This window comes from Fistularia commersonii, chromosome 3 (assembly GCF_037954325.1).
Source record: "Fistularia commersonii isolate RoL2024-O1a breed Wild chromosome 3, RoL_Fcom_v1.0, whole genome shotgun sequence".
NCBI classification, from domain to species: domain Eukaryota; kingdom Metazoa; phylum Chordata; class Actinopteri; order Syngnathiformes; family Fistulariidae; genus Fistularia; species Fistularia commersonii.
The window spans coordinates 21773079-21876135 of NC_141286.1; the positions used below are offsets into that span (position 1 = coordinate 21773079).

The following is a 103057-nucleotide window of genomic DNA, read 5'->3' on the forward strand; positions in this document are numbered from 1 at the left end:
TGCAGTACGGCGGAATGATGGAACAAGACTTTCTTAATAAATCTTTGGGAGATGGCGATGAAATACCGTTGGTCGAGGGTGTCATAAACCAAAGACTGTTTTGAAGGATAAGCGACCATTCAGCCTCTCATTCACATGTCATACAGAGACATACAACCATTCACCCTCTCATTCATGTATCGGGGCAATTTCGGCTCTCCGGTGAACCACCTACATGTTTTTGGGATGTGGGAGGAAACCGGAGAACCCGGAGGAACCCTGCACTTTTCACTTTTTCTCATATGAAGATTTGGAGTAAGCCTAGATGACTTTGGCTAGAATTTATTTATCATGCGCTCTCATCTGTTTTCAAAGTAAAAGTCCAGGAATCCCTCATGAATAATCCCACATCCCCGAACTCACTCTCATCATTTTAATGAAACCAAGACAGCGAAAATAAAAAGTTGGTTTTCACAAGCTTTATTCTCGCAGTACAAAGCACGTTATACAAATATTAATACAGAAAGTAATAAAACATTGATTAATACATGGTTAAACTTTTTCGTTTCTTTTCTCCCCATCATAGCAGGAACTGTGAAATGCAGTTTACATGAGAGTCCAAACAAGTGCTTTGAGTGCTCGTGGCGTAGACGGACGCACACGAGCTTGAGCTTCGACTTTGTGCTTGGAAACCAATGCAACGTAAACGTGCATGAAAAAAAAAAAAAAAAATACAAGAAGAAAGTGTGGGAATAAAATGAGTCAGACTCGGCAAACCAAGGAAAAGCAAAGTTGTGTTTCAGCTGCATTTTCCTGGTCCGAAAAACCAAACACCTTAGGGTTTGGTTACGCATCCCTTATTATGAAATACACGTAATTGCAAATACCCTCCGCTGAGCCCCCTGCCGACTGCAGGTCGAAGCTTCATCCTTGGTTTTTCTCTTGCAAACATCAAAAATACCAGAGTTATTATCATTACCGTTGTTGATTTACCTGCAGTGCTAGCAAGAAAAGCACATATTAAAAAAAAAAAAACAGGTTTCGTTGTATCGGCTGAAGCGTATCCGGCAACAACGGAGGCCTACGGGTAGAGCTACCTGATGCGCTTCACAATGATTTACTTCATGTTTTTTTCCGTATATTTTTTTTTTCTCAATATTCAGCCTCAGGATGCTAGTTTGGCGTCACATGAATCCAAACTACATCAGCTGAAAGCGATCTATCGGTTTCCAGGTATTGGGACCTCGTACCAAATACAAAATCGAGCGCGCGAGATTTCACATCTCGTTAGCGATGGCGGTAAATCAGGACCGGTTTTACAAGATAACACGATAATCCCGAATTACTTTTGAGATGTCATACGAGATAAAACCATGCATGAGAGTTACCTGAAGGTGTTGTTCCCAGTGGATGTTCAGAAAACATTAAATAACAAAACTCAAACTACTTTGCACACTCTGAGGCTACTGTCGGGTTGCGTTCAGGGACGCTAAGTATCAATGCATTGACAAATAACACAGCGTTGCCAAATAATCTTAGGCTGATGATGGAATGCTGACAATTTAAAATGTGACCTCCCTGTTGTTTCCTTGATTATTATAGTCAACAAAGATTTTGCCACATTAAAACAGCGGCTCCAGAGAAATGCAAACTTTCTTATTTTCCAGTATGTAACTACATGTACCTTATGTATTATGTGCCTTATAGGCCCTTCACCAGCTGGAATAGATAAATATATATATTTATGTAAATTGTTCAATTGAGGACAAAAGATGTTCCTGAGAAACAATATTGATTTTTTTTTTTATCAAAAATTAGTTTATCTTGCTTTTTTTTTTTTTCAAACCACAGCATATAGAAATACGGCAGGGGTCGGAGGCTCTGGTAGCTGCCAGGGTTGAACTGTATTGATTGGGTCTGAGCTGCGGCTGGAAAAATAAAATATAAATAAAAAAAATAAAAAAAAAAATAGGGAAAAACAAAAAAAAAACAAAAAACGGTTGATTCGGACTGTCTTTATCAGCGTAAGAGCGCTTCTGAATGCAGGAAGGCAAATGACAAATGAGGCGACGGCGAGGGTTTCGATTTGCTGAATTTGCGAAAAGTCGAGGAATTAGCAAAAGAGCGAGTGAAAACCTCAGTTAGAAAAAGTATAAAATAAAGTAAAAAAAAAAAAAACTCATAATAAAAGCAACTAAATCTACCGTGATATGACTTGTTGTGACACCCACGCTCCTAATAGCCTGATCCATAATCAAATGGAGTTATCGTTAAAAAATAATTACACATAATTAGCTAAATATTCAAGTACTTGAGGCACTGGGCCTGCCAATACCTGACCTGAAACTTAAAGGAGCCTGCGCAGCTCCTAGCACCAAGTGGTTCCTTGCAGCTCCGCTCTTCACATTTACTTTTAACTTCGGGCTTCCGTTCAAGCGGCGACGTCCCGTTTCGTTTTGCGATTGCCGTCGTCAAACGGTTTCCCTGTGCAGAACGCTTTGTAAACGACCTCCGCGAGCAGGAGATTGTAGGAAACGGCGGAAAGTGATGAACTAAAATACACACATGCGTAGAGACACTTCCTGTCTTGGCGCGGTCATAAAATACGGGTCCGACAGCGAGTGTAAACATCAACAATGGTTAGCGATTGCTGGATAATACACAGGAAATACTCTGGAGTCCGCCGTTGTTATCACGGTCAACCCGACTGCGCATGCAACCTTAGTGGACGTGGTGTTGCTTTTTGTCCGTCTCCATGGTGACAAAGACGGTTTGACACTGACCCGATTAGACGTTTCACAAAACGTCTCCGCCGACCGTCATCGAGACTTCGGGAGGCCTCGGAGTGTCCGCGGGATTAACACTTTTTCCGAATGTCCGCCGAACCCCAACACCGAACGCCGATTGTCCGCCCACTCTCGATTCCCGTCACCTCCTTCATCGCTCCGGCGCGAGATGCGAGCGGAGGAGGCGAGGTGAAGCAAGACGAGGCGAGGCGAAGGCTGTCATTCCGGACGGATTTCGCTTCACGTGTGACGCAGTCGCATCATCCGCCCCATTGCATCCGAGCATCTGTTGTGTTTATGATCTCCAGTCAATTACAAGTCCATTAACCTCGAGTTGAATCATGTGACCAGAAGGGATGGGGAAAGTGTATGAATTATTCCTCGGTCGCGTTTTGCGAGGAAAAGTGTTTGATGGCGGGGAGGAACTCGGTCGGTCACAGCCGGGGGACGGAGAAAATGGAAGAGCCTGTCGGAAAACGTAAGACGGAGTCGTGTTGAGATGATTGAATTTAGATAATTAAAGCTTCGGGGAATCTCCGGGAATTGGCTCGGGAACTTTGAGGTTGTTTGCAACCCAAGAAAAGATAACACTGTTGTTCTGTTGCATCTTTCTACATCATCCGCTGGTTAGGAACCGAAGGGAACCTCGAGGACGAGGTGGTTTCGACAAGACGGACGTCCTTGAAAGTCGATATTTACATCTTGGTTTATCTCATTGGCCTCCGACAGGCCCTCCCCTTCACGGTTGATGATTTTATCTCTCCTTCCGCAAGTCACTTTGACTCGTTTGAAGCGGCGGCTCTTTTGAGATGCCGATCTGTCGTTCGGCGTAAAACTTTCTTTCGCGCTTGTGACGGGACTCGAGGAGTCCGCCGGACCTCCTCCGTGAGAGCGACCGGTCGCGAGAGGAAACGGACTCCGCTGAAAGCTCTCTTTGTATGTCCTCCAAAGGGAAGACATGCTTTGAAGGCTTGTCGGTTGTTATCCCAGACACGATGATGCAACGCAGCCGTGGAAGATTGTCTAAATAATTCTTCACAGGCTGGAGCCGCAGCCTCGATTAACGCCTCCACTGCGCAGACGGCGAGTTTTTAAATCACCGGCTCAGTTCGGGACAAGTTGTCGAAACTTAATGCGGCGCTCTCGGAGTATTCGTTTACTTCCGAAGTAGAAAAAGTACCTCTCTTTGTCAAAAGAAGCAATTTGGCCTCTCTGTTATTAGCAAAATCCTTTAATTAAATTCTAATCATAAGTTAGTTATTACTCGCCTTTTGCACCACTCAGACGGAGATGAAAAATTTCAATGCTCTCACAAATGGAGGTTTTTTCGATTTTTACGTTTACGCGTGCGCGCTTTTTTACGCTTTAAAAAGGAGATGCCCGAGGAAGGGTCGGGCGTTTCGAGGTTCGATCGAAGCGTGTGTTGGGGACTTAGCAATCACTCGGCTGTCAACAGATCCCGCCTGAAAAACAATTTACGCACCATTTACTGCATTTTCGATTTGGAATTATCACCCCCGTCGGTAATCTTCGTGCTGCCTTCGGACTAAACGAAAGCGTTGTACCAACCGTGAATGTTTGGCGGGCTTTGTTCGTGAGCTTGGCTACATTGATGACTCTCGGTCTATCTATAATATACAAACTGCAAAGAAATATTTACATTCCCGGCTTTTTGCGCAAATACAGGAGCAGGGCGGGGTCTCGGAGGCGGACTGAGAAGGGCTCAGATTGGTCTCGGTTCCATTTTCATCAGCAGTGCAATCATCGGGCCTGTCGACGATTCGCGAGAGGCGGAACGGTTCACCTCAGATTTCCAGAGATGCCGTGGTGTTGGCGTGACGCCCCCGGCTGCACGTCTTGCAGCACTGGGCTCTCACGTTGGGCAGGTGGCAGCGGCTCATCCAGCGAAGAGTCTGGCAGAGGCGAGCGGTGATGCGGTCGCGGAGACACGGCGCTTCTGCGTGGGAGGCAGACAGAGAACGACACGGACAGGAAGATCGATCACCTTGAACGCCTTGTTGGGCCGCATTTTGTAATAACGGTGCATTTTGTAATAAACGTCCAAAATGTAATAACTTTTTCATTTCATTTTGTAATAAAGACGCATTTTGTAATCAATTTTGCAGCATTATGTAATAAGTCATTACATATTGAGAAGATTATTACAAAATGCACTTGCAACTTTTTTATTCTCTAGGAAATGTAATAACATGGTGCATTATGTAATAACAATTCTAAAGCATAGTTTATTTGTTTAATTGTATTTTATTTTACTTTAAAGTATTTCTAAAAGCTAGGCCCAATATTAGTATCACTGTATTAGCCTAGTAGCAGTACTTAGCAATTATTATCAGTACACTATTCAAAGGTTGCATTAACAGAGAATATTCTATAAATTCCATGTTATTACATTTCCTAGAGAATAAAAAAGTTGCAAGTGCATTTTGTAATAATCCTCTCAAAATGTAATAACTTATCACATAATGCGGCAACATTTATTACAAAATGCATTTGGGCAGTTTAATTATTACAAAATGAAATGAAAAAGTTATTACATTTTGGATGTTTATTACAAAATGCACTGTTATTACAAAATGCAGCTTAACACGCCTCCAAAAAGACTGCCCTGTTGAGCTGCATTTTGTAATAACAGTGCATTTTGTAATAAATGTCCAAAATGTAATAACATTTTCACTTCATTTTGTAATAAATCCGGATTTTGTAATAAACTGCCCCAACGCATTTTGTTATAAATTTTGCCGCATTATGTAATAAGTTATTACATTTTGAGAAGATAATTACAAAATGCACTTGGAACTTTTTTATTCTCTAGGAAATGTAATAACATGGAATTTATAGAATATTCTCTGTTAATGCAACATTTGAATAGTGTTCTGATAGTAATTGCTAAGTACTGCTACTAGGCTAATTACAGTGATACTAATAATAGGCCTAGCTTTTACAAATACTTTAAAGTAAAATAAAATACGATTAACAAACAAATAAACTATGCTTCAGAATTGTTATTACATAAAACACCATGTTTTTACATTTTCTAGAGAATAAAAAAGTTGCAAGTGCATTTTGTAATCATCTGCTCAATATGTCATAATTTATTACATAATGCGGCAAAATTTATTACAAAATGCGTTGGGGCAGTTTATTACAAAATGCGGCAGTTTATTACAAAATGCATCTCTATTACAAAATGAAATGAAAAAGTTATTACATTTTGAATGTTTATTACAAAATGCACCGTTGCGGCTCAACATGCCCTCAAGTAAATGTTCTCCAAAGCATCATGAAACAAAAACATCTCAGGCTATTTCATTCAGAAATGTTTGACTGCATAATTAAGATTATTGTTTTGACACACATTTCATCTCTAAGGTTACATTTTCCACGATATCGAAACCCTGTTGATTTTCAAACACTGTGATAAAGTGAAGTGATGTGCGAGTTGTGAACGAATCGTTGAAAACGAACGACTCATGAGTCGTGATTCCTCGTCTCTATTTAACTAGCTAACTGCAAAAAGACCGTTGCACAATGTCTATTCTATCTAAATTAAGAAACATATCAAGTTAAAGACCGTTTCCGTCCTGTGGGAAGAGAAAAGAAAAGATTTCTTGTTTCAACTCTTGTCCCCCATTTCCTTCCCTGCTATGAGCTGTGAACAAAGAATCACAAAGTGCTCACAGCAGCCGTCACAAAACAAACGGCTCATTCAATAACACAATGAACGAACCACTCATTAGCTCACAGTAGCTGCGCTTCGCTCACTTAACCATTGACTCGCTGAGTAGCTCAATATGTGAATCACTCAATGGCTTCCAGTCGCTCTCCCCACTCAAAATGAACTAATCGCTCAGTAGCTGAGAGTAGCCCTCCTGACTCACAGATAAACGACTCACTCAGTAGCTCGGAGTAGCTGCCCTACTCAGAAAACAGGTGACTCAAATGACTTAAAAATACATTTATTTTTTTTTTCTTGGCGAGAGACTCCTATTAACTCGATTCGGTTAAAAACGAGTTTCCCATTGTCGATGAAAACGTGCCATTGTGTGGGGGGGAGGCGCCTCAACAAACGTTTACTTTATATGACGTGTATTTTTCATCCATTTCATCAGGGAGGCGTGATGGGGTTGTCATCTTTTTAATGACGCAATCAACCAACCCATTTCGGTTGAAGAAGTTGGTCAGGCGTAGCCTTTCTAATCGCCCTCACCCATCATATGTAAATTGCCTTGATTGGTTGCTCCGATTGCCTTCTGCCACCCTGTAGTGGCAATTTCTTACTGCTTATACCACGTTTATGTCTTCAGATACGACACACTCACCATTCATTAGGTGCTTATGTTGTCATTTAAGAACGTGACGCAAACCGAGCGTATTTGAGCTTACTCAAGATGTGCCTTAACAGCAGCATTATAAGCTACTTAAAGAGAGGGGTGTTTCTTTGTTTGGTGCTATAAATTACATTTGACCCGTGCGAAATGACAGGATCATCTGCAAACACCAATCGGATGTTTCTACTCCAAACAATGAGAAGCCAACAGGCATGTTTCATGCATTCATCTTGAAACAGAAGAGAGATAGGGCACAGGAGGGGGGTCCAACATCATCACCTCTCTCCGTCTAAAACCCCAAATTTGGATAATCAGCCTTTTTTTGCCATTTTTTTCTGAAAATTGCTCCTGCTTCAAGTCTCGCAAGGTAATGCTTTTATCTGAAATTGCTCCATAATAAAATTAAGCTAAGATATTACTACTTTATTGATCCCCATTGGGGAAATTCTTTTGTCACAGTGCAAGAATATAAATATAAATATAGATATAAATATAAATATGAGACGATTATAAGGACAAGGACAACAACAAGGATAAAAATGGGTAGCAGAGTGAGGATGTGAAGTAGTGGTAGCACCAGTGTCATGCTGTCAGGGGAGGCAGAAGAGGCGGTGCCTCACTTGCCAATCTTGAAAGGAAAAAAATGTAAAATGAAAAAAATAAATGTTTCTATTTATCAGCGATTTGCACTATAAAGGTATTTTTCATTTAACCTCACAAGGTTTAGTCTGTTTTTTATTCAAAATTGCTGGATTTTCACAGTTCCTGTTCAAATATTGAGAAGAGACGTGTGGTGAGGCAGCGACTGTTGAGCCTCAACGTAGACAGCGCAATGACGACCGACTGCTGGCATGCTCTGCAATAAGACTATATTGCTGTTAAAATGTTTAAAAACTTTTGCTATATGAACTACATTTCCAATGTACCGTGTTTTTTGTCAGCCACTAAATCTGTGTTACTAGTTTGTTATGCTGAGTGATCATAAAACAGGTGCAAAGAGCTGCAAAGTGAGGCACGCCGTTCTCCTGCCTCATGGTAGGCACGCCTCACGCTACAGACACCAAATGACCTCAGTCTCCTCAGGAAGAACATCCTGCTCTGACTTTTGCGCGCCGCTGTTAGAGGCGGGCGGGTTCAAATAATAAAAAATTTTGTCCGTTTACAGTATTTAATCTGAATACAACGGTTACACTTTATATTAGGCAATTACAATATTAAGTGTGTCAGTAAGGAGCGAGTGGAAACAGTTTTTCAAAATAAGATCCGGAAGGTCTAATGAAAAAACTATAGTTTGGACCGAGAAAGATTTTCTTCGTGGACCGGTACCAAAATGGTCCCCGGGCCGGTACCAGGGTTCTTCTGGGGCCATTGCTGTACGTTACTTTTCCTGTAGAATTCATGTCAAGTACTGAGAGTACCACCCAAGGGGCAACAGGAGTAGCATGTTGGAGAGCCCATTATTTCTATGACACCTCCAACGGGAACACTTTTCCAATAGTCATGCCTGGTCTCGATACATCAGTACAGAAACATTTAGACTACTTTAAAAATAACGGCAAGGTCCAAAAATGAACGGCTGCGAGCTCAAGTGCTACAATGCAAGGGCATCTTTTGAGTTTCCAGGATGTCTGCGCTCCATGACCGTGACCTAATACCCTTTGGAAATTCAAGCGAAGGCTCTTTGTGAAGCGAACTCCATTAAGGGGCACGTTGTCCAGTCAAGAAGGACTCCATGACATCAGCGATGTACAAAGGCCACAGCTGCAGCCCCATACACGACATTTTCAATGTGCTACTTCTCACTTATTCTTTTTTTTTTTTTTTGCTCTTTTGAACCCTACCAGACACCCTCCACCACAACCTCACACTCCGCAAGGCTGAATATAGAACATTAAAATGACAAAGGGAGCAGGGTGAGATGGGGCTCCTCTCTCATTGTGTAGCTACAATACAGTGGCCACATAAGATAAAAATCACTTGATATACTAATTTTTTAACTTGAAGTGCAATTCGAGCAGATTTTATCCTTGAAATATGGAGAGAAAAAAAAACACGATACGGATACGAGAGCGACAGATTTTGAAATTTGCGTGGTACGTGCCCGTAAGACACCTTAATTGTCACATACAGTTATACAAAGAGCACAACATCCGTAAAATTTGACAACTTATGACCCATCATGGATGCACCATAAGCAGACAGAAGCTAAGGAACAGCACCTGGGGAGCATTTTGGGGTTCAGTGACCTGCTCAACAACACTTCGACAGGCCGGGAGGAACCGGGAATGTTCAGTTCCGGAGTAGTTCGTACAGGACATATCTGGTATCGTGGTCGTCTTGTGTGGTATAATTTTATATCTTTGTGCTTATTTTTTTTAATAATCATCATGGGCCCTCAGAAAGCAAGTGGTGACCCCAGAAAGAAGATGCTGTCTATGGAAATTACGCATGAACTTATAGGGAAGCACGAATATTGGTGTACGTGTGACCAATACCGTGCGTGAATACAATTGCGTTTTGGGGGCGGGGTTGGAATTAATGAATTGCTTTTGGGGAAAAAAATCAACATACAAACCCACTCTTGGATGGAATTAAATTTGTGTCTTAAGGGACCACTGTACTTGGGGGAGGGTTAAAGGGATTATTAAAAATAGTTGATAAAAAATGCGTCTGTTCACACATCTGACCTGTCTAACTCTCAAAAGATTATGGTTTCAAAGTCAATGGCACTCAAGGGAAAGTCAGCCCATTTGGAAAGCTGAGAGTCTGCTGCCGTTACACCGTTGTGCGCTAATCTGTGACTCAATTATTGTCGCGCAGGATCTGAAAAATTGGTCAATCAATAATGGCAAACTGCTTCAAACCCTTAATCGTCAAGAGCTTAGCTTAAAGGCTGCCTCACAGGATGAGGTCGAAAACCTGTCGCAAACTACCGGTATGTGTGCGTAGACGTTCCTGGCATGATTATAAATGCGTAGTCCAAGTTCCCTGTGTGATTAATGGCTGCCGGTCTTCCTGATTGCGATCCTTGAACACTGCGTTTGTCATTTCTAAAGAAGCGCTGGGATTCTTTTTCAATCAGGAGTTGAGAAAGAGGCAGATGCGCAGCGTTCCTGGGGGTATGTGAACAAGGCCGTTGGAAGGAAACCCTTTTCTCCCATCACCCTTGCAGCATTCAAGTCTAACGGAGTTTGATCGTTTAACGTAAAGCGTCAAGTAGATCTCCAAATCCAGGAAGGCTTGTTTGCTGCCTTGATTCGCACATGGCGGAACTCGATTGCCATCCGTTCAAATCCATTTTCCAGTTGATGTCCAACGCCTGTTCTTACTCCATCGACCCAATCCATTGCTGGGGACTGTCGGGGTTTCGGTTACAATTGAGTCTCGCTTCGAATGCTTTGGAGCAAGACTGGGGTCGAGATGAGCATAAAGATGGTATAAAGAGGAGTTTCATATTGTCAGTATTGCTTTCTTAGTCCACTCGGAAGCCTGCAAAGTAAGGTTTAGGTATACGAGTCTGGATCTTGTCAGAGTTGGCAAAAAGGGCTTAGAAATCCCCCTAGGCCACCAGTCGGCACATCCGAATGCAATATTTATTTACCCCGTGAATCCAGAAGGCTCCAGAATTCTTTACTTGCAAAGGCTAGGGATTAATTATGAGGCGCCTGCATTCATTTTGATGCTAACGTGTTTACGCAAGCGATACAAAATTTTGTATTTCTCTTGAAATCATTATTCAGAGGTGCATTTTAAACCGTTTTTTTGCACTTTCTTACAGTTGAGGACCTTCGACTTTCTGTATTGATTTCAAGAAAAATAATATCCCGTGTCCTCTCTTTGAATATTACCCTGACACTGACTTTTTGTAAGTGCTATAGTGGGTTTCAATGGCCAGAACAAATAGATTCACGGCTAAAATAAGTAGTTGCTTTACGAACTCCATCCAAAAACTTCTATCTCGTGGAGTCACAGGGATATGTAGATATTATTAACAATACTAATAATACATACGTAATTATTATTATTATTATTATCATATTATCATTATTAATAATAACAAAAATTTACTGTATTAATGGCGCTTTACTCAATAGTCAAGGATACCACACAGACATTTACAAAAGATATAGATTTACAAGAAACAATGAAAATAAAAACAATAAAAATGAGAACGTGGTTAAAAAAAACAAAAAAAAAAACGCTTTGAGAACTGCGGCTTTTACAATGATGCGTCTAATTTATGTGTTTTTACAGGGTAATTACGGTAGCTTCCTCCCAACAGGACCGTCACAGTGGACAAATGAAACTGTCTCTGCAAACCCACTCATAGTTATGATAATTCTTATCTATCAGCCATTTCGCGTTTTTCGTACACACCCCCATCATGAAAAAGACGAGCAAAAATACATTTGATTCAGCTATCAAGTCGAAAGCGATCAGTCTGGCTGTCGAAGAAGGAAAAAGATCTGCTGCGAATATGTTCAGCATCAGTTCTTTAAAAAACATTTGCGTCATGTATTAAGAGTTTTCAAAAAAATTCTTTCCTATTACATCCTTCTGTGTTAATATCTCATGTTTCAAAAGGGATACCTGCGGCTTATAGACAAATGTGCATTATTTATGTACAATTACTCTTTTCTTTTAAAAGTTCGTAGGTGCGCCCTATATATAGGTGCGCCCTATAGTCCAGAATTTATTGTATGTATACACTTACATACATGTATGTATATATACTGCTGAAAAAAATAAAGGAAACACTTAAAGAACACAATTTAACTCCAAGTCAATCACACTTTTGTGAAATCGAACTGTCCATTTAGGAGGCAACAGTTTGACTTGTTTTAAAAACATTGGATCAGCCTGTAGTGTGTTTTTACATTTTAATTTAGAGTGTGACTCCAAATCCAGACCTCCATGGGTTCATACATGTGATTTCCATTGATAATATTTGTGTGATTCTCTTGTCAGCACATTCAACTATATCAAGTATTTAATGTGTTATTTTAGTGTTCCCTTTATCTTTTTGAGCAGTGTATAATACATGTTTAGAAAATATGAAAAATAAAGTGAGTTGGTGCAGTTGGTGTTGGTTAAGTTGTGATTAGAAGTGAGGGAGTATGTGTCTGAGTTGGAGCGGCAACAAATAGATAATAGGTAAACACGTGAGGACTCATAAGAAAGTCATCTGCACCATACCATTGTCCGTTGGGCGGGTCGAACAAAGGCGAGGCAAAGCCAGAACCCCACACTCACACACACACACACACACACACACACACACACACACACTATGCTGATTAAACTGTGGTCGGCCGGGGAGTGGTAAACAACTTACGATGCCTCCTGGTTTCCACGGATGCAACTCTGAGAGATTGGCTTTTCATCTAAAGCTGCGGTGGAACCAAAGAAACAGAACAAGACAGTGGGAAGGAAAAGTGAGCCTCCGGGCTGCATCTCTTATTGCCTTCTAGCAGGCTCGGAGCTCGGTCTTCAGCGGCGCGGCGTCGCATCAATCACCCGGATGTGTCTGGTATCCCGTATTATCACGCAAACTAATCAATGCTACAATTAATTTCGCATTATCAGACTGGATTTTTTTTTTTTTTGTGTCCCCTGTGTCCCCCAAATAAGGATATCAATGCAGCGTCACTGTTAGAATTAATGCATTAGCGTTCACATGTTAGCGTTTATATTTAATAGATATAAATTATCTCCTTGAGAATTGTAGCGTTAATCTAAAAGCACATGCTTGGTCCATGTGAAGCTTAATCTTTGTGAGCTGACAGTCTCATCATCCTCCTTCTGAGAAAACCAACTTGGCCATCCAGGGGAGATATTAAAGACCAGCTGTCCTGGTATATCATCGGGCTCATAACAATGGGAATCTACTTGGGGTTCACACAGCCGCGCACGTGATCCTACATGTCTCGTGTCACAGCAGTTGTTTCCACATGAGTAAAAGCCTTTTTTTTTTTTTTTTTTTTATATTACCTGCAGCTTATGAATTTCACGGGAGAGGATGCTCTGCCATTTCCGTGACAATAATTGCATAAAACGCATGTTGAAAACTGGTTGTCAACAAAATGAAAAACATTAAACAAAAACAGGAAGTCCTTGACCTACATGGTTTTGTTGCCGTCTCTCATAAATATATGAAGAAAGGAAGTAGTTGGCGAGCGCGGCGCACAAATGTCGTCATGGAGGAAGATGGCTTTGTTTACGTTTGCCGGTTGTTCATTTTGTATTTTTTGGAAACTTTTTGCCTTTCATTCGGGGTCCCAAGTGCACCTCCACCGAAGGGAAATTGCAAATAATAAAATCCTGGTAAAAGGGCTAAACACCGACAAACATCAACCGGTTGCGTCGCATTTCAAGAATTATGGGCGATAAAAAGCTTATATTATGCATGGTTACAACGAGGAAGGTTGCCTGGAAGGTTTTTTTCAAGATGGTAGAGATAAATCCCAGATACTCAACCTCGTACGGCTCACCTGACTCAGGTGAGTGCTTGCGAGTTCCGACTGACGTCACAGAATGGAATCCGACGCGAATCGATGACCTCCCGTTCTTTCATTTTGGGTGTTTGTTTTTTACAACTTTAAAAATATACCGTAATTTCCAGACTATTGAGCACACTTCAATATAAGCCGCACCGGCTAACCGATCGCTAGCTTGGGCTTCCTCCTGCGCACTAAGACCGTCAAAGTCGTCTTCTTCGGTGTCGGAGTTGAACGGACTCAGAATTTCCCGGTCATTTCATCGATCCGATGTGACGAGGAGAAATGTTTTAGCGGCGTGAAGCTTGTTGGCCCTCCCCCCAAATGTCCATATATTAGCCGCAGCATTGTTTACGTGAAAAAAGTCGCGGCTTATCGTCCGGAAATTACAGCACAACCAGTCAGTCCCATCAGATTTCACAGTTACGCTTCAGAGTGCAACATTGCATATCTAATGCTAATACATCTCGATTTTCGCAATCGCAGACTAAAAATTGACAGTTGGAAGGAAATCCTAAGAGTCTTACCGGAGTCCCAGCGCACTCCCGTAATCTCGGTCGTAATGGTGATCTTACAGCCTCAAAGCAGTTGTAGCGAAGTCTCTTCCTCGTCTCAGGGCTTACGACAATAGCAAACGTGTTTAATATTATCGCAGGTCTTTCAGTCCGTATGGTGACGTAACACAATCAACATGCTGGTAGACGAACAATCGCAAATTGGCGGAAGAGTTGGTATTTCTCAATCAATATGGAGCGGCCAGAAAGAGGAGCAGATGGTGGAGCTGTGGGCAGAACAGCCCGACTTACACGATGTCAGCTCTCCAACATTTCACGACTGAGCGTAGACGGGAAAAGCCAAGGACTGAAATAGCAGAGACTCCGCAAATACCCGCTGAAAACATTGCATGGTGGAAAAACTGCTGAAAGAACCTTGTTGTAGTTTTCCTAGTCTACTGCTAGACCTTGTTTTCAGCCTAGTCTGATAATCGTCTGAGACTTAAAACTCTAAAAACTAGTCTTTAAACATGAGTCTTTTCCAAATCTTTTCAAAGTCTTTAGATGTATTGGTTGCATGAGTAAGCATATCCACGCAGTTGCAGTAATCCTGAAATTCAACCACCAAACAGGCCCTCCAACGTTTGTCCCAAACCTTAATTGGTTGGTTAGCTCCGGGGTGGCAATGTCACTCCAGAGGTACTGGCTTAAAGGACACGGGAAATCGGCTCCTTTAAGAAGCTGGGTCTTAAGTGCAGCAAAACATCCAAAACCAACATCCTTCCCTTTTTTGTCTTCCTTTTCCTCGACTTGTACCCCTAAAAGAATTTAGCGGTTTTAATTGTCCGTAAAGAGGGAGTACAAAGGAACATGTTGGCCTGCATCGCTGCTTCCTCTCTGCACTTAAGGCAAATAAGGTCACCTCAGTGCCTGGCATGCTTTTAGGCATACATGTCTGAACCCTGGGCCATTTACTTGCCAACGAACCATGGCCTTTCATCAACACTGCGTGCTGTAACCCTAAATTGATGCCTACAAGTACAAAAAAACCCTTCTCAAACAATCTCTCAAGTTCTGTATCTTCACCAGCGTTGATCTAAAAGTGGCCTTCTGGAAAGCGGTCAAGGCTGAAAATAGCAGGGAAAATCCTCTAGTTTTCTATTTGTTTTGTTTTGTTTTCTTTCTTCCCAGTCTCGAGCAATGTCCTTTGGGCTTAAAATGACCCTGCAACATTCCAAAGGCTCACGATTGCACAATCTCAATGCAAGGCCGCCTTGGTCCATACCATTGTGTGCGCATCTTCAATGGGGCCGGCGTTGCTACGGTAGGTTTTGCTATCTCTGTAGGCAGGGGTCAACGCTTCAATGAGACTTTCAGCAGCTGAAATTAAAGTAAGAGAGGCTTGGGGCTGTCTGAGCTTTCCCCGTGACATGAGACAGCGACAAACTCCCAGGACTGAAGGGGTCCTGAGAACGTCCTGGGAGTTTCACCGCTTTGCAGCCACATTCTCACAGATTGGACGGTTGCTACTTAAAAAAAAAAAAAAAAAAAAAGTAAAAATAAAAGTTTTCCAAACCAGCCTGACATGCCTTTAAAAGACCACCTCACTTCATACTGTTATTCACTGTGATCGCCTGCGCAAGTGGAGGAATTGGTGGTGATTCAAAACGGAAAAACAAATTTGTAAAGCTAGATTTTACAGTTAAGCAGAAAGGGCTTATTAAATCCCAGTGCTGGAATCCCGGGCTCTGCACACAGCGCTTCCTTTTTTCCGTTTTGATATTCGGCGAGTAAGTGAATAATCATGAAAAAAAAAAGTGTTTTCTATGGCTGTGTGTAGATAGCGTATCAACAAAAGCTGGACGATAAAAGCACAGGCGGCGACGCGCAAACCGAAGACGCATCTTGTTCTATGTCGTGACGAAAAAACTGTCTCGGCTGGAAATCTCTTCGTTTTCGACTCTGGCGAACAAAGAGGCCATTTTAGTCTCCCCGAAGTTGTCCTTTCCCGCCGCAATTACCGGAGGAGAGGCTCAAAAATGGCCATCGACTGCAGAGCAATCTCAAAAAACGGGACCGCAGAAAGACCCCTGGTTCTACTGGATACATTTTATTGAATTAACTCAAACAGTGTATACAAGCATAAAAATTATGAATGTTTGACGAACCCGCCCAAAAGTTGAGGCTTAGTCTGGACAGTGAGGCTGCAGGCATCAACTTATCTTAAAGTATGATGTTCAATGCATTAGTATGTGTGTATTATTCCGCTGATGAATCAGAAAATTAATGCTTTGTCCCAAAAGTTTCCTTGCTAGTCTTAAAAACTTGAAAAAAATGGAGCTGATATTTAGAGAGGATCTGAACGGAATAGGAAATCAAATGAATAAGTAAAGAATTTGCTTTGAAAACTATTCCAGGGCTTTGACCATAAAAGGTACTGATAAATATAATAACCAAGTCCGATTTTCGACATTGTGATGGACTAAGAATTATTACGGGTCTCCCGGCGAGAAGGTTCCTAGTTGTATTCCTACCAGGAGGCCTTTCTGTGCAGAGTCTACTTGTTCTCCTTCTTATTAAAAGTATCAAATTACGATTTCCACTGGATTGCTTTTAGTCCACTGATTTAGTCCGCTTACGATGAAAACGACAAAAATGATATTCATGGAGTGTGTAGTATGTGAACACCATTGGAGGTGTAAATATGAATTTTAATTATCAATAATCATGAAATGCAAACCAAAGCAAGCAAACTATAAACTCAAATTTTGAAAACACGCCTGGCGCTCGCTCCCATCTTGCATCTTTGTATAATTCCAACAGCATTTAAATGACTTTTGTGCTGAATGTGACGCTCAGGGTGGTCCGGCATAAATTCTGTCCACACTTTTCTGTCTAGCTACTTTATCTTTGCAACATGTATTATAGAGCAGAACTTTATCACTCGAAAAAACAAAAATTTCAACCAGTTACACAGTTTTTTTTCCACTCCAACAGCCATTTCATTTGAAAAGAAACGCATTTCTTTTTTTCCATTGGCTCGGTGAGTAGTTTTTTTCTATTATTGTAAGGGTTTAACACCGGCTAACGAACTCTGCAAAAACACCGGGGGTTTCAGTTGATGTCGGATTTGATATTTTGTGCACAACACAGATTTTCTGTGTGTTTTGAGCACGTGCACAACTTACATTTGGCCCGCGGGCCAAATGAGGTCCATGTTAAAATTTACACCGGCCCGCGGCCTCTGTAATAAAATCAATAATAAAATTCAATCCGGCAGCCCGTTTTTCTATTTCTTATTTTTGAGTCTGAAATTGAAATAATAAAAAACACTGCATTTCTCCTTTTTGAAAACAAGGATTCACATGGCCCTCAATGTTTTGTACTTCAGAATAATATCATTTATTCAGGGTCATTTTCCTGTTGATATGTTTTGAATTTAGAAGTTCATATCTTTCTGAAAGTTTTTTTTTGTTTTTCCAGACTTTTTTCTCATTTTATGCGGTATTCAAATCTGAAAGACAGTGCGTTCGGTAAAAAACTTGTCTTCTGTGTTAAGACATGAAAAGTGTAAGTTTGTAATAAGAAAATGGCATGAAATTGTTAATTTCCATTTAATGTTAATGGTCTGAATTGCCGGCCAGGATAGGCAAAATAGATATAACAATTAAAAAATAAAAATCCACCAAAGTTGCCTTTCTCCCAGTTAACTTTCTCTCTCTCCTTCCTTTCTTTTTCCGTCGCTGCTTCTAGATCAGGACTTTTGCTCATCCCAAACAGCTTGTCCCCTTCTCCCTCCAGACCCAAAACGATTACTTTCCGTTAAATCGGTGTGCTTTGTGTCTCTGAATACAGTGTCCATGGTGACGGGGATGTAATGGGTTTGATGAGTATTTCAAATGATAGTGGATAATATGAAAAGAAAAATAGAAAAAAAAAAAAAAAAGCTGCTTAGTACTGCCCGTTCCTTGTCCTATTACCATACAACTTTCCGGATAAAACGTACTGTGAAACTCTTGCCAGCCGTTTTTCCTCTCCCGGGCCGGTGTCATTGGCAGGACAGCCGCGGCGCATTTCGATCTCACCGTTCCCCGCGGACAAATAGATCCAACGTCAACAATTCCATATTGGATTTTGCCGGACCGGACAGAGAGGCGGCTTTGCAGAGATCCGACAACGTTTGGGTCTGATAATCGGTCACGTATCCCTGACATCCCAGATCTATCCGGGTTTTGATCTCTAATGGATTTTGCGCGCCGACCCGCAAAGCGGTCAAAACTTTACTTTTAAATAATTCGGTGTCCGGATCGAGATTTCGGATTGACCGAACTGTATGTCAGTCAAGGGCGTCGATCCTGCAGTGGACCTGGATGATAGGCGAACAGATATTTTTAATGATGTGATCTACCTGCACTATCTGTACTGCAGTGTCTTCTGTGACTCCTTGTTTTGTCATTTTGTGCAGTAGAGTTTATTTTGGGGCCCCACGATCGACTCACGTTGCCTTTGCGATCGACCCGGATATTGAGATGGATGTGTCGGGTGCCCCCGTTGTACGATATAAACAACGTTGGGCGTTGCTGTCTTTCTTTTGTTGCTATCCTGTGGAGGTTTGAAGGCGAGACTGCATCGAGCCCCGGGCGGTGTTCAGGTGGTTCAGTAATAAGAAATCAAAAATCACGCTTCCTCCTGTGTTTGACCGAGGCGAGCCTGGTGAGAAGAGTTGCAAGGACTCAAACCCTCCCTCTCTGCAGGGCGTTGCCTTGCCGCAGATTCAATCCACAAGGTCCACCTCCCGTCCCCGGCTGGGGACGCAGTAGTATGAGATGCAGGAGTCTTCCAGTCCCATTGCGTTCGGACTCTTAAACACCCAACATGTGTTTACGACCTTGGACGACCTCTAACCAATCAGCTCCCTGCTGACAAACAGCTGCGGAATACCTTAGATTATTCAAGGACCACCTGCGCTTCACTGTCTACTAGCACTTCTTGTATCTGTGCTACCATCGAGTAGCCTGGCACAAGAATCGACAAACTGGTAAATAGTCCAATTTGCATTGTTTACATCGTTACTGTATCTTTCAAACTTTTCCTCTTGGCCGATTCCTTCAGGGATCCCCGCAGACAATCATTTGTCTAGCTGACCCTCTCCTCTGAGACCTCTTCTCTACGTAGGCTACCTTGTTGTCCCCTACCTTCATGTCCTCTCCTCCATCCATGGCTCTCTTCTTCTGTCTTCCTCTAGGCCTGGTGTCTGACAGATCCAACCTCAGCATCCTTCTACCAAGATCTTCTACCCTAACCGGTTGAGACGGAAGGCATTTCAGCTAAAGTCTTCGTTCGATAAAGGGCAGTGTTTCCTTGCCACTGTTGCCAAGCGCTTGCTTTTCGGGGAATGTTGGGTTTCTGCAAATTGTTTAAAGAGTGTGGTCCAGACCTGTTCTTTGTGGAAAATGACACAACTCTTTTGGCATTTGGCACCAAGTAAATAAAATCTGAATCAGGATTTGAATCTTCACCATTCCCTCATCTGTACATGTCTGAACCATCCTGACCTGACATTTTTTCCAAAGCATCTACCTTGTGCCTTCCCTCCTATCCATTCTCCTCACTCCCTAAAAGAGGCGTGTCCAACGTCCGGCCCGCGGGCCTAATGCGGCCCGTGTTCAAATTTACCCCGGCCCACAGCCTCTGTCATAAAATCAATAATATGACCATATGTAACATGTAAAACCTTGACATGTTTAATCTTTCCGATTTTTTTCCCCAAACAGGCTTTTTCCTTATTTTAAGTGGTATTCAAATATGAAAGACAGAGCGTTTTTGGTAAAAAAAAAAAAAACATTAGATTTGTGTTCTTACGCCATTTGCAATAAAAAAAATGTCACAAAATAGTTCATTTGCATTTGATGTTAATGGCTCAAAGACTGCTAGGCTAATTCAGGGTGAATTCATTTTCACCTCACCAAATGTGGCCCTCTGCAAAAAGTTTGGTTAGCCGTTTCCTAAGAGAACCTCAACATCTTCATCACGCGGTGCCCTTTCATCGCGTACTATTCCACAGTTATTTTAGACACATCTTACCATGCATTTGACTATAAACACTTTCTGTCCTCTGAATACGAAACCGCGGCCAGTCCCAGAACAAATACTGGGATGATGGACTCAAAAAAACTTTTTCGATACCCATTATCTTTATGTAAAGTACCCATTCTCTGTATGCAAATCTCCTCCCTGCCCTTGACTGAGCTCTGAAAAGTCCTAGAATAGAAAGGCAGAAACACAGAAAGAGGGAGCAACAGTGGCGCACTTGACTGCCGTAAAGGCTCGGTACTCACCGGGCGCCGCGCCCTCACACTCGTCCGTTTCGCACCGTCGCGTGTTCTCCGGCTGGGGCTGGTGGTGGCACTCGGCGGGATCCACCACCTCTTCCGTCTCGGCCTTCGTGTTCACGCACTTGATGAGCCGGCTCTGCGCTCCACCGCCGCAAGAAACCGAACACTGCACGGGGAAAGAGTTTGGTTTTTGGTTAGCGACGTTTTACGGCTCAACAGATTCATTCATTCATCGTCTAGGTCGCTTATCCTGCAGTAAGGGTCGTGGAGGGGTTTCCTGGAGTCATTGGGCGAGGGGCTGGGTTTAACCAGCATACCGCAGAACCTCTGCCGACCAATTGAATTCGTTCCTTGACTCGTAAACGAAACGTTCACGTACCGGATCAATTTTTTTTCACTGAAATTTAATTAAGAAGAGGAGGCGTGGCACAGTGCAGGGTGTTGAGCGACCGTCCTTGGAACCAAACATTTCTGGTTCGGCTCCTCCGAGTGTGTCGAAGTGTTGTTGAGCGAGAAGCTGAACCCCTATCTCAGGGGTGGGCAAACTTTTTGACTCGCGGGTCGACTCGCGGCGCATCAAAGTTTTTTTGTGGCTGCTCTCAGGATGGATCCGAGGTGCTGCTCGGTTAAATTGGATCTGTGAAGGGTTTTGTTGGTGTTTGTAGGTTGAACCAAACACCGTTAGCATCTTATGTGCTGTCCTCCGGAGGCTTACAAACATGGCTAATCGCTAATTTGAAGGCCAGCATAAAACTTGCTTCGGTATTCGACTCAGTCTGGCTTCTCTGACCTTCTCTCCAAAACATCTAACATGTGCTGTCCCTCTGATAGACTCATTCCTGATCCTATCCATCCTGGTCACTCCCAAAGAGAACCTCAACATCTTCATCTCTGCAACCTCTAGTTCTGCCTGCTGTCTTTTGGTCATTGTAACTGTTTCTAGTCTCTACAGCATCGCTGGTCTCACCACTGTCTTGTTCACCTTTCTCATCATACTGGCTGATAGTCTTCTATCCCATAGTACCCCTGACACTTTTCTCCACCCATTCCAACCTGCTTGAACCCGTCTCTTCACCTCTTTTCCACACTCTCCGTTGCTCTGGACTGTTGACCCTAAGTACCTGAAATCCTCCAGCTTCTTGATCTCCACTCCCTGTAGCCTCACCGTTCCACCTGAGTTCTTCTCATTCACACACATATATTCCGTCTTGCTGCGACTAACTTTCATTCCTCTCCTTTCCAGAGCATACCTCCACCTCTCTAGATTTTCCTCAACCCGTTTTCTGCTCTCACTACAGATCCCAATGCCATCTGCAAACATCATGGTCCATGGGGATTCCTGTCTAACCTCATCTGTCAGCCTGTCCATCCCCATTGCGAACAAGAAGGGGCTCAGAGCTGATCCCTGATGGAGTCCCACCTCCACCTTGAGCTTCTCTGTTACCCCTACAGCACACCGTACCTCTGTCTTACAGCTAGCATACATGTCCTGCACCAGTTCAACATACTTCTCTGCCACTCCAGACTTCCTCATACAATAATTTACTGAAAAAAAAAGAAAAAAAAACAACATGGAGTACCTCCCACGACTGCCGCAACACTACAACATGGAACGCCCGTGAGTTTGTTTTTGCGTTCATGCACCGAGGGCACCCTATTCGTAAGTTGCTCATAATTCGGGGCATTCTTAAGGTTCTTCTGCACAACCATTCAGTCTCTCATTCATACATCTGTGGAAAGAAACGCTAAAAACATGTGAAGAACACGCAAATTCCACAAAGAAACTCCTGTTGAAAATTGAACAGAGGAACTTCTCGTCGCCATCGCGGCACCCAAAACAGGTTCCGAATGCAAATCTACTGGGTAGCTTCGAGCGACCGGATAAACGAAGCGCTAAAGCTGCGAGCTTGCATGTAGCGAAGTCTACTTTTGGCTCGGCGGTCCGTCCTAACTTCTGCACGCCGGCTTTGCACGTGCGCCGACGCCTGATTGTGACGTTTTTTTTCCGACGGCCTTAAAATCTCCGTCCGCGGGAAGAGGGCGAGGGACGTCAGAGGTGATTTATCACAGCTTCCTTGTTTTTTTCGGATGAAAAGGGATATTCTGAAAAGGCTATTCTGCAAGTAAACAGGAGTCATGCCGGGAGATCACACAGGGATGTGAGATTAGGGAGGCAGTCATAATGGCCGGAGGCAGCAAGGTTACTATTCAGGATCGTCTGGGCGAGAACCGACTCTGCCGCCGCCGCCATGTCGACGGGCGTTAAGCACGCCGATTATACCCGATAACGCCAGGTTCCGGGGGGACGGAAGGATGTCTGAAACAGTCAGGATCCGTGCATTCGTGAGACGCCGCCTCCGTTCAGCAGATGTGACATCACGAGGAGGAGCGGGAAGTTATGTCAATACTCATCTTTTCGAACCGTCGCTTTATCTGCACCCTTGAGATTCACGTGTCCCTTGAGTATCTTCGTCCGTTCTCATCTTGTTCTTTCTACTCGTCTTTTTTTTTTTTTTTTTTTTTACGTCGTCTCGTAATGTTACCTGTCCCCAGGATCCGGTGAGCCACTGGGCGCAAGGCTGGCTGTTACACGGCCTGATGTTGCCGGGCTGAAGATCCCTGTCGCATTGGTCCTCCTCTGGACAAGTGACAATACGCTGCTGTTCGCCACCTCCGCAAACCTCGGAACACTAGACAACACACACACACCGACGTATTTACCGCTAGCTCAATGTGTACAAGACTATAGCTGGTCTTGGATATGTTTTTTGACGGGTTCTAGTCCTTTTCCAAGCAACGGTCTTACCGATCAATAGTGGATAGTTACTGTTCCATTTTGTTCTTATCCCTGATGTTGTTGTTGCTCTCTCCGCGGTCTATTCATTCCTGGATTATTCTTCTAACTGTCTCTCTATTTTTTTTTTTTTCATATTTATTTTTGACATTATAACTGTTACGCTGCCGTGACAAGACAATTTCCCCCAATGGGGATCAATCAAGGTTATCTCATCTTATCTTAAGGCGAAGACGGAAACTGTCGTTTTTCAAAATTAGATCCGGATGGTCACGTGAAAAAAACACTATAATATGCACTGAGAAGGATTTTCTTAGCGGACCAAAATAATCCGAGGAGCGGTACCGACCTGGACACCTCTACTCTAATGCATTACTTCTCAAATATTCCCACGGGTGACCCCGGGGCCGGGAACATGCTTATTTTTGCTGCACGAGCATAAAGTGTAATTGCACATCCACAGTAGGTGGCAGTGGTGTGTGTGCAGAGTATTAGCTCTGCGGTGTAGGTTTGTTTTTGCACCGAGCGTGAGGTGGAGCAGGAGATATGAAGTGCAGTGAATAAACCCTCAAGAGACACCATGGAAAAATATTTAACAGGGATGATAAGAAAAGCGGTGAGGGACGGAGATAATGAGACAAACGAAAGTCACCCGAAAGCTAAGAAGAGGAAATATGACGAAGCTTATGTATTCACTGTGACTACCGTGGGAGACGAGGAAATATTTACCATGTCTAAAAAACAAAGTGTCATGAGTTAATGTTACTGCTCATTTTGAATGTATTATTTTATTTTATTTTATTTTATTTTATTTTATTTTATTTTATTTTATTTCATTTTATTTTTCAAGATCAAATGGTTCAGTCAGTCCAATAATGTTTATAATTATGTATTAATAACAAAGTGCTGTTTTATTTTATTTTATTTTACAAGATCAAATGGTTCAGTCAGTCAAAAAATGTTTATAATTATTTATTGAGAACAAAGTGCTGTTTTATTTTATTTTATTTTACAAGATCAAATGGTTCAGTCAGTCAAAAAATGTTTCTAATTATTTATTGAGAACAAAGTGCTGTTTTATTTTATTTTATTTTAAAAGATCAAATGGTTCAGTCAGTCAAAAAATGTTTATGATTATTTATTAATAACAAAGCGCTGTTTTATTGTATTTTATTTCATTTCATTTTATTGTCTTTCATTTTATTTTTCAAGATCAAATGGTTCAGTCAGTCAAAAAAGTTTATATTTATTTATTAATAACAAAGTGCTGTTTTATTTTATTTTATTTTTAAGCTCAAATGGTTCAGTCAGTCAAACAATGTTCATAATTATTTATTAATAACAAAGTGCTGTTTTATTTTGTTTTGTTTTATTTTTCAAGATCGAATGGTTCAGTCAGTCGAAAAATGTTTATGATTATTCATTAATAACGGTGCCATAAATAATAATTTTACAAGAAGTAAACTGAAACACTTTAGTTTTAAGTAATAGAATATTGTAAAAATAATCTAGTAATTAAAATTAATTAAAAATCAAAATTATATAAGATTTTTTTTTTTTTTTTTTTTAATTTTCAGGAAAATGTATGCTTTTTAAATCTTTTCTCATTTACAGTGTAAAAGCATGTTAATAAAGTGATTTGTTTTGTTGCGAGTCGATCTATATTTCTTTCCCTTTTCTTTCTTTAATGTTAATAAGGGTACAACATATATAACAATTTTATGGACAAGTTGGGGGGGTTCGCAAAATGTTTTCTTCTTCCTAGTGGGGGGGGGGCTAACAGAAAATAATCGAAAAGCACTGCTGTAATGCAACGTTTCCGCAGAATTCACTTAAATAAATTACACGGGTTTTTGAGACGCAGAGATTGACCGACGTCCGACGGAATTTCGTTTCATTTTTCCGGAATGAATGGAAAGCTAACAAGGAGAGGTTGTTCCTCACCTCCCCCCAGGAGGAGCTGTACCAGTCCAGGCACGGCTGGCCGTTGCAAGGTATCTGAGTCTGGGGTCTGGAAGACATGGCACGGCAGTGGAAAGGTCGCAGGGGTCTTTCGTCCCGCATGTCAAAACACTGGACGTCCCGCGATTTAACGCCGCCGTCGCCGCAGTTCCGGGAACACTGAGAAACAGATTAAATTGCCGACTTTAACGCCGGAACAAATCCATCGCTAATCCCCATGTCGTGATATAACCGAACCGGACGTCTCACTTTACTCCACTCCCCGACTTTCCACATGGAGCAGGGGCGAAGGTAGCACCGCTGGGCAGGCGTCGGCATCTTCGCCGGGTCGCAGTCGGACTCCGCGCCGGTGCTGCACGCCAAAGTCCTCCAGATGGCACCCAGACCGCAGGTTGTGGAGCACTGACCCCACAAAAAAATGGAGGAAAAAAAAAAAAGCACAATAGCGCTGCTGTCAAACAGCCCATACTTCTGTCGGCGACACAATAAACCTCTGTAACACCAAGAATCCCAGTTATCCGATGGATTCGTGTCTTTGTCGGCTGCAATCTGAGGTTCTCGGGTTCGAATAGAGGAGATATATTTGATGAGAAAGAGTTTTAGGTTTAGTTTTTGGCACGTTCAAACGTCCGGCCTGCGGGCCAAATGAGGTCGGTGTTTAAATTTACGCCGGCCCGCAGCCTCTGTCAAAAAAATCAGGAATAAAGTATAATTTGGTCCGTTCTTCTATTTCATATTTTTTATCTGGGACTAAAATTGAAATTATGAAAAACTGCATTTTTTCTTTTTTGAAAACAAGTAATACAAGGAGTCACACGGCTTTCAATGTTTTGAACGGATTAATATCGCTGTTAGCGTGTTCGCATGTTTTGAATTTAGAAGTTCATAATGAGCGTTTAATATTGAATAAAATGTAATATTTCAAATTTTTCTGATTTTTTTTTTCAGCCAGACTTTTACCTCATTTTATGTGGTATTGAAATATATGATTTTGGTAAAAAAAATTAGATTTGTGTTCTGTGTTCAAACATTTACAATAAAAAATGTCAGGAAATAGCTCATGTGCATTTACAGAACTGTCTCAGAAAATTAGAATATTGTGATAAAGTTCTTTATCTTCTGTAATGCAATTACAAAAACAAAAATGTCATGCATTCCGGATTCATTCCAAATCAACTAAAATATTACAAGCCTTTTATTTATTTTAATATTGCTGATTACGGCTTACATCTTGAGGAAATTCAAATTTCCTATCTAAAAAAAATATTAGAATATCATGAAAAAGTAATTTTTGCTATTTTAATTGCATTACAGAAGATAAAAAACTTTATCACAACATTCTAATTTTCGGAGACAGTCCCATAATGCTAACGCTTCAACGAATGTCTGGCAGAATGGTCGGCCATCACATATTTTCACCTCATCAAATACGGGCCTCTTTGCAAAAAGTTTAGACATTCTTGCTCGAGAGTCAATCCGTGAAGGCTCTGCCGTGTCTTTGACAAGAAATCCCGCAGAGGCGTTTACGGAGACACGGCGTACCTTCGCTCCTCGACCAACACAACAAGCACAAACAAAGAACCGTTGGACTCAACTGTGCTCCAGTTTCCCGCCACCCAGTGAGCGGCGCCGGGCCGAGGCGGAGGCGGCGTCGGACGAGGGGGATCCGTTACCGGCGGCGGAGCGGCAGGCGTGTCGGACGCAGGCGGGTTTGACGGGGGGAGATGGCTCCGACTTCTCTGGGACGAGGGGTCGGTTCGAGTCGGGGTCCGCCCGGTCGGAGGTGCCTGAAAATCGTCCGCAGGGGTCGCGGTGGACGTTTCCATTTCCGACAGAGGTAAGAATTTGGTCCCTGAGGTGAGCGCAAATGGGGACGGGAGAAGAGTGGGGCTCTCGGGCGCGGGGGCCGAGGTGGCGGCGAGGTCGGGCTCCCGTAGACGCCTTTCCCCGGCGGTACTCGTGTCCTCATTGAAGCGATTTCCTTCGTCGTCCGGTTGAGGGGCGGTTGAAGAAGACGCGCTCGGCTGAGTGTTCCTTTCAGGCGTTTCAAAAGCCGTGCCGCTCTCGACGCCGCCTTCGAGATCCGGCGATGAGAAACCCGAAGGTCTCGCAGAAAAACCCGGTGTGTACATGTCATCGTGACCGTGCTGTAAATGTGGATCGAGCGCAGACATCGTCGTTTCTGGGTTAAAACTGGCTTCTTCTGGAGTGACGGTGAAGTCCTCGACACGACCTCCTCCCTCCGCGGTCGGGTGATTTGAGTTCCGCTCCGCTGTCCTCCCGGGGCGCGTCGGGGAGTTCGGCGTTTCCGTCCGAAACGGATCGTCGCGTCCGTCTTTTGATACATTCGGTTTCTCCGTCGTTGGGAAAAGCAGCGACTGAGCGGTAGAGACGGGCAGGAGATGATCTTCAGAGAGGAAGTCGTCCCAGTTTTCGGAGTTTACCTGCGGGGACTCGTCGGTTGCGGGTTCGCCGTTGTCTTCCTCATCGTCCGGATCTGTGTTCCGCGGCTCGGGCGTCAATTCGCCGTCTTCTGAAATCGCGGCGCTGGGAGAAGAAACCGCGGGCGCTCTTGTACTTTCACCGCTCGTCGGACCGGCCTCCCGCTCCGAATCGAATTCCTGGCCTGAATCGTCCCCGTCGTCCGAAAGGTCTTCGTGGAAGTTGATAAAATTGTAGTCGTAGTAAAAGTCATCGACGTGTTCGCCGCCTCCCAGAGAATTGTCGACGCTCTCGATGTTATTGTGGTAGTGAAAATCCCCGTCGATGTCATTGGCGCCGTGTCTTGGCTGGGCCCTGGCGGGGCCGTGTTTGGGAGGCGCCATGACGGCAGGGATGGAGTTGACTTCATTGAACACTTCTTCTATGCTCGACCAGCCGCTGCCGGACGAGTCGACGTTTCCGAAATTATCGGGCGGGCAGTCCCGGACGTGGCACGCCGCGACGGCGGGCGGCTTTGCCTGGAGGTCGCAGTCGACGCCCGTGTTTCTGGAGCAGGTGACGTTGCGGCGGCGCACTCCGACTCCGCAGGTCAGCGAGCACTGCGGGAACAGGAGAACAGGAAGTGGCTCGGTTTATCCGTTTTCTCTTTAATACCCGGGCGGTGTCGGAGAAATCTCAAATCGGCGGACGTTTATCTGCGTTCCGCGGGTCGAATTCAGCAGAGGCGGGGGAAACATGGAAAGAATATTAAAGACTTTTCAGATGTTGCTTTTTTTTTTTTCTGAGAAACTTTCTGAAAACAAAGCCGGCAGGTTTCAACCTAAACGGAAATCCAGACAGTTGATCAATGCGTTCGTTGTCTAAATAGCTAATCTCGCAGTCAGGGTTGCCGGGGCGCTCGAGCTTATCTTACCGTTCATTGGGCGAGCGGTGGGCTTCGCCCTGGATTGGTCGCCATAGGTCCGCCATTCCGGACTATAAGCCGCTACTTTTTTCACGCGCTTCGAAAACGGCGGCTTAAACATTGCTGCAGCTAATTTATGGATTTTTCAGCCAAAACATTTAGCCTCATCACATCGCACCAATAATATTACCGTGAATTTCTGCGGCCGTTCAGTTCCGACACTGAAGACGATGTTTTAATGGTTTTATGCAGCTGGAAGACAAAGATAGCGTTCAGCTGGAGTAGGACAGAGCGGGGATAGAAATAGATGGATGGACTTTTCCATGTGTTATATATTATTAGTCTTTATTAATATTTATTTAATATTTATCATATATACATTATATTCAATATATTTATGTATATAATAATCATTGTGTATAATATTTAATATTTATATATATGTATTTAATATTCATTATATGTAAAATATCTTATATTTATTTATTTAATATTTATTAATATTAATCTTTATTATTTACTATTAATCTCTTTCATCAGCCATGATACAGGCACTGTCCGTAAAAAAAGCATATCCCGTACGTAATTGTTGATGTTATCGGTCGGCATTTAATTAAGAGTTAAAAAATGTTTCTGTGTAAATATCGTGGACATCTGCAGCTTATAGACAAGTGCAGCAAAAATATGTTCACACATATTCCTTTTTTAAATTTTTAGCCGGTGCGGCTTATATTCAGGTGCGCTCAATAGTCCGGAAAATACGGTAATATTGTAATTGCCTAATGTAAAGTATAATCGTCGTATTCAGATTAAATACTGTCAACTGACTAAAGTTTTTATTATATGAACTCCTGCTACTCTTATCAGTCTGAGGAAACATTTTCATGAATAAAAAAACTGGTACAAAACGAGGTTGGGAACCACTGATCAAGAAACATACGACCATGCATGAAACTTGCAGAAGATTGAAGACGCCATCGATCAGCCAGCGCGTTGTTTTCCTCTGATTAGAAGCAAGACTTAATGAACAGTTGCACGCTTCGATGATTTTGTCGTGGATATCTTTCCAATAATTCTCCGTATTTTTAATCGTTCCGTTGTCTTCTTTGCAATCAGTTTTTTGTGCTACAACCCCGATTTATACACATAAATTTGTAAGAATCAGAATCAGCCAAATTTTTCCCCTTGGAGCAATTGTGTGTGTGTGGAGGGAGGGGGGGGGGGCACATGGGGTAGAAACATCCAATTTAATTTAAAATTAATTTGAAATTTTCACATTCGAGCGTCAAATAGACATATAACCATTCAGACTTTTTTTTTTTTTTTTGTAGTTGTAATTCAAAAGACATTCTCCACGATCTGCAGGATAGAACGCACGTCTCAACCTTCAGCCAACAAAATGGTCCATTGGCGAATCGCACGTCTGGCATACAGAGAGGCCTTTTCACGCAGCCTGAGTGGGTGTCTGGCGACGGCAACAACAATTAGCATGTTTCAACCCCTTGGATACGGCGTTTTGTTTTTCTCCCCAGCCAGAATCCCTGAGCTCACCTTTGACCAGCCGCCAGCGGTCCAGTCCGCCGGGCAGGGGATGTGAGCGTTGCAGGAGGAGAGCGACTCGGGTTCGGGGAGGTGTTTGCATTCGTCGGGCGACAGCGACTCCTGCTCCTCCACGCTAATCGCCTGGATACACAACACCGTCCTCCTGGCGAGACCCGAACTCCCGCAGCTCGACGAGCATTTCTGCCACTCCCCGGACCACCATCTAAACGTCGGGGCACAAAAGAGGCGATTTACAGCTGTCTGGCTAATTTGTGAGCCGTGTGAATACTCCTTATTCCTTTCTTTTCCTTTTACCCGAGCACAAAGTAACCTCCTCGGTTCTTTCCCCGTCCTCTTTTTTGGATCAATCGAAGGTGTTGAAAAGCCGCGGTACAAACAGATTTTACGGGCAAAACAAAAGACGGTATTGTTGAATTTCAAGGGATGTGTTTTTATGATTTGAAAAACCCAGGGATAATAGTCGCTGTGTTGCGTCAGAGGAGTTGTTTACATCTGCGTACGGACAGGACATAGAAGGAGGAGCTGCCTTTCCGCTCTTAGGATCTGGATTGATTTTTTAAAAATATGATTTCTGACATTGACGACCCGCCACGTGCCTGGTCTAATCCCTCGGATCGACCGACCGTTGACCGGAAAACATACGAATTCACTTTCTCATTCAGTCTGCGAAGATGGAAAACGTAATAAGATTAGATTTAACGCAAAATGGTTTGATTGGTTTGGAAATCATTTGTTTTTCAAGTTTAAAATGGTGTTTTAAAATGGCTGACCCGCCACGCGCCTGGTCTAATCCCTCGGATCGACCGACCGTTAATCGGAAAACGTACGAATTCACTTTCTCATTCAGTCTGCGAAGATGGAAAACGTAATAAGATTAGATTTAACGCAAACTGGTTCGATTCGTTTGGAAATCATTTGTTTTTCAAGTTTAAAATGGTGTTTTACTGTGTCCACCATTTAAACACCTGTATTTGCATTTTAACTCCCGGCTTGAACCCCGATACGTCACTTCTGCTTGGTTCTATTTCTTATTCTTTTTTTTTTTTTGGTTTCTTCCCCATGCCAGAGACCGATGACATGCCATCTCTCTGCCAGTAATCATCATTTTTTAATAATTTTTTGTAAATCTGATTAAAAGGGATCCATTAGTCTAGTAACCCATGAGGAAGGGTAAGTAAAAAGGGGTAAGAATCAGAACCGCAGTCTCTACTGGCACCACTAGATGTCATTAGATCTTAAACGCCGGCCCGTTAAATGTCGACGCTCAGGTTGTTGTCCTGACAACTTGTGTTGACGATTTCACCGCACATTTCTTGACAAAAATGCTAGCAACCAATTGGATGCTAAAGGACCTGGATCTCTCCCATGGTTTGATTTAATTGTTTGCTTTTATCCAAAATGCAGATTCTAACATACCAGGTTATTCATACTTTCATAATTATGGTCATATTTTTGTGAAATAATTGACTTTTTTTTCAGAATTCTAAGGTAGGCACGTTTAACACGGAAAAAGCAGCGGCGCTGTTCTTTCACACTTATCCGCTGTCGCAGAAGGTTGCGTGGATGAGGCGTGAAAATCCACGTAAAACATCAGAGAAAGCATATTAGCATATAGCTAATGGATGGTAATTCTTGGATGAAGGCCCCAGAACTTTTAATTGTCTCTTTTATTCGTATTTATATTGTTGCGCCTCTGTGACAAATGAATTTTCCCCATGGGGATCAATAAAGTAATCTTGTCTTAAAAGCGGCGGTACCTCCGAGACAAACTCCAAAAGGCTAAAAGACCAAAGTGCGTGCTAGCAGCTAGCAGCAACGGCGCTAACGATGTATCTTCCGCCTCAATCAACCCATTGGCTGCTTGTTTGTCACTGCGTTGATGTTGTTTGTGTCGGATTTTCCACGACGCTCAGCGCCGCAGGGCTACGAGTACTTCTGCGGTTGACTTTCTCGAATCAGCGTTCGGTCGTGAGGACAAAACTTCGGGTTTTCTCCCTGCCCTGCTCACAGACATCCTATCATATCCCCAGATAATAGAGCGGGCTATTGGTGCCGCGTAAACAGTTGCATAATAGACGCATGACGCAACATGTGACAGCGAGCGCAGACAATGGGCAAACTGTTCCCTAAAAAGAAAAAAAAAAAAGACACATTAACTCACCATTTGTGTTTTCATCAGACATGGAAAATAGAGATTAATCCCCATTTTTGTGTTTGTAAGGGAGGAAGAAGTACACATCCAGCCGGGGTTGTAGTGATCGCGGTAGCTGCCTTGACGTTTTTTTTTTTTCTGTTTGTTTTTGTGCAACTGCGGCTGTCAAGAATGCGTTGGAAATAAAAAAAATTAAAAAGTCCAGGATCTTACTTGGCTGGACACGGCTCCTTGTGACAGCTGGTTTGGTTATCATCAGGTCGGGTCAGAGGGTCACAGAAACGCTCCTCCGCTATTCCAGTGGTCCTCTCCACACAGTGCACGATCTGTCTCTGGACACCTTCAACACACACACACACACACACACACACACACACATGCTAGCACCAAAAAAAATGACTAAAAGACAATCATTATGAAAGGCAGTTGCCTTTTCGATGCTTCAACAGTGGCATAAAGTTCAGTTGAACGGAAGTACAAGTCTGGGTCCCCCGACACGGTTCACATAAGGACCGCTCTTTTGAGGCTGCGACAGATTTCCTGTGACTCCTCACTTCATCATCGCTCCCCGTCACCCGAGGGGGATTTCCAACCCGTCAGAAGGAGCGAGACCTCTTCCCCCTCTCCTCCCGACCCGCCACAACATATGTCCGATTATTCATTTGCACCTTCAGAGGCGTGTCTCGCCGGGGACGGACGGTTTCGGAAGACACAGCTGCACGCTCGGGAACCGAGTCCGTGAATCCAGTTGACTCGAGGATGCGTTTGCGCGTTCGACTGAATAAACCAAGTCGGTCACCAAGAGACGCGCGCCGTGATGACAGTTTCAAGGATTCTTGTCTCAGTCCTCCACGTCATGGTGAATTCCTGTCCAAATCTTCTCGTCGTGGCTACCGGACTTAAATTTCTTCACTTGAAGACGTTTCACCGCTCATCCGAAAAGGCTTCTTCGGTTCTAATGACCTGCTGGGAGTTTCCGAATAAAACCAACCGTCTTCCCTGGCCAGAGAAGACGGATGGTTCGAGAGAGGAGTCAAAGAAGACATCATTTCAACATTTCACAAACGTATAACGCCGTATCGGGATCAATACCGAGGCGAATTTGCACACTCACTTTCCGATCCAGGTAATCCCGCAACGAACAACAACCCCATTAACAGAACAACCCTAGTTAGACCTCGTTTCTGCCAATCGACTCTTACATTTGCGTAACAAACCACCTTAACCTAGACCCGCCCAAATATATACTGCTCAAAAAAATAAAGGGAACACTTGAAAAACACAATGTAACTCCAAGTCAATCACACTTCTGTGAAATCATAGTGTCCACTCAGGAAGCAACACAGATTCATTTTGACTTGTTTTAAGGACATTACATCAAAGTTGGATCAGCCTGGAGTTTGTTTTCACACTTTAATTTTGAGTGTGATTCCTAATCAGACCTCCATGGGTTGATACAATTGATTTCCATTGATCATTTTTGTGTGATTTTGTTGTCAGCACATTCAACTGTGTAAAGAGCAAAGTATTTCATAAGAATATTTCATTCATTTAGATCTAGGATGTGTTTTTTAAGTGTTCCCTTTATTTTTTTGAGCAGTGTATATATATTTGGGAACTCATTAGGACTCAAGAAGCCTCTCGGATGAGGCCTGAAACGCCTTCAAGTGAAGAAATTCAAGTCCGGTTGCCACGACAAGAAGATTTCAACAAACCAAGAATTCGAAGGGTTCAGTTTGTGATTCCGCGTACAACAAGGCCTGTCATTAGGGAATTATTTTCTCACTTTCCCAGCAGCAGCCACTTGTACTGGAGGTAATTCCAAAGATGATTTTCAGCCGCGACATGAACCGTTACTCCATCTGTTTGACTTCTTGCATTATCAGAATCGGACTGTCCGCCACGTGCCTTCTTGGCACGAGACAACCGGCAGCTTCTTCGCCGCTCCGCACGTGTAGGTTCACCAAGACCTGAGAGCTGACAAGTCATTACTTGAGTAAAGGTCATCCGTCAAACAGACATCTCGGGGGAGGGGAAACGGGATTTTAACGTTGACGTGTCTTTTCTCTGACCGCCTTCTCGGCCTTCTGCTACGACGCTGATAAAAGATTTATCTTCCAAAAAAACTCTAATTTTTTATCGTCGTCGAGCGCTGTTGTCAGGCAGTCGCCTCCCTTGAACGGTCACTTGACCCCAAGCCTTCTGTGGGTATCAGCTAATCTAATTTAATGCTTTTTAATGCCACTTTAAACAAATTTAACATCCATTTCCAACTGTAGATACATTTATTTAGAATAAGGTCGCTCGTTCGAAGCCCTTCTGAGTGACAAATGGATTTAACTTTGTGTAAGATTACTATTAATATTGTCCATTTAAATCGCACTCATCCTTGCACCTGCACTTTGTGACTTACACACCAAGCTGCACTCAAATGTTTTATCTGCACTACTAACACTGTTCAAATTTATTATAATGTTTACATCTCTGCATGTTTACATTCTCCTGCATTATCTTTTTCATTTCCCTCCACTATTTATAGATTATGGCAGTATGTTTATCACTACCATTATCTATTGTCAATACATATCTGTATGCACTGCGGACGACAAAGTAAGACGTTCATTGTACAAGGAAACAATGTCCATATGACAATAAACAATTTGAATTTTATTGTACTTTATAAAACCCTTGCGGGAAACCTCCTCTCCATAATTAACCCGTCACGGATGAACCGTGAGCAGCTGGCAGCCATCTAGCGGCACCAGTTAGGGTCTCGCTCAACAAGACATAGGTGTCAAACTCCGGCTCGCGGGCCAAATTTGGCCGCACGGTCATTATATTTGGCCCGCAAAGCAATACCAAATGACTATTAGAGCTGGCCTGACGCTATAGTCTACAGTGCATGTATTGCTAATTCTGCAAATCCCAGAATTTTCTGCTGGTGTTTTGGCACGAAAATCACAAGAGGACCCATAAACGCCCTCTCGTCTGTTGACAGTTGTCATAGCGACCTTATGCTAATACTGGCACCCTGCTGCTTAGGCAGAAAACAGGATTTTGCATGTGTGCAATATGAAGTTATATATTGGATAGTATTAAGCTATGCTGGTTCCATATTTAGTTTTTAAGCAAAACTTGTTTGGGTCCATATGAAAAAGTTCATTGTTACATCTGGAGGAAGATTTTTTTTAAATAAATATCAATGTTGGCCTGCGAATTTGTCCCAGTTTTGAATTTTGGCCCACTGTGTATTTGAGTGTGACACCCCTGCACCAGGAGGAGCCGGGGATCCAAACAGTACCGTTGGGTTCCAAGGATGATCGCTCTAACCTCTGCGCCACGCAGTATCTCTTAGTTTGTTTCCTTTTTGCTCAAAACTCCGTTTCGACATTTGTCAGTTTAAAGCATTTGTCCTTGTGTCGCCACCCATTAGACTTGGTGATCGTTATTTTTCCCCCGTAAACGTAGTTCCGGCTCGTCCTTCGACGCTTTTCTTTTCAGTCCCTGCATCGCACGCTCTCGCTTTCTCCTCTGTTTATCGATTTCGTCTTGGCCGAGGCAACAGAAGCCGGTCGTTTGAGAAACACCTCCGCAAGCTCCTAAAGCTCCGACCCGATCGCAGACGTGGTCTCTGGGCCTCGATCGGTTATGTTGCACATCTCCACCTCCCTGCGGAAATCTTTTTCTAAAATTTTGGGACAAGTCCTAATGTCATAAAATAGCTTGTTTTGTCCTTTCCACGGAGAAGTTTTAGCAACACCAGAGTCGGGAAACAGCTCAGAGACCGCGTGTTGTTTTTGGCGACGGGAGGCGTCGCCGTGCTGGTCCAAGCCAACAAATCCGCCACGGTCAACTGCCGCCCGCCTTTCGCCGACTTATGACCGTCTTATCTCAAGTGCCAGTAGCCGAGTTGATGTCATTGGGCAAAAATGTCTTCGCAGAAGCGACAAAACGCCTCATCCCGGTTTTCCGCCTTCATCCATCCACTTTGGTTGAAAATTACAATTTCCCATTTCGCGTCACAACACTACTCTCCGCTCTTTCACCGCGCTTTGTAACTTCGGAACAGCGGCTGTAAACAAACGCCGATGAAAGGGTTCCGCCTGTCAATCATCACTTATCATCACACTATTCTGTTCGGAATGATTAAATGTTACATAGACTCATCAAAATAAAATACTCATAACAATGTTTTTCTTTTCCCCATTAAGCATATTTAAATTTTTAATGCCTGTAGACCCAATAAACCAATCGCGTACTACGGGTTGATTGCAAAGGTAATCTGGGTACACACATTGCATGATACTAAAAAAAAATGGATGTCAGCCAATCAGCCGTCGTCAAATTTGTCGCTTAATTGACGCACAGGGCGGCAAGTCTGACATGAGATACGATTAAATTCAACTTGATTGCAGCCCTGCTCTATATATTGATTAATGTTTAGTAAATATATATAAATTAATGCTTTTTAATGCTATCCAAGGCATTAATTTTTTGAAAAATCTATTTAATGACTTTTAATGACCCGTGGAAACCCTGGATCAGCAGCGCCTTTGACCTCTGATTTTCACCCCATCACCAACACTTTAAAACCCTTCCCTGTATATTTATTTCCAAGCTTGTAATTCATTCAATCTTTCCAGTCCCAGGTATTTTATGTAGTACTTTATTTTCATTCGTTTTTTTAATTTGTACATTTGCTACTTACTGCCTACGCCTCCCTCCTGCATTTGACTCAATCAAAGGGTTTTACCATAATTTACGGACTTTAAGCCGCTAAATTTTTCCCCCACACACTTTGAACACTGCGGCTTAACCAATGATGTGGCTAATTTATGGATTTTTATGGGCTAACGAGCTTCACGCCGCCAAAACATGTAGCCTCGTCACATCGGACCGATGAAATTACCGTGAACTTCCGAGGCTGTTCAATTCCGACACAGAGGAAGACGAATTTCATGGTTTTAGTGCGCAGGAGGAAAAGGAAGATAGCGATCAGCTGGAGTGGGACAAAGCGGGGATAGAAAATAGATGGACATTTCATTGTGTTATTTATTATTAATAATATAATTGTTATTATATGTAATATCCAATATATTTATTTATTTAATATTTAATATTTAATATTTATTTATTTAATATTTATTAATATTAATCGTTATTATTTATTGATCTGTTTCATCAGCCTGTTAACAGGCACTGTTCGGAAATAAAGGTTTTTTAGTACGCATTCGTGGATGCTCACCGGTATGTATTTAATTAAAAGGGAAAAAATGTTTCTGTGCCTCATTTTATGTTATCTCATGTTACAACGTGGACAAGCGCAGCCTAAATATGCACAAAAATATTTGTTTATTTGTAGCCAGTGTGGCTTATATTCGGGTGCGCTCAAAATGACAGTACAAGCGTTTGCTTTCTCAATCGACAAACAACCATTCAGCCTTTTTTATTTCTAATTCAAAAGGCAAATATCTGCAGGATAGAATGCACATATCAACCTGCGGCCAATGAAATGGGCGACTGGCGAATTACGCGTCCAGCATACAGAGGTGTCTTTCCACACAGCCTGAGTGGTTGTCTGGCGACGGCAACAACAATTAGCGTATTTAACATACATCATGTTACAACATGGACACCTGCGACTTATTGACAAGTTTGGCCTATAAATGTACACTTATATATATTTGTGTATTTTTAGCAAGCGCGGCTTATATTCAGGTGCGCTCAATAGTCAGGAAATAACAGGCTAACCCCTCGCTAAAATGTCACCGCAGAGCTTATTTGAAAAGATGAAACACCAGAAGGGTCTCAGGGTGCCGGAAAAAGAGCTGAAAATACCAAGAGTCCTACTTAAACTGGTTCGTCACAACAGCCTCCCGAGTCCGCGGAAAAAGTTGTCCGGGATGAAAGTAGGACAAAAAGGTCGGGGGACAACTGATGCACAAACATACAACCAATCGGGCAGTTTAGGGTTTCCAATGAACCTCCTGCTTGATCCCCTGAGGAAACCCCTGCAGGCACAAAAAGGCGCCCTGCCGGAACCAAACCAGAGTCCTCCGTCATGCCGTGAGGCGAAAGCGCTAACCATCGTGCCTTCTTTCGCTTGATGATCTCTTAATAAAACGGCGGTTCTCTCACCTCTCCCGCAGGTCGCGCTGCACTCGGTCCAGGAACCGTGTTTCCAGGAGAAAACAGAGAGGGGGACGTCCTTGTCCCCCGATACGTTTCGACTGACGGTGTACTCGTAGCGCACGCCGGGGTTAGCCTCCTGAAAGAGTAGCTGTGACACAAACAAGTGGAGAAAGAGTGACTTTGCTGTTCTCGTGTTTTATTTCAATAACTACTCTATAAAACTTCAACGTTTTTTATAAGTTCACCGCCGGCGCCACTGGTTTGAAGGAAATAGACCGACAAACAAGAACACACCTCCATTTTGGACAGTCTTTGGTTTTACTGAGTTGGAACGACAAGTACGCATTTGGTTGTTTCGGCCGAGTCAGAGGTATTTGAATTCACGTAGAAAAGCCCAATAACAAATTTGGAGTATTTGAGGGGAGACAGAAAAAAAGCTCACGTAGATCTTTCTTCCGAGTCTCCATGACCTGAGCACCAGATTTGCAATTCAGGAGGAGTGACCGCGGGTGGTGGATCTTCCGCCGCCGGTCCTACCTGGATCCACAGTGGCTCCATGGTCGGCCCGGGGGAGGTCAGATTCTCCAGATGTCCGGTTCTTTCGTAGGTGAATACCGCCCCGGCTGCCTTGTACTCCCCGTTCCACTGGATGGTCCAGCCGCCGTTCAGAAAGTACTTGTTGGGGTTGTCGCTTCGCAGCGCCAGGAAGTTGCCGGCTTCGGCCACCTCTTCAATCCGGATGTCCCACGCTCCCGCCGGGATCAGTCCGATATCCACGTAACCTTGAGGGCGATTTCACGTTAACTGACGGCACGCGACTCAACGGATATGAATCACAAAATCGTACCGAGTCCTTCAGTTTCCTGAAAAGTCTTTCTCACGGTCCTGCAGGTGGAACCGTTGCCGTGACAGACCCCGCAGCGATCCTCCACCGCGCTGGACTCGATCACAAAGTCGCAGCCAATGTTCTGTAGCCGAGACGAAGGACAGGACAACACAGGGACACGATTCAGGGGCGGAAATCAAACGACCACACAACTTTGAGGGATGGATCGACGTGATGTTTGAACCGTCATATCCGGACTGTAAGCCGCAACTTTTCTCACACGCTTTGAACACTGCGGCTTAAACAACGATGTGGCTGATTTATGGATTTTTTTGGGGCTAATGAGCTTCATGCCGCCAAAACATTTAGCATGACATTACAGTCATTTGGCAGACGCTTTTAACCAAAGCGACTTACAAAAAGTACAATTCAGTCACCAAAGATCCGAAGTACGAGTAGTCGGAAGTCAGAAGTGCCCACTCAACCAAATAGCCATCTCAGAACCATATACCGTATTTTCTGGACTATTGAGCGCACCTTAATATAAGCCGCACCCGGTAGCCGATCGCTATCTTGGGCTTCCTCCTGCGCACTAAAACCGTCAAAGTCGTCTTCTTCGGTGTCGGAGTTGAACGGACTCAGAATTTCCCGGTCATTTCATCGGTCCAATGTGACAAGGATAAACGTTTTCGCAGCGTGAAGCTCGTTAACGTCCCCCACCCAAAGTCCATATATTAGCCGCATCGTTGTTTATGTGAAAAAAGTTGCGGTTTATCGTCAGGAAATTACGGTACATACATACCTTTATTATTTTTTTTCTTTCTGTTTTGGGTGGCTAAGTGCAATTAGTAGGGTAGTGCTTGGTGAAGAGGTATGTTTTGGGCTGCGACCACGCTGTTCTGACCTTTTTCGGGAGCCTCGTCCAATCGGACCTATGAAATTACGATAAAATTCTAAGGCTGTTCAATTCCGACACTGAAGACGACTTCAATTGTTTTAGCGCGCAGGAGGAAGTTGAAGATAGCAATCAGCTGGAGTAGGATAAAGCAGGGATAGAAAATGCATGGATGGATGGATGGACTTTTCCTTTTGTTATTCATTTTTAATACAGGCACTGTTCAAGAAAAAAAAAAAATCCAGTACGGATATGTGGCAGAATGTATTTAATTAAAATTAGTAGTCCTGTGGTCCTCACCTAACAACAGGGCTACGTTCCAAGGGGTCTGTTGTTAAGCGAAACACCGATTCTACCGTGCTAACGTCCAGTATTTGCATAAGTATAGTCCATTTGCGCTGTGCTATTTTACTTTTTTTTTACTTTAATGTTTATATTTGCATGAATATCGGCCAATCATAAGCACGGGTAAGCGCATACATTGGATAGTCACTCACAACTCCGCTGCCAGCGTGTTTTAATATCGTCGCAAAGCTCGTCGTTAACCAAGTACGCAGTTAAGTGAGGACACCTGTATATTTATGCATTTGTTTTTAGTCGGTGCAGCTTATACTCAGGTGCGCTCAATAATTCGGAAATTACGGTAGTAACCTTCCAGTAAACATATTTGAACATTCGGCTATTACGTTATTGGTGTCAGTCCTTCTTGCAGCAGAAAGATAATCCAGATTTGGGGTTTCCTGATTCAGACACATGACATTCGTTCATTGGTAGCAGAGATGAAGATATTGGAGGTTCTCTTTGGGAGTGACGAGGACGGAATTAATCCACCAGGCGGACAGCATGTGTTAGATGTTTTGCAGATAAGGTTAGAAATGCCAAGCTGGGATAAATATACTGTTAGAAGGATGCTGAGGTTAGAGCTGCCAGGTTTATGGAAATAATGGAATGGTACATGTTAGTTGGTGTGACAGAAGGGGATATAGAAGATAGGGCTAGATGGAGGCAATTGAATCGTTGTGGCAACCCCTGAAGGGAGAAGCCGAAAGGAAAAGAAGAAGGAGAAGAAGAAGAAGGATTCATTCATCCGTTTATCAATACCACTTTTCCTGCTCACGGGAGGGCTGGAGCCTATCCAAGCGGTCATTGGGCGAAAGACGAGCTTAGTGCCGGATCGATTGCCAGTCGATCACGGCCAGAGACATACGACAACTGGCTCTCTCATTCTTACTTTATATATAGCAGCAGCGGGCCGTCAGGGCCCGCAAGGCCTTCTCTGCTGGCTTAAAAAAATATCTGAATCACGGACTGATTTTAATAATATTTTGTCCATGGATGGTGATTAAATAATGATCTATCCTCTTCCTTTCATAGCTTGTTCCCTTGCTGTGCTGCTTTCAGAGATGTGTTTTCCCATTAAAGCATTTAACCAACCACATTTCGGCCTTTATTTGTTGCCAGGGTCAAAGGGTCAAAGTAAAAGAAATCTGCCTTGAGGCCTGCAGAATCAGATTCACAGGCGCTCTGGCGAAAACTGAGAGTCAATGAAACTGTTGCTTCAACCGATCAGATTTTGAGATGCGACTCTGAGGCCTTCTAGAAGGCGGCGGTCACGTCAGCGTGTCACATGCCCTTTGATTGGATAATCAGAGCGTGTACTAGCCAGAGCAAGAAGGCTGCATCTGTAGCGAGCTGCACAAACACAAATAGAGCTGTGTTGATATAATAGCTTATCTGTCAACCCATGATGGCTGACAGAGGAGAAAAAAGTGATGCAATTGCAGATTTATAGTCAAACCCATTTTCAAGACAGACTTTCCAAGAAAAGCTGGACATCCTTGAGAAAGGTCAAACAATTCCGAAGCTAGCAGGCTTGTTACAGCGAGGAAAAGGATTTGTCCGTCACGTTCAGTCCGCTAACGATGAGCGGTACCCCCGGCTCGCAGGCTCCGAGGAACACTGCAAATTGTCTTGCAAGGAGTGCTTGTTATTTGCCACTGATGGACATGCTGTTTGGAGCCACGCTAGGTTTGTAAATTTGGCTTGCGGTGGCAGCAACAAGACACTGCCGCACACTCAAAAGCAACAGTCCAAAACTTTTGGGGAAACCGGTGCGTAGAGAAACAGTGCTCTACAACGACAAGGCAAAGAAAAATAGGGAAATCTTAAAAAGACTGACAGACTGTGTGCCAGTTTTTTGGGTCAAGACGGAACTCTCATTTCGAGGACAAGATGAAAGTGCTTCATCACGAGTTACTTCTGTGATCTAACGGCTCTTTAAACTGCATTTCTGCATAATGAGATGGTTTTATAGCCATAAAACAGTAATTGAGGGTTAGATTGATGGAGCAGGACTGAAGGACAAGGTATGAAATGCACAGCCGCCACTGATAGATAGACATACAACCATTCACCGGCTGGACCTTTTTGGATGAGCGGTCAACGAAACCTGAGAAGCCGGAGGAAGCAGAAATGGGAAGAACATGCAAACCCCCAGGGAACTTCCCTTTGTGAAGCGGAAGCGCTAACTAGTGCCCTAGTGTACCGTCTTACGCATAAGATAATGCCAAAACGAGCGCAAAAGTCCAACAGGAGAAAGACAGGACAGGGGGCTGAAGTCCTGGAATTGCAGGGAGGCGTCCCAGAAGGGTTAAGAAGCCCTTAAAGTGATCCGGACGGAGGTTGCGAAGGGGACGGGGATGAAATTGGCTGGAAACAGCACGCTTAAGGGGTTTGATGCAAATGAGCGGTGACACATGGGCAAAGGGAGGACTCCTTTACGAGAAGCCTAACTCCTCAGAGCGGCCGAATAGATCTATTTTCCGAGACCTACATTTTAAAATATGGCCCCTTTAGACCCTTTCCTTTTTTTTTTTTTTCCTTACATGATCAGAGCTCTTCGTAATTCGACTTAAAATTTCCGCGAGACACTCCAACACGAGAAATTTGGGGCAAACGAGACGCGAAAACCTCGTGGGTGTAAATGTCACAGAATGTCACCAAGGCAGCACTCCCAAGTCCGCAACTGCATTCAATCCCCCCATATCCAAGCAGAGGCCCTATCAGTCACTGGCATTTGGGCACGGAACGATGGGCAACAGCAAGCTGTTATCACTGAAGATAACGGCTGCGGTGTATTTATAAACAACAAGCTCATTTTCATCCAGAATGTCAAACATGCAACACCAGCTCGCTGAGAAAAAAAACAAAAAAAAAAGGGGGCAGGTCATACAAATGCGTTCGGCATTCAGCGCGGAACAGATTGCTGGAAAGCGGGAACAAAAATGTAAAAAAAAAAAATCGACGGACGGAGCGGGATGGCGTCGCTACCTTACAGATGCCATTGATGCACATCTCTCTGCTCTTGTTGCCCTCGAAGCAAGGGGTCCCGTCGGCGACGGCGTCGCGCATCTTCTCGGAGAAGTGCTCGTTCAGCGGGCGGCAGTGCAGTTCGCAGGGGCTGACTGTGAAAAAGACCAGGTCGTGATCCCGCTCGAGTCCCTCGGATCGAACTTCCGATTGGCTCACCTCTGTTAATGACCGCCACCCATTTGTAGAGCCTGCCCTTGTAGAGCATGGTGTCGAACTGGCTGCACTGCAGGTCTCTGAAAGTGGGCAGCTCGCCGGGACAGGGCATGGTGTTGCAGATGCGGTACCTCTGTCTTTCACCCAGACAATACTTCCCCCTGTGCTTGGGACTGGAGAACACAGTAATCGATTCCTACGGCTGCTTTAGGGACTCCCAAAGTCAACTGGGAACAATGGATCCACAAGCGGTTCCGATAGAAAAAACACCCAATTCAATCCAATCTGTTCTGAGAAGACGACAAAAAGCAGCAGAGTAGGACTCCGGAAATGAAAAACAAACCAAAACCCAACGGTAATTACCAGTATTCAGGATGTTGGGAGGTCACAAACTGAAATTTTGGAGCAAGAACTTAGAAAGACTCCAAAATTGGCCAGGGACGTCTGGCGTTTTCCTTGATTTGTTTATTTTCATGAAATAACAAACAGATTGAAAGGCTGGACGGGGCGGGGCAACGGGTTGGCAACATCCCGTCTGCGTTTCGTCATCTCTTTTCCTTTTCGGACGTTCGCATTAAGTTCGCTTTCCAAGCCGAGCCGGGGTTTCGACTGAAACGTAGCCAAGACCGCCCTCTCCTTGTTGACCCGCTTGTTCGAGTTTGATTACCGCGTTCGTTCGTGACCATGAGAATCTGTCTTCAGGAGAGGGAAAGGGCGCGTTTGCTGTCGCGCCGCATGTTTTCGGTTATCGAAAACAACGCTGGCCGACTCGTGTAACACCAGATTCCATGGAAAATAAATAGAACTTAATAGAGGAAAGAAATCAGCGCAGCCCGGTGGTTTATTTAATTGGTTAGCGCTTTAACTCGGCTTTAATTAAATTAAAATTTCTCATCGGCAGGGAGGCCTGAGTCACTGACTGATCCTCCTGTCACAGTTCACATATCAAATAACTGATATTATTCATTCAGGGTTGGTACATATTATAGTTTTTTTTTTCATTAGACCTTACGGATCTTATGTTTCCGCCTTTGCCTTAATTCCGCACTTACAATAATTTCCGGACTATAAGCCGCTACTTTTTTCCACACGCTTTTAGCACTGCGGCTTAAACAATGATGCGGCTCATTTATGGATCATTTCTGAGCTACAGTGTTTCAACAAAGCATGTATTTAATTAAAAGTAAAAAAAAAAAAAAGATTTCCTTGTAAATATCGGCTGAAACGTCTTTTTTTTTGTTTTCATTTCCTGAAAAAAGTGTTTTTTTTTCAGATAGGAGGTTTTGCATTCCAGCCATCAACACACACACACACATACACACACACATATATATATATATATATATATATATTCACCCATATATTTGTTGATGTTCATAATTTAATGCAGCTATCCTATACACTTTTGGGACAAATAAAGTTGTTTTTCTTCTGATTGTAGCTGAAAATGATTCAAGGGTTCTGCTTGTCCGTCTGCCCACCACACGCTACGATAACTTTATGTCAAATAGCAAAAAGAAACGTCGTAAAGACTTGTCACAGCATGATAAGGGTCTTAAGGGTCAAATGTCCTGTTGAGTTTCCAGCCCTCGAGTGAATTGTGTTTCCTTTCAGAAAGATTCACAGTTTCGCTTTCACCGGGAGCCACGCGACCCTTTTGAAATAAAAAATGAATTAACATTGCATATAATGTTTTTTTTGTTTTTTTTTTTTTTTTACATTATGCTATGTATAAACAATATATGTGTTGCATTTTTTAAAATCAATGACAGACAAAAACAAAATTTCTGCATGCGACCAAAAATTTTGAACTCGTTGGGTTGAAAGTTACTTTTAAGCAAAATTCTCAATGTCTAATTCAGTCCTTGTGTTTATGAAAAAAAAAAAAAAAAAAATTTAAATGAAACCAAAAGTGCCGTCCTCTCTGTGTGCAGAAAGAGCGTCAAAAATATTTATTTCGATTGCCATAATTTGAAAATTATGTTTTCAAAAATGAACGGACTAAAATAAAACACTTTTTAAATTAAATGCTGGTTAATTATTTTTAAAAGCCTCAAGGACCCATCAGTGGGATGAAAGAGGCAAGGGTTCGCCAACCTTGTGCCAATTTTCAAGTTTCCTTCGGTTATTTCGCTCAGACTCAAAACAGCGCACTCGCTCTTCATTCTCATCCGGGCATTTAAGAGTTTGCGATGAACCTCCTGAGGAAACTGGAAACTGGCGGAGGCACGTGGAGAACACGCAAAGCGGGAATTAAATAATAATAATAATAATAATACATGGGATTTTTATAGCGCTTTTCATGACACTCAAAGACGCTTCACAAATAAAAAAAAAAAAAAAAAAAAAAAAAAAACGGGGACCTTCTTGCTGTGAGACGGAAGCGCTAACCGCCGCGCCGCCCAATACCGACGCTCCCGCATCGCGCTTCATTTCCAGACTCTCCAGCTGTGGAGAGGACGCTTCTGTTTCAAGGGTATTTACCGCAGTTGTTCTGGCATCAGCCGAGGCCGGCCCCTTGGTGGGCGCCTCCGCCTCTTCTCGGGGAAAAACAAAGATTCTCAATTTGCATAATGAATTACCTCCGGCAACAAAAACAACGATTGTGTTTTGGAAATTGCCACATGAGATAATAACACAATAAACCCCCCCCGAAGCGACAGCGAATGAGATATTATTCACGTCTACGGACCGTTTGTGCGTTCGCCGATGAAACGACGATGATGAAAACACTTACGTGGGATTGTCGCAGTCCCTCCGGGCGCTCTGGACGCCGGCGCCGCACGACCTGGAGCAGGACGACCACTCGCTCCACGACGCCCAGCCGCCGCTAACGCTCGCGGGCTCGTAGCCGATGGCTACGCACTCGCCGCTGAAGCACCACTGGTGAAGGACACGTTTTTAGGATTCGTGAAGTTTAAGACGTGACCAGATGGAGTACATGCAAGTGCATCTTCTTCCCTCGCGGTTATTTATTTTAGCTTTTGTTTCGGCGACATCGAACCTGCGGGGAACGCTAGCCGAATGCTATAACGTTAGCTTCCCACCTTGTCCTCCCCGCAGCTTGTTCCGTCCACGGCGCCGTCCAGCTTGGAGTGGCACGTTGTTCCCACCGTGCACCACAGGGTGCTGCACACATTCTGAAACAGCGGTAACATTTTAATCTTTATATTCCTTTTTTTTTTTTTTGGGAGGAGGAAAAGTCTCTCAAGCACAAAAAGGTTCAATCAGTGTTTTATTTCGAATCAAAATAAAATACCGATTGGACCTTGTTTTTAAGAATCTTCCAATGTTTCTCAGAAATCAACACCCTTTAAGTATCTCTGCACATTTTCCGAAAATCAGGCGGTTCAAACATTACAGTTTTAAAACCAAGATAAATAAAAGAGACATTTTTTTTTTCCCCTGAGCCAGATCTTTTGAGAGATTCTCAGACAAAGGTCAGGACCACATTCGTGGAAATATCTATTCTCGCCGCTGTTCGAATCGGTTACGGGTAGACTGATAAACACCAAAGGTCGAAACGCGGTTTATCGAGGAGTTCCCTTGGCCGCTCTTGACCCAATCGCCGCTCGCTCTGCCTGACATTTCATCCGGCCGACGCGGTCGGGACGCTTTGGCCGAAATCGCTTCTCGTGTGACGACAGCGATTGCCGTCCTCATCGGCCGTCTGATGGGTAGATCGTTTGAGTATGGAAGGATTTGCTTATTTAAAAAACTGGCTAAAAAAACCATTAACTCGATGCGCCGCCCTTTGTAAAGACTATTTATTAAGAATTGCCGTGAAATTCAACGGCGAGGAAGTTAACAGACAAACTCACCGACGGAGTGAGAAATATTACGACCTTCTGGCTGATGAACCCAACCGGTCCTTACTCTCCACAACTAGTCGTATTTCTTGTATATTAACCATAATTTCTGGACTATTAGGCGCACCTGAATATAAGCCGCACCGGCTAAAAATAAACATATAAATATATCTGTGCACATATAGCCCGCACTTGTCTCTAAGCCGCAAGTGTCCACGTTGTAACATGAGATATTTACACTGACATTTTTTCTTTTAACTTTTAATTGAACGCATTCCGCGAAATGCCTGCAACACGGTCGATGAAACACATTAATAATAAATAAAAAAAAAAAAAAAAAAAACACTTTTTTCAGGAAATGAAAACAATGTTTCAGCAGGTATTTACAAGGCAACCTTTTTTTTTTACTTTGCTTTGTCCGAACAGTGCCTGTAACACGGCTGATGAAAATGATGAATAATAAATAAAACAAAGAAAAGTCCATCCATCCATCCATCTATTTTCTATCCCTGCTTTGTCCTACTCCAGCTGATCGCTAACGTCCTCTTCTAAATGATTTGGCGGCGTGAAACTAATTCACCCCCCCAAAAAATGAAAAATAAAAAGTAAAAAATTCAATAAATTTGCTATATTGTTGTTTAGGCCGCAGGGTTCGAATCGTGTTAAAAAAAAAGGAGTGTCTTATTGTTTGGAAATTACAACAACCGCAAGTAAAGGACAAAGCTTGCAGTGAAAACGGTCGATGGAGAAAAATAGCACGTTTTTTCTTTATGTTTTGTTCCAACTCCAGACATTCCAGATGCTAATCGATGAAGCGGGGACGGATGATTGGCAGGACGATTACGTCTGAAGTGTCTGACGTTAAAGCCGTACCGTGCATTTATTCTGTTTATTACTACATAATAACTGTGCACTGAGAAAAAAGGGCCTCCGCATGAATGCCGATGCGTCCGCTATCGAAATTTCCGACGTCGCCGCTCGTCACGGCGAGGAAAGAATTCATGAACTGTCACGTCAAGTAGGTTATTTACCGCTTTTTTTTTCCCTGTCAGTATGGCAGATTTTTTTAATTACAACACGCCTTATATCATAAAAGAAAAAAAAAATGTTTTCCCGACATCCCGACAGCTGCATCAGGTGATAAACGACAGCGCGTAATTATTAATTAATCAATAATAATGCTTTTTTCCGTATTTGCAATTCGTTTTCAAATGAAAGAACAGCAGGCGAGGGAGGTAAAGTTAACACGTTGCCTCATGAATAAGGATTAAGTGTAGCTTGACAGACAAACAAGGACACGCACACACACACGACTTCATGCTGAGCGCTCACACACACACACACACACACATTTGGATGATGTGTGAGTGAGGATCCTTTTAACTTGTGGATTGTAAAAAAAAAAAAAACTAAACAAACCAGCAGGCCGATTCCTGAAACATCTGTAAACATCCCGCTGTTGTGTTTCCATTATGGGGCGCCACTTGCGAAAACCGCAGACGTTCTGGTCAGAGTGTGTGTGTGTGTGTGTGTGTGAGAGAGTGTGTGTGTGGTCCACGTCTTTCACCTACTACACTCGGTGTTATTACTTTCACCCCGACTGTTGACTTTACGTTTTCTTAACCTCCAAAGCAAAATACAAGACGAAACCACGCGGCCCCGACTACCGAGATCGGTCACAGTCTGGTTCCTTCGAAGCACGACGTTAAATGGCTCCGTACAAAAATAAAAAATCTTGACCGAAATCCGCCCAATTCGGCCAAATTCTAAGCACTTAGTAGGAAGTCTGGTGTTGGAACGGGTTTCTAAAGCGTCGACCTTTCGCCTCAGAGGAGCGCTGGATGAAGGACCGTTCAAAGTGGAGTCAAAACCTTTGAATTAAGACGCGTGAATGAGGAAGTGATAAAAATTGGGGGGGTCGTTGTCAGTCCATTGTCCCGAAATAAATTAAAAAAAAAGAAAAATGAATATCTATCTTCAACCAGTGGAAGAAAATGGACCGAACTTGAATCGACTTGCTTAAAATCGTGGAAACGATCTTTGCCCGATCGGTAAGAAAGAAAGGGGAGATGGAGACGGGAGCCTTACGTCCATGTCGTCGCAGACCAGGGATGCGGATCCGTACTGAAGCCGGCACTGGTGGGCGGCGCCGTACAGGACGCCGGGAAGCACCAAGCTCAGGGACAGCTTGTCCTTTAGCGGCGCGTCGTCCAGGCACCAACCCCAGCCGCGACTACGAGAAAGGTGGCGGGGGGTTAGACGGCGGAAGACTTCCCGTTTTGTGCACGTAATGGGGTACTTTTCAGTTTTCAAATTAATATCTCCATTCATTCATTACCCGCAGGGTGTCTGTGGAGGTTCTAAGTCATCCAAACTCCCCGCAGGTCATTAGAACTGAGGAAGCCTCTTGCATGAGGGGTGCAACGTATTCAAGTGAAGAAATTCAAGTGCAGTTGCCGTGACAAGAAGATTTCGACGAGAATTATCTACATCGCTTGTCCTGCAGTCAAGATCGGGGAGCCCGTCCCAGCTGTCATTGGTCAGGAAGCGGGGATTAGCCTTGAACCATCATAGGGCCTCATTTAGACACATACAACCATTGAATTGCACTCTGTCTGAACTGTAATCACAACACTTTTTTTTTTGCTTCTATCATCTATTCTTATGCTGCTATCACCCATTGTTACTCTCCTGTGTACATATTTAAAGTTGTTGTGCCTCTTTCGAACCTGAAAGAACCAGAGACCTTCTTGCTGAGAGGTAGAATTGCGAAGCACTGCCCACAGACAATCATTTATTTTCTCATTCAGACACGACACATAAGCATACAAGTATCGCACCCCTCCATTTGCACATCTGGGCAATTTTGGGGTCTCCAATGAACCTACTTCATGTTCTAAGTCTGTGGGAGGAACCCAAAGCACCAGGAGAGGCATAGAGACTCTGCCTAGAAAGGCCCTACCTATCGGAAACAAGCCAGGGAGCTTCTTGCTCCGAGGCACCACAGTAGTCAAACAACTCAGTCGGACGGCACATGTATGTCCGATGGCACCATGTTGTGAACTTCATCACGGACGACCAGCTGTCCAAAGGTGCGGGTTATCGGGATCCAACTACTGATGACGCAAAAATACAATGACGCTTTTGCATCCAACTGTATTGACATTTTTCCACAACATCCTTACCCAGATCTGTGACTTCAAGTTCAGGTGGCTCTCAGTTCTTGACTGTGAGCGTGAATACTGAATTCCCATTAAACTGTATCACAATTGCCTCCTCTGGGAAAACGAATTAACGGCGTTTTCATATTCATCGGCCCGTCAGCCGAGTCGCAAAATGTTTTACGAGGATACACTTTTAAGGATCCTTCAACATAATGAGACGGCCATGCGATGTGAGGGGAAAGAGATGCTCTTCAGAAATAAAGCCACTTTGTTGATCTCTCTTTCCTTCTGCCCTCATTTCACTCGCGAGCCTTGACTAACCTCCTCGCGTAATTCGCCGTTACTTAGCATTCACTCCACCGCCAGGGGCGGAAACAAACGTCTCGCTTTAGAAGGCGAGAGGCCCTTACCTTCAAGGAATAATCGGCAATGAAAAAAAATGAGTTCTCTTTTTCCGGGGCCTTGGAGGCGATTAGAAATCACGAGTCTCTGTTTAATCCTGGGTAAATGTTTCTGCCGTCGGCGCCGAGGCCGCCGCTCTGAAACCGTTATAATCTGAATAAAATGACGTCTACAAACCGGTGACTACAAACCGTTTTTTCACTCCCAGTTGGCTGCGACACCCACCTCTTCGGGTACGCGAGTCAAAGGCCAGGCTACCGGAGAGAAAATTCAATAAATACCGCAGGGAAGGTTCGTGTCGCGGCAGGTCGGAGGGAGGGAGGGAGGGAGGGGGACGGGCGAAAGAGTCAAACGCGCTACTGCTTCTCTTTCAACTAGGGGTTCGGTGTTTTCCCTCAGGGGCGCAACAGACTTTTTTTATTTTTCCCAAAGCTTGGTTGTTCATTAGGAAGAGGGTTTCATCTTTTGCACAGGGAGGAGGAGGGGGTAGTCTCCTGCCCGGGACTCTCCTGAGGGCCCGGCCCAGCTGTGTGGCCTACTTGGCTGCGTCTTGATTTCCTGGGGGAGGTGGTGGTGGTGGTGGTGGGGGGTTTCCACAAAGCGGGACCGGACTTTCTTTGAGGGGAACAAGGCTAACGTGACTTCTGGTATGAGTGGGATTTGTACTTCCTGTCTCTGTGTCTGTTCCCACGGGCGACCCAACCACCGGCCTCATATCTTTATCGGTCCCTGAATAAACGCTCACTTTTTTTTGGCAATTGCTATTTAATTCTCGATCCCCGTCTCGTGACGGAGGGATATTGGTGATGCAGATTGGAACTTGAGGAGGACTTATCTGGTCAGGAGATTGATTTAAAAGGGCAGTCGGTTAGTGTTATTTGTCCACCGAGAGCGTGGTTGTGCCGGCGTCGTCCTTCCGGCAGAGCCGCCTGGGTCCGTCGGATTGATTTCTGTTTGGTTTTCCGCTGAGTTTGGACTCGCGGGGCCGAGTTGGAAAGGCAGGTGAGCGGGATCGGGCCCAGAACCCACATGGAAAAAAAATTGGTCCGTGGGAAAGAATCCAAAACGGGAGAGCGATGGTGGAGGAAGATGGAAACTAGGTCAGGGGCGTAAATACCGCGACCACCTGGAGGACAAACACAGATCCAGACAAAGACAAGATGCCGGGAGGTGGGAGTCTTCGGAACACGAAGGAAAAGGGAAAACAATGGGTTTTATAACAAGAAGCGAGAGACGGCCGCTGCGTCTAATTCACCCCAGTTGTTGCATCCGACCGTTTTCCTTCCCGTTCCCACGTGGCTTCAAGCTGTGCGGGTTCCTCCTCACAGTCGGCGGTGGTCCGGAGATAGTATGACACAGGAAGCTGCTGAAGGTCCTGGGCGTAGCATCCATTCTTTCCACCGTCCGATACCAACTGTACCACATTATGGCTTTCTTAACCCCCAAACCAAATTCCCATCAACCCTTAAGACGGGACCATTTATTGACATCAGATATTAGTCGTATATCATCTGCATATAGTGATCTTGTGGATGTGCCGCGTCTGCTTTAGGCATCTAGAACCACAGCTCCGGGTCTCGGTTTTCATTTTCCTGCTGACAGTTGTTCTTTCGGAGGCGTCTCCAGATGGAGGGAGTCAGATTTGAAAAAGGAAAAAAAAAAAAAGCTCCCGTGTCGATAAAAAAGTGCTTTTTCACAGGGCCGAAGGGAGGGGGGGGGCTACTAAAACCCGACCCCGTTTTCCTTTAACGGCACATACGGCGCATCTGATTGCACACAGGAGCCGGCCGTTACAACAAATCATCAATATATGACAGCCGTGCACAAAACCGCGGCAATTAAAATGTTCTCCATGAGTGCCTCTGAACCGCGTTGGCTTTTATACCGAGGGGGAAGTTCAGAGGGCAAATTACCCGAGTCTTTTGTCAAACTCGATGTTCCTGGAAAATAATCAATACGCAAATTGTGGTAAATTTTTCTAAAAAGCCAATTGTGCTGCCGCCGGTTAGCGTCCGCATGCAACTTGCAAGCAGTAAAATGCAGGCCACCTGCGATCGAGTCATTTTAGCTGCTGTGGTGTTTCAGGAATTTGCCCCAGGGCCATTAAAGAGTAGCTGTGTTTTGCAAAGCCCATCAGTGCGAGAATATCTATAAAAGCCACGGTCGCATTTTTACTCGGTGACCTTCAGCGTTCCACATACAACAACACCTCCAGAACGAATCCCAGAAACGGCAGTAGAAGCTCTGCGCCGATGCTGAATGGGGACACAATAGAAGCCTTGTTCTGGAGTGTGTGAACGCAGCATACAGGAGGACGCCAGAAAGATAAATATCACTGGAATGTAGATCCACATGAACAAAGCGATGGTTGGCGTCGAAGCAGTTTGCTGTCGATCAAGGTCAGAAGAAAGAAAAGAAGAAGGGATATACGGTTTCTATCAAACGTACCTCCTCAAGAAATAGTTTTGTAAAGTGTTTGAATGATATAAACTGGCTGTTCCACAATTCCACCGTGTTCGGTAGACTATCGTCGGTCAAAAAGATGACATATTAAGAGTCAATAACAAGTGTCACAATCCCATTAACAGAAACAATTCAAAATAAAATCGTGATTTTTTACGCCGACGTGGGTATAGTGGAGAAACATATTTTTCCGCTCCAGCTGTGGAAGTTCAACCTGACCCAATTCTGGCTTGGTTCGGCCACCAAACAGAATGGAAAAAGACTGTAAACGATCACCGGGACTACAGGAACAATCATCGGTGCCCAGTTGCCCTCTGGCCAGGAAATCGGGCGGTAAACATCCCTTCAGACCCTTCGCAACCTATTCTGCAGATTTTTACGGTACAACTTTTTCCCACAAGCCGTCACTCTGCTAAACACATAAATCCTCCACAACATCTTACGTAAATGTCCCCGTTATGAATAGTATACAAACTTGTGAATATGGACATGTTTTATCCATGTTTATTTAACTGTACTTTCCTCATGTGGAAGACCTCATAATTACCGACCTACACTGAACTCTGCAATTTGGATTCTGTACTTTGCATAATGTGCTGTTATCTGGTCTTTGTTTACCTTCTTGTCGGTACAAGATGTAACTATACCGAAAGCCGAGTTCTTTGTATGTATTTTGTACTTATTGGCCAACATATTGGCCAATAAAATCGATTCTGATTCGTTTCCCCTGCGACAAGCTGGCATCAAGTTAACATAGCAAACATAGCTTTCTTTTGTGTTTTCGCAATGGCATCGGTAGAAGTATCTATCCTCTGGGAGGCACTTTAATAGAATTTCCCCTTGAACAACAGGCGTAAAAAAAAAAAACGAAAAAAAATTGCTGGGATATTTCCCTCTGAACAGATCGCTCCAAAAAAACTTCTGTCGTACCAAAGAAAAGAGCAAGAACATCCTCGCTGCAGCTGGTCAGGCTGGACGTAAACATAGAGACGCGAGGAAACACCGGGCGCTAAGAAGGGACAGAACCGAGCCAAAGAGCAGTGACTCCAAAAGTACGAGCCTTTTTTTTTTTTGTTTCTATTTTGTCAATTCCCGCCATTGGCATCGAATTATTCAGGCAAACTAGCTTACTTTTTATGCGCAATGTATTTCAACTCAGACTTGAGTACAGTAGGGCAGAGTTTCCCAACCACTGTGCCGCGGCACATTAGTGTGTCGTGAGATATCATCAGGTGTGCAGTGGAAAACTGCCCACTTTCACCTGACTGGTCCGAAATGTATTTATCCAACGCAAATAATGTGTCTTCCTATGTCTATGTGGGCAGCGTGCCCATTTGATGGCAACGGGTAGTGAATTATTCTGTGCATCTGTGTATCAGAGTGATTAGTGACGGTTTGCGTGATACATTTTTAATAAAATAAAATCAAAAGTACCGTAATTTCTGGACTATTGAGCGCACCTCAATATAAGCCGCACCGGCTAGCCGATCGCTATCTCGGGCTTCCTCCTGCGCACTAAAACCGTCAAAAGTCGTCTTTCTTCGGTGTCGGAGTTGAACGGAGGACAAACGTTTTAGCGGCGTGAAGCTCGTTAGCGTCCCCCACCCAAAGTTCATATATTAGCCGCATCGTTGTTTATGTGAAAAAAGTCGCGGCTTATCGTCCGGAAATTACGGTACTTGTATCTGCGTAAATAAACAGGCAGCATTGTTGAAAACTACCAAGACGAGTGAGAAAGCTTGCTACAAAGTTGCTGAACTCATCTCTAAATCCAAACAGCCAAACACCGTAGCAAAACATTAGTACTACCTGCCGGCAAAATCATTGTAGGAGAAATGCTCGGCTCTGGCGTTGATAAAGAAATAGCCCGAGTTCTCTCAAATAATACCATTTTCAGACATATTGATGACATGTCGCCAGACATTGCAAAAAAGTGTTCTGGAAAAGTTGCACATCACTGGGAAATTTGCATTGCAACTTGACGAATCTACAGATATTAGATTTATTGGATTTCACAGTGAGTAAATTGAGACTACGGTCTCATTCTAATTCGTTAAAAACTGTTTTTGACATATTTATTTGGTGGTGTGTAAAATATGTGCCGTGACTCAAAAAAGGTTGGGAAACACTGCCGTAGGGTACAGATGGCATGAAGTTTGTCAGGATTTTAACAAGGATTAACCATAATCTGGATGAATCCCCATAGATTATTAAAAGAAAATCATTAAAAGTTTTGATTTAAAAATGTTAAAAACAACAATAACAGCTAAATAGCGACGATCTTTTCAGTTCTTTTACCTCGCTCTGACCAGCAATTTCTTTGAATCGGCAACCGCTGTTATACCCACAGATATTTTAACAGAAGTTTAGACACAAAAAAAAAAAAAAATAAGATAACGGGAACGGAGACGTATAAAACATGATCAGTGAAGATGTTGACTTTCAGGGCACGGAGCTCCGTCTGTCCTCTGATTGCCATCAAACACAAACAAGAAGCTGAGCCTTTTTCTGTGGCGAAAACTCCCACAGGGTAAACATCAACCCTGGGCGTCTTTTCTTTTCTTTCCTTTTCTTTTCTTTTTCCAGAAGAGGAGTCAAGAAGCTACAAAGCTGTCAAGTCACTGAAATCCCGCCAAAAGAATTACAGATGCTCGGGGCCGAGAAACTGGGGCAGCTGAGAAGAACTCTATCAGACGTTCAACACATGGTCCAGACACGCCGTTCAAGCCAGAGCGGCGGCTGCCAAGGGAGAAGGAAATACAAGCACAAAAATGCGCACGGATATCGCTAAAATACCATGAACACACACACGCTGCACCGCGCTGGACGCCGCCGTTCCTTCATTTACCACAAAATTGATATATGAAATATGAAAAATCTGGTGGGGCCGCCGCCGATTCCGAGTTCGCCGCGAGAAAGGATCGTGTCGGATACCCGGCTTCGCGGCGCTGCCGATCCCGCTGTGTTTGGCCGGAAGCCACCGCAGCGGGGGAGAGACGGCTGACTTCTTTCAATTCTACAGCTCCTGAATCAAATTATGCCGATTTACAAAAAAAAAAGAAAAAAAAAGAAAAAAAAAGAAAAAAAAAAGAAAAATATATCCTGCTTGAAAATCTCCAAAAAAAAACAGCTCTGCGTCTAACCTCTAGACCTCCTTTTGTACGAATCCATTAACTGAATTACTAATTCTTATAAAAACACCCCTGCTGAATACATCACTCTGGAAATAAAATAGAATTTGTCTGACTGGACCTTGAACATATCAAAATTATAATTTTTCTAAACATTTTGTAGAAAAATGTCAATTCTGTTACAAGTAGGAGGCAAGTGAAATGCAGCAGGTGTAGGATGTTGAACCTGGGGGAAGAAAGATTGTCATAAAGACAATGATTTCCACCGCTAAGTGCCTATTCGACGGTAATTATCGTGGAATATTCATCACGAGTGATTTCCTGGTAGATCATTAAAAACAAAGTGGATTCGTGGGCAGACCGAAAGCTCTTAATCCGGAACAACAGGCACAGGGAAAAAAGAAATAGCAACAAAAAAAAAACAACAACCCGTAGTTCAGGATGACGTGGGGGTGTAGGATGTCAAATCGTCATTGGACAGAATCATTCCCATTAAGAACAAGTGTCTTGGTCAAAAGAGCGCACAGGAGTGTTTACATTTTCGGAAAAGCGCTTAATGGAGCACTTCAATTCTTGCCAGTAATAATAATAATAACACATTTTATTCTCTTACAGCACCAGCACACCGTTCTGTACTCTTATGGGTCAGACATCTCTCGTCATTTCGAATCTTTTCGACCTCTTCACATTTTTGCTATGATAATTCTCACTCAGTCTAAAAAAAAAATTGGTATCATAATTGCAGATGAAAAAAAAAAAAGGCCACTGAAGCCTGACCTCGACCTAGAACAACACTTGTATGCTTTGCTTCCTCCACCATTCTGCAATGGTGTTATCGGCCTTCAGCTGCCGCCGCCAACAAGGGCAAGACAATTCGGGTCTGAAAGTTGCAAGGTGACGAGGCAAGAGGTCGAATCTTTTCGACCTCTTCACATTTTTGCTATAACAATGCTAACTCAGTCTAAAAAAAAATTGGTATGATAATTGCATATGGGAAAAAAAAAGGCCACTGCAGCCTGACCTCGACCTAGAACAACACTTGTATGCTTTGCTTCCTCCAACATTCTTCAATTGGTGTTATAGATGTTCAGCTTCCGTCGCCAAAAAGCGCAAGACAATTCGGGTCTGAAAGTTGTGAGATGACGACGCAAGAGGTCGAATCTTTTCGACCTCTTCACATTTTTCCTATAATAACACAAACTCAGTCTAAAAAAAAATTGATATGATAGTTGCAGATGGGAAAAAAAGAAGGCCACTGCAGCCTGACCTCGACCTAGAACAACACTCGTATGCTTTGCTTCCTCCAACATTCTGCAATTGGTGTTATCGACGTTCAGCTGCCGTCGCCAACAAGCGCAAGACAATTCGTGTCTGAAAATTGCGAGGTGACGAGGCAGGGGACGGAAACCACATCTCGTAACGAACGGCACTCACTCCAGGAAGCGGGTGATGTACTGGCGACTGCAGCGTGACCACCTGGGCAGCGATGTGCCGTACAGGAGCTGCGGTGACATGACGAAAGGACGCTTCCCGATGGGTTCGCAGTCATTACCGTTGCCGTCGTGCTGAATCCCGAAGCTGTGGAGAGAGAAAGTTTACAACAATATATCACCACTTTTTAAAATGATCTTAATGCTATTGATTCTCCCCGATGATGATTCGACACCCAAACGCCACATCGTCGGGAATAAAGTTGCTGTCTGTCATATTATTTATAAATTTCTCATTTTATAAGTCATATTTTTTGTCTATTTCGTCATGTCGCAGTATTGAAATAAAGTTGACTTTGTCAAATACAATCAGGCAAAGTGATTACTATTTTGCTGCGATTACATGGCCGAGGCCCCGACCCACTCTTTTTCCAGCAAAGTGAAGGTTTGTTTTTACCCATGGTAACCTATTAGAGGAATACTATTTTCATCTGATTAATCTGCTTGTGTGTCCCACTGCTTTAATATTCTCCTGCTATTATTTTATCCTTACCCCCCGCAATTATAATTTTCATTCTTTTCAGCCGAATTCGACTTCAATCAGTGAGACTCAGTGTTGCTTGATTGAGGTGACTTTTTAAAAATGGCTGGATGGATGGATGGATGGAGGGATGGATGGGTGGATGGATCACCGCCATTAAAATTGAGTTTTTGATTTAAATTCATAGACAATACAGCTGGCAGGATGCTATCAATTTAAAAATACAGCGTATTGCTCTTCAAGTCATATGACATAACCACTGACTTGAAAAACATGAATCCACAGGTTTTCTACACTCTGGCTAATTTTCAGGATACTTTCACATAAATACTCCTATGGCGGAGGTGTTTTGTGGCCCGTCTAGGTACAACTGGACCTCCAAAGCACCTTGCAGCTGCGCCATCCCAGCTAATTTAATGGGAAATGTACTGGTGCGATATCATCTAAGTTATAACTGTATGCTGATGAGACTGTGGTTTTATGTTGTTAGTTTCAAAACTAAAAGTTGGATTTTTGAGCGCGCAACGCCTGATGCTCACTTGTGTCCCAGCTCGTGCGCCACGGTGAAGGCCAGCGGGAGGCCGGTATCTTCGCTGATGCTGCAACTGCGATGTGCTTGGCACATCCCTGCCACGTGGGACAGACCCAGGGTTTCACACGGCGTGTTGATGGCCGCGCAGATGTCTTTCCTGCCCGGGAGACATAAGTTTGGGTTAGGTCTGGGATGCAAAGACTTGAAAAAGAATGAAGGGATAAAACGGGGGAAGCGATAAGAGGCGATGGGCAGCTGATGATATGAAAGGCAGAGTGATTTAAAAATTTTTTAGCTGACTGTTAGCATAGATATGGTCAAGCGTTGTCTCTGGACCATGAGCAAAAGTTAAAGTTGCTCCCCGTAGAGGTCGAGAGGAGACCCAAAAGTAAGTCATCAGAGATCCACAGGCACAACCTTTGTTTTTTCCCAGGAAAGGTGTGACTTTGTTAACCGTGAAATAGCGTGCTGGTGTTGTTAGCCCCGACAAGTGTTTGGGCTCATGGCCGCCAATGTTGGTGGTTATTAGTTGTGGTAGCAAGCTAGGCGGCAAAGCTAACATGGCCAGGGACTGGATAAACAACTCCGCATCGCAATGTTAGTAATGTCTTCTTCTTTTCTCCTTTGACTGCTCCTTCAGGGGTCTCCACAGGCAATCATCGGCCTCCATCTAATCCTTTTCTCTGCATCATCTCTTTTCACACTAGCTAACTGCATGTCTTCAGTCTTCTTTTTTTCCTTTCGGCTTTTCCCTTCAGGGATCGCCACAGCGAATCGAACCCTATTCTCTGTATCCTCCTCGCTCACACTAACTAACTTCATATCCTCTCTCACTACATCCAAAAATCTTCTCTTTGGTATGCCTCGAGACCTCCTGGCTGGCAGCTCCAATTACAGCATCCGTCTACCGATTATTCACTATCCCTCCTCTGTACATAATCGATCCATCTCAGTCTGGCTTCTCTGACCTCTCTCCAGAATGTCTAACGTGCTGTCCCACAGATGGACTCATTCCTGATCCTATCCATCCTCATCAATCCCAAAGAGAAACTCAGCATCTTCATCTCCGGGACCTCCAGCTCACTGCAAACAAGAAGGGGCTCAGAGCTGATCCCTGATGAAGTCCCACCTCTACCTTGAACTTCTCTGTTACACATACAGCACACCTCACCACTGTCTCACAGCTAGCATACATGTCCTGCACCAGTCCAACATACTTCTCTGCCACTCTAGACTTCCTTAAACAATACCAGAGCTCCTCTCTCAGATGCTCGTATATTTTTTCTAGGTCTACAAAAGCACAATGCAGCTCCCTCTGACCTTCGCTGTACTTCTCTATTAGCATTCTCAAAGCAAACACTGCATCTGTTGTACTTTTTCTCGGCATAGAGCCACATTGCTCTTCACAATTGCTGACTTCTCCTCCCCGCCTAGTTTCCACTACTCTTTTCCAACACTTCATTGTATGTCTCATCAACTTTATCCCTCTATAGTTCAATTCTACACCACCCCCTTATTCTTAAAAATGGGCACCGTTACACTTCTTCTCCATTCCTCAGGCATCTTCTCACTCTCCTCAGATCCCGTTGAATAATCTAGTCAGAAACTCTACCGCTACCTCTCCTAGACACGTCCTCAGTAACGCATCCATAAATCTCGTCTTCCTCAACCTCAAGCATCCTTCGATCAGATCTTCACTATCCCTACTCTGTACACGTCCAAACCATCTCAGTCTGCCTTTACCTCCAGAAAGTCCAACACATGTCGTCCCTCCGATTTCGGGCCAACTAATATTTAATGTCCCTCCGAAGCCTCATGTAAACTCTTCTGTCTGAAATCACCTTGTTGTTTCTACGTTTTTTTTTTTTTTTTCTGTGACAGGAACGAGACATCACGCTGACCTTGACAGCTCGGGCGACTTGTGGGACTTAGCAACGCTTACCCAGGTGGGGTGGGGCTTAGCAAAGGGCGATTTATATCAGCCTTTACGGTTATGCAACTCCTATGACTTCCGACAAACTCTGAATATGGCAAGAAACTAAAGCGAGCTGTTCATGTCTTACATTCTGACTACTGTTATGGAAGCCTTCAGTCATTATAATCAAATACTTCCCACTGACGTCAACCCCGTGGCGTTGTTCCCCCCCCGACGGCGTGCACCTCCGCGCAGCTGGGGAGGTCTGGCGCGCCCCCTCAGCCGGAGCCGACTGTGACGGCACAGAGGATTTGCAGGGATGTGAACATCAAAAGTATCATGGCAAGGTAAAAGGGAGAGAGGGCCCCAGACAGATGAAAGGGAGACTTTGTCCAATCGCATTTCTCTTGATCTTCCACTCTACCTTCCTGTCCTCCACCATCTAATCGTCTCCATTTCCAATCTTCCTGCTTTGAAGTGCTCCAACGCTGATAATTATTATCAGCAAATCTCATTCCTCTACTGAACACTCACGAAAGCCCCCGCTATACATTCATAGTTGGGTAAACAAGGCAGGCGTCACATTTGCGTGTTTGTTCTCCTGCTGAGTTAAAATCGACACAAAGCGACAAACGCTTGTACTTGCGGTACAAGTAACAAAGTTAGGGCTGACTGCAGGAGTCCCAAAATAAGGCCAGACATGTATGCTCTCCCTGCAACCATCCCAGCCAACCAATCGATACCGATAAACGATTTACCCCCGCGAGACCCGATTGTTTCATTTACCTCGTGAGCAGGACGGCTACGTCGTGGTGGAGCGGGTGATCGTCTCCCTTCATGTTGAGCTGTTTCTGCCACTTGCAGAAGCTGTTCAAGCTGTTGTCTGCGTGGTGGGTGATCTTCAGGTTGTCCTGTTTGCCACCGACATTACACAGCATATTTGCACTATTTCCGTTGCCGCTTGTGTCGTTCAGAACCGAGGAAATAGCCATTAAGCGAAAAGCGACATCGTCACCGGACCGGTGTTGTGTTGTTTCAGTTAAATGGATTGGAAAGGACATGGAATAAGGTCGTTGATAATGTCTAAAAACACATCTTTAAATAGCTTGATTTAGCACTGCATTCACCTCATAATCACATTATTCTCAGGAACTTCCAGGTTACATTTCTCCCTCACACACACACACACACACACACACACACAGGTTGCATTGAGTTCACACTTTCATCCTGCTGTGAAAACTTTGGGACATGATGATTCAGCGGAAGCAGTGACAGCAGAAGAAACGCATCTGTGGTGAAATCACACCTGGAGCGGCAACAGTCAAAACATGGCCACCCTGGCAACACTGCGTCATTATGCTAACGCTGCTGTGGAATAAAACAGACTTGGGCGTCATCCTTTTATCGCAAACAGATGTTTGCAACATGAAAATATAATGCCAGGACTCCGGCGTTTTGGTTGTTGCTCATAAGCGCGATATAACTGAGGAAAAGCGAGCAGAGGTACCTCATCCCGCTCCAGGAGGATGAGTCGGACAACCACGATGTTGATGGCGTTTCCGATGCTTGCGTCCAGGAAGAGGCCGGCCACCTGAAACGCAAACAAAAAAAAAAAAAGGCCAGATCACCTCGGGACGACAACATACAACAAATGCTTTCTTGTTGAGGGTTTACGAAGATGATGTCACCATTAGTTGTTTGGACACGGATGTGAGGTCATTTCCCTCGACACGTTACCAGCCTGCTTTACGAAATATCCCGTGTCAGGCAGAAAGCGTGAGAGGACGAGGCGGGGTTCATCCTGGACCGGTCGAAGTCGATCGCAGGGGAAATATATGGAAAAAAACAACCGTTCACCCTCTCATTCATCCATCATTTCGAGACATACAACCACTCATTCACATGTTCTACACCAGCTTTTTCAGTCTGCTGCCATCAGGAAGGTACTGCGGAGTCTCCGGACCAGGACCGGCGGACTAAAGGTCGGCTTCGTCCACCAGGCTGTCAGGAAGCTCAACCCCCTCCTTGCCCTGCCCTGTCTCACCTTTCAGCCCCAAAGGACTCACTTACACGTCCACTTAAATGCAAAAAAATGCACCGTAGAAACTGTTGCTGCAACCGCACTTTGATTCTGCGGTTATTTCTCTTTTTGTTTTTTTTTCTTGCAACTACACCTTAGTACTATTGTTACGTTAAAAACAAACCAAGATAAAATTGCACTTCAACCACAACTACTTCAGCATCACATTGTTATTTTCTGTTCCAAATATTTGTATTTTTCCTCTGTCGGTCTTAAAGTGACCCTATTTCAATGTTTGCACGTATGGCAGTATTGGCAATAAAGCTAAATTTGACTTTCCACTTGGATCCGTTTCCCCAAAGTTAAGAAAACACCACACAACCCTTTTCAAATTCAAAATGAATTTACACAGCATATAACATTTATCGATTTTTTTTTTTCCTTGATGCTATGTATAAACAGAATATGTGTTGCATTTTTTTAATCAATGAACAGCCGCAGAGAAAAATTACATTTCTGCATGCAACAAAAGATTTCGAACTTTAAAAAAAAAAAAAGTTCGAAATGGGTCGAATGTTACTTTTAGGTAAAATACTAAATGTCTATTTTGGAGATTTATTTTATTTTTGTCTATATTTCTTTCTTGTATTTATGAAAAACGTCAAACTTAAATTATCCAAATAATAATAAATAATTAATTAGAATAAATAATAAATAATAATAATAATTAAAATCTGCCCACGTGACATCAACGTTCTGTTTCCTAACACTTTTCTTTTCTAAGAATTCACCCTGTCACCACAGGGTGTCACACATTGGCGTTTGTGACGCTTATTAAGAGCGAAAAAAATATTTGAACACATTTTATTTAGACATTACGAGATCACCATAGAATAATAACATGTTTGTTAAACATGTTTTTTTTTTGCTCAAAATATAAATTTCTTTTACTCTATGCAAAATACATTACCTTTAATTTTGGAGCTGTCTTTGTGTGCAGATTTTTTTATAATCTTTATTTAACAAATTTGCCATAATCTTCAAATCTAAAATACATTCTAAAAATGAAAAAAAAAAAAATTAAATTAAATACTTGTTAATTATCAATAGCCACAGGGAGCCGCATCAGAAGGATCAGAGAGCCACGGATTGCCGACCCTTGTTCTATACAAACATACAACTATTCACACATCGAATACAGACAAACAACCGCTCATTCACTCATTCAAATTTCATATCGAGACAAATAATTCATCCCTTCATTCACTAGCTAGCCCGTCGAAATTTATGGAAAAACATGAGTGAGGTGTGGAATTGTCCGTGAAGAGATGGAAGGGCCTGAACCGGGACTGAAAGCGTTATCTGTGAGAAGGGAGGCGACATTTATAGGAAATTGGTGCAGCAAACGGCGGGAATGTAAACAGACGAGGCATCGAAAGAGTCACTCAAAGTTTGATCATTTTAAAAAGAGGACAAGCGTTCACTCTGTCGCTAAATTCAGTTAAGCAATATAACGCAGCCTTGAAAGAGTACTACAGATGCAGTACTTGCTTTGAGAATGCTAATAGAGAAGCACAGAGAAGGTCAGAGGGAACTGCGTTGCATTTTGTAGACTTAGAAAAAGCAGACGACAAGGTGCCAAGAGATGAAGTCTGGTATTGTATGAGGGAGTCTGGAGTGGCAGAGACGTATGTTAGACTGGTGCAGGACATGTATGCTAGCTATGAGACAGTGGTGCGGTGTGCTGTAGGGGTAACAGAGAAGTTCAAGGTGGAGGTGGGACTCAACCAAGGATCAGCTGACTCCATCATGGGCTGACAGATGAGGTCAGACAGGAATCATGGACCATGTCGTTTGCAGACGGCATTGTGATTTGTAGTGAGAGCGGGGAGCAGGTTGAGGAAATTCTAGACAGATGGAGGTATACTCTGTAAGGAGAGGAATGAAGGTTAGTCGCAGCAAGATGTGTGTGAATGAGAGGGTGGAACATTGAGGCTACAGGGAGTGGAGATCAAGAAGTTGGAGGATTTCATTACATTACATTACATTTCAGTCATTTAGCAGACACTTTTATCCAAAGTAACTTACAAAAAGTGCAATTCAGTCACCAAAGATCCGAAGTACCAGTAGTTAGAGGTCATAAGTGACCACTCAACCAAATAGCCATCTCAGAACCATATACGTACCGGGGAGGTTGGGGGCTAAGTGCGATTAGTAAGGTACTGCTTGGTGAAGAGGTATGTTTTCAGCTTACGGCGAAACATGGGCAGCGACTGCTGGTCTGACCTTTTTCGTGAATTTCGTGATTTCAAGTACCTAGGCTCAACAGTCCAGAGCAACGGAGAGTGTGGAAAAGAGGTAAAGAAAGGAGTCAAAGCAGGTTGGAATGGGTACTAGAGGTACGATGAGATAGAAGACTATCAACAAGAATGAAAGGAAAGGTGGACAAGACAGTGGTGAGACCAGTGATGCTGTATGGCCTAGAAACTGTTACAATGACCAAAAGACAGGAGGCAGAACTTGAGGTCACAGAGATGAAGATGCTAACTTTCTCTTTGGGAGTGACCAGGATGGATAGGAATGAGTCAGATAGTGAATATATTGGTAGATGGATGCTGGAATTGGAGCTGCCAGGCAGGAGGTCTCGAGGAAGACCAAAGAGAAGATTTATGGACGTAATGAGAAAGGATATGAAGGTAGTTGGTGTGAGAAACGGACAATAGGGTTCAATGGAGAAGGTTGATTCGCTGTGGCGACCCCTGAAGGGAAAAGCTGAAAGGAAAAGAGTTGCAAGTTACATTGTCGCATTAAGTCTTTAGCAATTAAATTAGTGAATGAAATTCTGTGAGGGTGAAGTGCTAGCTAATAATCGGTTACCGCAAGGAGTCCCGCGCCGTTTTGGAAGAAACAGACTCTTTCTGATCAATGAGCGTAAAAGTTTATTTAACCCCAGACGTGTAGGGAGCGACCGAACTATCAGCGAAAGGCAAGGGAGGTCATCCGGTGACGAAGACCAGAGCGTTCCATCACGCTGTTAGACAGCGAGGTGAAACAGCTTCAGCAGAACCAAACAAATTTATCAGCCAGAACATCTGGGTTGTCGTCGCAAGATCCCCAAAGCCGGCTTTATCGCCCTTTCATGTTGCCTGACATTAACGGGTGTCAAAGGACAGAAACCAGCGTTTCTTACAATTAAATCTAGAAGCGCGGCTTTGTTAGCATTTTTCCTGCCAAAAAGGGAAATGCTTCTAGAGATATTAATCTCACACCGTTACCCATTTTACAAAAAGCATATGTTTTCAAGACTCGAGTGCTATTTTGGCCCAGATGACCGCCACGCTATTTTTCCTGTATTCGATCCGCCAGTCGAAGAAATAAGAACAAAGCTGGCGCTTTTCTTTCACTATTTTAGTGGGTTTAGCTTTTATTTTTTAAATATGTAATTCTTACTTTTAGTGCCAAATGTTTTTTTTTTTTGTTCAACTCCAGGCATTAATCCTCTGTTGGGTCTCTGCAGGCGCCATTGGAAGTGTTTCAATGAGTCCCTCACGTGTGTGTGTGTGTGTGTGTGTGTGTGTGTGTGTGTGTGTGAGTGTGTGTGTGGAGGGGGGTATTAGTTCATGAATGTGTGTTGATGCGCATGCGTTTGGCACATAGTGACCACCAATACACACACACACACACACACACACACACACACACACACACACACGCACACACACACAAGCGCTAGCTTTCACATAATGGTCTGCAACACTTCAACCCTCTCGGGTTCAATATCTAATAATTTAACAGTCAGAATGATGAGAGTCAGTGACGGTGTGTGTGTGTGTGTGTGTGTGTGTGTGTGTGTGTGTGTGTGTGTGTGTGCGTCTCAGTCACAGAGAGTAAGGAGTGGAGGAATGTGTAGCGCCTCCCATATCTATTGCTGTCTCTCTCTCACACAAACACTCACAGACTCCCACACGCACGCACACACACAAACACTCACACACACACGCACACACACACACACACACACACACGCACACACACACAAACGTTAATATAAACACGTCATCTTGGGCTGCATACATTTGTGGTCTTTAGCTCCCTGGTGCACAAGGTCTTGTCAAAGCCTGTCTTAGAGGCGGGGGGGGGTTAGGGTTAGGGTTTGAATTTTGTTTTAGGGATAAAACTTCCAGATTCTTCTGTAAACAATATAAAGTCATCACTTTTCAAACTTTCAAGGCTGCCTGTTAGCTGGAAAGCTGTCAAAGGACAAGAATAAATGCTTTCACACAACAATGATCGTGGGGATCAGAGGTGTCTAAATTGAGTCTTTGGATTCCATTAGGGCTCGAGTGTCTGTCTTTGACTGAAAGCACAGGCGCACACACGCACACACACACACACACACACACACACACACACACACACACACACACACACACACAGTAGATATTAAAACCAGTAAGTCCCCGAGCCTTGGCTTTACCTTTGAAGCCCTGTTTACCTCCTCGGCCTGTTTTCAACAAATCCATTGCTCATATTTAAACAGTTGCAACTGTCTTTCCTCCCCTGCGTCTCCCGTATCCCGTCGGACCTTTTTAAAAATACATCTTATCCAGTTTTGTCTCACGGAAAGCGTGTCACCGTCTCCTCCGTCAGTCAGGGGTTAACATCCTTTTGCAAATCGATTTCTGTTCCCGTCATCCAAAAAAATTACAGGGTGTCATCGGCATACAGGCGAATGATAATGCAATTTTCCAGGTAACAGACGGGAAACAGCGAAGGGTACAGATGGACGTCGTTTGATGCGTTTCTCCGTACCAATTCAAAACTCAAGGGCGTGAGATGTGTCGGTAAATTCTGATTAGCCTACGAGCGGGGGGGCAATATATGCAGTTCCAACCCTGACTCATCACATTTCCGAAGTTTTTTTTCCCCCCTATCCCAACTTCATCTGAGCTACCCCTCTGTGATGTTTCATTCAAAAGGCCCGTTGGCCTTGCTTATTCCCACGAAGGCGTTACTGAGGCATCAAGGTGAGTCTTATCGAATATTTTAAAGTGGAAATTTGTTTCTGTTTCACAGAACCTCGGGAAAGCGGAGAGGTATTAAACTTTGAGTGGCATCTTGAAAAAAAAAAAAAAAAAAAAAGGCATCAAGACAAACCGAACTGATTCAAATTGATCTGAGCGGTAACGGCCGTCTGGAGCGGAAGAGAAGTCGAGCGGGCGAGAGATTGATGAGGACTGGATAAAAGAAATGGATCGAATAGATATACATACTCGATGAGGAGCCGGGAGAGACGAAAGGGGTAGATTTAGTGATAAAGCCAAAGGTACGCGTGAAACGGGACGGGATCAAGACGAAGGTGGAACGAGGCGGGAAAATGAGCCGAGGAAGAGGAAGGCCGGGATAAAGAGTAGCGTAAAAGCAGGGAAAAGCAACAAACGCGGGGAATTTCCCATCTTCACTTATCGTCAGATGACTCGGGTAAAGGATTAAGCTGGATGGACTTCCATCCTTGGGATCTTCAGGTATATGTACGACCCCTGCGTAACCCTGTCTGGTCTTCTCCCACTTTTCAGGCTCTTTGGCGGCACCTGGACCGACAGCGCTTCCTTCCCGGAGCGAAGCTTGACCCTTCCAATTGTCTTGCAACGGCTTCCAAAGACGATGCAAGGAAAGGGGAAAGCGCTACGTACTCCGAACCGCTGCGAAACACACCAACTACATCTCCGTCTTAAGCTGAAGAAGGTAGGACTTAGCAGACACGAGCCCTCAAGTGAGAGGAGCATCAGTCGGTACATCCACTGTAGCCTAGACATCGCAGTATCTCTTGTGAGTACAAGTACGTGCAATGTATCTAATCAGTATCAACATCAACCAACTCCGCAGTCCATATACATTGGGCATGAAGCCTATCGTCTGAGGAGCCTCTGTGGAGAACATGCTAGTAGATTTCAAAACAACACCTCCTGACCCTATTTTGATGCCACGGTAACTGTTTGACTCCTTGTGCTCCTGCTGAGCTACTACAAGGACGCTTCAGCGCGCAGAAGAGCCGGGGATCGAACTTTGCCGACCTTCCGGGCATACTTACAATGTTCATGACGGCGAGGACGTAGTTCTCCACACCTTTGCTCCCATGGTACTCCACCATTTTGGGGTCGGCCACCACCAGCGTCTCCACCCATCTCTCTTTGCTTATAGAGCGTTTACGGACCCGTCGTCGTTTACGCTGGCGGTTTTCCCAGCGCTCTCGCTGCCTCTCGGCATCTTCCGGTCTCTGACGGGAATCTGCAGGGGCGCATAGAGAGAGGTCGTGATGAAAAACTCGCCCTGGCGCCAGCCGGGTATTCTACTTTCCCAAACCCCGGACACTTTGAGGAAAAGAAAAGTTTCACATCGAAAATATATCTGCAGTTCGGATAATGATGTCTGTCGGGTTTCTTTTGGCCAGAAAAATACAAATTTAAATGTCCTCGTAGCCTGCGGGACAAATCCGCGCTCTCATAGAGACTTCTCAACTTTTGCTCATTTTCTTTTTATTTCTTTGAGCACTCCGAGTTCTTGATGTAAACGGGCTAAAAGTTCTCGGCGGGTAAACAATGACAGAAGATTCAAATCTGAAAGAGGGGAACGAATGAGCGGCTCCATGTGTCACGCCGTTGTGTTTTTAATTACCGATGCCCTTGGAACAAAAACGCTCCGGCAGATGATCTTGATTATTTCTTCAAAAGCCATGAACCCTTCACTTCCTCAATGTCGCCAGAGTAAAAAAGGCGACGTATTTGATTTGTCCGTCTTGGGTTAACAGAACCTGGTTCACCTTACGATCTGATTGGGTCTTTCCATTAAACCGGAGGTGGATTTTAACTCGAGCGGTTTATGTAGATCAGGGATGGGCAAAGTACGGCCCGAGGGCCACATCCAGCCCGTTGGTCTTTTAAATCCGGCCCGCCAAAGATTGGTACAGAATTCATACTTGATGTGAATTATTGGATCAATGAACGTTGGAGCTCAAACAGGAGATTATTTCACTTTTGGAGCTACTTGAGAACACTTGAGAATTTTCCTGAGCTGACTGATTGACTGATGACTGATTGGCTTTGTGATTTAGCGTTTACTGTGGACATACCGACACACATGAATGAGCTGGACGTGAAGCTACAAGGCAAAAAACGGTTTGTGCATGAAATGCAAGCAAACGTTAGAGCCTTCAAAACCAAGCTGGTTTTATTTTCAAAGCAGTCTGATATGTACTGTTAACTGTTTTTTTTTTTTTTTAATTTTTTTTTTTTTTTTTTTATATACATGTATCGTATCTTGGGGTGACCCGGCCCTTCCGTCAAATTTTAAAGTCAATGCGGCCCCTGAGTCATAAAGTTTGCCCACCCCTGATGTAGATTACCAGCTGTAAACCAGATGGATGAGGTCTTAACTATCTCAAAGATGGATAGGGGCTATAAGTACCAGGTGATGGTACTGCTGAGCATAATGGGAAAATAAAACCCTGATATTTGAAAGTCTGCGTTTCTATATTGATAAATACAGTGGAACCTTGACTTTCAACTGCCCCAATTAACTATCTTTCCTGGATACCAGCAATCGCTGATTGTAATTTTTTGTGTTATGATACAAGCTGAGATCTTAGTTAGGCGACGTGCCGCCGGCGAAAATCACAGAAACACGAGCGAAGGGTGCGTGTCGTGGACTCGTCCGTGACGAGACGGAAAAGTTGTTTACGGGGATCTGGCGCAAGAAGATGATGGGAACATCAACGGACGAGGCATCGGAAGAGTCGCTCAAAGCCGAGTGTTTTAAAAGGAAGACTGGCACTCGCTCGGTCGCTAAAGTAAGTTGTAGCAAAGTGTGCTAGCTACATTTAGCAATACATTGTAGCATTAGCGATGATAGAGCACCAAATAAAAAACTCCCCAAACCCCCTCCGCCACCAATCTTCTAGTTTAATACAATTCATAAAATCAGTTTATTTCTTTAAATTCCCTTCCTTTATGTATTATTATTTTTGATACATTATTTTTTTTTCATAAATTTCCATTTTTTTTTACTTAGAAAAATTAAACCAAAAAAGGGGTTGGAACGGATTAATAGCATTCCAGTTCATTTTAACGGGGAAATTTAATTTGAAAAACGAGCAAATTGAATTACGAGCTCAAGTCAAGGTACGATTGGACATCCAATCGTCATCGGCATTGCGGATATCTATTTGTCTCACAATCTTGTGTGTGTGTGTGTGTGTGAGCAGGTTACTTGTGACACCACAGGAACCATTGAGCACCGGCGTCCCTGAGATTGGCCGCACAACCGGACTCCAGGAGGGGGGCGTGGCGTGGCGCCTGTAGACGGCGTGGGCCTGCGGCGCCGACGTCTGGCGGTTCGACTTCTCCAGAGGCTGGATGAAGAACTCGTCGTTGGATAACCTGAAAATCCCTGTCTGAGAAGAAAAAAAAAAAAAAAAAAAGGGGAGTCAATCAGCTCTCGGTTCATTGCCCTGTACGACTCCGCAACCCCTTAAGGGCGAAACGCTGAGGTCGAAGTTGGCGCCGTCTGATTGCTTCACAGACCCGGTTCAATATAAGAAAATGACTCGATCAATAACCTTCGACCTGGCAATCGGCGTTAGCATTACACACACCGACTCGCGAAGACGTGTTGTCGATCAGGTTGCGTTTTTTCGATCTCTCTTGCTGGAATGCTATGGCACACATTTGCCGAGGGGTTGGAACCAATCCGAGCTGACGCTTGGCGAGAGGCGGGGTTTGACCTGAACCAGGCAGCTGTCAATCAAAGAGCCACCTATAGTGTCAAAAACCTCTTCCATTGGCAATTGTGTATTTTTGGAGAACACAGATCCCTGGTCGCCCACTGGAGGGCGGGAGCGCTAACTGCCAGCTGCTGCCTGCCAGCTGCTGTCTGCGAGCTGCTGCCTGCTAGCTGCTGCCTGCTAGCTGCAGCCTGCTAGCTGCAGCCGGATAGCTGCAGCCTGCTAGCTGCAGCCGGATAGCTGCAGCCGGATAGCTGCAGCCGGATAGCTGCTGTCTGCTAGTTGCAGCTATCTTGCAGTTGCAGCTGTCTGCTAGTTGCAGCTAGTTAGGCTGCAGCCGGATAGCTGCAGCCGGATAGCTGCTGTCTGCTAGTTGCAGCCTGCTAGTTGCAGCCTGCTAGCTGCTGCCTGCTAGCTGCTGCCTGCTAGCTGCTGCCTGCTAGCTGCAGCCTGCTGCATGCATGTTTATGAATCTCTTAGAACTACATAATGATATAAACAACTTTCTCATGAATATATTTTTGCTGGTTGTAGAAGCTTTAATATTCAATTGGCCGTCACGACTTTTAAAACATTGTCAGGGAAATGACGCCGCCTGCGTTTACGGGCATCGGCGGCGACACAACGCCACAATGGCTTCCTTTTTCATACTTCAGCCGCAACAAAGGCCTCCGTGGACCTGCCGCCGCCGCCGCTGCCGCCGCCGCCTGGACTCCCAACCGCTTCGTCTCCGACGGCCCGACTTCCAAACCCTTTTCAAAATCGCAACAAGCAGCCCTATTATGTAGCGGCCGTCATGAAAGGAGTACAAATCGTATTCTTGTATTCAACCTTTTTTTTTTTTTTTTTTTTTGAAGACAGAAACAGATTAAATAGCTGACACAAAGTCAGAAAAAAGAACAAGATGAACATCTTTCTATCTATCCATCTATCCATCCATCTCTCCGTCTCAAGGCTGCTGTGTGTCACTGCAGGACGCCAGATAATACGCAAAGGACTTATATAACGTCTCCCTTCACCACTAAGGACACCTGAAATCCAAAGACCGCCGGCGCATGAATTTCCTCCAAGAAAAATAATGGGATTATTATTCCAATTTATCACTATTATTATTCCTTTTAACATTTTCGAATGCAAATAATAAACGGGGAATAAATGTTCATGATTTATGTTGTTGGTTACTTGGAAACTAGTTGCAACAGGTATCATATGGGAAGGCTTTTGCAACTCTCTGAATGTCCTTCCATTGTAAGAATCTGTCCCCATACGTGACAAACATTGAATTTAAAACTTTTTTTTTTTTTTTTTCTCAATGGAATTGTAGAAAAAAAAAGAATCAATAAAAACATGAGCGTGTGAAAAAGAGGGAGCGGAGTTGCGGTGCGCTACAGCTTTGGGCGAGGACAGAAGATGACTCACGGGCTGCTTTATTGATTCAGAGGGAACACAACAAGGAAGTGACTTGGAAAGTAGTGTAAAAGGGAAAATTTAAACATTTTAAAAATGCAAATCCTGTATAACGAAGTATAATTTTTATATTTCAGCCAAACCTTTACTACCAGTTAAAACATAAATTACCGATTTCACAAGTTGTACCGTGCTCGTATGATGAGATACCTTTTTTTATTGCATTTTTTTAAAAAAATGCATTTTCCACATTTTACGACAACAGTACGTGGCGCCTCGGAACCAAGTGAAAATAAACTGAACTTGAAAATCAACTGACCGTACAGCTACAGGACTGTCTCAGAAAATTTGAATATTTTGATAAAGTTCTTTATCTTCTGTAATGCAATTAAAAAAACAAAAATCACATTTTCATGATGTTCTAATATTTTCAGACAGGATTTTTGAATTTTCTTAAGATATAAGCCATAATCAGCAATATTAAAATAATAAAAGGTTTGCAATATTTTCAGTTGATTTCTAATGAATCCAGATTGTATGAAATTTTTGTTTTTGTATTTGCATTACAGAAGATAAAGAACTTTATCACAATATTCGAATTTTCTGAGACAGTTTGTAACTCATTGAATTCACCGCCTTGAGATTCTTTCCTTGAAGAGCGCTGGATTGTGCAACACAGGTGTGAGTAACAAAGGTTTAAAAATACATAATATAATAAACCGCAGCAAGGAGAGCAGTGCAGATGAAAATGTAAACAGATAAGAAAGGCTTCTTGTACCAGCTACTTGCTATTCTGCCAGGGTCGGCTACGGAAAGGAAAGGAAAAGGGCGGTCGTGTTGAGGTGAAGGCAGATCCTGAGCCGCCCTCGAATGAAAACGCAGATGAGGTGGGAACACGGCGACCTTTAGAGGGTTTGAAAAACTGAACCGGCAATTTTCCAACTGACGAGACGCCGGCTCTACCGACCGATCCGCAACCGATGCACAACCAGGGCGTGTTAGAATTGAGAATAAAAACTGAGTTCGCCTCGCAGCAAGAAGCTCCCTGGTTTGATTCCAGCCTCCGTGTCTTCGCCAGCTGCAGTTTCCTCCGACGAGGTTGTACATCTCTCCATGTGACCCCGTTTTTTGAGTGGCTATCTAACCCGGGTGAACCCCGACTCTCGTCGAATGACGGCTGAGATAGACGCCACGCCTCAAACAGCTCTATTTTTCTGTACCTCGTCGTCGCAATAAAAAGAAAAAGGCGATAGTGTTAATAATGCCGGCGAGGCAGGGTTGTAAACGGTTTACGACACAATAACAGAGCTGTCCAAATATTTTTGAAGATCGGTCACTCAGATGAAAACGTTACAGCCTTGTCGGAACGGCTCACATTGTACACCTGTGTGTAAAAAAAAGCAAAACGGCAACAACAATCTTCACATCCGCTCGCCTTGGCGTCTCCGGATCTTTTCTACCAATATGTTGGCTTGGGAAAATAAATTCTAAGTATTTAATTGAAGTGTATTTTATTTGTGTTAGTTCCTTTTCTTATTTTAGTTCTCAATTGGAAGATTATTGTGATCTGAAAATATTAAAATTACATTTATTATTTTTCAAGGCTTACATAAACTTCACCCTCGCGGAAGCCGGTATACCCGGTGACCAGGTAAAAATAAATATTTATGAAGATATTTTGCAAATATTTATTTTTTACGGTTTACTGACACAGCGATTTTTTTTTCCCCAATTTATTTTTAAAATTCAGGTCAAGGCTCCGCTACACGCTCTGAAAGCCCAAAGCTCAAAATATTCAAAATGTGTTCATTACATAAATAAAATTAAATTCTCTCTGAAGCACTTTGTGGATTTCATAAGCAACACACTACATACTTGTTTATACAAAGTGTAAAGGTAATAAAAAGCAATATATACGGTGCTACCTTTATTTTAGACGTCAAAAAGTAACTGAGGCTCCCAAATGGGCCCAAATGGCTCTTTGGGTGTTAAAGGTTGACGACCCCTGACCTTAAGTACTTGAAATCTGCCAACTTCTTGATCTACAGTCCCTGCAGCCTCTCAAATACCGCCTCCCACAAAAGCCCGCCGAAAGTGTCCGCAGGGACGCCAAACCCCCGCGACAGACGGGGGCAGGAATCTGCAGACTCTTTGTCCTTGTAAGTCATCACAAATATTCCATCTTCGTGGCTTCATTCGGAGCGAAGAGCGAGATTAATCCTCGACGGCGGGACGAAAAACAAAACGAAAACTCCTCTTAAAAGTTGCCAAATGGATTTGAATGATCTTCAGAAAGTCTGGCAAAGGATCCGAGTTTTCGGTCTCTAAGTAGTTTCGCAGGACGGGTTGTTTGGCTCGCCGCGCCGGAACTCCGAATTAAAATAAAAAAAACGCGTGGATTAAGAACCGGGTTTCCCACTTTGATGTGCGTCCACGTTACCCGCGGAGCGAAAGAACCTTCACCCTCCGTCTGTTTTGATTGCTCGAGATGAAAGAAAACACAACAAGAGGAGGTCGGGATGTCTTTTCTGAGGTGCAACAACTGCCAAAGCAAGTAACCTGGGAAACCGTTTGTGACTAAAACCCCTTCCCGACAACTTTAGCCGCGAAACCCGCCGGCACGGGATCGCAAAACTATCACACCGCAGGCGGCGGGCCACATTGATACATGATAAATCGACTTGCAGTAGGTCAGGGGCGCCCGACATGTCGATCCCGATCGACTGGTTGATCGCTTTTCAAAACAAGCTGACGCAGGATGGTTTCTATTTTTTGGTTTCTATTTTGTCAATTCCTGCCATTGGCGTCAAATTATTCAGGCAAACTAGCTTACTTTTTATGCGCAAAGTATTTCAACTCAGACTCGAGTACAGTAGATCAGTGTTTCCCAACCACTGTGCCGCGGCACATTAGTGTGCCGTGAGATATCATCAGGTGTGCCGTGGAAAAATGCCCACTTTCACCTGATTGGTCCGAAATGTATTTATCTATCGCAAATACTGTGTTTTCCTATGTCTATGTGGGCAGCGTGCCCATTCCATGGCAACGGGTAGTGAATTATTCTGTGCATCTGTGTATCAGTGTGATGGTTTGCGTGATACATTTTTAATAAAATAAAATAAAAAGTACCGTAATTTCTGGACTATTGAGCGCACCTCAATATAAGCCGCACCGGCTAGCCGATCGCTATCTCGGGCTTCCTCCTGCGCACTAAAACCGTCAAAAGTCGTCTTTCTTCGGTGTCGGAGTTGAACGGAGGATAAACGTTTTAGCGGCGTGAAGCTCGTTAGCGTCCCCCACCCAAAGTTCATATATAAGCCGCATCGTTGTTTATGTAAAAAAAGTCGCGGCTTATCGTCCGGAAATTACGGTACTTGTATCTGCGTAAACAAACAGGCAGCATTGATGAAAACTACCAAGACGAGTGAGAAAGCTTGCTACAAAGTTGCTGAACTCATCTCTAAATCCAAACAGCCAAACATCGTAGCAAAACATTAATACTACCTTCCGGCAAAATCATTGTAGAAGAACTTCTCAAATAAGTTCTCTCAAATAATACCATTTTCAGACATATTGATGACATGTCTTCGGACATTGCAAAAAAAGTGTTCTGGAAAAGTTGCACATCAGTGGGAAATTTGCATTGCAACTTGACGAATCTACAGATATTAGATTTCACACTAAGTAAATTGAGACTACGGTTTCATTCTAATTCGTTAAAAAAATGCTTTTGACATATTTATTTGGTGGTGTGCCGTGTGATTTTTCTAATGTAAAATATGTGCCGTGGCTCAAAAAAGGTTGGGGGAACACCGGGTTAGATCACCGTTAACTAGATGTATTTGACCAATTTTCCGGCAAGGAGGATAATACTTGATGCCCTTGATTGACATGCAGTGCAGCCAATCCAAGATCTCGATCTGACCACCGTTCCATCATGACGGATGGGACATTTGGAAGTGTGTTTGAGGCCAGCATACCAGAGTCCATTCAGTATAATACATCATCAGAGTAAGGAAATGGCCAAAAATGTACACTATTATATTGTTCCCAACAGGTTCATGCTGTTATGCAAGGGAAACAATACATATTTCAAATATTAAGTATACTTAAATTACATTTTCACGCACTTTGAGAACACCGGCTTTTACAATGATGCGGCTTATTTATGGGTTTTTATAGGGTAATTACGGTAACTTCCTTCCTTCCACCTTCACCGTCACAGCGTACAAGTGAAAGTGTTTCTGCAAACCCACTCGCATTTACGATAATTGTCCAGATCAGCCATTTTGCGCTTTTGGCACAGACCCCCATCGTGGAAAAAGACTCGCAGAAATGCATTTGATGGGGCTTTCAAGGCGAAAGCGATCAGTTTGGCCGTCGAAGAAGGAAATAGAGCTGCTGCGTGTAAGTCAGGCGTCTGTTCTGAAAAAAAAGCATTTGCGTTATGTACCGGTAGTTGTAGATTGTAAATGTCATTTATTTAATTAAAGGTTTTCAAAAAATTCTTTCCCGTAACATCTTGCTGCGTTAATATCTCATGTTTCAACGGGGATACCTGTGGCTTATGTTCTTCTGCACAATTTATTTTTTCTTTTAAAAATTAGTAGGTGCAGCCTATATAAAAGTTCAGAATTTACAGTATATATGTAACCATTTTTATTGCTTGTAGATCATTTTAATCCTTCTAAGAGTAGCTTGCAAGCCAAAAAAGTGCGGGCACCCATATTGTAGGTAAGATTACACCGAGGCGGTTACTAGCACCAGGCAATGGCAAAAAATACCGCTAAAGTGCACGTACATGCACAACAAACTATTGATAGCTCAGTGAATCTGTGAATGCGGTTCGAAGAATGGGCGAAAATCTTGTTTTGTAACACAAAGCTGTGTACTTGAAGTTGTTATCATTGGCCCCTTTCTCGCTGTAGGGACTTTTTGCAGTTCCCAGAACCTTTTCAAGACGTTTTTTTTTGTGCATTCGTACAGCTCAGGAACCAGGGAGAGTGGATCTCGGGTCCTGGAACCATTTTAACTCCTACTCCGAGGCAGGGTTTGTTTTTTTTTTTTTTGTTTTTTTTACAGTTTCATAGGAAGACCTTATGTAAGTGCTTGTAACTGGTGGAACTCATAAGCCACGACCATTACCAAATACAGGGAGTCCTCGGTTTACTACAGCTTTTCATGGTTACGTCGCCATCGCCAATAAATTTATCGAGAAATTCTTACTCCATCCTTTCAACGCCCAACATTTACGAACATTTTTTGCGTCGGAACGAGTTGACAAGCGGAGTGGACGAATACGTCCGCTATATGAGGAAGACAGCTTTGTTTGCATACCCCGTCTGTACGCCATATTGGATTGTGCTACATTCGCTTCCTTTCCTTTGTGTTGTTTTTTCGCCCTTCAACTTTTTGGTAGTTCTGACTTATGGCATCGGAACAGGATTCCGACGTAAGTCGAAGACCTCCTGTACTTCTTGCAGACTTCAGGGTGCAATTCTTGATTTGTTCTTGCGGCCAAAGGCAGAACCAGCGCTAAATAGAGGTCCGAGCTCTTCTTGCCTGTTACACCGCTGGGGTTTTATAGCTTGCAGGGAAAAAAAACAACATTTTGGCCCGAAAAGGTACAGAGTTCACTAGCAGCAGGGTCCGAAGTGGCGCAGGATGAAAATAAAAGACTTTAACGCATCTGATAGTCCATGGTTATTATTATAATGATCATTATCATCATTCCCACCATGCAGAACATCATTGCTGTAGCAACTTTGCCCTCCATGTTGTCGGTGTTGTCCTCCTCTTCCTTGTGGGAGTTTGTTTTTAAGTGCGGAGATTTATGTGCATGTTGCAGATGTTTGCGTCAATCTGGTTCCCTTACTGCCTGTGACAATGCAAAACTAACAGGTTCCCCTGGGGGGGGGGGGGGGGGGGGGGATTTCCTGCAACCAAATTGGAGCTGGACGGACTCTATAAAAGTGGCTCGAGCAGGAAACATTTTATAAACGACAGAAAAAAAAAAACTACAGATGGCCTCAACTATCTGACTCCGCCAGGAGAGTCAGTTTTAGCATTGACAAGTGACTGCGTTCGATTCAGTGTCCAATAACAAAATCTCCTGCTCAGTTGGGACTGGATTGTTGCCGTCATTGTTGCTGATGCGCGCAACGTAGCAAAGTAAGCTAACACGGCCCGCGCATCCAAGGTCAGAGATCGTCTTTAACGGATTAGCAAACGCAGTGGAAGTCCTCCAAAAATAAGGATACAAGACAGACCGGAGTCGGATTCTGAAGGAATCGCATTAGTTGCCATCACCCGGGGCAACAACGGGACAGTACGAATCCAGCGGATTAGGTGTGCCTTTTTCTGGATGTATCTGACCAATTATCTGGCAAGGAGGTTAATACTTGATGCTGAGGTCAACATAGCTGTGGGCTTGTTTGGTTTCTGTTTTGAAAAATGGCTTGGTTTTATTCCGAACCAAAAGTTTGGAATCAGGTTTTGTGAATTTAAAATCGCCAACTACCTTCCCCGGGGTGATTTTGAGTGCCATTAACTGTCCTCGGCCCTGGCAGGCTTTCATTTGATATGCAGTCCAGCTGGGTCGCAGACAAACCGATATTGATGATCGAGTCCGAGATGAGCCTCCAGAAACCGACCGAACTCATCGAGAACCGGCGTCATTTTTTTTTGTCGTCCCAGTAATGACTGCTATATTGCATTTAACAGCAGCTTCAAGACGCAGCGACAAAATAGCCTTCAGGGAAAAATGACCAAAAAGATGCCCAGACATTGACGAGTACTAAAATAATAACTATCCCGCCATCCATTCATCTCCTGCAAGCGGCAGCTCAGGCTGTTCTTGGTTTTTTTTTGATACATGGTGGGCAGCCTGAACCAAACCCTGGACCCTTGACAAAGTCCCTCCGCTGCCGCCGCCCCCGGAACGTCAACCAGGACATCGCCCGACACCGTGCGAATGACGACGATACCCACTCGAAGGCAGCCATAAAGCCAAGGTCTTTCTGTTCCAAAGAAAAGCCCCGGACGAGCAACAAAAATGAAATTCGGACGTCAGGACATGAAACAAGTAAATTCCTTTTGGCTCCAGAACGACTGTTTACATAGCGAATCCATGTAAACAGCCACCATCGCCAAACGGAATTTTCCATTGTCTCTTGACATCTACTCGCTTTCTTTAAAAAAAATAAAAAAATTAAAAAAAAATAAAAAAACACAACATGAAACTATCTATTGAAATAAAGCAAGATGAAGATTAAAAATGCATCTCCTAGAATCACACTCTACAAACAGAAAGAGGGGCCGGAGCGTTCAGTTACGAAGTTCATCTTCTGTGGGACCGTCAACTCGTCTCCATCCGTTTTTTTTGAGAATAGGTTTAAAACCTTAATTTATGACAAGCGTGGTCAAAGTCCGGCCCGTGGGCCAAACGCGGCCCGTCTTCAAATGTACACCAGACAGACGCCTCTGTCATAAAATCAAAAATATGCACTGTTGACCACAGAATACAAAGCTCAAAAAGCTATTTTATATTTCATCAGAACATGGCGGTAGACCTGCGGCAATGCTTTCGCCGCAGGAGACGTTGACCCTTGTCACAGGGGTCAAAGGGCATCGTGTCATTCTTTCCAGCCCACTTCAAAAATGGCAACTGTAACTTAAAAAAAAAGTAAAGATGACATCCAGGGCCGCCGCTTTCAGGACAAATGGAGTATTTTTTTCACCGAAATACGAAACAACCGTGTCTGCCGAATGTGTCAGGTGGCTGTTTTCAAGGAATTCAACATCAAGAGGCGCGACCAGACCAAACGCACAAAACTACAACTATCTAACTGGAAAGGAACGAAAAATGTAAGCAACTGGAAGCTGTTTCAATAGCACAGCAGCGCTTTTTTACAAGAGCCCGTGAATCAAATGAAAATGCCACAAAGGAAAGCTACAAGGTAGCAACGCTAATTGCCAAGCACCGCTAAACCTTTTCCTCCAGGTGAATTGATTAAAAAACTTGCAGTAAAAATGGTGGGGAAAATGTATCCTGACAAGAAGCAACAGTTTGCTATTGTTTCCCTGGATCATAACACTGCGGTACGGAAAATTGAAAACGTTTCATCTGACATTTAGAGACAATTACAGGCAAAAGGAACAGAGTTTGACTTTTTTTTCGTTAGCCTGCAACAAAAGCACGGACACCTCAAAGAATTTCAGGCTGAATGGTTTTCACCTCGCCAAAAATGTCCCTCTTTGCAAAAAGTTTGGACACCCATGCTTTACGATAGAGGTTAGCACGAGGCTATCCCCTAGCTACGCTAGCCAAAGGCTCACTCTGCAGAGAGATATCACATTGATGTCCCTTCATTAATGCGTGATAGTAACCTTGCACCTTCAGTAACCTCGTTCCTTCGTGCCCACGGCCATCAGACCCTGCAACATCAGTTTGGACGCAAAACTCTGACTGGCCGGAGGTGCATCTGTGCTAACGCAAACTCACAACCTCACTCATTCGCCCTTCTTTTTTTTACCCTTCTTGGTGTCACTCCACTAGCATCATGTTAATTTTTGTTATTGTCACCGTTTCTCTTCTTATCCTTGTTGTTGTCGATGGTCGTCTATTCTCACCCTTGCTGTTTTTTTTTCTCATTCTGTGAAATACTAATACTCATATTTATTGATACTGCCATTGTTGCACTGCGGTGACAAAACAATTTCTCCAATGGGGATCAATAGAGTATATCTTATATTTTATTGTCATCACAAGGTGTCTGCCTTTTCAGCTAGTACCGTGTAACTGTCAGCACTACTTGTACTCACCGCATCAGATCATTTGAGCCTGATCCTTTTTTTTTTTTTTTTTTTACCCGAACCAGTCGAGGCAGAAGTTCGCTCACATTGACCAGGGATCAGTTCAAACTTTCCCCAAAGGTAAAAGGTTTCCACAAGTCATCTAAGCGAGCGGTGGTCCAGACCTGCTCGACATGGAACGTGTCATCGGACAACCGGGTTGTGATTTGGCGGCGTACAAATAAACCCAACTTGACTAATACTAAGATTGTGTCGAGTGATAATGGCTGTTAAATCAGTCAGATAACTTACCAGAAGAAACAACAAAGAAGTGTGTGTGTGTGTGTGTGTGTGTGTGTGCGTCTTTGATAACACTGAGCCGGATATCATACAGTGCAGAACTGAAAACAGACTCATTAATTAAAAGACGATTTCCCAGTTGTTGCCAGCGCTCGCGGAGGAGCGGGACGATTATTTTTGATGGACAGACAATAATGTTGGTGAGACGCCGGCCCGTCACACTCCCCCCGGCCCCCCCTGTCGTCCATTTTTTTGCACTATTGCTACTTTGCGCGAAGAAAACCATCATGCTGCGATTGCACCAATATGCACATATGTACCATTATGGTACGACCGACTGACCTTTGCACTAAACTGTACACAAAACTGTATATACACAGCGGTCCCTTGCGATCACTTTATATACGAATTTTTTAAGATACGAAGCGCAATTCAAGCAAATTTTTTTGAAAAAAAATGACATGATACAAAAAACGTGTGCGAAAAAATTTGAATTTGAAATTTGCACGTTTCGCGCCGAGCCACTCCGACAACTCGCAGCTTCCAGCATTGTCCATTTCTTCCAGGTAATACGCATATCTCGTGTTGTGTTCGTAGCTCTTCTGTGGCATAATTTTATATCTTTGTGCTTATTTTGTGTTTTTTTTTTTTTTTTTTAAATCATCATCATAAGCCGTAAGAAAGCAAGAGGTGAACTTTCAATGGAAATTAAGCAAAGCATGAACTGACTGTCTGACTGATATTACACATTCATTTGTTTTCAGTTTATTATAAATGGGAAAAATTCATTTGAGATACAAAGGAAATCAACATACGAACCCACTTCTGGAAGAAATGAAATACGTAGCTTCACGGACCACTGTGTATACTTCATACCTCATATACTATAAGGCCAAAAGTATTTGCTCACACATCCAAATGATCAGAACCAGATGTTTCAAACACTTCCACGGCCACAGGTGTATAAAATCAAGCACCAAGGCATGCAAACTGCTTTTACAAACATGTGTTGTGAAAGAACAGGTCGCTCTCAGGAGCTCAGTAAATTCCAGCGTGGAACTGTGATTGTCATGAAATGTCCTCGCTCCTAAATATTCCACGGCCCACTGTCAGTGTTTGGGAACGACAGCGACTCGGTCACGAAATGGGAGGCCGCGTAAATCGACGGAGCGAAGAGGTCGCCAATTTTCTGCGAACCTCCAAATTTCATGTGGCCTTCAGATAAGCCGAAGAGCAGCGCGCAGAGAGCTTCGAAGAGTGGCTTTCCGCTGGACTCCAGCGAAGTGGTGACGCGTTCTCCGGCGTGACGAATCGCTCTTCTCCATCTGGGGGATCTGATGGACGAGTCTGGGTTTGGCGGTTGCCATGAGAACGCTACTTGTCTGACTGCATTGTGCCAAGTGTAAAGTTTGGTGGAGTTTGATTGTTTTTCGGGAGCTGGGCTCCGGCCCCTTAGTTCCAGTGAAAGGAACTCTGAAAGCATACCGAGACATTTCGGACAATCCAATGCCCCCCAACTTTGTGGGAACGGTTCATGACTGTGCACCAGTGCACGAAGCCAGGTCCATAAAGACATGGATGACAAGAGTCTGTTATGGATGAACTTGTCCCGACCTCAACCCGATAGAACACGTTTGGGACGAATAGAGCGGAGACTGAGGCCTTCTCGTGCAACATCGATGTATGACCTCACAAATGCGCTTCTGGAAAAATGGTCAAAAATATCCCATAAACACACTCCTGAACCTTGTGGACTGCCTTCCCAGAAGAGTTGACACTGTTATAGCAGCAAAGGGCGGAGCCGCGTCATACTGAACCCTATGGATTAGGAATGGGATGTCACTTAAGTTCATATGTGAGTCAAGGCAGGTGAGCGAACACGCTTGGCCATATGGTGTAGTTTAATAAATATTTACTGATGAATGCACTTTACTGTTAACCTGTTATTATTTTGCTCATTTCATGTCGCTGTTGGATTGTGACAAACGTCTTTTTGATTCCTCTGTACGTCCTGTCCATGCGGAGAAATTGACTAGAAAGCTGACTTTGAGAAGGGGAGGTTAAAGACTCCACATTAGCATAAAACCCACTCACCAGCCCGTCGCAGGTGCTTATGGCCGCGTTGCCCTTGACGACGGCCTCGTCCCACACTTCCCCGAAGAAGTGGCACTGGGAGGACGCCGGGGGCCGGATCTCGGCGCCGCTCAGTCCGCCGAAGCGCCTCTCCGTCAGGAAGCCCGGACCCAGCAGGCGGGGGTTGAGGGTGAGGTTGAGGCGCAGACTTCGACCGTCGTGCCGCAAGCGGTAGAAGACCCGATCCAGGTCCGCCGGCGCCGCCGCCGAGGCTTCCCTGCGCTGTAGGCGGCGAGCGTGGTGAGACAGGAAGTTGGACAGGAAGTGGCCTCTGACATCCACTCTGACGGGGTGAACCACTCGGTACTGCGGCGCATCCGGGGGAGGCTTCTCTGTCGGAGGGGAGGCCACGGCGGTGGGAAGAGGAGACGAAGAAGAGCATCAGGGGACAGAGAAGAGAGGATAAATAAATACCCCCGATGTAAAGCTATAAACAAAATCTATGGAGCGACTCTGAGAATCAAGTACTTTACAAGATTAGGAGTACGGGCTCGGGATCGGATCAGAGACAAGTCCAAAGCGATCTGGGTAATAAGCGGTTTTTCCCGGCCGTTTCCTCGCCGCTCGCCCCGAAGGAGGAGGCTGAGTCATCCTCCGCCTCGGCCATCTGGGCATCAATGTGTCTTTGGGCAAAACACTCAACCCCTAATTGCTCTAAATAAGCAGGTTTGGACCTTGCGAGGCAGCCGCCGACGCGCATGTGTGTGTGTGTCAGTCACTGCGATGCGCTTTGAGTACTGCACACACACACACACACACACATACGCATACGCATGCATGTGGTGGCCCTGAGCAGAAGGTTGCTGGATCCATTTCCACCTTCTACAGTCCATATGGTGTTAGCACCCTGCATGGAAGCGCTGCAGAGCATCAGTGTGTGTGTGTGTGTGTGTGTGTGAATGGGTGAACGCTATGTGCAGAACACTTTGAAAACACAAGGAGTGAAAGTGCTAACACACACACACACACACACACAACATCTCTCCTATCATCACACACCTTCTCACGTCTAAAGATTAGTTTTACAAGTTTTTATTCGCCTTCTAGTCCCAGACTGAGATTTCCAAAGATGTGGTCACTGTTTAACAGACGACAACGAGATTCTTTCAGCAACTTTTCCCACCATGACGGTGTTTTCGCAGAATATTTGCAGAGCCTCTGCTATTTCTATCCATCGCTTTGCCTGTTGGAAAGTTGACATGGTACAAGCCGGCGTGTTTTCCCGTTTCATCCAAATCGGCGACAAATAGCGTCTCTTCCGCCGTTACCGCTCTGCTGATTGTTTGTCTACCAGGCTTCCTGATTCTGGTTTGGTTCGAGCTCATCTATTGGTTGTGGATTAATGAGATCACCGTCAAGACTGAAAAACTTACATCAAATATTTTTGACATGATCATAAGCGCAAGACTAGGAAAAGATTGATCAGATAAACACCTTATACTTAATAATCAAGATGATGCCTGGACTCCAGTAAGCCTCTTTCCAAAAACGGTCCCCTAAAACAGCGACCCCCGATCTTTTTTGTACCAGGGACCGGTTTTATGCAACGATTACACTTTATATTAGGCAATTACAATTTTAAGTGCGGCAGTGAGGCGAAGGTTGAAACAATCATAAGATCCAGAAGGAAAAAAACTACAATTTGTACCAAAAAAGATTTTCTTCGTTGACCGGCGCCAAATGATTAGCGGAACGGATATCCGTCCGAAGACAACTATCACATGCACGTGCATACAAAAAGGCAGGTTGCCCCGTCTGTTTCTAGGCAACAATGTATGTTTGCCCCCCCGTTGACCCCGCTGCATGCTCTGCAGAGCGCGCAGCATTCAGGACCCGCGAGCTGCCGGACCAGATCGGACCTCGGGCCTCGAAACGCACCAGCGCCGCTGCTGTTGTGCACAACCTCCCGCCTAAAGGAGGAGAAGAAGCGCAGCTCATGACAAAAGCTGCCGTCTCAGTCAGAAAGAAGCTCCTCGCCTTGACGGGACACCGTTTTCTGGGATCAAGCAAAATCGGACATAAGCTCATTCACTCTCGATGACTCCTGAGTAACATTAATTTGAAAAAAAACTTATTTTGACAAACAGCATAACGACGAATGATCTGTATGTATCACTATTCATGGGTGGTTACATAATAACACACCCAAGGCTCGTTTTCATGCACGTGTGAAGGAAACCGCCTCTAAATTCGAAACATCCAAACACCGTCATACATACGGAATGCTAACAAAGGCTTCCGCAAGGTCTCTCTGTCTCTTGGAATTAGCTGCAGAAATATGTTGAATGAAATAAAAATAAAACGGCCCTGAGAAAGTAAAATTCTAAAGTTGTGTCCAAACATTGAAAAAAAAAAGGTTTAACATTCTGAGTCAATCCCACTTAAAACAAAGTGGATAATTGCAAGGGAGAAAAATAACAATGAAGAAAAATAAATACAAATTACTGCAGAGTGAAAGTCTGTTTTTTGAAGACGCTCCTGATTGAAATAAAGATTTGTCTGATAATTGCTGAACTTTTTCTTAATTGAAAGTTAGAAACTTAGAAACCATGTGCAAGCAATTAGGGAAATGTCACCACTAGGGGGCGCTGTTCACAAACACACTTCCTGTTAGTCAGTGAACTCGTTTCCCAAGCGGCCGCAGATGGAATTGCATATACATGTTGTGGAGGGGGGGGGGATTCACGAATAATTTGTTAAACTCATAAATTAGAGGGAAAATTGTGGCAAAAACAATCTGCATAAAATATATTTAGCAATTAAAATAAACATGTTTTCTTTTTTTTTTTTTTTGGATATAACGTCAATTCAATTTATCTTTATATATTCCATGCGGGACTACTCAAACAGGTTCTGGCGGAGAAAAAAAAATCCGAAAGGTCAAAAGCTAACCTGGAAAGACACACACACACACACACACACACACACACACACGCACACGCACACGCACACACACACACACACACACACACACACACACACCAGATATAAGTTCGGCCTGGCAACATATCAAAAACACAAACATCCTGCACAGACAGGAAGTGATGGATCCTTTGATTTCCTGATATGAACTCATCCTGACAGCAGCTTATCTCCTATTGGAATAGGGGAAACACACACACACACACACACACACACACACACACACACACACACACACACACACACACACACACACACACACCTGTTTCCCGCCCCTTCACCAGTGAGTTCAGAGGTCAAAGTCAGTCCTCACATCTACTTCCGGAGGGACTTGGAAGCCGCTGTTGTGCCACACACACACACACACGCACACGTGCACGCGCACACAGGTCGCAAAAAAAAAAAAAAAAAAAAAAAAAAACCACCGTCTCCCGTGGACCGTGCGTGTCATAACCTCACCGTTTTTTTTTTTTGTTTTGTTTTTCTTTTTGTTTCAGAGAAGCTCCACTGACCTGCCGACGCCGGCGCGCTGCAGAGCTCCAGAGCGGCGAGGACGAAGACGAGGACGCGGAGGGTCGAAGACGCTCCGCCGCGGCCGCAGGCGTGAACCCCGCACTCCGGACGGCTCATTTTTCTTTGAAATTTACTTTTTTTTTTTTTTTTTGCGGGAATCTCAAAGTACCGACCGTCATGAGAGGAGCTCCATCCGGCCCGGTCACCCCGTGTGTGCAGCGGCGGAGGCCCGGGACGCGCCGTCCGCTCGCATCTCACACTTAAAAACTTCCTGGTCGATGAAGCGGCTGCAACCCCCTCTTCTTCCCCTCCATCTCTCCTCCTCTTCCTCCCTCCTCCATCATCCCCCCCCCCTCCTCCTCTTCCTCCCGGCAGCCAGTGACAGCTCGAAAAACTTTTCTTTCCCTGCAAACTTCTGCAGCAGAGCCACCCCCACAGATGGGAGGACTTAAGACAATGGGGGCTGCAGCAACTTCCCCCTCCCCTCCACCTCCACCTCCACCCCGGGAAGCTTAAAGGGACGGCGGCTCTCGGTAACCGGATCCGGTGCTGACACGCCGGGGGGGAAAACCGGTTAGTCCCTCTCAACCCGGTGGGTCAAGGTGAAGACCGGGTTCGGTGGGAGGATGCATGCATGCAGGAAGAAAGGAAGACCAGGGCTCGAATAAAATGCAATAAAGAAAATACAATGGCATAGAATAAATTAAAAAAAAAATTGGGGAAAAAACAAAAGATAATAAATCAAATAATAAAACAAATAAAGAAAGTGCAATAGCATGAAATATATCGTATTGTATATTAGTATATATTGGGGGGAATATAAAATGTAATTAAATTAAATTGGGGGGGGGGCAACGAGGGCTCAAATAAAATCCAATAAGACAAAATAAAAAAAAAAAATCTTGTGGAAAAATAAAAGTTAGATTAAATTCAGGGTGGTGGGGGCTGGGGTTGACCAGGGCTGACATAAAATAAAATAAAATACAGAAAATACAATTATGTAAAATAAAAATATCTTGGGAAAAAAAAATTGGGGGTAATTAAATTGGGGCGACCAGGGCTCAAATAAAATCCAACTAAATAAAATTAAAAATCTTGGAAAACAAAAATAGCAATAAAAGGTAATAATATTAAATTAGAGGTGGTAAAATAAAAAAATATTTGGAAAAAGGATAATGTAATTAAAATTAAATTTGTTCAGATGGGGGATGCCTGGGCTCAAATAAAATAAGATAAGGAAAAATACAATAACATAATATATTAAAAAAACGTAATATATTAAAAAAAACGTAATTACATTAGATTAAATTGGGGGATGGGATGACAACTCGGGCTCAAATAAAATCCAATAAGATACAATAAAAAATCTTGGGGAAAAATAAAAGTTTATATAAATAAAAGATTAAAATTAAATCCAGGTGTCTGGTGGGGGCGACCAGGGCTGAAATGAAATGAAATCGTATAAAGAAAATACTATTACATCAAATAAAAAAAAGCTTGAAAGGTAATTAAATCAAATTTGGGACGATGCTGGTGAGGAGGCGACCGTGGCTCAAATAAAATACGATAAAATAAAATAAAAAAATCTAGGGAAAAAAGTTAAAGGTAAATGAATTAAATTTGGGAGGAGGCAACCTGAGGTCAAATAAAATGAAATACAATGAAATCCAGTGGGATAAAATAAAATAAAAAAGCTTTGGGTAAAAGGTGATGAAATTAAATTCTAGAGGTTGAAGTAAGAGGTGAACGGGCTCAAATAAAAAAAAAATTAATCAGATAAAATAAGATTAAATAAGATAAAATGTTCCAAAAAAATAAAGGTTATTATATTATATTTTTTTGGAGGGTCAACCAAAAAAAAAAAAAAAAGAAAAATAAATAGAATATCTTGGGGGAAAAAAATAAAAGCGAATTAGTGAAATTCTGGAGGATGTGGACAGGGAGGCAACCAGGGCTCAAATGGAGTAAAATAAAATAAAAAATCTGAGAAAAGGTAAAAAAGGTATTTAAATTCAATTAGGGAGGCAGGGAAGGAACCAGGGCTGAAACCAATTGAATATAATGATAAAATAAAATGAAATTATCTAAAAAAAAAATCTTAAAAAACGAATACATATATTCAATTAAATTAAATAGGATAAATTACGATTAAATAATAATAATAATAATAAAAGAAGACTCAATGGTGGATGACATCACCGGAAGAAAGAAAAAAAAGGAAGAAAGAAAGAAAGAATATTGAATTAAGTTAACTATTATATCTGAAACTCCTGTATGAAAGTATTGTGCCTTGTCCTGATTTTTCAAGAGTTGTTTTTAAAACAGCAATAACCACAGATAGGGATTGGACGCATGGTTGGGGGAAATCTAGCAATCTATCGATTGATAAGACATACTTTTATTGATTTCCATTGGGGAAATTCTTTTGTCACAGTAGCGCCACAATAAAAGAGACAATAAAAAGATAGCATAAGACAGACACAAACAAATGGAAAGCAGGGAGAAATAAAGGACAACAGAATGGGGGGGAAAAAAGATAAAAATAACAAAAAGTCATAGTATTTTGTATCGCGGGTTCATGTCAATGAAAACTAAAACAAACGTTGACCTAAAATCAGAAGAAAGTTGAGGACTTATGCTTGTGGAAGACTCTAAAACACGTCCTTTCTGTCCTGCTGCGCCATCTAGCGGTCAATTTGGGGTACTGCAGGCGGGCCCGTCCTCCCTCTCTTTCACGGACGCAAACGAATCAATCAGTTATTTATCGATCCGCATCGATTCCTTATAAGCGTCTTTGTTTTCCTTTGGCAGAAAAATCTCACGTTTCATCGCGATGCTTCGCTCCTCACGTTGCACGCGGATGCATGGGGTGGGAGGGCAGGGGTTCGACCAATCAGAGCTCGGCGGCGGAGCGACACACCTGTATAAGAGCGCAGGCGCAGAAAGCCCCGCGGAGGTGAGCCACATCCGGGTCCCCCCCACGCCAGGATGGACGAGGCGCGGAACCATAGCCGCGCGGAAAACCAGAGCTCCACGGGTTCCACGCGTGACTTCGAGGACATCGACGTGGCCGCGGACGGCACGCCCGTGCTGCGCATCCTCATCTCCGTGGTGTACTCCGTGGTATGCGCCGTGGGTCTGGTGGGCAACCTGCTCGTGTTTTTCCTCATGCGGATCCGCCAGGGTCGCAAGAGATCCACGATCAACGTGTTCATCACCAACCTGGCCGTGACGGACTTCCAGTTCGTGCTCACGCTGCCCTTCTGGGCCGTGGACACGGCGCTGGACTTCAGCTGGCCGTTCGGAGACGCCATGTGCAAGATCATCCTGTCCGTGACCGTGATGAACATGTACGCCAGCGTGTTTTTCCTCACGGCCATGAGCGTGACGCGCTACTGCTCCGTGGCGTGCGCCCTGAAGAAGAAGAGCCGCGACCGTTCGCGCCGCGTCAAGTGGGTGTGCGCCGTGCTGTGGGCGGCGGCCACGGCTGCCACGGCGCCCACGGCCGTGTTCTCCACCGTGACGCTGGTGGCGGGGGAGAAACTGTGTCTGCTCCGGTTCCCAGAAGGTCACGACTGGCTGGCGCTCTACCACGTTCAGAAGATCGTGGTCGCCTTCGTGGCGCCCATGCTCGTCGTGTCCGTGAGCTACCTGCTGCTGCTGCGCTTCGTGCGTCGCAGGACGATGGACGGCGGCAACCCACGGCGCCGCTCCCGCGTCACCAAGTCCGTGGCCGTGGTGGTGCTGTCCTTCTTCTGCCTGTGGATGCCCAACCACGCCATCACGCTGTGGGGCGTCCTGGTGAAGTTCAACGCCGTGGATTGGGACAGGACCTACTACCTGGTGCACACCTACGTGTTCCCCGTGACCGTGTGCCTGGCCCACGCAAACAGCTGCCTCAACCCGGTGCTCTACTGCCTGATCCGGCCGGAGATCCGCAAGATGCTCAGCGGGCTCCTCTGGCGGGTTTCCTCCCCGCCGCCCTCCAACAAGGACTGCGCCACGCGTTCCTTCACGCACGGCGACATCCACGGCGCCGTGCCCTTCAGGATCGTGGACAACGTGGAGTACACGCTGTCCATCATCGATCGCAAAGGCCTGACGGGCGCCAGGACGATCGCGCGCATCCGGTAACTCTGGAAAACGGGGCGCCGGGGCTGCGTGGGGCGCGTTAGTGCGTAACGCGTGGGGCGCGCCGGGAGGACCAGGTCGATCCCATGCGTAACGCGTGATACGTGGGACGCGTCAGTCAAAAGAAAATGCGCCGACCGGCCAGAGTGGCCACGTCGACCCCGTGCGTGATGCGTGGAACACACCGCGAGAATTGCTTGGGGCACAACGCGCGCTAAGCGGTGGGACGCACCGCGCGCAACGCGTGGGTTACACCGCGCGCAACGCGTCGACCAAAGGCAAACGCACTGGCCATGTAAAGCGTAACGCGACGGATATGCCGCGCGTCACGCGTGGTGCTCACCTCGAGTAACGCGCGGGACACGACGCGCGTTATGAGTCGGCGACACCGCGCTGGGGACAAAAAAAAAATCACGCACCGCAGGGTCGCCTTTGTTTTCCAACGCCCGCAAGTGTCACGGCGCGTCAGCCACACGCAGCGCATCGGCCACAGCATGCGCCACGCGTGGGCCACACCTCGCACGGTGTTGGCGTGGGCTTACACCGCACATCACGAGTGGACCCCATGCATGACGCGTGGACCGTCAGTGCGTAACACGAGAGCTACTCTGCGCGTAATACGCGGATGAAAAGGCGCGTTACGCGTTGGCAAAACCGTGCGTAACGGCTCGTCCAAGCGCGCGTAACACGTCGGCAACTCTCACTTAAAGCACGGACCACAGCGCGCGTAATGCTTAGGCAACCTGCCAGTAGAGCGTCGGCAACGCGCATACGACGCGTGGACCATGACGTGCGTAATGCGTGGACCTCCCAGTGCGTAATGCGTCGACTGTACCATGTATATTGCGTCGCCCACCAGCGCGTAATGCGCGAACCACGCCGCGCTTAACGCGTGGAGACCCCAGCGCGCACAGCGTGGAGGACGCCGCGCATAACACTGCGGCCACCCGCAATGCGTCGGACACACCGCGGTGGAGAACAGAAAGAAAACACGCACCGTGGAGTCGCCTTTGCTTTCCAACGCCTGCTCCTCTACGTCCTTGTCCATCCTGTGCTGATGTAAATAAAGTCATTTTTTTTCCATCCGAAGAAGAAGACGGTGATTTTTCTCCTTGCAGAAAATACTCACACACAGTACAACTTCCTACTGCGGGCATCACATACACCGTGTACAAATACACGCATATCGCGGTGTGTCACATAGAATCCACATTAGGCAGTATTTGGTACAAGTACTGCAGTACTTGCAGAGCCATGCATTTACTGATGACAGAATGTTTAAAAATACTTTATACTATAAAAATGTACATATATGTGTATATGTGTGTATATATATATATATATATATATATATATATATATATGTATGCAGTGAGGGGAGGCAGGAGAGGCGGTGCCTCACCAGCCAGTCTTGGAGAGGAAAAGCGCACGTCTCTGAGAAGAGACCTGGGCTGAGGCTGCGGACTGTTGAGCCTCAACGTAGATCGCGCAATGACGGCTGACTGCTGGCATGCTCTGCACTAAGACCGTATTGCTGCCTCTGTATGTCGCTATTAAATGTCTAAACACTTTTGTTATATTAACTACGTTTCCAATGTACAGTGCTTTTTTTTTGTCAATAACTGTATGTGTGTTACTAGTTTCATGTGCTGAACAATCCTAATGCGGCTCCAAGGAGCTGCTAGGTGAGGCACACCGTTCTGCAGCCTCATGGTAGGGGGCGCTAGTGATTCCGGGTCTCTTCTTGCGACCCCTCGGCTTTTTTGGTGAAAAAGCTACTCTGTAGGATTCATATGTTTGTAAACATGATTGTGATGAAGTCAGTGTTTCACCAGCCATGAAACTCACCACACATCACTGGTACACACAAACACACACACACACACATATATATGTATATTATGTAGTACAGTAAAATATATATTATGAGCCGTTTTTATATACAGGTATTTATAAATATATTAAATACATATATATGTGTGTATATATATACAGGTACATATTTATATTAAATATATATATTGGTACACACATATATGTATATACGTGTGTGTGTCTGTATATATATATGTTTGTATATAAAATAAGTATTAATTCACTGTTTATGACATCAAGTGCAACCTGAATTAACTGCGATGAAGAATCCTAATATTCTGCCACTCATAAACACATATATAAAAATATAATACATCGATATTTAGATGATGTATGATATTCCCAATATGCATTACGGATGAATCGCCCTTTTAGGATAATTGACAATTATTATTTACAATTAATGATATGTCTTTCTATAATCTGTTCATTTTACAGACTGACAACTAAAGAAAGGCTTTAAATGGAATTCAGGTTTCACTTTTCTTATAAAATTGATTCTTAATCTTCAAATTGAGGGGTTGAGGAGGGTGTTTGAGAGGGGCGGAGCTTCACCTGTCAATCACAGAGCTGCACGTAGCGACATCGGCGTGTTCACTCATTGGCGTTCGGCAACGAACCTGCTGATATTTTCTGGACGGACGTCTGGACGCAGATGGACGAGATGGAGAAAACCTGGAGAAAAAACAGCCACGGTTCTATAAACAGCAGAACATAAAGTGAACTCATTTTTCATGTTTGTAAAGTGAAGAGTCGAGTGCAGCCACCTTCTGCCTCGGCCCCGTTTCTGCTCGGCTGCGGCGTCGCGATAAACCCCCTTCCCCTCCAAGCGGTCTGGGCGACTTGAGATTTCCCTTGGCAACAGTCGCCAAGGACTTGCCAGAGGAGATTCGTTGTCTCTCCGGGTCTCGGGTTATTTGGACCGACACAAACGCTGCTCGGGCTCATGGAGGCCCGGCCTTGGGGGGGCGATGAAGAAAAAAGACCACGGTTGGACGTGAATTATCCGTTGATAATCTATTTCAGTGTTTCCCCGGCCTTTTTTGAGCCGCGGCACATTGTTTACATAGTTTTCACATTGTTTAAGACCTTAAAACACTTTATAGCCTTAACTTTGACACTTTATATTTTATTTGTATTTCTTATTCTCCCTCCTTCCTACTATTATCTATTATTGTTATGTTTTACTTGAAATTCTGGCACAACAATTTCCCTCGGGATAAATGAAGTTGTTCTCATTCTTATTCTTATTCTTACATGAGAAAAATCACACGGCACACAACCAAATGTCAAAAACATTTTCAATGAAAAAGAATGAAACTAGTCCCAATGTATTTACTCAGTGTGAAATCTAATATATCTAACATCCATAGACTGTCAGGTTGGAACGCAAGTTTCCCAATGATGTGCAACTTTTCCAGAACACTTTTCAATGTTTGCAGACATCAATATGTCTGGACATTGTATTATTTGAGAGCGGGACTTAGGCGATTTCTAACAGCGCCAGGGACGAGCATTTCTCCTACGCTGATTTTGCAGGCAGGTAGTATAAATGTCATTTAGTGGCAGTGACGTGCAGTGAGGTTCATGGCTGGTGAGGCACTGACGTCATCACTATCAGATCTACAAACATATGAACCCGACATTCACCAAATATCATATCGGCATTCTTTACATATACATACTGCAGCATATAAAAAAGCATATGTAAAATAACGTTATTATCTCTTACCTTTACTTATAAATGAAGTCCATGCGCCGCTTCTTCTGAAGCGTTGATAACTTGCTTGTAGAAGTCTTCCGTTTCTTTCTTCACTTTCAAAAGTCTCTCTGTCTCAATGGAAATCGCTATCAGTGAAGACTTTGTCACCTCAGGACCAGTTTAAATAAGATCCTTCTGGGACAATAAAGTTAGAAGCTGCCCAGGATGTTTACATTCATCCCTCACCGTTTTTGAGCTTTACAGCCCGATGAGATCGGGATAAAAATAACTGGATGGCTGCACTTGACTTGCTAACTGTTTACTGTAGCTTGCTATCGCTAATTCTATTATTCTGTAGCCGAGTAGTAAGAAGGATCCCTGGGATCAGCGTTGCCCCCTACCATGAGGCACCGTCCATGCGTGCCTCTCTTAATATCTCTTTGCAGTCGTTTTATGATTACGAGACACACAGTACAGTTGCTGACGAAAAACATTCGACACATCAGCACAACTATGGAAATTTAGTTCATACATTGAAAGTGTTTTTTTTTAATAGTGACATCCACAGAGACAGCAATACGGTCTCAGTGCATAGCATGCTCTGCTGGTTGCCGTGCCAACAGACGTCTATTCTTCATATTTGAACGGTAAATGTCATTTTTTTTTAACGATTTTGAAAAAAGTAACTAAAACTGGTGAAGCTACATGGAAATTAACTTCATATTACAAATCACTGAATAAATATAACCATTTAATTTATTTTTTCATTTTACATTTTTTTCTTTCCATGATGACAGGTGAGGCCCGGCCTTCCCTGCCTCGACTGACTGCACGTCACTTTTTAGTGGTGAGTTCTGCAACTTTGTAGCTAGCTTTGAGAGCTCTGTCACTTGTCTTGGTGGGTTTCTTCAACAACACTGCCTTTTTCTCAGTCCGTTTACAGAGATGAACAACAAATTCTTCTTATTGTGAAGTGAAGGGTGTTTAGTTTGGAGATGGCGTTTAAGTTTGCTTGGAACCATAGCACTGTTGGACACCAGGCATAACAGAGTGTACTCAGTTAGTTCCCCAGTAAAAGTGAATCCAAACGCGATCTAACTTTTATTGTTTTGTCTTGAGCTCACTTTTTTTTTTACTTTCTTCTAACCACTACTCATACTTGGGGCTTCATCTGAGTCAGAATGTTCAACAGGTCCAGAAGGTCCCAATTTAGTACTTTTCCTTTTCAAAAATGTTTCCATTGAATGTCACTAAGGGTACTACAGATGCAGTATTTGCTTTGAGAATGCTAATAGAAAAGTAGCAAGAAGGTCAGAGGGAGCTGCTTTGCGCTTTTGTAGACCTAAAAAAAGCATATGACAGGTGCCAAGAGAGGAGCTCTGGTATTGTATGAGGAAGTCTGGAGTGGCAGAGAAGTATGTTAGACTGGTGCAGGACATGTATGCTAGACAGTGGTGAGGTGTGCTGTAGGTGAATGGACTCCATTAGGAATCAGCTCTGAGCCCCTTCTTGTTTGCAAGGGTGATGGACAGGCTGACAAATGAGGTTAGACAGGAATCTCCATGGACCGCTAGAGGCGGAGGTATGCGCTGGAAAGGGGAGGAATGAAGGTTAGTCGCAGCAAGACAGAATATGAGTGTGTAAATGAGAGGAACCCAGGCAGAACGGTGAGGCTGCGGGGAATGGAGATCAGTCGGAGCTCTGTTTCTGTGGGATTTTCATTGGTACCAGGACCAAGTTTGTGCTCCCATGACTCCATGATTGACACTAATATTTGAAGGATTTACTTCCCAAAAAAATCATGTTAATTAGGGGCAAGGTTAACGAAGGGTGTTGTAACCACCGTCACCAAAGTGCTGATGCTCAAAAAGCTTTATCTGAAGAACCGTATGAGACACACCAATGAATATTGGACCCACCCAACATTGTATTGGATGGGCTTTCCAATGGCGCCGCTCCCATGCTTGTCTGACTTTTCATTGGAGAGTTAGGTTTAGCATGAGGGTCAGGGTTAAGGCTGAAGCTACGGTTAAGGTTACAATCAGAGTAAGGGGCAGAGCTCTGGTAAATGTGAGCTTTCCACTGGTACCAGTACTAGGTTAGTGTTCCATTGACTAGGTGATTGACAGTTGTAACCCAGGTGAAGGTAGTCATAAGTTAATAAATAGTTGAATAAATAAGAATAAATATTGAATAGAATTTCATAATTTAAAACAAAAAAGTCATAGTAGTGATATGAAAATGTCTAAATGAGATAAATAGGATTAAAAATAATATTAAAGTACTATTGCTTTCGGAATTGGTAGATGTATCAGCCAATCATAACGCCGGTCACGATTTTGTTCCAGAAGTTACGAGAATGTCGAGTTGATCGAGTGAGTGAACAAAGAAGGGAACAGATATTAAGTATTTGACGTTTATTTTATCTCTCAAAGTGTTTTATTCAATGTCTATGTTAATAGACTGTGGTTACTTTGAGCTGTGAATCTTAAGTGTTATTGCAATTGAATGTGTTCATTTCCTTTGGGTTAATTGAGATGTTTAATGTAACTCAATGGTTAATGTAGTTGAAATCACCTGCTATTCGGAAAGTAATACCAATACTGGATTTCTTTGCACTAAAATAGGCCTATGTTGATTTAAATGAAAGAGAACTAGTTAAAGCAAAGTAACTTACTGCTTAAAACATTCAAAAATAGGAACTGAATAAGAACCTATGATAGACAAAGACCGCAGCATAATTTAAATAGAGCTCAATACTAGATACTGAAACTAAATAAGTTAAATTTATGGAAGAATAAGAAATTCATATTTGTTTTTTTACTTAAAGGATAACAAGGGTTGAAACTGAAACTCACTCATATTTGTATGTCTATGCAAATGGTTTAGAATACTTAATGTTGTGTCTGTTTTCGGTAAAGTCTCTATGGTACCGATTTGTAATTACTACTATTCTAACTACTAAAATTCTTTTGATAAACAAGCAGGCATTTAAACTAACCATTGGTCTGTGGTGACTTGTTATCTTTTAACCATTTTAACTGCTCTTCCTCCGAATCTAGTTCTGGTCCAAACCCTATTGTATTGGTAGTAAGTGCTGGGTTAGGGTTAGGGTTAGGGTAACACTGATTTCTAAGGATTTAAAGAAAAAATGATGATCATCGCGGTTAAAATGGGATAAAAAAGATTGCAACACCATCACCAAAGTGCAAAATGCTCAAAAGCCTTTATCTGAAGAACCGCGTGAGATAGACCGATGGAAATTGGACGAACTCCCACATTGTCTTTAGTGTCCTTTCCAACGGTACCACTCTCAAGGTTGTCGGACTTTTTGTTGAAGTGCCAGGTTATCGCTAGGAAGCGTTTAGAGCTCGGGTTAATTTCCATTGGTACCAAGTTTGCGCTCCACTAATAGACTACTTTTGTGGGATTTGAAAAAAAAGGAAGAAAAAAAGTCGGTCGCCCTCACACTGAGCTCAATCCAGGTCCTGGCAGGGGCCACGGCCACCTTTACTCAGGACCCCCTGCTGGGTCCGAGGCTGTCCCGAAACCGTCATCTGAAACCCGCTGGCTGAATCGGTTCCGCTGACGAAATGGGAGCAGCTAGAAAGCCCCTCGCAAACACACACACACACACACACACACACACACACACAGCGTTTTCATCTTCACCTCTGAGGTCTGAGTCTCAGATGCAGCGGGGGCTGTGCAATCCCGGCGTTTACCTTCACCTCCTGCAAGCTTTCCCCGGCGGTGTTATTACAATGTTTATGGGATGCTCACCGGTGTGGACAGATCACTCCGGTTGGGTGAGAATCCAGAAAATGAGACTCCACATCTGAAGCCGCCTCTTTCATCCTCTATTAAACACCAAAAGATGCTAACAACCCCCAAATTTATCTAGAAATTACATTTAAACTGCCAGAACATGAAAACCCCACAGCGCTATGGGATAGGAATTCCCAGAGATATCGGTCTGAAACCAAAAATAATATGAGGTTAACGTTAAATGTGGTTAATGAAAGTGTTCCTATCTCCGTTGTAATCGACCATTTAGAAACTAACTGAATACACGACTTTTTGCATTTTCCTGAGCTTTCTAATGAAAACTAGGAAGGGTTGAATCCATGCCCTTGGGGGCTTTTTTTAGTAACAATTTAGTTAATTGAATTTACTTTTTTTTTTAGAACACTTGATAGCCATAACCTTGACCATTTATATTTTATTGTATTTCTTATTCTCCCTCCTTCCTACTATTATCTATTATTGTTATGTTTTTGCTTGAAACTCTGGCAAAACAATTTCCTTCGGGATAAATAAAGTCGTTCTCATCTCATCTCATCGAACCGTCACGTCTGAAGTCAATTCCTTTTTCCTTCAAAAATGAGATGGCCGGAGGTTGAGTGAAAGCGTCTGACAACAGGAATGAATGTAAATCATTCATTCATTCATTATCTATAACACTTAGCCTGCATGGTGTGTGTGTGTGTGTGTGTGATCACAGGACCTCAAATGGAGACATACAACCAATCAACCTTCCTGGCAGATTTGGGTCTTCAATTGTCCTACTGTTTGCAGCGGTGATGGACGGGCTGACAGATGGGGTTGGACAGGAATCTCCATGGACCATCATGTTTGAAAATGACATTTTTGTGGAGTGAGAGCGGAGAACAGGTTCGGGAAAATCTTAAAGGCGGAGGTATGTGCTGGAAAGAAGAGGAATGAAGGTTAGACACAGCAAGATAGAGTATATGTGTGTGCATGAGAGGAACTCGGGTGGAACGGTGAGGCGACCAGAAGTGGAGATCTAGAAGTTGGAGGATTTCAAGTTCTTAGTCAACAGTCAAGGGCAACGGAGAGTGTGGGTTCAAGCAGGTTGGAATGGGTGTCAGAAAAGTGTCAGGGGCACTATGTGATAGAATCAGCCGGAATAAAAGGAAAGGTGTAGAAGACAGTGGTGAGACCAGCGATGGTGTATGGACAAGAAACTGTTACAATGACAAAAAGACAGAGGCAGAACTAGAGGTTGCAGAGATGAAGATGTTAAGGTTCTCTTTGGGAGTGACCAGGATGGATAGGATCAGGAATGAGTCTATCAGAGGAACAGCACATGTTAGATGGTTTGGAGAGAAGGTCAGAGAAGCCAGACTGAGATGGTTGGGTCATGTACAGAGGAGGTCTCTTGAATATTTTCATTGACGGATGCAGGAATTGGAGCTGCCAGGCAGGAGGTCTCGAGGAAGACCAAAGAGAAGATTTATGGACGTAACGAGAGAGGATATGAAGGTAGTTGGTGTGAGAGAGGAGGATGCAAGCTAAAAAAAAGCCAAAAGGATTTTGCTAAGCTTTGGCATGTCGTGCATCATGGAGCAGGTGAGCCACACCTGTCCATCGCCCCGCACACCTTTAATACAACCTGATTTATATTGAAAAAAAAAAAAAAATCCTTTCGAACGACAGATGAGTGACCTGACAACTTTGCCCTGCTTGTAAAACACAACTTCAGAACGATTCAAGACAACATCTTTGCAGTAAATCAGAATTTCACCAGATTTTCATCGCTGAGCTTGCAGTTTGTACCGTGGGCTTCATTATCCATCCAGACGTCTCTATCGTCTTCCACTTCCCGGCGCGGCATCAGCGAACAGAGCTCTGGGCGGCGGGGGGTCCGATTCTGAAGCCGAACGCCGATTTTCCTCCTTTGAGTGCGCGAACATTCAACATTTACACCGCATTATTGATTGATGATCGATTTCCCCCCCTTCTACTTGGTTCTCCTCCCCTGCCGGGGTTTAACAAATCTATTCCCATGCAGGATTGGGATTTGAAAAGGAATTTTTGAAAAAGCCCTTCGTGTCAGATCTGGAGTCGCCGCGGGCGAGACGAGAGCATTATTCATACGCCGCTTCGTTCGGCGGAGAGGGAGAAATGTCAACAAAGCCCATAATGATCCCCGGCCGCGGGGACGTTCAAAGGGTTAATCTTCTGAGGGAAGAGAGAGGCAGCGGGGCAGAGGATTAAAACTAATAAAATATTCTATTTCTTTTCAGATGGTGAAACGTCTTATGACACTCTTAAAACCCGACCACCAAATCCGATCTCTACGTTCGTGCCCCTTGGAGTAGCCAAAAGCATGAAGCTTCTTTGTTTTTAAGAAAGCTTCAAGTTAGCGCTAGGCTAGTTCGCTAGTGATGCTGCCATGGGACTGCTCTGCAGAGGTTAGCTTAGGATGCACTTCTCCCATCTGTGATCACGTCCTTTCCTTAATACAAGAACCTCACGTCTTCTCCGTTTGGGGGCGGGGCTTGATCTTCAACAGCGGTCCTGCCAAAGATCCGCCATTATTATTTCTCCTATAAATATCAAAGCTATCGTTGTATCATGTCAGCTATTAGCATGTAACTGTTAGCACCGCTGCTAGTAGTATTACTAAGAGCTCATTGACGAGTCCATCATGGAGTTTCTATGTCTTGTTCAACCCAAACTGGTTGAGGCAGAAGGCCGCCAACACTGAGCTGGGATCCATCCATGGTGAAAGGCAGTGTTTTCTGGCTCATGGAGGAATGTTAGGTGGATATTGCACGAAATTCATCTCCATCTGTCCCCAGTTTCTTCCCAGAGAGCTCCACTAAACGTACGTGTCCGTCGATCCCAACTTTTTTTGAGGGGGGAAAATGTGACCGGGATAGAAAACCGTCATGACCACAACGAAAATTAGCATTAGCAGGTAGCTACATTGTCCCCTCTGTTGCCCCCGACGACACGGTGAGGGCTGTAAAATGAGAGGACGCGCGTGGAGAGACTTTTAAAGGCCAGTCGACGGGTCTTCATCGATACTTGAACAATCCTGTGGATATTCCAGAGCCAGGAGCGACCGATTGTTATTCACTTGAAGTGTATTTTATTTGTGTTAGTTCCTTGTTTTAATTTTAGTTCTAAGTTGGAAGATTATTGTGATCTTGAAATATTAAAATAAAATTATATTTATTACTTTTCGCCACTCAAAATAAACGTCACACTCGCAGAAGCCGGTATACCCGCCAGACTTAATAGTCCCGATTTGCAGATGCTGTGCGCAGAAGTTCGGGAGCAGAAGTCCCATTAACCAGGTTAAATAAATATTTATGAAGATATTTTCCAATTTTTTTATTTTTTTTTATTGTTTACTGACACGGTAATTTTTTCCCCAATTTATTTTTAAAATTCATGTCAAGGCTCTGCTACACGCTGTGAAAGCCCAAAGCTCAAAATGTTCAAAATGTGTTTATTCCATAAATAAAATTTAATTTTCTCTGTAGCACTTTATGGATTTCTTAAACAGCACACTACACACTTGTTTATACAAAGTATAAAAATACCTTTCGGACGTCAAAAATCATTTACAAGTGTTTTCTTTTCCGTGGAAACCGGGTCCAAATGGCTCTTTGGGTGTCAAAGGTTGCCGACCCCTGGTCTGA

General features: G+C 43.9%; 2 protein-coding genes across 2 annotated transcripts; one reads left to right on the forward strand and one right to left on the reverse strand.

Moving 5' to 3' along the window:
* Nucleotides 1-443: 443 nt before the first annotated feature.
* Nucleotides 444-88203, reverse strand: adamts7 (a disintegrin-like and metallopeptidase (reprolysin type) with thrombospondin type 1 motif, 7). Its single transcript, XM_086144150.1, has 24 exons — nt 87892-88203; nt 84419-84789; nt 71311-71494; nt 69137-69333; nt 62533-62616; nt 61809-61933; nt 59115-59264; nt 58039-58182; nt 49533-49677; nt 46683-46775; nt 46373-46518; nt 43639-43808; nt 43441-43574; nt 39237-39357; nt 38927-39171; nt 38396-38537; nt 32471-32597; nt 30094-30307; nt 26792-28237; nt 25446-25598; nt 25179-25355; nt 22984-23130; nt 20444-20606; nt 444-4722 (listed from the first exon to the last, which is right to left on the reverse strand). The coding sequence occupies exons 1-24, from the start codon at nt 88007-88009 to the stop codon at nt 4571-4573; spliced, it is 5148 nt and encodes a 1715-aa protein (XP_086000276.1). The 5' UTR covers nt 88010-88203; the 3' UTR covers nt 444-4570.
* A 2647-nt stretch (nt 88204-90850) lies between these two features.
* On the forward strand, nt 90851-101726 carry rxfp3.3a2 (relaxin family peptide receptor 3.3a2). Its single transcript, XM_086139966.1, has 3 exons — nt 90851-92022; nt 96398-96447; nt 101651-101726. Exons 1-2 carry the CDS (start codon nt 90881-90883, stop codon nt 96399-96401), a joined length of 1146 nt encoding a protein of 381 aa, XP_085996092.1. The 5' UTR covers nt 90851-90880; the 3' UTR covers nt 96402-96447; nt 101651-101726.
* Nucleotides 101727-103057: the final 1331 nt, after the last annotated feature.

Bases quoted from the DNA above. Each gene is read 5' to 3' on its own strand.
- adamts7 (XM_086144150.1), bottom strand. From the start codon at position 88,009: ATGAGCCGTCCGGAGTGCGGGGTTCACGCCTGCGGCCGCGGCGGAGCG. The intron at 62,617-69,136 runs GTAAGTATGCCC...TTTGCGTTTCAG, and splicing joins TCCTCGCCGTCATGAACATT to GTGGCCGGCCTCTTCCTGGA. The intron at 23,131-25,178 runs GTGAGGAACAAC...TGTGTTGTCTAG, and splicing joins ACAGCTCCTCCTGGGGGGAG to TGTTCCGAGGTTTGCGGAGG.
- rxfp3.3a2 (XM_086139966.1), top strand. From the start codon at position 90,881: ATGGACGAGGCGCGGAACCATAGCCGCGCGGAAAACCAGAGCTCCACG.